Source organism: Emys orbicularis, chromosome 2, assembly GCF_028017835.1.
Source record: "Emys orbicularis isolate rEmyOrb1 chromosome 2, rEmyOrb1.hap1, whole genome shotgun sequence".
NCBI classification, from domain to species: domain Eukaryota; kingdom Metazoa; phylum Chordata; order Testudines; family Emydidae; genus Emys; species Emys orbicularis.
The window spans coordinates 224100717-224244895 of NC_088684.1; positions in this window are offsets into that span (position 1 = coordinate 224100717).

The following is a 144179-nucleotide window of genomic DNA, read 5'->3' on the forward strand; positions in this document are numbered from 1 at the left end:
ACAGTTGTTTGTTGAATTCATTTCATGTATGGTCTGCTCTGCAACATATGCTCCAATTGCTATTCTGTTGGGCTTTGTTTTATTACATCTGAAAAGAATTAAACAAGCTTTTCCTTTTAAAAAAGGGGTGGAGAAGAAGAGAATATTAATAATGCTTTAATATATGTATAAGTGATACAGTATTTGATTTTTCAGAATCAGTTATTTATAACTTATGTCATTCTTCATATATATATGAATTGATATTGTAGCTATTTCCTCTGTCCAGATAACTTGACCGGACAAAGATACAGAAATTATGGGCACATTTCCCTCACTAACTCCATGGGTAGGGGGAGGAGAACTGAGGGAAAGGTAAGGAAGACAGGAATGACACCTCCACATTATCAAACAAGGCCCTCGTTCCCCAATCCTGAAGACACTCCTCCATGGCAACTGGACTCTGCAAAATTTGGGGCCATTGTTCAGCATCAACAGTCATTCCTGGCAGATCCCATAGGTGCCTATCAGAACTGAATGCTTCTCCAAACAGCCACATGAACTCCTGCAAAGTCCCCTCCATGGCTACTATAGCACAATGCCATCATGATTCCAAATTTAGAAAATGGATTAAAAACAAGTATTTCTTTATGAAATGCAGAGTTAACAAGTGAAATCGTTGCTGCAGGATATCCTGTAGGTAAATAGTTACAAAAATAGCCTTTATAAAAAAGAGCAGTGGTCAATGGATATGGTTCAGGTTTATGAGCCAGGAACAACAGAGTGCTGTGCTGACCCCAAATGGCCCAGAAATCAGGTATAACAAGATCCAGAGGGTTTAAGTTGAAGTTAGGCGAATTCAGACTAGAAACAGGCCATACATTTTGAACAGTGAGATTATTTAACCATTGGAACAATTTGCCCACGTTTGTGGTGGATTCTCCATCACTGGACATTTTAAAATCAAGACTGGATGTTTTTATAAAAGACATGCTTTAGCTGAAACAGGAATTAATTCAGGGAAGTCCTATAGATGGCCTACTTTATACAGGAGGTCAGTCTAGATAATCACAATGGTCCATTCTGGCCATATAATCTATGAACAATCTAAGGCCTCATGTTCACTATAAAATTTAGCAGACAGTGCTTAATACAACTTTCCCTTGTGCTACACTAACTACATTGTATCAGCTAACTTGAATCTTCACAGTTGTGTTCTAACATGACAAAACTATATAATGAAGACAAAGCCTCTCTTAGCTGGTCTTTAGACTCTGGTTCCTATAGATTTGGATAGATTTTATTTTAAAGGCAGCCTGCCTTTCTTTTGATCTGCTACAGATAGATTTATTTAGGGAGCACATATAGCTGCCATTGCAGCCTGAAACAGGAAGTTTTGGTCTGGATCCAAGCCTCCCCCAGAGTCTTGCAGAGAATAGATCTATTGTCCAGATCCAGCCACAATAGAGATGGGCTCAAACCAAGAAGTTTGTATCTGGATGCAGAAATGAGTGCACTTTTTCCCAAAATGTGTCCCCATGGGGTAGAATACCAATCAGAAGGGGACTGGTAGGCAGCACTAAAATGTGGCCTTGCTTTGGGACGTGTATTTCACCTCTTTGACCTCTCTGTATTATAGCTACATGAAGCTTGAATACTCATGATTTAGGTTGGTATGGTAGAGTTTACTCTGGGCAAATATCACCTATAAGTGGAGAGTTACTATAAATGAAATTGCAGTTTGCATACTGCAGAGTATTGAAACCATTCAGGACATTTACTGTTTCTGCATGCACTGTAACTGGGCTCCACTGTACTATAAAATAGCTATATTCACTGTAAACATGTAATCATTGTCCTTAATATTAGTACTCTGGGACAAACACTATATAAGGATGCATAGAATCCTCATAATAATAAAGGGCATTACTGTAAAATGAGACAGCTGCGCTCTGTTAAACCATTAGTTAGTGTACCATCAACATTTTTTACTTGCTTTGAATTGGTTTGCGGAGAGCAATTGTAATACACTCCTAAATTACAAGGCACCATAAAACCATTTACATATAGTCAACCTGTACTGTACTATCCTATTCCTGGCTCCAATAAATCAGAAAGCACATATTTCCTGAACCCTTTAAAATGGTTGTGAGTACTCAAATATACATATTATTTTAGCTTTTGGAAATTTTGAATCCATTACTGGGTAACATTTTTTGATTTCTAAGGTATTCTACAAAGGAATCTTAAGAAGATTTAGTGCACCAGAGGCATCCAAATGAAAAGATCAAATGTTTAATAAAAGACTAAAAGTCACCTCGGTTTACATAAATCCTAGATAACAATATGGCAAAACTCCTTTATTTGAGGCATGAATAGGTAATGAGAACACTATGAAAGGTTCCCTTGTATATTTTCAATCTATCTCTGAAAAAGCTTCCCAATTGTGCCAAATAGCCAAAAACATCAATTAATAAAACTGAAACCCGCTCTAAATTTACTCTTCATTTTTAGTTACAACAGGTTTTGCATTATAACAAACATGCAAGTGAATAAATATGCAGATATGAAAACATCTTCTTTAAACATTAGAAGGAAAGTTATAACTATGTGGATGCATACATGATATAATGCTGAGGATTCATTTGTATATTTCTGATGTAATAAAAGAATAAACTGAGCTTCTAGCCATCAAGGGGATAATTTACTATTAAAAATGTTATAATTTATTAATAAATAATCGTGAACATGGAAAAGCATACTAGTTGTCATGCAGTCAATCAGTGCTGGTTTCTAGAGGGCTACTTCCATTCATTGACCCAGTAGGTTTTATAAGAAAGAAAACATTCGAGAAGTTGACAACTACAATGTACTATGCTATAGATTATCATAGCACCCACTGGCCTCACCGGTTGGCATTTTTGAGATTGAGAGAACAGTTTTCGCAGTATATCAAGAATCCCTCGAATATTCATTGATCACTTAAAAGGTCCTTTAAGACAATCGACGGTCCTTGAAGGATCCGTCATTGTCTGGATGATAACTGACAGGACTATGGAATGAAAATATGCTGGTCTAAATAAAGACATTCTGTGCACGGTTACATTAATTGGGGATGGTGCTTTGACCCTTGTTTTGGAGATATTTCCCAGGTTTAGTAATGATATACATTACAGAACTTATCCTGAAGTTCCTAGTCAGGACTCAAATCATGCCTCTCAGGCATCCCTTTATGGGGTACACTTTAGTTTTACATACACTCAGTTAGCTCTGCTGGCCAGTGCATGGGAAGATGCACCCATGGCTTTGCCCCCAGAGGGAAGCAGGAAGTGGCCAGTCCCTGCACTCCCTGAATGACTCAATCAGGTGACAAATGACTGAGGATTTTAAAGGTTAAAACCAACATCTTAAACTCACAGGCAGCCAGTGTGGCTCAATGTAAAACTCCACTTAATAAAACAGGCAACTGTTCAGTTTCAGAATGGTCTCAGGATTTAATTGAATATAATACTCAATTAGAATGGTCTACTCTTGAGTGTCAAAGGCATAATTGTAGCAAGGTGTAATGAGGCAATGACAACACAACACAATATTAATTTTAGTTATAATAAAAGCAGTGGGCTTGAATGCTGATACAGCAATCAGGATAGTATAGTATTAGTATTAAGTTTGCCACATCTGAGATGCACCAATTTGTATTATTTCTTGTTAACTTGTAACATCCTGTGTTAAATTAATTCATTGAAACTGTAAAAATGATATAACCATTTTCATTTTACCTTCTGCAATTTCTTATTTATCTCTAAGTTCTGTTTTCATAGAATCATAGAATATCAGGGTTGGAAGGGACTTCAGGAGGTCATCTAGTCCAACCCCCTGCTCAAAGCAGGACCAATTCCCAATTAAATTATCCCAGCCAGGGCTTTGTCAAGCCTGACCTTAAAAACCTCTAAGGAAGGAGATTCCACCACCTCCCTAGGTAACCCATTCCAGTGTTTCACCACCCTCCTAGTGAAAACGTTTTTCCTAATATCCAACCTAAATCTCCCGCACTGCAACTTGAGACCATTATTCCTTGTTCTGTCATCTGGTATCACTGAGAACAGTCTAGATCCATCCTCTTTGGAACCCCCTTTCAGGTAGTTGAAAGCAGCTATCAAATCCCCCCTCATTCTTCTCTTCTGCAGACTAAACAATCCCAGTTCCCACAGCCTCTCCTCATAAGTCATGTGCTCCAGCCCCCTAATCATTTTTGTTGCCCTCCGCTGGACTCTTTCCAATTTTTCCACATCCTTCTTGTAGTGTGGGGCCCGAAACTGGACACAGTACTCCAGATGAGGCCTCACCAATGTCGAATAGAGGGGAATGATCATGTCCCTCGATCTGCTGGCAATGCCCCTACTTATACAGCCCAAAATGCCGTTAGCCTTCTTGCAACAAGGGCACACTGTCGACTCATATCCAGCTTCTCGTCCACTGTAACCCCTAGGTCCTTTTCTGCAGAACTGCTGCCTAGCCGTTCGGTCCCTAGTCTGTAACAGTGCATGGGATTCTTCTGTCCTAAGTGCAGGACTTAATAACACTGACACATAAGAATTCTCGAGCCTATCCTTCAGCTAAGCAACTTGGAAAATCAACAAATTCATTAGAAACATGGCATGAGTAAGCAGATAAGTAACATTACTTAATGAATGTGCATTTTATACTGTATCTACCCTCAAGTCCTCACCAACGTCCACATCTGAAAAAGCTAGTCACACTCACCTCACCAAGGTTACATGGTGAGGGCCGTTGGCCATAGCTGTTTCTCAGCATCCAGTCAGCGCCTTGGGTTCAACAATATCCATAAATTGTGAACCTGTGTCAGAGATGGAGACCGCTTCCACTTGACCTGGGATACACCAATAGAATCTTAGTCAGCTCCTCTGGTTGCCTCTCCCAGCCAACTAACATTATCTAAGTCTTAAGTTAAGCTTCATCCATGCTACAGTCTCCTGCTGATACTGGGTCATTCACTCCACTGCGCTGGCAGAGTCAGATGAAATGGAGGCATAGATGTGTATGCTATCAATGTGCTGAACAACTGCAGATCATGGGTGAAAAGCTGGCCCCACTGAAGTCAGTGGCAAAGCTCCCATTGACTTCACTGGGGCCAGGATTTCATCCCATGTTTCCTTACTAGTACAGCTGGTCAAAAATTAAAATGTCATTTTCCTCAAAATCAAAACATTTAAAAATGTGTCAATTTTGATGAAAGTTGCCATAGGGAAATTAAATTTGAAATGAAAAAAAAAAACTGTTTCAGAAAATTCTCATTTCAGAAAATTTCAAATGTTTGTTTCACATTTTGTATTTTTTTCATTTATATATTTCATGACATTTCTAGATCAAAGAGTTTCTTGTTTCTGTCAGTGTCAAACTGTTTCATTGCCACACAAACAGGAGAAACATTTATCTAGAAAAGATGCTTCAATCAGTACTAACCAGCAGCTGCCCTTAATGATTTTAAAAATCAAATCAAATCTTGGAATATTTCAACTATTATCATATTATGACACATCAGTTAGTAGTAGTGCATACTATTATGCACAGTATGCACTATTACATGTCATAAAATAATGTAAAAAAAATAAAAATATATAAAAAATCAAAATCTGAAACATTTTCTTTTGGAAAACTGACATTTTTTGGAAATTCCTTTTTGTGGGAAATTTGAAAAGCATTTGGTTTTGTACTGAACTGGAAAAAAGCAAATTTTGAAATGTCAAAATTTCCAGTGAAATGGAAAGACCAAGTTTGACCAACTCTGCTAGCAGCCTGTCATACATATTGACCTGAACAGGATGGAGAGACAGAATGGAACTCCAAGGTACCTTCAGTGCAGATGAACACTTTCCCATAATGACACTCTAGGTCAAGGATCGGCAACCTTCGGCATGCAGCCCGCCCGGGTAAGCACCCTGGTGGGCCGGGCCAGTTTGTTTCCCTGCCGCGTCCGCAGGTTTAGCCGATCGCGGCTCCCACTGGCCAATGGGGGCGGCAGGAAGCGGCGGCCAGCACATCCCTAGGCCCGCACCGCTTCCCGCAGCCAAAAGTGTCTCCATCTGCTCCTGCTAGGCAGCACATATGTATCAACAACACCTCACGGTCAATGATATCAAAGGCAGCCTTTAGAGCTAACAGAGTTGGAATATGCTGCTTACAGTATTCTGCAATCTGCACAAAATATTTAGGCAGAAGATGATCCCAAGCAGATTCTAAATTTAGTTTTTAAGAGAATGTAAACTTGAATATTTTATCTGTAAATTTTATCAGGGAAGAAGCTACCAAAAAAAACAAACCTGTTTGATTTTTCTGTTCAGGGGTGTGATGTCAGAATAGACCCCTATATCTAAAGCAAGTAGGACAGACCTAGGTAGGTAGCAGGGGACATCTTGTACACACACTTTTAGGGTCCAAACTGGTCAGCCACTAACGTGTTTGCACACTGTACTTTGAAAAGAGGAGCTGGGGAATTTAGACTGCAGATCATCACATGCATTAGAATTTAAAACCACTTTAGTTAGTGTTCCTGAACTTCAGAAACAGAATAATACAACAGCATGCAAATATGGTTTTCTTTGAACCATGTTTGCTTTGTTGCTGGCTGGCATAGATAGAAAATATTGTATCTTTTTACTGTCCCTCATTAGGTGGCACAAGCCTTGAGATGCAAATCTCCTCCTATCCCATGTGGACCATAATTGTTCCATATATTGATATTGCCAATTACTTCAAACATTTTGTATGATACAAGTAAAAAATTGGACAGCATTTTCCATCTTTAAAGGTTTCTCTCTTGCTAGTTTTTGCTGGGCCTTTCCTTTTGGTCATTTTTTCATATTCTGAAAAAAAGCAGCATTTGGTTTCCAAAAACACCTAAACTATGCAAAAGATTAAGTAAATATTGTTTCATATATTCCCATCCCAACAGGCATAAGTATGGCAACCTATATATACACAACATTAAAAGACCTCATAATGTAGGCCCTTATTCTCCACAGCATTTAAGCTTGTGTTAAATTTTAAGCATATGCTTGGTACTTTTCTGATTAGGGACAGATGTAAGCACGTTGTTGAATTGGGGCTCTAGTGCATATATTTCAGAAGCTGCTGCATGACAAAATCACTAAGTGAATTATCTTTTGCTCTCTCTTTTCCCCCCTCTATTCTCTTGGGAGTTATTACCTCAGATTAGAGTTGAGTGAGCTATTAACAATAAAACAATTTAAGAAATTTAGCACTTTTTTTTCCTATATGTGAATTATCCATGTCCAGCCTTTGGTAGTGTTCTTTTCTCACTTACACTGGTTTTCTATTGTCTTCAGAAAGCAATCAGGTCCTTTGGTTTTTATTAATCTATTCATTAACTGTAAATTCGTCATGAACACTTCATCCAAACATATTTCAATCTACTGGCTGTTCATGACCTGTTTGCTTTGACTACATCTTTGGCAGTTTGCCATTTGTGGCATGTGATTGGTCACCTAAGTCACATTATATTTTTCTGCTCCCTGACGGGACGGCTGAAACTACATGAACAAGGAGTGAGCCTCTATAGCACAAACAGTGAATTCCCTTATTCATACCCAAATACTCTTGTTCACACATGACTATTGATACTCACACAAAGAATAGGCACCTGGCTTACAGGTGCAGGCTCCTATTGTTCCTGGACTATTGGGTAGCAATGGTCAATTACAGTGATTTTAACACTGGCTGGCCAAGAAGTTATGGCATGTCTACAGTGGATCTTGCAGTGTACATCCAGAACTGCGTTACTTCCAATATGTTATGTCTGAGGAATACACAGCATCCTCAACTGATGCAGATTGTATCTGCTTACCTTCTGAGAGAGGCAGGTCACTATGATATGCTTGTGCTCAAATCTCAGCATGGTCTTCTGTTCACATCTGTGTGCAATTTGAGGTCCTGATTCAACAGATCCTAAGTTTATGTAATCTTCCATAGATTTTTAAAGCCAAAAAGGGACCTTTATGATCATCTTATCTAACTTCTTCCATAGGACTTCACCCAGTAATTTATGTATCAAGACCAGTAACTTTTGGTTACACTGGACCATATCTTTTAGAAAAAGACATCCAATCTAAAATTTAAAGACATCAACCACATCCCCTGATAAGATATTTCAGTGATTAAATTATCCTCACTATGAAAAACAGACCATATTTCTACTTTTATTTTTTGTAGCGCCTCATTCATGGACCAGGACCCCCATTGGGCTAGATGCTGTACAAACACAGAAAAAGACTGACTATAATGGAATGGTCTAGTTATTGCATAGTCCTGCCTTGAGTGCAGGAGACTGGACTAGAAGACCTCTCGAGGTCCCTTCCAGTCCTACGATTCTATGATTCTATCTCTGCCTCAAATATCTTACAATTAAGCCTCTTAATCATCTCTTTAAGAAGCTAAATAGATTGAGCCCCTTTAATAATCAAGTCATATTTTCCAGACTTTGAATAGTTCTTATAGCTCTTCTGGACCCTCTCCATTTTTCAACATCCTTTTTAAAGCATAGACAGCAAAACAAGATGCACTATTCTAGTAGTCGATTCACCTGGGAGGCACAGCACAGCACAGCGATGCCTGAAATGTATCTTTCCAAGAATGGCAGACGTACCTCTCAGGAAATGGCTAAAAACTTAGAAACTTGCTGCCCTAATAAAGTTTCCAGAATGTGATCTAGATAGGCAAAAACAAATGTACCTCACCTCATAGCCTGAAGTCTTTTTTTTTTTTTTTAATATCATTTTATCTTTTTTTCCCCTGGCAACATGACAGCTAACATTTCTGAAAGTAGCAGTCATAGTTCTTAAATACCAACCATATTGGATAACTTTAGTTAACTTGTGTTTTAATTTTGTAAATAAGTTGTTACAATGATAAACACTAGTAACTAAAAACAAAATACATAAACATTGGCTTGAGTCTGAGTCCTAAACAAGTGACTGGTGCATTAAACACTTTGAGGAGAAGATGATATGGGCATTTTGCAAGCATCCATGGATATGTTTTAGAGGTCTGGACTAGTATTTTTGCCTTGTATTTGCTGTATTTATATCTTTTCTCCTCAAATTCTCCTCCTAACACTTGATTTCCACTCTGGAGTGACTGACAAGAACAGCTCTTTTCTTTACTTCCTAGAAATTACCAAGTGAACTATATATTAATTTGCCTTGTAGGTCCCTGAAAACATTTATGTTTAGTACTGACCTCTAGGTACTGTGGACGCGGTCCGCCGAGTAGAGTACTTAGAGCATTTTATGTGGGGACACACACAATCGGCTGTATACAACCGATTTCTATAAAACCGGCTTCTATAAATTCGACCTAATTTCGTAGTGTAGACAGAGGCCTGGTCTACACTACGAGTTTAGGTCGACTTTAGCAGCGTTAAATCGAATTAAGCCTGGACACGTTCACACGACGAAGCCCTTTCTTTCGACTTAAAGGGCCCTTTAAACCGGTTTATTTACTCCACCTCCGACGAGGGGATTAGCGATAGTGTGGACGGAATTCGACGTTATTGGCCTCCGGGAGCTATCCCACAGTGCTTCATTGTGACCGCTCTGGACAGCACTCTCAACTCAGATGCACTGACCAGGTAGACAGGAAAAGCCCCGTGAACGTTTGAATTTCATTTCCTGTTTGCACAGCGTGGAGAGCACAGGTGACCACGCAGAGCTCATCAGCACAGGTAACCATGATGGAGTCCCAGGATCGCAAAAGAGCTCCAGCATGGACAGAACGGGAGGTACGGGATCTGCTCGCCATATGGGGAGATGAATCAGTGCTAGCTGAACTCCGTAGCAGTAAACGAAATGGCAAAATATTAGAAAAGGTCTCCAAGGCCATGAAGGACAGAGGCCATAATAGGGACGCACAGCAGTGCCGCGTGAAAATTAAGGAGCTACGGCAAACCTACCACAAAGCCAGAGAAGCAAACGGAAGGTCCGGGGCAGAGCCGCAAACATGCCGCTTCTACGCGGAGCTGCATGCCATTCTAGGGGGTGCAGCCACCACTACCCCAACCGTGTGCTATGACTCCCTCACTGGAGAAACACACAGGGAAGCGGGTTCGGGGTACGAGGAAGATGAGGATGGAGATAATGTAGATAGCTCACAGCAGCAAGGAAGCGGAGAAACCGGTTTCCCCAACAGCCAGGATATGTTTATCACCCTGGACCTGGAACCAGTAACCCCCGAACTCACCCAAGGCGTGCTCCCATCCCCTGAGGGCGCACAGGGGACCTCTGGTGAGTGTACCTTTGTAAATATTACACATGGTTTAAAAGCAAGCGTGTTTAATGATTAATGATTAATATGCCCTGGCAATCGCGGCCAGTACAGCTACTGGAAAAGTCTGTTAACGTGTATGGGGATGGAGCGGAAATCCTCCAGGGACATCTCCAGAAAACTCTCCTTCATGTACTCCCAAAGCCTTTGCAAAAGGTTTCTGGGGAGGGCTGCCTTATCCCGTCCGCCATGGTAGGACACTTTACCACGCCAGGCCAGTAGCACGTAGTCTGGAATCATTGCATAACAAAGCATGGCAGCGTATGGTCCCGGTGTTTGCTGGCATGCAGACAACATCCATTCCTTATCGCTCTTTGTTATCCTCAGGAGAGTGATATCATTCACGGTCACCTGGTTGAAATGGGGCGATTTTATTAAGGGGACATTCAGAGGTGCCCGTTCCTACTCTGCTGAACAGAAATATTCCCCGCTGTTAGCCACGCGGTGGGGGGGAGGGGTGAAGTGATCATCCCAGAGAATTGGGGGGGGAAGGGGAGTTAGTTGGGTATGTGCTGCATGTTAACCCGGAAACCGCAGCCCCTCCTTTTACATTGCAAACCCATTTTAAATGGCCAACCCAACGGGTGCTTGGTATGGGAAATGAGAGCGCTACTGTTTGAAACCATTCCCACATGTTAAGAAGGTTAAAAAAGCCAAAAGACTGTGTCTTACCATGGCTTCCTGCAAGCCGAAATCTGTGGCCTGGCACTGCGTGAGTGATCTCTCACACCAAACCGGCAGGCCCTCAATATAAGAGGAAAAATGCGACCTTGTAACGAAAGCACATGTGCTGTGTAATGTGAACAGCAAAATTTAACGTGAAAGAGTGTACCCATTGTTCTCTAAAATGTGTCTTTTTTAACCACCTCTCCCTTCTCCTCCACCAGCTGCAAATGTTTCTCCTTCACAGAGGCTAGTGAAGATTAGAAAGAGAAAACGGAGGACGCGGGATGATATGTTCACGGAACTCCAGATGTCCTCCCACGCTGACAGAGCACAGCAGAATGCGTGGAGGCAGTCAATGTCAGACTACAGAAAAGCACAATATGAACGAGAGGAGAGGTGGCGGGCTGAATCGCGGGATGAACAGAGCAAGTTGCGGGCTGAAGATGATAGGTGGCGTCAGCTTGCAGACAGAAGGTAAGAGTCGATGCTCCGGCTGCTGGAGCATCAAACTGATATGCTCCAGCGTATGGCTGAGGTGCAGGAAAGGCAGCAGGAGCAGAGACCGCCGCTACAGCCCCTGTGTAACCAACAGCCCTCCTCCCCAAGTTCCATAGCCTCCTCACCCAGACGCCCAAGAACACGGTGGGGGGGCCTCCGGCCACCCAGTCACTCCACCTCAGATGATTGCCCTAGCATCAGAAGACTGGCCTTCAATAAGAGTTAAAGTTTTAAACTGCAGTGTGTCCTTTTCCTTCCCTCCTCCCCCACCCATCCCGGGCTACCTTGGCAATTATCCCCCTAGTTGTGTGATGAATTAATAAAGAATGCATGAATGTGAAGTAACAATGACTTTATTGCCTCTGCAAGCGGTGCTCGAAGGGGGGAGGGGAGGGTGGGGTGGTTGGCTTACAGGGAAGTAGAGTGAACCGGGTGGGGGGGGGGGGCGGAGGGTTCATCAAGGAGAAACAAACAGAAGTTTCACACCGTAGCCTGGCCAGTCACAAAACTCGTTTTCAAAGCTTCTCTGATGTGCACCGCACCCTGCTGTGCTCCTCTAACCGCCCTGGTGTCTGGCTGCGCGTAATCAGCGGCCAGGCAATTTGCCTCAACCTCCCACCCCGCCATAAATGTCTCCCCCTTACTCTCACAGATATTGTGGAGCGCACAGCAAGCAGCAATAACAATGGGGATATTCTTTTCGCTGAGGTCTGAGCGAGTCAGTAAGCTGCGCCAGTGCGCTTTTAAACGTCCAAATGCACATTCCACCACCATTCTGCACTTGCTCAGCCTGTAGTTGAACAGGTCCTGACTCCTGTCCAGGCTGCCTGTGTACGGCTTCATGAGCCATGGCATTAAGGGGTAGGCTGGGTCCCCAAGGATCACAATAGGCATTTCAACATCCCCAACGGTTACTTTCTGGTCCGGGAAGAAAGTCCCTTCCTCCAGCTTTCGAAACAGAGCAGAGTGCCTGAAGACGCGAGGATCATGTACCTTTCCCGGCCATCCCACATTGATGTTGGTGAAACGTCCCTTGTGATCCACCAGGGCTTGCAGCAGCACTGAAAAGTACCCCTTGCGGTTTATGTACTCGGTGGCTTGGTGCTCCGGTGCCAAGATAGGGATATGGGTTCCGTCTATGGCCCCACCACAGTTTGGGAATCCCATTGCAGCAAAGCCATCCACTATGGCCTGCACGTTTCCCAGAGTCACTACCCTTGATATCACCAGGTCTTTCATTGCCCTGGCAACTTGGATCACAGCAGCCCCCACAGTAGATTTGCCCACTCCTAATTGATTCTTGACTGACCGGTAGCTGTCTGGCGTTGCAAGCTTCCACAGGGCTATCGCCACTCACTTCTCAACTGTGGGGGCTGCTCTCATCCTGGTATTCTGGCGCTTCAGGGCAGGGGAAAGCAAGTCACAAAGTTCCATGAAGGTGTCCTTACGCATGCGAAAGTTTCGCAGCCACTGGGAATCGTCCCACACCTGCAGCACGATACGGTCCCACCAGTCTGTGCTTGTTTCCCGGGCCCAGAATCGGCGTTCCACGGCATGAACCTGCCCCAGTAACACCATGATTTCCACATTTCTGGGGCCTGTGCCTTGTGAGAGGTCTATGTCCATGTCAATTTCCTCATCACTCTCGTTGCCGCGCTGCAATCGCCTCCTCGGCTGGTCCTGGTTTTGCTTTGGCAAGTCCTGGCTCTGCATATACTCCAGGACAATGCGCGTGGTGTTCATAGTGCTCATAATTGCCGCGGTGATCTGAGCGGGCTCCATGATCCCAGTGCTAGCTATGGCGCCTGGTCTGAAAAAAGGCGCGAAACTAGTATCTGACGGACCAGGGGAAGGAGGGAGGGAGGGAGGGAGGGAGGGGCGAGTGACGACATGGCGTACAGGTACAGGGAATTAAAATCAACAAAGGTGGCTGTGCATCAGGGAGAAACACAAACAACTGTCACACAGAATGCCCCCCCCCCAAAGATTGAACTCAAAACCCTGGGTTTAGCAGGCCATTGATTTCACGGAGGGAGGGGGAAGCTAATGAATACAGAACAAATCTATTTTTTACATCTTAAGCTGGCAGCCAACGGTGCAGCATGACTGATAGCCACTGCAGTACGATGACGATGGATACCAGTCGTAATATACCATCTACTGCCAAAAGGCAAGGGGCTGCTGCTGTGTAGCAATGCAGCCCCACGTCTGCCAGCCCCACGTCTGCCAGCACCCAGATCGCCCTCGGCCTCTTCTGGGTGCTTAGCAGAAAATACTGGGCGCTTGGCAGAAAATAGCATACTATGCCTGATAGCCATCATCGTCAAGACAGTTCAATAGGACTGAGCATATCTGCCCAGGTGCCCATGATCGACAGCCACTGCAGTACGATGACGACGGATACCAGTCATAATATACCATCTTCTACCAAAAGGCAAGGGGCTGGTGCAATGCAGCCCTACGGCTGCCAGCCCCACGGCTACCAGTCATGCTGCACCGTCTACCGCCAAAAGGCAGTTAGCTGCTGCTGCTGTGTAGCAATGCAGTCCCACGTCTGCCGGCACCCAGAGGACATATGGTGACGGTGACCTGAGCTGAGCGGGCTCCATGCTTGCCGTGGTATGTTGTCTGCACAGGTAACCCAGGTAAAAAGGCGCGAATCTATTGTCTGCCGTTGCTCTGACGGAGGGGGAGGGGCCTGACGACATGTACCCAGAACCCCCCGCGACACTGTTTTGCATCATTCGGGCATTGGGATCTCAACCCAGAATTCCAATGGGCGGCGGAGACTGCGGGAACTGTGGGACAGCTACCCATAGTGCAATGCTCCGGAAGTCGACACTAGCCTCGGTACTGTGTGTAATCATCAGACACAACAACAAAGAGAAGGAAGGGGACAGGATACCAAAATCCTGTAAGAAAGAATCTGTAAGGTGGGGGACCAGGAGGTGCACTACGAATAATTCAAGTCTTGAGGCAACTCACTAAAAAAACAGTCCGTTAAAGGCAAGGACCAAATCTGGAGTAAGTAGTCACAAGGGAGTTGCTCCAAACAGAGTTTATTGGGTATTTCATCCTCTGCTTCACAATGGCATCAAACCACTGTGCTGTCTGACATTCACAATACAATCTCCATATGATCACTAGGATTATACTCAGGCAGCATTAATGGATGCTCCAGTAACTCAACGAAAGGGCCCTGTAGTAAAGTGCTAAGGAAACCCCTGTAAGCGCAGGATTTGAGTCTAAACACATACATCATAAAACCAAAGGAAAGAGGCTCCAGTTGAAAGGAAACCTAAAATCCTCAGATGACTCAAATAATTACTCATGTTTCTCTAACTCAGAGAAAGCCTCTGAATGAAACCTTAAGCCAGAAGAATCAAAGGAGCTTGTACAAGAGTCGGTTATGCTACCATTGGGACCGAGCTCCAAGTTGCCAATGCTAAAGCAATTCACTAAACTCTGCTAGTCAATCAAACTCCTGCTAGAACTAAAGTCCTCCAAAACAAATTGAAATCTTGAACCCAGAAGCAGGGTTGTGAGCAATGGAAAATCCATTGCTGAAGCACCACGCAAATCTTTCTTTAACTGACGCAGAGCTACAAATTGATGCAGCTAGAGGAATCCCACAGTTCCTGAAAGCCTTGCTCATTACTCACTGCCAAACTGTTTGTGCAGTTACCATGCACAGGGACTTAGTGAAGTACTTATATCCACTTGAATATCTTCATAAGTTAATTAATCAGATCTCATCAGAATGCAAATGAAGAAAGTGATGGAAGCTCTCCCTGGGAAATATGTTACCTCCCCCCCCCCCCCCCCCAAGATGCACTAAGTATCTTGAAAAACACTTGAAAATCTGATCTGATACAAAGCTACTTCCTCCTGGTGAAAAAGATTAACAATGACAAGTAACTGTCCAATTTTATCTCTTTTTGCTTATTAAAGCTGGGATCTATTTTTGGCCTTCACTGATTATGTGAAAAGATACTCTCAGGAAGCTTTCAGTGGGAGCTACTGTATTTGAAATATTCAATAAAAAGTTGCTTTTTTTATCTCTCTCAGTTGCTTTCTTCAAAGAGAACAATCGTTTGAAAGGTTTTCCTCAATAATCATTTCACATGGCGCTTACATTCTGCAAATGGTCTTTTCCTTAGGAAGCAGATTGTCCAGTTGCTTTGTATGTTACACTGCAAAAACAGCTTTGTTGTTCCTCAATTAAATATAGGTCATGTAAATTTCTCTAACATACTCACAGGGCTGTTTCCCATTTCTAAACTAGAGCTTCACAGCAGATTAAAAAGCCAAGAACAATAATCAATCATTAGTTGGCCTTCTGAACTACATGGTAACCTCAAATAAGGTAAGCAAATGCTCAAATGCTTCCATGCTTGCCCAAAGTTTAACTGAAACTTTTGGGTCTAAAAAGCCCATGAAGCCTCATGAAAACAAGCACTCTTGTAAGTGTCTTTCAGTAGAGCGGATTTTTAAAAAAAATTCCACCCCAAAAGTCCAATAATTTGGCATTTGTTTTAATCCCAACTTGGAACAAAACAATCCAAATATTGAAATTTGACGAAAAATTGCAAAAATATTTAGCTTTGGAAAGTCAAAGTGTTTTATTGAGGTTTGCCAAACTGAATCAAAACATCATTGATCTGTGTCCACCTAAGCTGCCATGGTGACCGATGGGCATTGTAGTTCAGGTATCTCATGCCCCCATTTTGCCCTATGCATTACAGTCATGGGATTCCTTTGATGCACTGCAGCAGTTCCGCCAGAGGCAAGATCTAATGCATTATGGGAGATGTAGGGAGCAGACTCAGAGAAGAAGGGGAGCATGAGACTTCACAGCAGCTCAGGCAGAGACAGAATAATGTTGAATTGTCTCAAAACATAATTTTCAATTCAGTTCAACAAACTGAAATGTTTTGATGTGAGGGTTATCCCACCTAAGACAATATTTCATTTCAGTTTTCTGATGAAAATTTGAAAAAATTTCAGCAAAATTTAATGTGGAAACCAAATTTTCCATTAAAAAAACCAAAACAACATTTTGATGGAAAATTCCAAACCAACTCTAATTTCCAGAACTTTCTTTTTGCTTCCTGCAGAAAACAGGCCCTCCCACATCATTTCAGCACTTCTGCTTTTACTGTCAGCCAGCACACAGAAGTGCAGAGGAGCACAAAATGAAATATACTAAAAAGAAAGTTAATCAAGCATTATCTAACTTCACCAAGAGTTCAAAGTGTGCATTTGGGGTTAGGGAGGATTTCTTATTCTGACTACCTTCCTTCATCCATCACTAATAGTAACTTCAAGGACAATTACTTAGTAATCTCCATGAGCATATAACGATTCTGTTCTATGTTGGCAGAATATTACAATTGGAACATTATTTCAAATCAAGCTTTTTTGTATTTAAAAGCTAGGCATTCCTGCCCTGCCCATACAGTGATTTTCTCCATCTCTCTATTGTTGCAGCAGAACTTATCAGGAGGAGAAACCATGAAAACTTGTTAAATGATTCAGCCTGTAAAACAGATTAAATCAGATTCTGTTACTTATGGCCAAATCCTGCTCCCAGTGAAGTCCATTAACTCTGTGACTCCCAATTGTTCATGACTTTCATTGATTCAGTAGGCCCATGATTTGGCCCTTGATACATAACATTGCATAGAGGAGAATGACAAGTATAATTTTTTTAGTAGCAGATCATGTCATCAGGAGTCATGATTCTGAAGCTTTATGACAGAGAACAGAAGCAAGTTTACCCAGAGCGGATTTCTTAAGTCACTATTAGGGTCACTGTTTAATGTGAAGCATGAAATAGAGAGAGACAGAGGAAGAAATACTCCCTCATCCTTCCTCCATCCTGACAAAAAGGAAACAAAATGCCAACTTTTTATCTTTTGAAGTACAGTACTGTTACAGAAGGAACTCAGACAGCAGCATTTACACAATTTGGTATTTTCAAACAATACAGTAGCTTAATGCACTGTATAGCTTTTATTATCAATGGAGAAAGGAAAATGAACAAGCTCTTATCCAAGGCGCACACATTTCTTTTCTATGGCACCTGTACTCTATTGCATATGGAACCTTACGTTAGACAGACCGTCTGGTGGTACAATGTAATTATTAACCACTCATTCATGTGTAAGTGATGAATCCCAGCTCCCAAAGCCTCTGTAGGGATATTCAAATAAGGAGAAACAGGCTTTTCTTTATTCCTTTCCTGAGAGGTACATAACCTAAATAGTAAGTAGGGCATGTCCAAAGAGGTTGTCCCCAATTCTTTACTCATACCAACAAATTAACTCTTAGAAAAAGTTCCAAATCTACAAATGCACAAATTCTGCCTAATGTGACCCACACCAGCACTTTCTCTGACACATTTACATTAAGGCAGAAGAAGGCATAGTTCTTCCAGCTATAGCCATCATGCAGTTAATCCCTCTTTCAGTGGATCTTGAACATACTAGTCCATTGAAGAATAGGTTTTGCTTTACTCTTAACCAGGCGATCGGTGCAGAAGCAGACACTTTTATTTGCTTACTGATATGTGAGTATAAAAATTCCAACCCATGTTTCTTAATATACACTTCTTTAGTGATAGTCACAATTTGTTTAAACAATAGACTACTGGAGGATATTTCTCTGGATTAGTTCATGCCTACTCTAGACTTAAATTTGATTACTTAAATGGTTAGGCTTTGGCACAAATTTGGTTTCCAAGATAAATCTGCTTAGTACTGCAGTGGAATTATGTAACGAGGAGCTGCTGGATATTTTGCTATTATTCAATTGTGGATGCAAAGAAAGACGATTCAAAACCAAGAGAGTTTTAAAGTGATTGAGTGTCTGGCTGATTAAAACAGACTTTTTCATTGTTCCGCAAGTGTCTCCTGTATTTATAATCTACTTGGAATTTCAAGTTGGGAAAATACTATCAAACAACACTGTAGCACTGTCACACCTTACCCCTCATAATCATCATGAAGCCTGAGCAGGAACAGTTTATGATACCAGAGGAGTATGTATTAAATCTCAGTGTGGCACTACAAATTTATGAACTAATTAATGTGTAATAGTAATGGGCTTTGTCTGTGTATACTGTGCTGCTCTAGAGCCGAAAAATAAATCTTTTCATTAACACTGTCTCAGCCATGGATCTGAGGAAGCTTCAAGTGCGGATTTAAACAACCAACCAATCACTGGAGCGTGGTGTTTCCTCTCCCAGCAACAGCGTTCACTGGACTCAAACCCACTTCATTTGACATTCAGACCTAAAATTTGCTTCACCTCATCAGCAACAGGATGTGATCTTTCCCTCAACCTTCACATTCTCAAAAAAAGTGTCATTTTTGTATGTGCTTTCAGGAGGAATTAAAAAACCACCGGTCAGGCTAGGTTACGTTAATGCTGAAGAAAGGCAGAGGCAAACCGGGGGGCGGAAGGGATCATTTTAAATATTTAGGACTTTATAAGGGAAAAACCCCAAATTGTACCCGGAGCATAAATAATATAGAACATTGCCAAAGATTCACCACTTACAATAATAAACTAGAGCTTTCCACCTCATTAACCTTTGCGAGCCTGTACATGCTACTCTTCCTGATCTGAGGCAGTTAGTACCAAATGCATGCAAGAACAAAAGAGATTACTCAACAATATACTGTGTCACTTCAGAAAAGAATAATCTTTTCCTCTCCTTGGCTGTAAGTCCAGGTCCACTTGTGCTGTCCTGTTCTCAGCTTGAAGTGCTCCTTAGATTTGATGTTCCTGCGGCTGTACCTCTTTTCACCAAGTTTACCCACAAACAGGGTTTCTTCACCTGGTGGGCCCTCACTTGTCCATTAGGCACCTTTGAACTGATCCTTTTGGGGTGGGCTTCTCATTTACTATTTTCAGGATCTGTTTTCATTTAACACAGCTTTTTGATCAATTCTCTTTTCCACCAGTTATATTTCCTTTCCGTTTTTTTCCTGGATACTCCCTCTCTGGTACATCTGTAGATTTTATTTCCTGCTACTTCTCTTCTCTAATAGTATCTGTTCACATACCCAGGTCTATTTTTTTTCCTGTTTCTCCTGACCTGGAACCTTTCCTATTTTTCTTCTTTCCGCCTCCTCACTTCCCAGTCCCCTACTTTTATTCTCCTGTTCTTTTATTTTATCCCCTGACCTCCTATGACAACTCCTGTTCATCTGCTAGCTCAGCATCTAGATCCCACTCCTTCCCTGATAGCTTTTTCCAGCTTCCCCCTTTAAGTGGATTCTGAGCACCCTCCCATTGGCTCTCTCCCCCCAGGACAGCATTCTACACTGCTGCATCACATCTGCAGCAGACGTTAGTGCCTGGGGGAGGGTTACTACACCCACCGCCCTGCTAACATTCACGTCCCTATACACTCCCAGGTGGGGTTTAATGACAACTAACTTATGCTCCTATCATAATTTATGTTAGCTCTCGATTAGAACCATTCTATTCAGTATATATATATATATATGTTTACATGGTTCACTTTTCCCATAGAAACCAAACACGCATAGGGTTAGTGGGGTTTCACCACTCACATTCTTTTGGTAACTGCATTTGTTGCCTCCTGTGGCAGCCTTTTTTGAGGTACCCCTTTTGTATTGTGTTCAGAGCAACTGGGCACTGGTTCAAATACCACATCTGTGTCAGTTTCTCCTTGGATTACACAGGCTTAGGTATGGGGAAAAGGAATATATTATACCAATGTACGGCATGGGGCCCTCAAAGCAATATTGGAATTTGCCCAGGGTCCTTGAAGCAAAAGACCTAAAAAAGCACTTTAAATTCCAGTCATCATATTCTAAAATTTGAAAACAGTAGAACATCCATTTGCTTTTGAGGGATCTGGGGAAACCAATCTGAATATCAGGTCCCATAAGTTCTTTCAAGCAATCAAAGATGAAAATCATGCATTCCCTTTACCGCACTGTGATGTGTATTTTGATGTAGAGCAAGTTAATTGTTTCTGCTCATTTATTCCAATTACTTCATGGTCTTGTTAATCAGGCAGTTCTATTCAGTATTATTGTACCGACTCCTTCATAACAACTGCTTCCTGGGTTTTGTTTTTTAACTCATTAAGGGTATGGACATGTAAGCCCTGGTGAGAAGTAAATCTAGGCACACACACGGGAACAAGTCCACCAATGTGGACAGGCTTCAGCAGCAGTTTGTTCATGCCCCTGACTGATTCTTCCACTAGCCTCTAATTTTGTGTGCACCATTATATAGGCACAACCTACTGAGCAGGCAAATGAAAGAATTAAGGCAACTAAGTCCCATATTTCTTCTCGGCATAGCTTTCCTTTTATTTTCAAAATGTGATGGGAGCAGAGAGGTTATATATAATTCTTAGCCACACAGACCCTCTCCTGAACAATGACATGTAACAAATAGAGTCTTTTAGCTCAGCCCTGGATAGACGGTGGCACACACAGTTTGTCCTGGGGTGGAGCAACTAGGAAGGAATTTTGACTCCACTGCTCCCCTCTGCCTCTGGGGGAAACTGGGGAGGAAATAAATTACTACAGCCCTTGATAGGGTGTAATTTACTTCCCCCCCCCCACCCCCCCAATACTCTGGCCTGCAAGTGGATGATAGGGGAGCACAGCCAGGGCTCTGCTCCTTCCACACCTTTCTCCACCCTGTCCCAGAGGTAGATGGTACCCAGAGAGCAGAGGCTGCACCTTGTTGCATCAAACCAGGACCTGAGTAAGCTAAGCAAGGGAAACTTGTTTACTCTAGCTCTCCTGATGAGCTGAGTAATATGAAGGCACACTGAAGCCCATAAATTGATTAAGCAGACTCCTGAAATAATGGATGAGTGTATTAGCAGATAAACCTATATATAAAGAAAAGCTAACCTGACACAAAATGTATAATATCTAAGAGGGTAGACAACTGTCAGCAAGGATCAAATACTAGGGTAATGAATGCAAAGGGCAGGCCTGTAGCAACCAAAGCTTATTTAGTTACATGGATTTGTTCTGTGGGGTCCCAATACGGGGAGGATAAAGCACACGACCAATGTGGTTGCAAGCTGACTCCAACTCTGTTTATTACAAGCTTTCTTTTATAGTCTTTCTTAACATTACATAACACAATTAGGCTATAATTACACATCTACCGATTGGACAAGAAGGAAAATCATGTGTTTATCACATGTATAGCCCCGCACCGATTGGTTCAATTGTTCCTTACATAAGGCCTCATCTTATATAACCACCAGGGGGCCTTACATAAGGCCTTATCTTATATAACCACCAGGGGGCCTTACATAAGGCCTCATCTTATATAACCACCAGGGGGCCTTACATAAGGCCATGATTTATTGCCAGGCAAGTGTCCCATCGTGATCCTTACCCTCTCATGGAACTTTACATCCCCACATTGTTCCTCACTAAAGGGGTGTAATTCACGCTCATCCAGACAAATCTACTTAGACCATATTAAGTCCAGATCCATTTGGACCCCAGAACTGAAATAACACAAATTTGAGTACAAAAATACTTACTGTGCAAAACCATAACTTTCAGGAGGGTTTGCATACTATCTGCTGCTTTGCACACACTGGGCCAGGTTCAGTGTTGCTGCCAACATAAAGAGCCTGCAAAGCAACCCTAAACACAAGGGCGCCTCTCCTACAGGTGCAAAGCCAGTTCTGTCACCTCTAACCCCTCTCCCCACCCCACACACAGGTGCCCCAACACAGGCGGTATATTGACTTTGAGGTAGCTGGAAGGGGGTATACAGGGGTGGGAGGAGGTATGGGCAGGGCATCCTATCCTATACAATGAATGCTTCAAGGCCTATAGAGACTGTGCCAGCCTGGCTGCAAGTTAGGGCAGCCTACAGGGCTCTCTTCACTTGCACCAGGGGCAAAATCAGCCTGTAGCAGCCCTCAGCACTGGGCGGGAAGAGGGCAAGCTACCTCCTTTCCCGGCCATCCTTGAGCTGGACTCTGAACTTGCATAAGGAGACATTCCTCCCATGATCTTATAAGCCGGAAGCACCAGCCCAGGATGTGTTTTATGTGAAAGTCCCAGTCTAGAATTATATTAAGACAACTCATGCCTCAACTGGTTGTGCTGGTCACTTGTCACAAAAGGGTGGCACAGAGAACTATTAACGTGTATGGTAAGTGAAAAGTGCTGTAGCAGTTCCATACCATCAGATATGTGGATAACAGCTGAACATGGAGCATTCAGTGAGAGTAGATAAAAAGCTCAGACATCTTCCCTACAACGAGGCCAGAGCTTCATCACACAGAGCTGACGGAGGTACAGGGAGTGTCATGTAATTTTGTGGAGATGTTCCCCAAGTCGTTTGTTACAATCTCCCATGCTTTATCGCCGCAACATGGGTTCCTTTTTGAATCACTGTTTCCAGTGCTGTCACTACCAGCATTAGTTGCAACTCTGACAATCGCACCATCGTGGTGCTGCCTGCAATATTTTGTTTTGGCATTTGTGTGTACAGAATTATAGATTAATCATTAATCAGCATGGGACATGGGGACATGAGTGGTGCATAGGTTTTGAAACTCAACATATCTGGAGACCACACCAGCCTTGACTGCAGCTGAGGTTGTTGCAGGAAAGTTCTTAAGTGACTGGCTGCCTGGCAGACATTTTACTTAGGGTACCCTAAGGAAAATTATTCAGGTTGGTTGATATATATAAATTGACCATTGTAAACCAGCCGAAAACACTTCCCACAAACCTCAAAGCACCATCCCCTCATGGAAAACTGCCACACAATACTGGCTCAAAAAAAGGGCAGCAAGGACAATGGGCTGTCTCCCCATGTCCCCAAACATCACTGGAGCAATTGTATCTAGAAGCCAGAGGCTAGTCTGTGCTAGGCTGGCGAGTCTCTTGACAGATAGTCAATGATCTTCTGCGATCCTGATGCTGCTATCAGCTCAGCCTTTAGGGGAGATGGGCTAGACATAAAAAAAGTAAGACCCTTTGGAAGAGGCACCTTTGGACCTTTTTACCCTTCCTCTAGCTAGAAACACACATAGAGAGCAAATAAAACCAAAGGGCAGAATTTGGTCTAAAATCTGGAGGAATTTTTACAACAAAAAGCCCTGGAGCCTTTTTTCTTCCAAAAACAGACACCTTTTGGTCCCAAATTTGCTGCATAATTTATTGGCATATTTTATACAATAATGGATTAAAAAGAAAAGTTGTGAATGAAGTGTCTCTTTGAGGAGAACTATTTAAGCAGCCTATCAATTGCATTACAGCCTAAGCTTCAGTGCCACTAGTCCATGAGTTACTCAGTAATGATGTTGTGAATAGATCTAAGGATATTATCAGGGAAAACTCTTTCACACTACACAGAAGCATAAACTGAGCTAGGTCTGAAAATTCTGAGATTGTCAATAAATGAAAATAATCTTCACAATTTTCCCCATTTGGGGGATCATGAGACAGGATTAGTCAATACTATCAGCACTGGGAAACCAGCTCCTGTGACCAAGATTTAGGACTGGATTATGAATTCCTTACTTACAAAGCTGAGCCGTTACTCACAGATGTAGTTTCACTTCATAGAATCATTGAATATCAGGGTTGGAAGGGACCTCAGGAGGTCATCTAGTCCAACCCCCTGCTCAAAGCAGGACAATTCCCAACTAAATCATCCCAGCCAGGGCTTTGTCAAGCCAGGCCTTAAAAACCTCCAAGGAAGGAGATTCCACCACCTCCCTAGATAACGCATTCCAGTGCTTCACCACCCTCCTAGTGAAATAGTGTTTCCTAATATCCAACCTAGACCTCCCCCACTGCAACTTGAGACCATTGCTCCTTGTTCTGTCATCTGCCACCACTGAGAACAGCCGAGCTCCATCCTCTTTGGAACCCCCCTTCAGGTAGTTGAAAGCAGCTATCAAATCCCCCCTCATTCTTCTCTTCTGGAGACTAAACAATCCCAGTTCCCTCAGCCTCTCCTCATAAGTCATGTGCTCCAGCCCCCTAATCATTTTTGTTGCCCTCCGCTGGACTCTTTCCAATTTTTCCACATCCTTCTTGTAGTGTGGGGCCCAAAACTGGACACAGTACTCCAGATGAGGCCTCACCAATGTCGAATAAAGGGGAACGATGATGTTCCTCGATCTGCTGGCAATGCCCCTACTTATACAGCCCAAAATGCCGTTAGCCTTCTTGGCAACAAGAGCACACTGTTGACTCATATCCAGCTTCTCGTCCACTGTGACCCCTAGGTCCTTTTCTGCAGAACTGCTACCTAGCCATTCGGTCCCTAGTCTGTAGCAGTGCATAGGATTCTTCCGTCCTAAGTGCAGGACTCTGCACTTGTCCTTGTTGAACCTCATCAGGTTTTTTTTGGCCCAATCCTCTAATTTGTCTAGGTCCCTCTATATCCGATCCCTACCCTCCAGTGTATCTACCACGCCTCCCAGTTTAGTGTCATCTGCAAACTTGCTGAGAGTGCAGTCCACACCATCCTCCAGATCATTAATAAAGATATTAAACAAAACCGGCCCCAGGACCGACCCTTGGGGCACTCCGCTTGAAACCGGCTGCCAACTAGACATGGAGCCATTGATCACTACCCGTTGAGCCTGACGATCTAGCCAGCTTTCCATCCACCTTACAGTCCATTCATCCAGCCCATACTTCTTTAACTTGGCAGCAAGAATACTGTGAGAGACCGTATCAAAAGCTTTGCTAAAGTCAAGGAATAACACATCCACTGCTTTCCCCTCATCCACAGAGCCAGTTATCTCATCATAGAAGGCAATTAGGTTAGTCAGGCACGACTTCCCCTTGGTGAATCCATGCTGACTGTTCCTGATCACTTTCCTCGCCTCTAAGTGTTTCATAATTGATTCCTTGAGGACCTGCTCCATGATTTTTCCAGGGACTGGAGGTGAGGCTGACTGGCCTGTAGTTCCCCGGATCCTCCTTCTTCCCTTTTTTAAAGATGGGCACTACATTAGCCTTTTTCCAGTCATCCGGGACCTCCCCCGATCGCCATGAGTTTTCAAAGATGATGGCCAATGGCTCCGCAATCACACTGGCTCCACTGAGACTAGTCATGTGAAGAACCGTTTACCAATGTGAGTAAGGGATTTACAATCCGGGCCTTAATTTGCAAACTAGAAGACACAACATGGATTCACGTTGCCTGTCTCTATTCATCCTCTCTTAAAGGTCAGAGAGTAACAGCTTTACTCACACTGAATGGCACCTTACTATGGGCTAAGGCTAAGCTGTGGCTTTGCCACCAAACCCATATAATGGAGCAGCGCACAGTTAAGCTGTCCTGGAGCAGCCCAGGAAATCGATTCTGATGTCTGGGTCACAAGCTATGTACTGGTGTCCTAAACCATCCCTAGCCTAACACTCTGTCTGTCCCCTGGCACAGCCAGAGCAGCACTGGCGCCACTCCCAGGCCAGCTGTATGGGAAAACGAGTAGCAATTCTAAGGAGGCTGCTTTCCAACCCTGTCCAGATACCTGAGTCAGTGCAGTGAGGGGCTATAATTGGGTGGATTGCACAGGATGGGGCACAATCTGGCTCATGTTACCAAGTATTCATTGTACTGCTAACCGCACAACAGTGACCAATAAGGAGAAGCAGCTGTGCTTGGAACATGTAAAGAACTGATCATCCCTTTTGCCTTAAAAATGTTTTTTGGACAATTCACCACCTCCTGTCTCAATCTTCTGTTTGGGAAGATGAGCTGGAGGCAGAAGCTAATAGACATGAAGATTGAAATGATGTGAGGATTTAAGATTTAGTGTCGGAAGGATAGTGGGGAATCATACTCTCTTACTTGCTTAATGTTTCCCACCAGAGTGCCTGAGGATCAGCTGTGTGGTGGTCGTCTGCAGCCCGCTTTGCATAGATATTATTAAAAATCAGTTGGGGGTCCAATACGTTCAAAGACAATTTTACCAACAAAATCTTGGCCTCTTGTTACTGTTCTGCCTTCGTATGTGCACATGATGCATCATTATAATGATTCCCTTCCTTCCACAAGTTCTTTTATGTTCCTGCAATAATGGTGTATACAGCACTTGAAGAATGAGCAAAAATTTCATTATAAACAATCTTTATACTTTTCTTATTTGTCTGGTGAAAACCCTGCTAAATCCCAGCACTGTTCTTTTTGGGTGATAAAGATGTTTTGAATAAGATACAATGGATTTGAAAATGTTTTGGGTGTCAAACAAAGGAGTAGCTTAGCAATAGCGACGAAATACCCTGTAAAAAGTTTGGACTAAAGGCCCACAGAACAGAATAGCATTGGACTTAGTCTTTTTTTATATTCAAAGTGTTTTAAAATAATCAGTTAAATATTGGTGTAAGCAAATGCAGTAGTTACAATACACTCAGCAAAAGGTTACACACAGCCCTGACCATTTAAACTTGTTTTTATTGAGAGAAAAAGACTGTTTATCTAGACAGCAGGGTTAATAATCAATCATTTCCCTTTTACTCCCTCATGTCTAGAGATTTTTACAGAGCATATTTCTGACATTTCATATTTTGCATGTCTATCCGAGCTCTGATCCAGCTCCCACTGAAGTCAATGACAGGTTTGGGAATCTATTTACTTCAGCGATTGTTGGATCAGGCCCTAAGAGAGCACACTGGAGACAGATATGATGCAAATCACTGTGTGTGGGTAGTCAAGTAAAGATTACAACAAAATGAATTGTTTGTTGAAGAAGCTTATTGCCCCTCCATTTGCAGTACAGTACAGTAGAGGACGGTTCATCACACACGGCTTTTCAGAATGCAGTCTCTAAGCAAGGTGCCTACCTGTACCATGGGTGGGCATTATTATTATTGGTTTCAGAGTAGCAGCCGTGTTAGTCTGTATCCGCAAAAAGAACAGGAGTACTTGTGGCACCTTAGGGCTGATCCACACTAACCCCCCAGTTCGAACTAAGATACGCAACTTCAGCTACGTGAATAACGTAGCTGAAGTCGAAGTACTTTAGTTCGAACTACAAGGTACTTACTGCGGGTCCACACGCGGCAGGCAGGCTCCCCCATCGACTCCGCGTACTCCTCTCGCAGAGCAGGAGTACCGGCGTTGACGGCGAGCACTTCCGGGATCGATTTATCGCGTCTAGACAAGACGCGATAAATCGATCCCAGAAGATCGATTGCTTACCGCCGAACCCGGAGGTAAGTATAGACGTACCCTTAGAGACTAACACATTTATTTGAGCATAAGCTTTCGTGGGCTAAAACCCACTTCATCGGATTATTGTCGTTCTTTACTTTTATTATTGTAACTTCTAGGATCGCCAGTCATGGACCAGAACCCCATTGTGCTAGGCGGTGTACCAACATAAAATAAATTTGGTATTTGTGGTCCAATCGTACACAGTGGTCAGTCTGTACATCCTCAGAAAAAGTAACAGAATTTAGGGAACAGACACAGAGACTGGTGGGCAGTGGGGGCTGAGAAAGAAGAGAAAGCTTATTGGACATTCATCAAGCTGTGCCTGTAGTCAAATTAATAGCAAGGAAACAGTCCTTTTACAAACATCTTTGGCTAAACACTTCACTGGGGTAAGTGGGCACAACTCCATTCAAGACAATGAAGTTGAGCTTGCTTATGTCAGAGGTGAATGTATCCCTTTGTACTCAATGAAATGTGTCAGGAAGAGAGTTCGCTTACTACTTCAGAGCACTAGATGCAGATACTCTACAACATGAATATTTCAGCCCATTAAACTCATTATAATGTCACAATTTATGGTAATTCCACATATTTATGAACTCTGGCACTATGACAACCTTGGTGAAGTCATTGCACTGATATGTGAATATGTCACTTTATAATTACCCTGATTTGATTTTAGAAAGAAAAGTTCCTCATTATGCACTAATCAGACTTCTAATCCCTCACCCTTCCTTGCCTTTCCTCCTTTGGGAAACCAAACAGACTTATTCAAATCTAACACCTTCATTTTTTAATGTGCTCATAAAAAATCATCAGATAAGAGACACTCTGGCATTAGAAAGGTGATTAGGCTGAACACGTGGTCATATTATTAATTCAACAAAGTCTTCATTTAAAAAAATCAAATAAAAATTCAATCCATTTTAAAATAAAGCCTTCTTTTTGTCTATTTTACAAACTAGCAATTAGGCATCATATCACTGAGGATGGACCCACATTATTCCACTGACGTATAAGAAACAGAAATCAAAATTCTTGTTTACTCAAGAAAGAACACCAGTATTCTTCCAGTGGATTTACCAAACAAACATAGAATTGCCATACCACATTAGACCAGTCGTCCATTTTAGATCTAGTCCGGGATCCTATCTGTGCCTATGACCAGCAACAGCTGATCCAGATAAAGGTGCAAGAAACCCCAAAGTGGGCAACTAGGAGATAGTCTGCTCATGGGGGGAAGTTTATTCCCAAGCCCCTATCACTTATAGTCTGGTTTATGTTTGAAACATACAGGAAAACATTTAAGCATGCACTTAAGTCTATCCCTGTTCAAAGCAGCACTTAAGCACATACTTAACTCTTGTCCTGAATAGGGGATACTTTCTTGAATGGGACCTGAAGCATGAGAGGTTATTTTTCTCCTAATCTTTGGAGGTTTTTTAGTCCTATCTAATTAAAATGTGGATGTTCTCATCATCCATACAAATATCCAATCAGTTTTTGAATACAGACAGCTCGTGCCCTCTAATATCTTATGGCAGTGAGTCCCTGCATAGTTTAACAAAAAAAAATTCCTTTGATCATTTTAAAGTTTTCAGCCTTTCAGTTTCTTTGGATAATGCCCTTCATTATGTATCAGAAAGGTAAAAGAAAACTCCTAATCTACCTTTTTCTACTGTTCAGTATTTGTATCCCACTAACATTGTTTCCTCTTTTTCATCTCTTCTGAACAGTTCCAATCTTTTCAAGCTCTCTCTTCCGATGGAAGTTTTCCATGCCTCTAATCATGATTGTTGCCCTTCTCTGTATGACCTCTATTTCTGCTAAAGCCTTTCCACAGCCAGGCCCAGAACTGCACACAGTATTCCGTTGATTTAGATAACGGCATTCTAATAGTTTCAGTATTTGCCATCCTATTCTTTATGCATCAGAACATTTTGCAACCGCTGAAACACATTAAGCAGAGAGGTTTTCATGAGGTCTTTGGCTTGAGCTGTTACAGTTAATTTCTAACCCATCTAAGGACCTTCTGGAGTTTCATGATTGCCTCTCTATTACTTGGATTATTATTATCCTGCCTTAAACTTCTACTGCCTTAAACTCAAACAGATGAAGATTTTTCCAGTGGTACAAAGGTCATATTTCTAGTTCTCATAAGATATCAGACCTTAAGCCTGCCCCGGATCCAAGAGTGAATACTGCTTATCCTGTACTTCACAACAGTGTAATTTCAGAGAAGGAGAAGAGGCGGAGGGAAGGAAGGGAAGAAGAAATATTTCTTTGTTCTATTTTTTTTCAGTTGTGAGCTTTTGAATCAGGGTGGTGGAATGTTAGCAGTGGTCCTGAGAGAGATGGATTAATGGACAGAGTGGAGGTCAAAGGTGAATCATAAATGCTATTAATCATATACATCTGCAATTAATCACGTGGAAATGTGATTTGGAATGTGGTATGTTACAGAGTCATTATGCACTTTGCCTCTATGCTGTTTTTAACCATTTCACTTCTTAACCATGCACACTAATATAGATCCACGCACGCGTCTGTACATGTGTATGTTAATGGAGATACTGTAATTAAGATGACAAGTGGATAAAACAGTATAAATCAGTTAAATCTAAAAAAGGTACAATCTACTATTATTACAAGTAAAATATGTAAAGGGACAAAAATTTCATGACTTTAACAGGACTACTCACATAAATGCTATGGTTTCTATTATAGAGACATTAGTCTTTTGCAGTGTTGTTGTAGCTGTGTTGGTCCAGGGATATTAGAAGGAACAGGTGGGTGAGGTAATATATTTTATTGGACCAAATTCTGCTGGAGAAAGAGACAAGCTTTTGAGTTATGTCCTACATCTTCAGAGATGCTAAGTCCCCATTTCACCTTAAATGGTTTCTTGCAATGTAAGTTAACGCCTTATGCCTAACAATCTGTTCTACCTTGTATTTAGCTGTGACACGCTGAGGGTATGACTACAGTTAAACTGCTACAGTGGCACAGCTTCAGCACTGCAGCTACACAGCTGTAGCACTTCAGCATAAACACTATCTATACTGGCGGGAGAGGTTCTCCTGTTGGCATAGATAATCCATCTCCCCAAGAGGCAGTAGCCAGGTCAGCAGAAGAATTCTTCTGTCGACCTAGCACTGTGTACACCAGGGATTAGGTCAGCCTAGCTACATCTCTCAGGGGTGTGGACTTTTCACACCCCTGAGAGACGTAGGACGTGTCTACACTACAAAATTAAGTCAACCAAACTTATGTCAGTATATAGCTGCCGCAGTAATTACATCGCTTGTGCGTGTCAACACTTTGCTCCTTGTGTCAGTGGTGCACGTCCTCACCAGGAGCACTTGCACCCAGTGGTGAGCTGGAGCCGGTTCCCACCGGTTGGCGGGAACCGGTTGTTAAATTTAGAAGCCCTTTTAGAACTGGTTGTCCCACGGTTCAGAGTAGCAGCCGTGTTAGTCTGTATCCGCAAAAAGAACAGGAGTACTTGTGGCACCTAAGAGACTAACAAATTTATTTGAACATAAGCTTTCATGGGCTAAAACCCACTTCATCGGATTATTGTCGTTCTTTACTTGTATTATTGTAACTCCTAGGATCGCCAGTCATGGACCAGAACCCCATTGTGCTAGGCGGTGTACCAACATAAAATAAATTTGGTATTTGGGTATTTGTGGTCCAATCGTATACAGTGGTCGGTCTGTACATCCTCAGAAAAAGTAACAGAATTTAGGGACAACCAGTTCTAAAAGGGCTTTTAAATTTAACAACCGGTAAAGCTCCAGCAGCTCCCCGCCCCGCCCCCGGCCCCAGCTCACCTCTGCTCCGCCTCCGCCTCCTCCCCTGAACGCTCTGCCCTGCTTCTCCTCCCCCATCTGCTTCCTGCGAATCAGCTGTTCGCGCAGGAAGCCTGGGAGGGCTGAGAAGCAAGCACAGCTGGGCTCCAGGCGCACCCCGGCCCGGCTCCAGCCGCGCAGCCCGGCCCGGCCCCAGCCGCACGGCCCGGCGTGGCTGTAGCGCCGCCAACCACCTCCAGGCAGCACGGTAAGGGGGCAGGGAGCAGGGAGGGGATGTTGGATAGAGAGCAGGGGAGTTCGGGGGGGGGTGGATAGGGGTCAGGGTGGTCAGAGGGCAGGGAACAGGGGGATTGAATAGGGGCAAGGGTCCCGGGGGGGGCAGTCAGGAAGGAGCAGGGTTGGATGGGGCAGTGGGAGGCAGTCAGGGGCAGGGGTTCCAGGGGCAGTCAGGGGACAGAGAGAAGGGGTGGTTGGATGGGGCAGGGGTCCCGGGGGGCCATCAGGAATGAGAGGAGGGGTTGGATGGGGTGGCGGGGGGCAGTCAGGGGACAGGGAAGGGGGGTGGATGGGGCAGGGGTCCCGGGGGGGGCATCAAGGAACATGGGGGGGTGGATGGGGCAGGAGTCCCGGGGGGCGGGCCATGACCCCTTCGTGGGGTGAAGAGGGAACCGGTTGTTAAGTTTTTGGCAGCTCATCACTGCTTGCACCGATTGAACCGTTAATGTGAGCCATTGTGGGATGACTTCTGAAAGCCAGCAACAGTCGAGGTTAGCAATACCACATCTACACTGATACTGTGTCAACCTAACTACATCAACATTGAGTCTATGCCTCTCACGGAGGTGGAGTTATTAAGTCAGCGTAGTGGGTGAATTACGTCGGCAAGAGCAAAAGTTTCGTCTAGACACTTACAGTTAACTCAATGTAAACTGCTTTGCATTGACCTAACTCTGTAGGATAGACCAGGGCGTAGAGACTCCAATGTACGTTCCCAGTGTTGACCAGCAGTTAGTGCCTTTCCCAGAGCTAAGTGTAAGCTCAAAAGTTTGCCTGTTTCACCAACAGAAGTTAGTCTAATAAAAGATATTACCTCAGCTACTTTGTCTCGCATTAGTCTTTGGCATTTATGTAAATAGTCTGTTTGGGACAGAGATCTATAGTTTAGTCTTATTTATCTGTTATTTAATTTACTTTTTTTAAACATACATACTAGGAATGCTCATCCCATATTCCAAGTGCCTCTTCCAATATTTAATGCACAATAATCAATAATTACCTCTAAAATCTACCAGTGACCCATGCATATAATCATTATTAATTCCCAGCTCAGAACTTCATGACACCACAATTAATAACTCCTCCTACCATTTATTCTGTTCCTACCCCCACAAACATCTGCAAAACAGAGCTTTGCAGCATGTCCAAAGTCAATAATAGGAGCTTTTTCAGTCCCAGGTGGAAAGTATATTCCTGATATAACTGCAATCAAAGTAATACATAGGTATCAATAAGTACTACAGACGTTCCCAGACTTATGCAAGCATTCCGTTCCAGAACACCTTGCATAAGTCAAATTTTGCTTAAGTCGGGAACATATACCCGACAATTACGCAAAATAAAAAAAAATTAAAAAAAGCTTACGGAACTTAGGGAACTTTTTCCGTACGTGTGGATTTGTGTAAGTTTGCGTAACCCAGGGAGCGTCTGTATATAGAATTGAGCTATATTCTGGAGAATGCCTCTCTGGCAGCTCCCTTTCTTCTTCCAGGGAGCTCCAAGTGGATCCCAACTCCAGTAGTATGAAATGAGATGAAAAGTAGTGTCTCTGGACTCAAACTATTTAAGGCTTTATCAGTCAAAACAGTCATCTTCAACTCCACCTGGAAACTCCCAGGCAGTCAGTTCAACTAGCACAGCTCCAATATTATTTGCTCCCCATGAAAAGGGCTATTTATCAGATGGGCTGCTACATTCTGGACTGGCTTTAAGTCCTAAATGGTCCTAAAGTTTAACCCTAATTAGAGTACATTATAGTAATCTAATCTTGAGGTGACAACCGCTCTCATCTTCTCTTATCTTCTACTAAAAATACATCTACCTATTCAGTTAACTTGAAAAATGTCAATGTAATTCGCAAAATTCCTGTAAGTACAATTCAATTAAATATTTCTTAAGTATCTAGCTGACAACTGACCCATTTCTTTGAGATGCTGACCCCCCTTGACTCCCATTTACCAGAATGGGAATACAGGTGTTCAGCATCTTGCATGATCAGACATTAAGGGTATGTCTACACTTCAGCTGAGAGCAAGCTTCCCAAAGTGTGTAGACATGTGCATGAGGCTTGCTTGAGCTAGCATACTAAATATAGCAGTATGGCCATGACGACATGGATGACAGCTTGGGCTAGCCCCCCAAGTACCAACTCTCCGGACCCCCAAGTAATACTCAGGTGGCTACCACACTCCTATTTTTAGCACACTAACTCGAGCTGCGCAAGCACCCATTTGTCTACCTGTTCTGGGAAGCATGTCCCCAGCTGCAGTGTAGACATATCCTGAGAGAGAGAGAGAGGAATAAAGTTTAACTCTGGCACAAGTCAGTGAATCAGGGATAATATTTAAACATTTCTGGTCAATTATAGCAAGTCTCAGGCAGTGTTATACAAGGGAAGAAAGCAAAAGGTAAAAGCAATTATTGTCATGAAATTCACTGCCTGGAGAGTCCAAAGAAATAACAGTCAGGATCCTTTGTACTAGATTACAGGTAAAATTGACAAAATGTGCTAAATGTTATAGTGCTTCATAAGAGTTAGGAAGTTCAAGTAAAAATAGAATAGACAAACTTAAGCAGTTTGAAATAGAAAGGTTTATATGAACTCTGGATCTGGCTGCATCCATTCCTGAACAGGGGCACCCTATGTTTTGAGCAGGGCACTTTAAAAGCTAAAGATCATCCTTCTTAGAAATACCTGGACATGTGGGGACATGAAATAAAACATAAAACTCGACCAGGGTCTCAAGGCAGAAGTAATAAACAAAATACACACAGTGTTCTGGCTCTATAAAAGCTAAGTCAGGCAAACTAACCAAGCCCTGCCCAGTGGGGGTACATACAAGAAGGAAAATTAGCTAGGCTCACCTCAGCCTGCCCAGCAGCATTAGACCTTGCTCCATTTTAGGGATTATAGAATCAAACATTGGGCTGGAAGGGACCCTGAGAGGTCATCTAGACCAGTCCCCTGCACTGAGGCAGGACCAAGTTAACCTAGATCATCCCTGACAGGTGTTTGTCTAACCTGTTCTTAAAAAAACCCTCCAATGTTGGGGATTCCACAGCCTCCTTTGGTAACCTATTCCAGAGTTTAACTATCATCAAAAAGTTTTTCCTAAAATCTAATCTATATCTCCCTTGACACAGATTAAGCCCATTACTTCTTGTCCTACCTTCAGTGGACACGGAGAACAATTGATCACCATCCTCTTTATAACTCCCCTTAGCATATTTGAAGACTTGTCAGTTTCCCCATCAGTCTTCTTTTCTCAAGACTAAACATACCCAGGTTTTTTATCCTTTCCTCATAGGTCAGGTTTTTAAAATCTTTTATCACTTTTGTTGCTGTCCTCTGGACTCTCTTCAATTTGTCCACATCTTTGTTAAAATGTGGCACCAAAAACTGGCCCAGTTCTCCAGCTGAGGCCACACCAATGCCAAGCAGAGCGGGACAAGTACCTCCCGTGTCTTACATGTGACATGTCTGTTAATACACCCCAGAATGATAGCCTTTTTTGCAATTGCATGACATTGACAATTCATGTTCAATTTGTGATCTACTGCAATCCCCAGATCCTCTTCTACAGCACTACTGCCCAGCCAGTTGTTCCCTATTTTATATTTGTGCATTTGATTTTTCCTTCCTAAGTTTAGTACTTTGCACTTGTCTTTATTGACTTTCATCTTGGAGAAATGGTCTGAAATCAACAATTTATAAAAGTCCTTTTGAATAATCCTGTCCTCCCAAGTACTTTCAACCTCTCCCAGCTTGGTCATATTCAAATTTAATAAGCATACTCTTCACTCCATTAAACCAGGGCCGCCCAGAGGATTCAGGGGGCCTGGGGCAAAGCGGGGGAGCTGCGGCGCTTGTACTCACCTGGCGGCGGTCCAGGTCTTTGGCGGCGGGGGGCCCTTCAGTCGCTCCGCATCTCCGGCAGCACTGAAGGGCCCCCCGCCACCAAAAACCTGGACTGCCACCGGGCCAGGGCTCGCAGGGCCCCTGCAGGGCCAAGGGCAAATTGCCCCACTTGCCCCCCCTCTCGCCCCCCCCCCCCCCCCGGGCGGCCCTGCATTAAACAAGTCATTAATGACAATATTGACTAGTACCAGACCCAGGACAAACTCCACTAAATACATCCCCCAACTTTGACAACAAACCATTGATAGCTACTCTGAGTACGGTTTTTCAACCAGTTGTGCACCCACCTTTTAGTAATTTCATCTAGACAACATTGCCCTAGTTTGCTTATGAAAATGTCCCATGGAATCGTGTAACAAATGTTACTAATATCAAGATAAATCAGGTCTACTGCTTCCCACTATCCATTAATCCAGGAACCCTGTCAAAGAAGGAAATTAAGTTGGGTTGGCATGATTTATCCTTGACAAATCCATGTTAGCTATTACTTCTTACCCTAATATCTTGTAGGTGCTCACAAATAGATTGTTCACTAATTTGTTCCATTATCTTTCCAGGTATCAAAGTTAGGCTGACTGGTCTATAATTCCCTGGGTCCTTTTTGTTTCCATTTTTAAAGGTAGATACTATGCTTGCTCTTTTCCAGTCCTCAGGGAATCTCACTGTCCTGCATGAGTTCTCGAAGATAATTGCTTACAGTTCCAAGATTGCTTCAGGGTGCATTTGATTAGGTCTTGTCAACTTGAATACATCTGATTTATCTAAATATTCTTTAACCTGTTCTTCCCCTATTCTGACTTGTATTCCTTCCCCTAGTTTATAATATTAAGTGTGTTAAATATCTTGATAACAATTTACCTTTTTAGTGAAGGCTGAAGCAAAACAGGCATTAGGCACCTCAGCCTTCTTGATGTCATCTGTTATTAGTTCTCCTTCCTACTAATTTGTGGACCTATACCTTCCTTCATATTTCTCTTGCTCCTAATGTCATTATGGAACCTCTTCTTATTGCCTTTTATGTCTCTTGCTATGTGTAACTCATTTTGTTAGCCTTAGCCTTTCTGATTTTATCTCTACATGCTTGTGCTATTCTTTGTACTCATCCGTAGTAGTTTATCCATATTTCCACTTTTAGTAGGATATCTGTTTGATTTTCAGGTCATTAAAGAGCTCCTGATGGAGCCATATTGACATCTTACTATTCTTCCCATCTTTACTTCAGTTTGCTGTTGCACCTTTAATATGGTCTCTGAGAAACTGCCAGATGTCCTGAAGACCTTTTTTCCTTAGATTTACTTCCCCTGGTAACTTACCTATCAATTCTCTGAATTTGTTAAAGTCTTCTTTTTTGAAGTCCATTGTCCTTATTCTGTTGCTCTCACTCCTTCCTTTCTCCCGAATTGCCTTCAACCTTCAGATTTGCAACCAGTTCTCCCCTGTTAGTCAGAATTAAATCTAAAATGGCTTTCCCCTTGGTTACTTCCTTGACCTTCTGAAACAAGAAGTTGTCCCCAACACATTCCAAGAACTTATTGGACATTTTGTGTTTTGTCATATTACTTTTGCAACAGCTATCAGGGAAAAGTCCCCCATTACCACCAGGTCTTCTGTTTTTGATATTTGTTTTAGAAATGGCTTATCCACCGCCTCATTTGGTGGTCTATAGTAGAGTCTACCGTAACATTGGACCTGTTTTCCCCAGGGACTTTCATTTGGTCTGCCTCTCAACTTCTTCTGGGCCTCAAAACAAATATATGTATTCTCAATGTATAATTCAACACCTTCTCCCTTTTTTCCCCGTCTTCTCTCCTGTCTTTCCTGCACAAGCTATACCCTTCTATACCAGTATTCCAGTCATGAGATTTATCCCACCAAGCCTCAGGGATGCCAGTTAAAAAGAACTGGAAGTACTAGTATAAGTCATAAATTAGTTTATGTATTACCCATACATCTTTAAATGCATGTCTATACTGGGATTGCAGCCCAGTAACCTCCTTCACTTCCATTTTGTCCACTCTTTCTGGAGAGAGCCACTGATTCCTTTCATAGCTGAGATAGCCCACCCTCTAAACCAGGGGTCAGCAACCTTTCAGAAGTGGTGTGCCGAGTCTTCATTTATTCACTCTAATTTAAGGTTTCGCGTGCCAGTAATACATTTTAACATTTTTAGAAGGTCTCTTTCTATAAGTCTATAATATATAACTAAACTATTGTGGTATGTAAAGTAAATAAGGTTTTTAAAATGTTTAAGAAGCTTCATTTAAAATTAAATTAAAATGCAGAGCCCCCCATACCAGTGGCTAGGGCCCGGGCAGTGTGAGTGCCACTGAAAATCAGCTCGCATGCCGCCTTCGGCACATGTGCAATAGGTTGCCTACCCCTGCTCTAAACATTCCTTTGCAGTTCCCTGCAATAAGTGCAGGTAAGTGATGGTCTTTTGGTAAAGAAGCTGATGTTTTCCTCATTTCTCCACGGATGGGATATATAGACACCCATAATACTACTACTTTTGTTAGGTGGCTCTTTGAAGAATGGCACAATAAACACGGCGGCATTCCTCTTCTGCTAATAGTGGTCAGGGTAACAAGAAAAATGCCTTTCTTCTGGGGGTGCAAACACTGTCCTCAGTTTAAACACACACACAGACAACACACACACACACACACTTTCAAATCCCATTTCTCTAACTGTTGCAGTTTTTCCCCAGAAAGCTAATAATAGTTACAGATCAGGAACATTACGACCATTATGTTTCAGGAAGCATCTACAAATTTCATTTTATCATGACAAAGTTGTTTTCACTTCAGAAAGCATTTTTGACAAAGATCCACATCCCAGGTTAATGACAAAGTCTGAGGGGTGGGAATCGTGCAATGAGTGGAAAGCTGACCTAGAAAATGTAAAGCAGAGTTGCAGGAAGCACCAGGCATGGAGTGGGGTGGAAAACAGCCACATAACGTATGAATGATAAAAAGTTGGAAGAATGGGTAACTAAGGAAAAATAAAGCAGACACAGAAAGGCTTTGATCATTTAAGGGCTCATAAATGATAGGGAGTTTATAGTAGATGGACAGATGTAAAACGAAGACGATTAAAAAAAAAAGAGTATGTCTGGCAAGTACATGCAGCTTCATTAGGGATGAGAAGGGAAAAGAGACAAGAAACAAAATAGTAATAAACCCCTCCAAAAAACACCCTGTTCCATTCTGGATTTACACACTAAATACAAATGGGCACTGTTAAGGAAAAGACAGCATGAAAGACAAGCATATGGGTGATCGCAATCAAAAGAGCAATGTTTATTCTTATAATGTCAGGAAATAGTGGCTGGTTTTGCCCAAATGGAAACAAAACATGTGATTAACATGAGATCAGTGGAATTACTCTTGTTTAAAATAAAACATGTACATAAGTCTTTATAGAATCAGGCTCTAAGCACAGATCTGCTTATGCCACAAAACACAACTGTGAAGCAGCATTCCCTGGAGGCATGTTCTCGGTAGACGTGACTCAGTAAAGTTTAGGATAGCCTGCCAGTGCAAAAGCTTGCACTTTGAAGAGGAGTAATTCTGGCACCTATATTTAGGTTTTGAACTCCATTCATCAAGTTTGGGATGAGGTCAGCTGCACCCAAAAGCCTACCTCAGTGACTTTATTTAAATTATATTGCTTAAATAGAAAGTTTTTAGTTAACTTTTTTAATATAAGCTGTGCCTTTCACTAGAACTATTTGATGAGCATTTAAAGGTCATTTGCTGTACGCAACCCAGTAATTTTCTTTTAGAGTTCAAACTATAAAGGCATTTCTGCTCTGTGCAACATTCACCTGAACCAGTATTGATGGAGGTGCTTTAATAACCCCTTTCCTTGTTGGTTTTATGTTTAGAATTGTTTGTTAAACCTTTAAAAGCAAACATTGTAAATTTTCAGAACAAGAATGGTGAAACATACTGCATGCTGGCAAGCTGTAATGCTATTAGATTTTCCAACTATGACAAAGTATGTAGAATACCATAAGTAATCCAAAGAATACGTAGTCTTCTAGTTATGTGAGCAAAGACTATTCCCATGAGCCAAACTGAGTCTAATTTGTTTGTGAGGTGGTGGTTGTTATTATTTTTTGTTGGTTGGTTATTTATATACTAAATGACTTTCAGAGATCGTCCCTAAATGAAAACTCTACATTTATTGCACTTCAGAGGTGAAATGCTAGTGTCACTAAACAAGCTATCCTACACAGATATTTTATAAGAAACACTTCCCCCCACGCACACAATCTAACCATTTGATTGACACATTCCTGCAAAAAAAAATTAGCATTTATCTACAGAAGTTCAGAGAGAACAGTCTGAACTTTCCTTATTTGCAAATTGTTTTCAGACTCCTAATGCTAGATCTCACGGTGACTCTACAGTAGATGTCACAGGTTTGAGCAGTATAAAGGATCTGCAGAAAAGTATACTGGTACCAGGGTCCACAGTGCTAGATACCAACTGCTCTGGACTTCACTTTCTTCCTGCTAGAAGAGAGCAAGTTATTTTTGCACCTGGACATTTTCCTGAGGGCTCAAATCCCTTTCTCTGTGTACATCCCTAGCATCCACACTGTGAATGGAACAATACCATGAGGGCTGAAGGCAAAGGAATCCCTGTGGACCCCCATGCTACACAGAGCAACAGCAAAGTTGTTTCTAGGCAAATTAAATGAGGCTGACAGTCTTGCTTTAAAGATGGAAGGAACCTGAGTGCAGAACCTCGACTAGGGTAAATTGTCATTGTTCCGTGGAAGTCAATGGAGCTATGACAATTTACACCAGCTGAGGATCAGCCCCTTGGATTACCAGCTGTTCCTGACAACACGTTTTGTGTTGTAATGACACGTTTTGTAAGGCAAGTAGGGAATGTTCCTTTTGCATTTCCACCAAGACTCTTTTTCTACCAGACAACAGCCTCTCCCCTTCTGTCTATGACTTGCTCTTTCCATGGCCACTTTTTTCTGCTCTCACTTTTGCCATACGTGTTTATTATTTTGCCACTGCCAAAGAGCTTTACTTAAAAGAATCAGAGCTGAATCATATCATGAGGGGCATTCTCATCTGAACCCTCTATTTCTATAGTGTAGGTAAAAGAGCATGTATGGTAACATATTAACCTTTCCAGTGTCCATTATTCTACTTTTATTTTTCAGAAACCCCAAACTATTCATTTTATTCAAAAAAGATCATTCTTGTCAGAACAGATTTAATTGCCAAAATATCATTATGGAAGATTAATGTTAATTATGATTAATGGCTTGGAACTGACATTCCTGTTCCTTTCCAAGCAAAAGTCGGCATTCTGGCTGGCCATGGCTCCAGAATGCAAAGTGGTAAGGAAGGCTTCATGCACCAATTTCAGAATCAAGCTCCTAGTCATGATTAAAGGTTGTTATCCTATAAGTCTAGCACCAGCACTGGTACTAGATCTCCCAAATCTAGCAGGCAGAGTTATAACTAGATCCAATGGCTGGAAGTTGAAGTGGAAGCTGACAAATTCAGGCTAGAAATTAGGTGCAAATTTTTAACAGTGATGGTAATTAATCATTGGAATGGTTTACTACGGGTTGTGGTGGATTCTCCATCACTGGCAAGTTTTAAATCAGGATTGGATGTCATCCTAAAAAAATCCTCTAGTTCAACCACAGCTGTTGGCCCTAAAGCAGGAATTAATTTAGGGAAGTCCTGTGGCCTGTGTTATGCAGGAGTTCGGCCTATATGTTCAGAATAGTCCCTTCTGCCTTTCAATCTATGGGCTTGTCTACATTACCGCTTATGTTGATGTAACTTATGTTGCTCAGGGGTGTGAAAAAGCCACCCCCTACTGACATAAATTACATCAATGTAAAGCGGTGTTTACACCACCCTATGTTGGCGTGAGATGCTCTGCCGCCAACATGGCTTCCACCTCTCTTTGAGGTGTTGTAATTATGTCAACCTAGCACAGTAGTGAAGACAAGCCCTATGAAGAGGGACATGGGCTTCTACTACTTATATACAGGCCAGCAAAGGGTGGAATGAAGAACACACAAAACAGCCTTCAAAAAATCAGTGGAACTCCCTAGAAGCCCCCAAGAAATTCTGACTGAGTCAGCTGGAATACCTCTGGGAACTCCTGCTAGCCTATCCATATTTTTAATGCAGGGCAAAGTTTAAAAGGCAAAATATAGACTATTTTTTTTCATATTATATATTAAGTTATTCATACAATATACCAGGAAGTGTGGTTGCTAACTAATAGGTTCTGAATTCCAAGCTTATGAGGTTGGCTAACTAGTGGTGTTGGATTGCTTATTATTACGCTGCAGAAATAAACTAGCCAATCAAACATGTGACTCATTTATTTCTCTACACAGTACTTGGCTTCTAGTTTGATTTAAACCATGTACAATTTCCAGTTAGTCACAATTCAGCTGAATATTGCCAATGCATTCCTAGGGCGAAATCCTGACCCAGTGAAGTCAATGGCAAAACTCCCATGACTTCAGTGAGGCCAGGGATTCAACCCTAATCTCTTTTCCTGTTTAAAGGATGCCTGTTGCAAAGCACAGGGCTCTTCATTAAAGTCTGCAACAAGGCTCCTTCAATTCCAATAGTAAATGTCTTCATCAATATCAAAGGCCACACAGGTTGATCTGTTGTATTTTTACTTTGGCTGTAATCTGCACATTTGTAAATGAATAAACATGAAAGCATTTCCAATCTGGAACTGGAAGAGTGGCTCTGTTTGTGAAGTTATTTCAAAGCCTACCATGTGTGATAGATTAGAGTTTTCTATATAAGGTGTCTGCCCATTTTTACTATGCTGTCATGGGATAAAGATCCATAAAAATGAAAACTATTTACTGATGAAAAATGTATTAGTGGAATTTTTTTAAAGGATATTTCCAAATTTCTATCCTAGGAAATGATTGCACCCACGGCTGCCTATATCCTTGGGTTAAGGCAACATGAGCATAAAAGGAAATTGGCAAGCTAGTAAGCGTATCATCCTCGTCTGCCCTTGTTGGAAGTATCAGGCTAAGATATTCTGATACATAGAGGAGGTTGAGATCATTTAAAGGCCCAGATAGAACCCTCTGGCTTACCGTCATCCATTGGCAGCCTACATCAAGTCCCTGGCACAATGCAAATACTCCTGTTGAGGATCCCTTTGAAATAAGCCATGCATTTCAGTACTGAAGTACAAGCCAAGACACAGCAGCTTTGACCAACGAGTTGCTGCAAAATACCAGTTTATGACATTGCTAAATAATGAGGGTGTCTGATTTTAGGTTTTAGCCAATAAACACCAATAAAACACCCTTCATATAAAAAAAAAGGAAATCTGTGTTTATCCAATAAACACTGGAAAAACACCAGAAATGGTTGCTTGTCTACACCGATAAGTAATGCAGATTTTGAAAGTGCATAAATGTGTTTCACATTAATTGGTCCACATAGATCCTGCTGGTGAGCATTTCAGACTCCCTAACATAGTGCTTTTTGAAACAGTACTATGTGAAAACGCACTAGGGAACATTACAAGAGGTAACTCACCACAGTATATACGACTGTGATGAGTAATGTATAATATATGTATATAATAATGTATAATATATACATTATTCATTACAGCAGTGTAAGAAGTTCGAGCCGGGGCTCGACCCTTCAGGACAGGAGGGGAGCCACACCGACCCCCTTCTCACGGAATAAACAGTCAGTTAGCTCAAGACTCAGGCCCTCTGGTACAGGGGCTGAGTAAACCACAGTTAAAGAGCCCAGGCCTTCCGGTGCAGGGCTGGGCGAGTATGCAGTTCAGGAGCCCAGGCCCTCTGGAGCAGGGGCTGGGCAGGCAAATAGGTAAGTAGCTCCGGCCCTGGTTCGGGGCGGAGCCCAACAGTCAATTAGCTCCAGCCCTCTGGTACAGGGCAGAGCACAAACAGTCAATTAGCTCAGGCCTTCTGGAGCAGGGGCTGAGCAGGTAAGCAGTTTAGTAGCTCCGGCCCTGGTACAGGGCAGAGCACAAGCAGTCAATTAAGTAGCTCAGGCCCTCTGGAGCAGGGGCTGAGCAGGTAAGCAGTTTAGTGGCTCCGGCCCTGGTTCAGGGCAGAGCACAAGCAGTCAATTAAGTAGCTCAGGCCCTCTGGAGCAGGGGCTGAGCAGGTAAGCAGTTTAGTAGCTCCGGCCCTGGTTCAGGGCAGAGCACAAGCAGTCAATTAGCTCAGGCCCTCGGGTGCAAGGACTGAGCAACCAGGCAGGTAATGGGGGCTCAGGTTCCTACCTGAGTGTTGGGTGAGGGGGAAGCCTGCCACCCGTGAATGCGGGTGGCAGGGGGGGACACAGGCCCACCCAGTCCACTGTGTCCCAGCCCGGGGCCCTAGCAGCGGTTACTGCCGCTGCCGGTCAGTGGGGTATCCTGACCGAAACACACTGACATGGGTTCACATGCGTCTACAGCCTGACCAGGGTCGGCTGCCCCCGGGCTACTTCCAGTATCCCCCTCAGGGCCTACCTCGTCCGTGGCACCGGGCTCGGTCCAGTCCATCAGCGTGGGCTCCTCTCGGCCGGGGCTTGGTGGCAGGTCCGGCAGCTCCGTAGGGAAATCCGGCCAATGGCACTCGGGCGGCTCCTCTGGATAACAGCAGGGCCGCAGGGGTTCTGGGGGGGCCTCCCCTTCGGGGTTGCTGTGGGGGAGTTCCAAGGGCCCCTCCCAACGACGGGAGCGGACGGGCTCCGGCGGCTCCTCCTCGTAGTGAGCTCGGGGCAGCTCCGGCCAGCTAGGGCGACCGCCTCGGGCCTCGGAGGTATCCTGGCGGGGAGCTCCCGGCCGCACGTCTGCTCCCTGTGGTGGCCGGGTCCTGACTGAGCTCTGGCGGCCGGCCTTTATACTTCCTGTCCCGCCCTGTGACTTCCGGGGGGCGGGGACAGGCGGCGATGGCTCCGCCCACTCGGGTGTCTGCAGTGGTGCTCCCTCTTCAGGACAGGAGGGGAGCCACACCGACTCACTACAAGCATATAAAAAGAGAAAGCCCCAACACCCCCTGATTTTTGGACATTCACATAAAAACTCAAAAATTGCTTTAAAACCCCCCAAAAATGAAATGAGTAAATCCTGAAAAAGTAGAAAGCCGATAAATAATGCACCAAGGGAACTTTGAAGACCAGTTGTTTTGGTTTTTAAATCAGTGCTTTGAAAGTTACAAAATTTAAAACAAATCAAGTACAAAATTACTTAACACCCAATCATGCTAAAAACAAACAACCCTAATGCTTATTATCTTTTAAAAGAAGACGGTATCAAGTGTGTTAATCCTTTGGCAGCTGCTGTAAAAGTTGGTAGAAGCCTAGAGACAGAAGTTGCGTGATGTATATGGTAGTGGTAATATTTCTGACCCTCCACAGGTAAATCCTTTCTCCATTGTTATTCAGTCAGGTGGCTGGATGATTCCTTGACAAAAGAGTGCTAGTTTTATAGGATTATCAAAAGGCAGAAGCTAAGTGTTAAAAACATATAATAGCAACAGACTTATTTGTGGAACTGGACTGCTCAAAGTTCTAGCCATTGCTGTACCTGAACAGATGTGCAGCCTAAAGCTGTTCCTGTATGCAAACTTTCAAGATGAAAAGACATTCTTATTTACAGAACTATAAAAGTACTACTATATAACCCCCCTTTTAACCTATGCTTTTTGGGTGGGAAAACTGCAGGTCATGTCACATTGGAGTGGAAACTGGCATTTTTGGTTTCTATTACTCTTCACATAATCCCTTTTTATAGATATAGATCTGACACCCATAAAAAGAACGAAGACCTACATTTTTCAGTAATTTGCAGTGACTCAATTTTTTGTGCTTTTGGCTACATCCACACTTACAGCAGTGTATAGAGTACAGACACTGTACACCCATCTTGCATGCGTATAAATAGCAGTGTAGACAGTGAAACATAGCTTAGGAAAGTAGAGTAGATAGAGTGCCCTACACACCTGAACCCCCATGGTATATATCCTACACAGCTCTCTGTATGTCCAAGCAGTGACTCCCACATCTACACGGCTATTTTTAACAGTGTAGTGTCCCGCTGATGAAATCTTTCCCAGTTGCAGGGAAAGGTTTTGGCAGCAGTGAAAGGCTCTGGCAGGGAGGAGGCAGCAGGGAAAGACTCCAGCAGGGGGAATTGCCAGAGCTTTTCCCTGCAGCCTCTCCCTACTGCCTCCCCACTACGTGTGCCTTTCCCTGCCGTATGTAACTACACACCACGGTGACAAGTGTGGATGCAGCCTGTCTTTCACTGTGGTGTGTAGCTGTACATGTAGTGCCTAAACGTCGCCATTAGTGTAGATATGGTGTTTCTTAAGACACCTTGGAGGGTCTGATTTTCAGAGTGTGGATGCTTAAAACTTTCTGGGATGAAAAAAAAAAAAAAACCAAAAAACCACACGTCATTCTGAGTATCTCGAAGTGGAGCCCAAAACTTGAGGCATCCAAAAATCATTAGTTGCTTTTGAAAATTTAGGCCTTAGTGTTTGGGAAAGATGCCAGATTAACAGCCATGGAGACTGAAATCTTCTCTTTATCAACAGAACAGTTACAACATCAGAGCAGCAATACAAGTTTCACTACAGTGCATTGCTCACGTGCCTGAGGCTTCACCTAGAAGGGCCATCTCAAGGGGGTAATTCAGTCTCCACACTCACTCAATTCCTGGTACCTCTACATGGCAACAAGGGTGCAAATTAAGTCAGGTTTTGTTACGTGACAGGAATTAGCTACCAATAGGAACTGAAATGAAACCACCTATGCATTTCACTTAGACCACAGAACAGCCATAATGTGGAGACAATTTCAATGTATAAATAAGCATTTGTAACTACTGATTTGTAATTGACAATCACGCCCATACGTGATAGCCCTCCCGGCCTTTTTGCATTCAGACGCTGACCTAGAGTTCCCCAAATACAAAAAGTGACTCACTTATATTTTCAACAAGGAAAGAGACAATTTCAGTTCACTTTAATTTGTGCTAACATAGTATTCATTGTTCCTGAGTATTCTGATACTGTCCACCTGATTGTAGAATTTTCATGTCAAGTTTTTAGTTTTTTTCCTGTTTAAAAAAGTTCCCCACCAGGAGACAGAAAACATTACTTTGCAACTTAGACGGCCACTTGTACATCAACAGCAAATGCTCAGAAAGAACAGCTCTCAAGCAGCCCAGGGGTTGACTTCTTTCTCCTTATAAGCCCTTTGGCAAAGACTAATGAATAATAAAATACACTTGTAAAACTCAGGACTGATTCATGAATAGAACAAAGGGCTAAATTCACAACAAATATTGTTCACAGTGAATAATTAAACCAGCTCTTCTTTTAACCAATTTGCATTGTGATTGTATTGAGGTAAATCTTCCCCTTCAGGAGCACTTCTCCTTTTCTTTTTGTGAGCTTTTCACCCCGTTTATTAGACCTCCCCATCATGACCCTCTCTGTATCCTGCCCTAATGGATTTGGCTCTTCTATGTTGTAGAAGACATCCTGTCCCTTTCCTGTCTCAATTATCCCACTAAAATGCTATCCCTCTACTGAATTTTTGACCAATTACTACTTCTCATCTTTGGCTCTTCTACCTTCTTTGTTTTTTCCTTGAACACTTACTCTTCAAAAATTAATTAAAACCTTTTTCTCTCTACAACAATTCCTTTTCGTCTTTTCAGATATGCTCATTTATGTAATTTCCTTTGTTCCATTTGCCAACATGGCCTTACACAGATCATTAGACATTTTAGGCCAGATTCTGATACTCCTACTCTTGCTGAGTAGCAACTTACTATCTCTATAGTCCTATTGATTTCAATGGAGTTACTTACAGAGTAAGGTACTACTTGGTGTAAAACTATTGACTTGACATGGCTGATTTTAATCAGAAACCAGGGTTTGTTTGTTTTTCAACCTTATCCTTTAAAATTAGTAACCCAGTTAGGTATTTTTTGGATTCACCTAAGGCTTGATATAACATACTGTATCTTGCACACCTGTTGTGACAATTGATCCATAACTTTTGCCTGCTTTGGAATTTACCATGGAAAGTAGGTCAAGTTATTTTCAATAAAGCATGTTATAAACAGGCTCAAGAGAACCGACAGAGAAACTAAATTAGTCTAAACCAAAAAGAACATGTTCATGTAACCCAAGGACCGCTGAAACTATGCTTATTAAGAGCAGATGTGGAGCCAGAAATCAATGAACCAAAATTGGTGTGTTGGATATTAGGCCTAATTGGTGGACGAAATAATGAGATGGGCTATTTTATTCACCATTCCCTTTATCGGTCCTTAAAGAAAGACTTGGGGGCGGGAGACAGAAAGAATAGGAAGAGAAAGAACAGACTGAAGCTACTGAAGCAAGCTTCACCATAATGGCTGCCAGCCCCACCATCTCCGGGGACCTCAGGCCTTCGTCATCCTGATTCTGAGAGATGTCCTGACCAGATTGGGCCAGAGAGAGGGATCCAGAAGATACCACCACCCCTATTAGCTCCAGCAGCAGCTCCAACTCATCTCAACTGACTTCTTCTCTTTTACCCAAAAGGACAGTTATTACATCTAAAAGACTGTCAAACAAGAGGGGTTTTCTTTCTAAAACTCTCTAGATGGAGGGAAAGGGAACAAGAAATGTTGTTACAATGAAGGCCTGACTTAATACTTTATATTTCAACTGCTTTAACTGTTTTTTTCCTTTTATTCTGTAATTTTAATAAAAGGATTTGTAATGATGTGTTTACCATGGTACAAAGAAGGCTGAGATCTCTATATACCAAACCCAAGATCTTATTTAATACTGTTTAATGCTGGACAGTGACTGGATTATGTTAAAATATTTGGCCCATTTGTTCCATCTAAATAAATACAACTCACTTCATTACTTTAATTACATAGCCACCACTATGTCCCCCCATGGGCAGATTCCTGGTCAGGTCATGGAAGTATGCGAATGAGTATTGGCAGGAGGCAGTTGCCTCTGTCTCCCCAACTTCAAATCACAGGATTCTTGGCATGGATGTGGATCTGTGCATAAAGAGACAGTGAGCCACAATGGGGGGGCTTGGTTAGAGGGCCACCAGAGACATTGACAGGCCTGAGGATTGCTACAGGGGACTGGGAGAAAGCACTGAGGCACAGGGACTCCATTTGGATACGGCAAACCTCATTTCTGACTTTCCCCTTCCCACATAAGTCACTGGTGGAAATTCTGACAGGGGGACATCCTAGAGTTTCCTGTCCTCTACATGGGTTTTACCACACAGGGGAACAATCTAGGCCTCTAATATTTAGAGGTAATAGGTTTGCCTAGAGAACCAGATCCCTTTTTGGGTTTTCACAGGCAGAACAATAGCAAAATACATTCAGACTCCTAATGATGTCATTGCTAGTCAAATGCTAGCATCATTTCCTCTTTTTCTTGTCTTTTCGGGGACTTGGTGTCATGGACGAACAGGGTGTTCAGCCTGTAACCAGTCTCTTGGGAATGACCCCTTTAATGTGTCAAACCCAAAGGTCAACACAGTTCCACAGGGGCAGTCTCCATGGCTCTGAAACTGGGCCTTCAGGCACCAGTGATCCCTGTGTCCTTCCATGCTGCAGCAAATCCTGACTTCTGTGGGAGGCTTGTATTGTATCCCTTCAGAGCACAATGCTCTCAGTAAGTATGTGCAGTGATACCAGGCAGCCTTTTCAATAACAAGGTCACAATTTATTAGTCACCTGGCACCTGAAAGTCCTTAACCTTTGCTTCTCTATGCTAACCAAGACAGTTCAGACTGGCCAGCATCAGAGGTCCAACCAGCCAAGCTGCTGTGGAATCCATTTTGGCTTCTCTCTCTCTCTCTCTCTGTCAGAGTGCTGGTCCAAATTGAGCACTTTTATCTCTCTAAAGTCTAGCTCTTAACACAGCCATCTGACACCTTTCCCCTTTCTTCTCCTGCTCAAGGCCTTTGCTCTGCTCCCCTGCAGGGAGGCAAGGGGAAGCCTCCTTCCTCTCAACTGTTGGTTGCTAGTACAAATGTCCTGGCCATTGGGGTTGCCACCATCTTTCTGGATCCTCCACTGACATGGGTTGGTTTCCACAGTCCCTAACAATCCATTCATACCACCCCAGTTACATGGCCCAAAACACCTCATGTCTCTTGCTTTGTCCCAGGAGCATTTTAACCTTTTAACCATTTTGACCAGCAAATCCTAATCAAGTAAGTCACTGCCACACATCTCATTCATAAAAATAGTATAGAAAGTTCCCACTTTGTCACACTTGGTTCCAGGATGATTTAGTCATCAGATCACACCAAGGAGCTTCTCCCACAGGTGGTTATTAATAGCTTTTGTTAGAGCAATGAAATTATTCTGGTTGTGCTTTATTTAACTAAATCATACTGTATTTAAATTAAATGCACTGCCAAAGGGATATAAATTACTTTCCTCTGCATCACACTGAAAGAGACTAATTAATTCTTGGCCTGTTGGACTGTATGTTTCAGAGTTTTCTTCTTTATAGCCTTGGGGCCTGAACTAGCTCACACTGAAGCCAATGGAAGCCTTTCATTGTAAGTTGGATTGAGAGCCCTTGATACTTTACAGTGCAGGATGAAAAAAATACAGCTTAAACACTTTTTTAACCTCTATATATTTTAAATAGTAGTTTTGTGCCTTTTGGATACTCGCTTAAAATACCAATTTCATAATAAAAGACAAGACCTTTCCACAGAAATAATCTACATTTTACTCCAATATATTTTACTCCCATCCTTTGAATACTTTTAATTAATTGCAATAATTTTTTATCTGAGCAGAGCTTATAGTACATAGGTGTTCACCCCCTCAATAGTAATATTTTACTTTGAAGAGGTCTGCATCGTCAAAGGGCAAATCACTTTGAAACCAAATGGAAAGCATCTCTTCACTCCTGAGATAATGAGCTCATCTCACTGAAAAATGTCTGCTTGAGTATTACAAAACTGGGAAGACTTTAAAATCAAAATGTTGTTCAGCACTTATCTCATCTTAGATGTCCTACTGTTTGTCTCTTCTTTAATCTCTACTTAAGATTTATTTAGGGGACATTTTCAAAGGCATAAATGGAGTTCAACTCCTAGTTCCCATTGCCTTTAACGTTTAAAGGGCAAAGAATTCATTAACTATTACACTTACAATAATTATCTTTCTTTTAAGGGAGGGGGGAAACTCCAAGAAAAATAATTGTGACATTATCTCTTCCAAATGTTTTATTCCCTTTCATTTCAAGTATTTCCTTATAGTCTGCAGAATAACTATCTTTTTTCCTATGAAATGGATGGATATATTTCATCTGCTAATTGTTTTTAATTAGTACTGTATTTTTATCCACCATAAAAAGTGAGTCCTCTTAGAGAAAAGACATGTGACGCATGCTTCCAATGAACTCCTCAAATAGTAAGAGGGACAAAGTCTTATCTCTACCTTGTGGTTATCTTGCTTACAATTTATTATGCTGCACGTGGTGCCACCAAGCATTCATGTGGTCACAGACACAATGAATAGAATTCAGCATGGGGCCGTGATGGTTAAGACTCATTCACGTAAAACACTCTGAAACAGTGGAAGGGGCACATTATACTAACAGAATATTTTAGAAGTTAAAAAGGGATGTTATCAAGATTGGCAGACCTGTGACCTACATTCACAGGTTTATCAAAAGTTTTACATTCCACATTGCATGTACCAGACTATTGTTTCCACTACAAGAATTTTTTTTAAGTCACAGCAATACACACTTAGGTTGACAACAAACAAGTCAATCTATGTCACATGTCTGGGGAAGGCAGGAAGTTTCCATTCTAAATGTCTATGGATCCTTCCTCAGCTATTTTACTTCTTTCAGTATGCAGAAAGATTTCTGGATAGCTTTCAGAATTGCAAGATTTCTGCCAGAAAAGCCAGATCCATGACCTGCTTGTGCTTGAACGTACATTATCCTTGTAGAAAACGCATCTGCATAATAACATTCCGGTGGTGAATATATCTTGGGATGCTTTTGTTTCACTGAAAATCATCATCATTAAGTTAAAAGGCTAAGACAAAGATACTTCAAATAACCTCCAGCTTCCACAAACCTCAAACCCACAAGTTTTTTGTTGATAAGCAGCAATGCAGTTTCCATACAGCAGTGCTAGGAAACTCTACATGACTAGAAAAGGTTAAGTACAAATGTTTAACTCCACACATAAGCCAAGGGTATCTACTCAGAGCCATAATCATATGTTCACTGTTGTCCTGAATTGGTCATAGTTACAGAGGGTAAATTAGGGTTACTTTACTGTATTGAAGAGATTGCTGGAGACCCAAGGATTGATTAATGAATTGGGAAAACAATTGCAAGTGGTTTAGTTTCTGTTCTTTGCTTCATACTTTGTATATCTATAACCGATCCTCCCTGCTGGAGTTTTCTCCCTCTGCCTCACCCTTGGCCATCCTCCTGTTTTCTTTTCTCTTCTCCTTCTCCCCCACTGTTGAGAAGACACTGTCCAATCTCTCTCAGAAGTCTTCTCCACTCTACTCCAGGCTCCTACCCTCAGAAGAGGTTCAAGCAGAGCATACTGCACGCTTAACAGCTGGATGATCTATACATTCAACCAGGATGTCTAATGCTATTCCCCTTCAGCAAGGCAGTTGACTCACGTCATGTGAGTTCATTTGAGGCAGCATCACACCATCATTAACACAATCAATCAATAAAAGGTCACCATTAAAAAATAAATAATATTTATTAATGTTTACAGTTTGATACGTCTTACATACCACAGAATATCCCTCTACTTAGGATAAGTAATAGCTGCCATGACTCTGACCATGTGATCTTGAAACTGTTGGTAAATATTGACTTTTTCCTGGTAACCATTGTTCTGTGTCTATTTATAAATACTTTCAACTTGGCTTAATGAGATCTTGATCTTGGGAGACAGCACTTTATAGTAAAATGGGTAGGCTATTGCTTATTAAGACTAACTATTTTGTTCCTTTTTAAATGTCTCCTGGTATCCTATTTCCTTCTGCCACATACCAGAAGACTTCTTATTGAAAAATCCTTTTTCCTTAGATAACCAACAAGTTATAACACACAAGTATATATAGACAGTTTTTGTCAATATGCAATAACAGTATTTTATATTTAATAGACACTAAACCTCATCTGCCATTATACTGCCCAATGTGCTTAAATCTGCTTAGAAATGTTCACAACCCAGACCTTTTAGTGCCTGAAATAACTTTGTCATCAAACTTCACCAATAGGTTATTTTTCTAAGGTTATGAGTTTGGCTGTCTACTGGAATTGGACTGGTTATTGACACATTCACTTTCTGCAAATCATTAATATATAAAATATCACTGGTGCTTATGCCAGTCCTTGGCTTATTAACCTCTTTCCACTCTGAAGAACAACTATTCATTAAAAAAAATCCCCTATCATTTAACCAGTTTTTAATCTCACATACAGTGTGAATAGAACTTGACCTTCTGTTCCAAAAATTCAGACCATTACTACTGGCACTAAAAAGGAATGTTTATTAGCCTCAATTAAGATTAGGATTTGTTTGCCTCGCTGTATGCCATCCACTTAAGGATGAGAGAGTCACCAACAGATCTGATTTCACCCTGGAGGGCAGTGGTACAGATACACAAAAGTCTAAACATCAGGATGGGATACTGATAAAAACAAAATCAGCATCAAACAAACCACTCATCCACATTTTTAAAAGCTTATTCTTACATCATGTGAAATCATGTGTGAGTTCATTTATTTTGTGTATGTAACCCTTTGGCTAAGTGATGTCAGCAGCAACAAGGGCTGGGTTCAAATAGAGGTCCATCTTAAAGCTAAGAAACACCACCAGCTCAAGCCTACACCCAGAATTTCTGGGATCACTAAATATCAACCCTGAGTGCCCTTAATAAATACTATATCCCCTCTGGCAAGCACTGAGTATGCGAATGAAACAAGGAAAACATTATTAGTGGAAAAGAACAGTATGAAAAACCACAGGAACAATGTAGCTATATGAATGTTAAGTAAAATACTTCCCCATGGTAACTTTGACAGTAGTCCATTAACTCGGCTCCTTACCATCATTGTGAATGTCCAACAGGCAAATGTCCTCTGCCATGTCCCTTCCCCCTCCACTAAGCCCCACTCACGGTTTGGTGTCACAGGTATCAGTTTCAGAGCTCCTGAGTTGAGCACATTTGGCAAGTGCTGCCTGTTCCCATCCTGAGGCTCCATCGCTTAAGCCAACTACAGTGGACTCAGCTCCACTGCTGTGATCTGTGGCTTTAGCAAAGGGCTACCCTTTCTACAGTCTCTCCTATTAAAGAGGCCTCCCATTGGAGACTTGAGCAGAGTCTCTCTAATAAAATAGGAGCTCTTATCCTCTTCTCTCTCATTTCACTTCCACTGCCCAGCCAATTCTGAGAGTTTGTGTACAGTTATGGTGATGCCCAAAGTGTCACTAGAGCAATTCTGGGGAGAAAAATTATGCAAATGAAGCTCTCTGAAGCCATACTGATCCTGATCACCAAGAGATAGAGTGCCTTCACTTCTGTAGTATCTGTTCATCTGGAGTTCTTGGTAAATAGTTTATGCAGACGTAGAAGCTCTGTGACTGTTCACCAACAGATGGGAGCAGAGAGCTCCTTACCCTTTGGAACTTCAGGCCACAGGGTTACATGTACATAATACAAATAGAATTATATTTCCTCCAAAACAATGGGACAAATTCAGACCTGAATTTTAAATTCCATTGAAACAGAGAAGCATGTGCTTACTCCAAGTCCAATTTTGACCTTATAGATATAATTTAGTAACAAATACTAAGTTGAAAAGAAAATTCATCATAAAGGAAAGTCAGGCCATCTCACTGGAAAGTAATAAAGTTCAAGATATTTATATTCTTTGCCTTTTTTGTGTCTCGAATGACAGAATATCCAGTACTGACATCTTACATCCCAACATGTGCTTGAAGGTGGCAATGCATAAGGCCAATCGCTTTGAAATCAATGGAACTACTCAGTTGAGCATAGCAGGATTCAGTCCATCTTAAGGGATCCAGGGTGAGAGTGTTCACTGCAGTTTCTATTTAGTCCTGAAATTACACCTGTTAAAACAAAATGACCAAATGCCTCAGTATTTGGTTTAATTTGGAGGATTATTACAAAAATGTCAACAGGAAAAATCAAAAGTCACTTCACAGAAAAATGAACTTTGCCATGGTCAAGGCGCCACGTTCTCAGTTGCAAGATTGATCTAAATCCTCTGTGTACAGAACTCCAGGTTAGCAGACTAGAGATTCCAAGGCAGCATCAGATACATTTTAAAAAGGAGGGTTTTACTGAATTAAATATGAAAATGAATACTACGATCAGTACAGTATCCCTTGTGTTATTTAATTTGATATTATTTTCCATTTATTTTACACTGCTCCTAAATTTTTAATGTTCACAGTTTGCTGCAGAATTTTATACTATATTATGGAATTTGACAAGGGGAAAACTGGCTGTTTTGAAAACCGAGTAGGAGAGAGCTGGACCTTTTCACACCTACTGGTGTGGGAGGCAGTTTGGATGTGTAGAATTAAGTATATTACATGGTTTTTAAATAATCAGTAGTGAAATAAGACAGTATTGGCATTTAATTACATTTTAAAGCTAACACCCCATTCTGCTGACTGGGGCAAGTCACTCTGTGATGGGGTCCACTCATCTCTCACGAGCACCCTCCATCGGGTATGTGTGCCTGCGCTCTTTCCGCTTTGTGCTGCTTCCCACCAGGTACTGCCCTCGTCAGGTGGATCTTTGGTCACTCAGCCCTCCAGCCAAGTCACACACAGTCCATATGTAAACAAAACAACCCCCTTTCAGGGCACAATTTCAACAGGGCTTATCACAGTACCCTCAGTTGGTCTCTTACTGCAGTTTCTCTCAGCCCCTGCTTTGGTATGGAGCAGTACCCCCAGAGCGTCATCCCTGGTGACTCTTTGCCAGTTGCCCCAGCTCTCCAGCTGAGTCACTCTTTAAAGTTCAGTTCACCCCCTTCCAGGGTTAACACAGTTCCACAAACACTGACCCTCTTCTGGGCTTTCTACCCTTTTCCTGAGTCTGTGTAAACCCTCTTTCTCATGGCTTCGTTAAACTCCCTTCTCTGGGCTTAAGCCACTTCCCTAGTGGCTGGGTGGGGGGAACAACTCAGCCCCACTCACTACTCCAGGTCCCAAACCAGGGACCCTAAAAATAGCAGCCACCTGCTGCATCCCTTTTTACTCTGTTGCTACCACTACTGTCCCCTAGGCCACTTCCCCACAGCCCCAGCACCTTCACCCTTACCCTTACCCCAGGACTGAAGTCCTGCTTGTGTCCCTGCAGCCACCCAGGAGCAGCTCGCTTGCTCCCCTGACTCCAGCCAGCAACTGAACATACTCTGTCCAGCAGCTCCATTTATATGAACCTGCTGGACTCTGATTGGCTGCTTCCCCGCAATGTCTCTAGGCAGCCTAGAGGACTCACCTCTACTGCTCTTTCCTGGGGTGGGGCATGGTAGGGCCGTGAGGCCTCCAGCAAGGGGCCTCAGGGCTCGGTACACCCCATCACTCACTCCTTTTTCAGAGTTATTGTTTTAGTCTGTATCCTTGAAACACTTAAACACGTTTAACTTTGACACTGACTTCAGTTGGAATACTCACCTGCTTAAAATTAAGCACTGTATAAGTGTTGGCAGGATTGGGACCATAGTCTATGTGTAAACTCAAACAGATGGCACAGCACTGGTTTACACTCAGTTCACTTTTATAAGGTATTATTTGCAACCATTAGGCAAGAAACTTTTTCTGAAGCACAGTTCTGCAGCAAAAGGTGGATTCTGTGGCAAATGGGGCCCTGGTCATGGTGATGTTTGAACAGTTCCGTTTGTGTATTGTGTGTATTTAGCACATTTGCATTTAAAAGTAACATTCAAAACATCTAAACATCACTTCTTCAAAAAGGTGATAATATCCCACTTCTCTGGGCTTTTTAGACAAAAATAGTGTTGTGTTATGAGAGCAGTAATTTCTACCAAGAATGATCCCAGTAGTCTCTAAATGGGTTTGATTCCATTGACTCTACTAATATTTACTTTAATTTCCAAGTCAAAGCAAATGATAATAGAAGGCTCAGCACATGAAGGACTTTTCTATTGGACTTTTTCTATTGGACATCTTCAGTCCAATCAATGCTTATTCAGCCACAGAAGACAGCAATAAGAATTTAGTGAAGTAAAAAGGAATTTGCCATGTGAAATCATTTTAGCTTTTGTCTTTGGCAATAGATACTCTGTCATCCACAGTGACACTGAGTAGGAATTATTTTCCTGTCTGCTCAAAGGTCTGGAAGCTGAACATAGCTATTTTGCTGTCTGGCATGTCAAGACTCTAGGCTATTAAGCAGTATTTATAAATACAGTGCTTGGGAAATGTCTGGAGCTTATATTGCGTATCTGTCTGTCTGTCTTGTGTTCGCACTGCCTGACAGAGGCTGGGATCACTATGGAAACAGAACACTCAGGTCCCCCTTGGGGACAAAGAATAATCCCTTAGGCCTCTTCAGGAGCAGTACTGAATGGGCTCCAATGAAGCAGCCTATCTTGGCTGGAAGGGCAACCACCATTATATGGGGTCTTGGGGTGAAGCAAACAAAGAGGGTCAAAACTGGGATGTCCTCAGGATTCTAAAGAATTTAGAAAACACCTTTCTCTTCCACGTAAAAAATGAGTTTGTTCCTCTCAAACATTAACATTAGAGAGTTCCAATGGATCGGAAGGGGAAAACAATAGCTAATGCCTGGGAGGTTATTTGAGAAGTCATGTTCTTTCTGCAGCTGGCTTAAAATTCTCTTTATTTTTCTACTGACCATAGAGTTCACGGATTTTATATGTTATAGGAAATGTATTTGCAATGTTCCAAACCAGAGGTGGCTGCCACAAACACAACAGTAAGGTCAAAATGGCAAACATTTCCTGAGCTTATTCTCTGGTGCACACCTGTTGTTACCCCCTTACCTGTATTCATAAAATGGTATGTTTAAACATTCTCTGCTACAAAACGTACTGTTACTGCCCTGTGGAATTCAGTCTTTATAAACCACAGTAAGAAACTATTCACAGTTGATGAGGAAAACCCACAAAACAAGTAGTTAAGGAGATTTCCATTTCCAGTCCTCTCCTAGCTGACAGGAAAGGAAGAAACAAAACTATGGAGAGGCTACAGAGTGAGGCAGTGAGAGAGACCATCCACTCATTCTTCAGCACACGGAACCTAAATTCTGTAGCAAAGCTCACTGATTCCTGTGAGACACTGGAAATGGCTGCTTGAAACAGGAATTGCCACACGAGAGTACAGAACAATCCATCTAGTCGAATATCCTACCTCTGTCAGTAGACAGGACCTACTGCTTCAGAAGGAGGAACAAGAAATCCTTCAGAAGGTAGTTACAGAATAATCTACCCACAGGGAATATTTCCTCCCAGAGCCCATGAGTCAGAGGTTGGCTTATGCCATGAAGCATGAGGGTTTATAGAAACTCCAAAAGTCTTAGCTATAATTTTAATCTATGAAAATTACTTTCAAATATTGAAAAACTGGGCTTAAATTTCTTCTCTGTCTTTATCAATTATCAACATACTCTAATTACATTAATGCAAATATGAGGTTGCTCTTGTTAAGAGAAAAAGGCTGCAAATGCAAAAGATAATGATCCGAGCAACACCGTTACACTGCCCACCTTGCATAGCTGGTATATTTTATGGTATACAACATATCATACTAGAATACATTAAATAAAACTTAGCAGTAAGGAAATAACACTCAGTTAAGAAGAACAGGAAACTGTAAAACAATCTATACCTGCAACGTGGCTGGATTAGTGCTGCTGTGGGAACTTTCCTTTTTGCATTTCCCAGCTTTCTCTTCTGTCTATGAAGTCTTAGTGATGCATTACTGTAGATTTGCATATATAACAGATGTATTGACTCTTTCGCTGCAGTGATGTGTTTATGATGTTAGAGATTTCAATTCTCTTTATAAATTTAAAGCTCAATGGAGGCTAGGAAGGTTAATTTATGGTACTGGCCTAGGAGATTGCTCATTTTCTCAGTGACATTAATGGTTTAATTATTCCTATTATTCCCATAGCTCTTATTTCTTTTAAACTTTCTTTGAAGACCGGATTTAGGGCTGTTGTCTAATCTGATTTATTTATATCCCCCACATACTCCCCTTCTAAGCAAATCTTCTACTGTACTTGGATTTCAGAGTGCACATAGTGTATAGTATTATGTTCTGAATATTGGAAATACATAGGCCTGAACAATATGAGGTGAGATTAAAAAAAAGGACATATCAAATGGGAATTTTAATTATGATCATGAGAATTCCTGTTTCAAAGACTTATTAAAGTAGATATGTACAATCTTATGAAAGAAATTTGAAAGATACAGGCTATGTCTACACTGTAGAGCCTTTGCCAGCACAGTCCCCTAGAGTAGACACAGCATATCCAACAGAGGAGTTTTTCGGCCGGTGTAGGAACACCCTCTGGGAATGACATTAGCTATGCCAACAGAAGCACTCTTCAATCAGCTTAGTTACATCTGCACTGGAAGTTTTGTTGACACAACTGTGTTGATCGGGGTGTGGTTTTTTCACACTAGGACCAATCTAATTATACTAGTATAAGTTTTAAGTGTCACCCAATCTTCAAACAACCTCAGGAACAGGGATTTGTCCCTAATGTATCATCTTAATCACCCAGCTACTAAGAATCTTATTCCTGTGGGACAGCAGATAGGAGTTAAAACACCATGAGTCTGATTCTCTGCAGTCCTGCACTTTGTAGTCATTTAAATAAGTGTTAGGTGGGTATTAAATGCTACTAAATCCGAGACAGCATTTTCCCTACTTCACACTTAAGCAAGGCCTTGTCTTCACCAAGAAAAAAAAAAGGTGTATTACGGAAGGTAAAATTCTAGTGAAGACAAGAGAGTGAGTTGGTTTTCATAGGAGTTGGCAAGTGGAGTTAATGTATGTGAAAACTACCAACTGCTGTATCTTCACTAGGATTTTACCTTGAGTTAAGAACTCATCTTTTTTTCCCTAGTAAAGACACAGCCTAAATGTCTCCACACGGTGCCAGGCAATGGGGAATTAGGTCTAATTTCATGTTTATTTAAGGTACATGTCTTCACTGCAGAGTTAACTCTAGTTAGCTACCCTCAGGTTACTTCTCTCGAGTTAGCCTAGCTCAAATGAGACCGGCCAAACAGCAAAATAACATTCAAGTTGCAGAGTCCAACCTGGTACTTCACTCACTTGTGGGTGGCGCTAAGACTTGTGGGGGCACATCCCACCATCCTTAATGTGCCAGTAAGCTGAGTCACTCTGTAGATTTTTTTTCCCCCAGTGAATTGTGGGAGAACTTGTTCGCCCTTTCTGGACCCACAGGGGAAATTGTGGGAAAGTATTGGAAGCTTGATGGTATTCAAGTGGCAGTAGCCAATGTCCATACTACACAACAGTCGTGTTAGCAGCTGATGAGTCGTGGTAACTCAAACTTTAGCTTATAGCCCCTAACACACAAATCAACTCAAGCACTACTTGAGTTAAGATGTGTCACAGTTCCCAAGGTAACTGCACCTCTGATCCCTTTGTGGCCTCCTTTAAAGTACCCCACTTGAGTGTCAGGCCTTTTGTTCTCACCCTTCTCAGGGTGGAATCCTGTGACTTTCTCCCTCTGCACTGAGGATTTAGGCTGCAATTCCTCCTACAATTCACTGTGATCACCTCAGCAAGTCTGACATCAGTTCAGCACCTGCAGTCCTGTTTTCTCAGGGGCAATGACAGTGTTAACTAGTGACCAACAAACCTTCAAAAGTAAAGTATTATTTATTCAGAACAAAAGCATTGCACGGAAAACATATCTTGAAATCAATGAAGAGCTTATATGCATGTCTAGCTTACCAGGCATCACCCATCTTCCACATGGAAGCCTTGGGAGGTTTCAAAGTACTTCTTCAGAGCCTCTCTCAGGGCCTATCCCTCTGGATCACAATCTCATGTCAGTAAATTCTTCCTCCCTATATCAGGCTGGTCAGTTTATATGCTTTTCAGTTCATTTGTTCAGTAGCATTAACAAGGTCAACCAGTCTATGCAGTTTCACCCAGGGTGTGAGGAGTCTCCAGACTTGTCACCAGCCTTTGCATTATTTACACCCCCAGTAGTTTTAGTTCCTGCAAGAAACTCTATAATCCCCCCATCGAGTCAAAACACGATCTCTAACCCATACAATATGTGCAACATTCATAAAGTTGACACAATAGTCTTTGAATATTCCATGTGTCCCTAGTATCTGTCGGACATGAGGCTCAAGTTAGGAGCAACTTTGCAGTGAAGACAACTCATACAACATTGGGGTTGATCCTTTGCTGGTGTAAGTCAGCATAGTTCAGTTTACTTCAACAAAGCTATGCTGATTTAGATGAGCTCAAGATTCCAATGTTTTTGCAAAAATTTTCACAACATATTTGTTTTAACAATATTTTGAAAATTTCCACCCAGGTCTGTAGTAAATTACTCTCTTTACTTGTCTGATTCCACCATATATCAGCAATCCAAAGAAAAGAACATGAAAACTGATGGGAAACTTTAATTTTCCTAGATGCCAATATTTCCTATCAAAACACTCCCAATGCAATTGTAGTTTGCCCAAAACATCTGAACAAGGACTACATAGCATCCTGGGGAAGCTATTTATAATAATGACATTAAAATATTATTAACTATTACAGATTAGGAGTTTCTGACCTTGTAGCAACAGTAGCATATTCTCCCCGCTCCGCTTTCCCACCAATCAATAGTGTTTTCAAGTCTTTCTGATTTATGGCATGGTTGAGTTTACCCAACTGAATTATGATTCAGAATCTGTTGTTCCAAGATGATGACCTGGCCAGATTCCTCTTTTGTCTATTAGTGAGGGCACATCTGGTATTTATAAAAGGCCCGTTAGGTAATCATAGATTATGTGAAAATGAAGGACCCAATCCTCCAAAGCCTTAATCAAGTAATTCTTACTCACACAAGTAGTCCCCATTGTCTTGACTATTTATTGTCATGGGAGGTAGCTGCAGGACTAAGCCCTAAATATTTATATTACTTTACAAAATTGCCAGGCTTTATTTAGTTTTGTGTGTATGACATAACCATTCTATTCCCTTACAGGCTCAAAAAAACTCAAGTAAAAAGCAAAATCCTTTGAGTGTATCAATTTAATCTGAGTCCAGAGACAAACATGACCTGAGCATCCTTCTAATCTATAAACCCCCACACATCAAAGACTTCTTGGAGGAAGTAATACAGATGTTATCTGACAGGGTAATGGAGTTCATAAGACTCAGGTTGGCTGTGGACACAAATGCAGCAACAACATACTTCTATCCTGGTCAGACCAGTTTGTGCTCCACCATCCAAAATCCCCCACACTGCAAGACACAAGGAAGCCATCACCATGGTCTGCCTCCAAAAAAACAAACAAACAAACACCTCTTTGACCTGGCCAAATTCTAAAAATTACTTCTAGCAAACTCTACTGTACCAAGAAGTGAAAGAGTAGAATCATTAGTGAATCACTCTAACCAGCCTTTGATGGAGTGCCTTGTCCCACCTCACTATCCATACAGATTGCTTGGCTCTCAGATGAACTGCAACAGGAGGTTATGATGAGAAACTATTCCTCTACCTACACCTCACACCTGAGTTCTGCAAGGCTCAGCTACCTCTCCATACTACTCAATGTCTATATGATATTATTGGGAGAGCTGGTGAGTCAACACAGACTAGAACATAAGGTATTTGTAGCTACAAAGATATGGTTTTTAAATATTATAATATATACACTATATTTTAAAGACAGTATCCTTTCATCAAATATAAATTATGAGATCAGCACAGCTCTCTTCACTGTCTTCTAATGTTGGCTTTGTTTATTTCAAGTTACTATGAGAATATCTAGGTCAGGACAAGCCCCCTGCTTCAAATATATATTTGGTATTTGCAAAATGCAGAAGTGCTATCACTATCAGCCCAATCATCATGAGAAACTGAACCCATAACAATCTAATCAAACATAAACAAGCAGGAAAAACCTATACATTTCTCTCAGATTAACAGTCAACTAACCAACAAAAAATGTAAACCATCTCACTATTAACAGCAATAAATTGAGAATGTGCAGATGAAGAACATTGCATCACTGATGTCTGCTCTCCTGACCTTTTTGAAAGCATCTTGTTCTGTATGTTGCACTGAATTGTAGAGAGCTCCCCTTAATCTTCTGCACATTGATGAAGTAGACTTCAGTTACTAAATAAGGGCAGATTCTGACTACTTTATTCATGTTCAACAGTACTTTATTCCACAAATAGTCCCAATGAAGTCAGAGACTATTTTGTTAATAAGGTGCTCTTTCTCCCTCTCCCCTCCCCCATTAATATGTTTAGCAAACTTTGGCCCTAAATAAGTTTTAAACATAAAAATGGCCAAATTCTGTTTTATTGGTTACCATCTAAGCATCCAGCCAGATCCCAGCAGGCTCAGATAAAAGCAGCAGCAGGGCCTGAGAAGGTCAGTTCCTGGCTGGGACTGGAGGAGCAGGGAAGGGTGCTCCTTGCCTGTCACAGGAGCTCGAGGGAGAACCAGAAGATGGGTTCTAGTGATATTTTGCATTCAGCAAGGAGGAAGAGGATCTGGGAACTTCAGTCCTGAGATAAGGGTGGAGAGAAAGGGGCTATGTGGGAAAAGGCCTGGGGAACAGCAGCAGTGAACTGGAGGGAGCAGTATGTGGCTGCTGTGTATAGGGTTTCCCCCACCAACCAGTGCTGGAGTAGTCTAAGCTCTGGAAAGGGGACATGGCTAGTTTAAAAAGCCCAAGAAAAGATGCTAGACTGAAAGGGCCCAGACAGGGCTGAAGACCCTAGTGAGGGCAGACAGTTTTGTTGAACTCTTTGCTACCCCTTGTAGGGGTTCATTCAATTTTGATTGTAAGATTTAGCTTGAGGACTGAGCCACTGAAGACCTGCCTAACAAGGTCGACAACCTATAGGCGGTTTGAGGAGAAAAAAAGATTGCAGCACCACACCCAGCCAATAGGAGGCATTCATGAGAGGTGAGTGTCCCCAATCACAATATCTCATTAGGAGCACGATCCCACAAGGCGCACAGCCAGCACATCAATTCCCATTGACTCTGAGCCCGTTCCTTTTCCCATTCAAATCAGTTGGGGTAAATGGCACCAAGCACCTAGCAGGATCAAGCCTTAACTGCCTGTTTGTGGGCTAATACTGGCAAAACCACAGGCCACCTACATGTGTAAGTATCAGAACCCCAACATCTAATTCAATATCATCCCATAGTGAAATATTTTTGTTTCTGTTGACCTGCTGTTTCCACCTCAAGATGTATAGCCATTTCCAAGTGGAATGTAGGAAGTAATGGCGGCAGCTCCACTGGATAGCAAAACTTCCATAGTGGCAGGTTCGGACCCTGGGCAAGTACAGGCAGAGCATTTTTAAATGTCTGATTAGTTCTCTTGGTGGTTCTAGGGATAGGCACATTCTGATATCATGCAGCCAGTAAGGACAGGTGCTTCTTAAATTTACTGCAGTGAGGTGCTGGGATGCACAAGATGCTCTAAGAAAGATCAGGGCACTGAAATGTCAGCAGTGTCCTGCCCTTTCTTCTGTGCATTAAAGAATTACTGCTGTTCCTATGGGGAAGGCTGTTTTGTTGGGAAATGAATTGTTGTTTATGTTAGAGGTACTTCAGTGTGCTCAGCCTCTTAGAAGAGTATGGGGGGGGGGGGAAATCTCTAACTTGCTGTCAACAATTACCCTATCAGGGCCTTAAAAATGAAAGCAAAGTAACTCTTACTGCTAATTACAGTGAGTTAAAGAATTCTACAAATTCTAATAGCTAACATGTCTTTGGCCACTTGCATTGTATTACCATCAAGGAGTGTGCTACGAGTGCTCTGTTCCATCATGTATGATATGACTACTGTCCTTTATTGCCCTGAACGAACTAAATATAATCGGAAGTTAATTTACCGTGAAAATCTGAATGATATTTGAAATCACAGATGAACGCACTGGAAAGATAACAATGAAAACTGTCATGGTAGGAAAATATGCATAATAATAGCAGTAATAAAGTCAGAATGTTTTTAAACACTGCCTATTAACATCTGCAATCTTTTGCTACCTACTTTGCAAGCAAATGTGTTACTTCTCATTTTTAATCTTTGCTTTGCTCATTCAGAGCTTCTCAAAAGACTCGATATCTCATCTTTCAGGGAAATGCTAACAAAAAAAAAACAACCTATGTCCTTTGATGCCCTCTAGCTAAATACCATTCTATGTGTCTATATCCTCTGCTGCAGCAAGTCCCAATAAAGTAGCTATTTCAGGCAACATTCTTTTTGCCAAGATTGGCCTAAAATTTATGGTGCTTGAATTTAAGTGGGACAATTTAAATTGTGCATGAGGGAGGGGTGTTGAGAGGTTATGAAGGGCAGTAGAGGCAATTGAGTATCGTTCTATTCATTACAGCCTGTCTCTCAGCAAAAATATCACTCTTGTCATAGTCCCTAAATGGTCACAGTCAGTATCTCTCTGAAATTTGTGATCCTCTTTTCATTCTAATTATTTTTGTTAAAATTAATTCACTGATTTCCATTAAGTGATTGGCCATCATCTCTAATTTGTTCATTCCTTACCTTTTTTTTTTTTCTTTTAAAGCAGGCTGTTTCCAGCTGTCCATGATATCTGTGTTACATCTAAAGCCATTTTAAAGAGCCTTTACTAAGTAAGAAACATTGGCCGTGTGTTGTGTTAGATTAAATGGTTTTCCCTTTTCACAGCAGGGACCTAGCTAGGAATGCAGAAACGAAGAACTGAAAAACATTCCATTTTGAAAACTGTAAATAGTTTTAGGAGAGAAGATTCAAACCGACTGGCTTAACATCAACATGTCGTGAAATTGTCACATGCTGCCTTGTCAGATGAGTACATTCCATCTGACGTGCTGAAGGGAGGAGAGACGCTGCAGGATTGTATAGATGAGAGATGCATTAACACATGCGAGTCTATTTCTTGCTAGCCCCAGCTAATATATGCCAATAGGGAGTTAAAAGGGATTATAGCAGCAGTCCACTATATATTGTGGGGGGGGGGAGAGCCGGGAAATCAGCTCGAGAGACAGTTTTCATCGTAATCAGTGTGACTTGCTAGTGAAGTGAGGTAATGAGATGAGAATACTGTGCAAATTGGGGAGCGAAGAGGGTCACTATTTGTTAGCACTGCAGTACAATGGAACAAGAGCCCTAAATGGTCCCCACTAGAAAGTTTTGCAGGCGCAGCATAATGAGTTAAGAAGGTGAGCCACAGGAATTCAACTGATGTCATCTGCACTGGTGGGACCTAAGACTGTGAAATGTGATGAAATATAAAGCAGATGTTTGCAATGGAATTCTCTCTGCCTCAGGGTGAAGGGACTTATGGACATAAGAAATACAGTGATGGTCTGATCTTGATTTTTCTAAAGAAAGTCAAATGAAAGAAAGAGACTAGAAAATTCACAACTCTACCAACAAAATCTGAAGATAATTCCTAGGAGAGGCACTCCGAAGGTATATGGGACTCTATTTGCAAATCTGTCCAGAAGTAGAGATGTACTGAAGGCTACTTGTTTGTGTTTATTCCGGAACATGTTTTGGAAAAAAATTCATATTTCTCCAAGACAAATCACCACCTTCTAGTTGCCCTCAAAATATATCTTTTTAAAACAAACTTGCGGGGATGAAGATTCTGACTTCTCCTGCTGCCCCGACCCAGATCCATCGTTGCCCAAGGGAGCTCAGGAAAAGTCTGACTTTTTGACACAAGGACTGTATAAAGTAATGGAAACTGCTTATAATAACTAAATCATCCTGGTACACACAAACCCTCAAAGCTAGTCAAATACAGCATGTCTCAAACATCAACAACTTAAATCAAACGTAGAGTTTCTAGCTGAAGCAGTTTGGAAATATAATGAACCAAAAGTATGTTAGAAAAATGACCTGGAAATTAAATTCAGCTTAGTTGCTCACTACTCATATGCTTTGACTCCTGCTGATTTTGATTTCAAACCCATGATCCCAATTGCCTCAAAGGTACAGAAACAGTCTAAACTGAGGTAAGATTGCACCTGTGAAATGTCAGGCAGAGCACTTCAAAACCTGATGCTTAGGAAATAAGCGTGCTCCCAGCTGTCATCCATGTGACAATTAGTGAGTTTCCTATGGTTAGAGCAATGTTTCGTTTTTATGATTTTTAAGTTTACTAAGATGCAGTTTTAAAATATGTTTAAAATTTTACTTGGATTTTTTTTTAATAATGGGCCTAACCCTTCAAGGTGCTGAGTACCTCCGGTGAAGTATGAAGCATCCTCAGCTTTCATTGCTGAAATTAATGGGAGGTGAGGATCCTTGACAAGCTGCTGGATTTAGCCCTAAAATAGACTTTACTCCAGTGTTTGCAACCTGAAGTTTGCAACATCATGCAAGGGTATTAGAATAAGTGAAACTGATTCAAGGGTCAGTTAAGAAAACCACTTAAGTACTGACTTCACTGAATTCCACTGACTTCACTGTGACTTAAGCATATGCATTTTTGATTATTTGTATTGTGATAGAAAATAAACAACCAGCGAAGAATACTTAAACATGTGCTTTAGTGTTTTGCCAACTAGGACAGACTTAAGCAAGTGCTTAAGTCAAGTGCTTTGCTTTGCTGAATCAGTGCCTAACCACGTACTAACTTGGTTTCACAATCCACAATGAGAGAAATGTAAGAAAGCAAACAATATGCCTGGTACAAAATTAATTAGATTTCAGAAAATCTTTCTGTTTCAAGAAATCCTTGACGGTGTTAGAAACAAAACTAAGTCAAAAATATTTTTTAAAATGTAGTTTTTAAACTTTCAATAAAAAGAATGAAACAAGCAGACCTTGCTCATATTCCTGGCAAAAGATGGGCATTTCGCTTGCTTTAAACAAACTATGTGGTGCTGTTTTATGCCCAGATACTGTCACATAGAGTCACTGAATTTTTATATAATGAATAAATAATAAATAATAGAAAGTAAATTACCAGCTATTTATTGGGGAGATCCAAAGGGGCAAATCTTTCAGCCATATTTAATTATAAATAAATTACTCAGAACCAGTGAGACTATGATTTCTAGGTTTGTTTTGATTTTACTTGTTCTTCCTTGTTCTTCTTTACATTGACTTCTCTCTGCCTCTCACAAAATCCCGCTGGCCTCAGCACTCTCCTTCTCACCACACGATGCTTTCATCCATGGTAATGGGTTCTCTTGGGAATGCAATGGGTAGAATTCCAATAGTTTTGTCTGTGTTTCTGCTCAGGCAGCAGGCACAGGATAACAAAGACAAAAGTGATGCTGGATTTAAACATCTATCAAGAACTTTAGTGTAGCATTGTTAACCCATCTGTCAATTTTAAAGATTTATGGGTAAAAATTGCATTTCAGAGCACTGGGAAAGGAGTGGGCAAAGTGACAAAGAAGCAGTGATTTGACATTTTATCTGCCAGTAGTTATTTTTACAAGAAGTCTCCTGAAGGCCAAATTTTCAAAATGCCTCTTTAAATCCAGCCACAATAATCACAGCTACATCTGACTGCATGTGTAAAATCCAGCATTTGGAAGCAAATACAGTTATGTGGTAAAAGAGCTAACTAAACAATTTATATATGCAAAATTGTTGCATGCAAGTATAGATTTTGCACGTTTACATGAATGTGTTTGCACATGTGGGCACAGTCAGGGAGAATCATATAATTGGATCTCAGTTCCCCAGTGTGTGATGAGGCCATCAGGGAGCTAACTACAGCTCTCTGATTCTTCACTGGTCCAGCCGCAGCATCAATTAGAGCAGTCTAGGTGCTGCTCTAACTCACACCAGTGAAGATCTGGCATCCTCGAGTTCCACGATTCCCTGACACATCCTCTCCTGGGATGCCCTCTGTATTGAAGCCACTTCCAGGGGATCTGGGGGAGTAGATAGCTTTCCTCCTCAAGAGAAGTCATTTATAACCACAATCCGGCCCCTTTGTGCCACCTTTTGCCACCTGAGTGATGCAATGGGGCCATATTGTACTTGAGGATGTGGCCCTTAGTCTTTAGTGTCCAAGTATGTGAGATGAGCGAGAAGTGTTTTCCTTTGGACTAAGTGTCTTCTTTAAAGTTCCCATAATTGTACTATCACCAGTGCAACCACTAGTAGCAGCAATGGTTGGAGTTCTACTATAGACAAGTTGCTCGTGGTTGGCAGTGTGTTTGCCATCATATTACCTAGATTTGCACTGAGCACAGTTAGGTGACATACTGATAAGTAATGGGTACTTTGTTTATCCTAGATCTCCCAGCGGTGCTACTAATATTATAGATACAGCCAGTGTTACTTAAGTTTGAGGATATGGAGTAGTAACTAAAGAAAATGGTTTCCTAAAGCAGGGCTGTAACATGAAACGACTCACTGCTGAATGTTCACCGGATGCCCTGCATTCCTATGAATGCACAGCAAAGCTTGCCAAAACCACTTTGAGTGCTCAGCATAGAACCAACAGAGCTATTTAATCATAAATGCCCCTCAGGGCAAGACATTTTAGGTAGCCAACAAGAAACTTCCTGATTTCCTCTGTTGGACAGCTTTGTATAAATCTGAGTCTGCCATAAAAACATAAAATTAGAGATCTCGGTAACACCCTATGGTATGCAACATTCCAAACATTACCTTACAGTCAACACCATTCACAGACAGCAACAGCTATCTGTAAAGTGCAAGGACAGGATCCCGCCATCATGATTCATGCTGATTATAGAGTCAGAGTGTAAGGCGAGGAAGGACCACTAGATTGTCTAGCGTGACTTCCTGTATAACCCAGGCAACCAACACCACCCAGCATCCGCACACTAAACCTAACAACTGAAATGAGACCAAAGTATTACAGTCCGCAGAAGACTAAACTATTTTGTGCTACAGGCAGAGAATAGACAAGACCAAGGTGCACCAGTGTTCAAGGACCCTGCAATGGCAGGGAAATGCTTAAGTGAGAGATACACCGTTAATCCTGGCAACTGACCTGCACCCACATACTGCAAATGAAGGCAAAAATAAACCCAAGGTCACCACCAATCTGACCTGGGGGGAAATTTCTTCCCAGCCCCACATAAGGCAATTGGTTAGACCCTGAGCCTGTGAGCAAGAGCCAGTCAGCCATGCACCTGAGAGAGAGAGAGAATGCTCAGTGCCACTTCAAAGCCCTGGCCAAACCCATCCAGTGTCCCAACACCAGCCGTAGCCATCTGGGAGGTGGGGGAGGAATGCCTTCCTGACTCCTGCTGTTGGCCAGTTGAAATCCAGCGTTAACAACATAAGATATAAAGTGGAAGTGAGCCCTGCCCCGTACCATCACAAGCAACCCTGTCGTTTCTTCCTCGATGAGAAATCCCACTGATTTCAGTGGGACCATTCTAGGAGCAAGGTGCTGCTCAGTGTGCTAAGGGTGGCAAAATCTCCAAGATACAGTGCCTCCCAGGGCCCTTTGATTGCGATGAAGCAGGGTGGGTGGTGATTTACTTTAACCCTTTAACGAGTGCAGCATACTCCCCCTCATTGTGGCAAGCCAACATTGCTGGCTGCTGTAGGCAGAAGGGAGGAACAGAGCCATGGCTTTGCCAGCACCTAACCCCTCCCTGTCCCTTCTTTTCCTACATGCCTCCTAGGAAGGAGCAACTTGGTAGCAGGACCTGCGCTCCATCCAATCAGATATCTTGCCTCCAGCAGTGAACAATAACATCTAGCCACATATTACTATACAAAAGGAGGATTTCTCTGCTGTCAGCTGAACTTACACACTGAAGCACGAGGATGTTCTCTAGATATTGTACTTTAACAGTATACATATAATAGACTAGCATATTAATAAAGTCTAAGGTCATCCACATTTGTTCTCAGTTCTAATACTTGCCCTGGCTATCTCCAGTCTCCCCATCTCTGACTTTACTAATACCCACATTGCTCCCACCAGACCCGTCAAAACATGGCTGCTAAAATTATTTCTCTCACCTGTTGATCAGAGCTTGTCAGTCTCCATTTTGAATCTCTACGCTGGCTTCCCATTGGCCTCCACATCAACTTTAAACTTCCTTTAATCTTCAAGCCCACGCAGCTCTATCGTGACCTACATTTCAGATCAGATTATCTATGTTCCTCTCCAGGAATGATGCTAGCCTCGCCATTAGAGCTGGCCAGAAAATGGGGGGGAAGGGGTGTCTTGCAGAAACTTTCGACTTTTCGTTGGAAAAACTGGAAACCTGAAAACTAAAATTTTTACACCAAAAAAAACAAAACAAATTCAAAACATTTCAAACCTAACACTGCCAAAAAAAAAAAAAACCCACCCCAAAATATTTTCAGCCAAAACCAGAAGAAGATTCAGTTTTCAGCCAAAAACATTCAGTTGAGGGGAGGAGAGTTGAACCAAACAAAATGAAATATTTTCTGGAAGTAGATGCTTTCTATGAAATTTCTCATTTCACCAAAAACCCCAATTTTTCATTACAAAAAGTGTTGGTGGAAATTTTCCAACCAGCATTTATTCACCATCAGAGGTGAAAGTAAGCTGGTACGCCCCGGTACAGCGTACTGGCAAGAGCCGGTGCGCCGTACTGAGGTGGCCCGGCTTCCCCAGGCGGCAATTTAAAGGGCCTGGGACTCCCAGCAGTGGCAGTGGCAGCAGCGGGTCTCCGGGGGTTATGTAAAGGGCCGGGGCTCCTGCTGCCTTTACTGCCCTGGGCCCTTTAAATAGCTGCCGGAGCCCTGCCGCTGCTACCCCAGGGTTCCAGGGGCTATTTAAAGGGCCAGGGCGGTAGAAGCAGGGGAGTCCTGGGCCCTTTAAATAGCCCCCAGAACCCTGGAGTAGCGGCAGGGCTCCGGGGGTTATTTAAAGGGCCTGGGGCTCCTGCTGCCTCTACGGCCCTGGCCCTTTAAATAGCCCCCAGAGCCCTGCTGCCGGAGCCCTGGGGTAGCAGCGGCAGCCAGGGGCTCCGGCAGCAGTTTAAAGGGCCCGGGGAGGTAGCGGCAGCCAAGCCCTGGGCCCTTTAAACTGCTGCCAGAGCCCCTGGCTGCTGCTGCTACCCCGGCGGGGGAGGGGGAGGGCACTTACCGGTACAGGGCGGGCTGAGGCTGGCTCTGCCCCCCCACCTCCGCCCCTTCTGCCCGAGGCCCCGCCCCTTCCGGGGGCCAGAGCCAGCCCCAACCCAGCCCCGTACCGGTAAGTCCCTATTCCTACTTTCACCCCTGTTCACCATGGAAAAATGAGTGAAGCCAGATGCAAATTTTCTCCATGGTTAATCCTCACATGTTTGTTTCTTTGTGACCCACAGGGCCACAGTGGTGTTAGCATCTCTTGGTGAAGAAAATACAGTACTCATGGAGGCTGCACTCCATCAAGGACATCTCTTGACTGTGATAGAAAAGGCCTAAAGATCTGATGGAAAAGGCCTAAAGACCTAAATAGAACTAAGGATGTGCATTTAACCATGCATTTAATCATGTTAGCTATTTGTTAACCAATTTAATTGGCTCACTTGGCTCACAAGTATATGCAGCTGTTTCCCCATATCTCCCCAAGGTTTTTAGTGTAAAGGGTCAACAAATGTACCTTGTTTTCCCTTCAAAATGACAAATGTATCTGCAACAGATGTCTCTTGTATCTTCTTCCCCAAAATAATATATGAATCCTGTATAACCTATTATCTATAGGTCAGCATAATGACGCAAAAGGATGAAGGCTAAGTTGTTTGTTACTGGTTATAAAAAGGGCCTGTTCGGCCATGTAAGGTGTGTCTCTCTTCTGGCATTAGCCGATCAGAGCACCCGCTCAGCTGATCGATCAATAAAGAACTTGGTACCTGTCTTCTTGTCTCTCCATGCCTCCTTGGTGTAATTGGGTAAGCTCCGGGGAGAACGGGCCCTATTTGGCTAACAACTGTGCTTGATTTCCCAATATTAGTAGCACTGCTACCGAAGCAAGCTACATCTCTGCTGATGAGATGGTACTTTTAAGAGGATTAATGAAAGCAAAATGAGACTGAGAAGGATTTTCTATATTATTAGATTTCTTGGGAATCTTTGGGCACTCTAAGCTGCTACTCAGTCAATGAAAAGTTGTGATTCCTAAATCAACATTAGAAGACCTGTACCATCACTGTGCTGATAAATGCCACTAGACCTACGTAATGCAGTTAGGGCCCTTTCTATTGATTGGTTTGACATTTGTACTTGATTTCAACAGGAGCTGCAGGTGCGCTGTATCCTTCAGAATTGGTCTCTTTAATTTGTATTTTTAAGCATCCCTGAGACACGGTTATTAAGGAGATTCATTAACCCTCTGCCCTCTCATTTCTTCTGTACACAAATGTGCTGCCTAAACAACATCTTGCTTTGACTCAGCTAGTGTAGGGATTTTCTTGCTGGCAGACTTAGTGTGTATAATGTTATTGGTAGGTACTGACTAAGCCTTCAGTGCAGAGACAAGCATGCAAGAAGCCTCTCAGAAACAGATACCCCTTCATTAAACAGGATTGTGCCAACGGTGTGCCATATGGTCAGACAACACCAGCTGTACCATTACAGTGAGCTAGTAATATTCATCTGAGAGTTAAATATAGTGAAATCATTTCCAAAAGGGAAGTGATCATTTGCTTAAAGTCTCTGAGCACGATCACGGTAGGAATTGCCTTGCCAGAACACAGTCACAATCCAGCTAATCTAACATCCTGCCTCCGTCAACGGCCAATGCTCGAGTCTCCTGAGGAAGGCATTACACTGCGTTCAACTGTCCACACCACTGTTAGAGCTGGTTGAAATTTTTTCTTTGACATGTTTTTAATGAAAAATAGCTTTTTTTCATCAAAATGGAAATTTCCACCAAAAGTGTCCCGTTTTGAGGAAATTTTTCAAAAATCCAGAAACTGAACATTTTTTGGTTTATCAGTGAAAATATTTGACCAAAGCCAGAAACATTTTTGGTTTTTAGCAAAAGTGTTTTGGTTTGCAATTCTTGGATGAAAACCTGGAAACTTTTGAAGAAAAGAATTTTTCAACAACAGTTAAAACTTTGTCATTGATTGAGTTTTTTCGTAGGAACAAAAACATTTCGGGATCAGCTGTACTAGTTATGTGTTACTATACAAGGGGGGCACGTTCCTGGTGATCAGCTGATTTTACACTCTGAAGCATGAAGACTGCCACATATGCTAGCTAATTTTCCATTGTAATAACACCAACCTGTTGATTTTTCTGAATTTGATTTTTACAAAAGGAGACACACTATATATTGTTCTTAATCCTTGAAGGATATTTCCCCCCTCACATATATAATATTCCACTTTTAGCTAGTTATAATATGGGGGTAATTTATCCATTCTCTGATTTATCAACTATTGGCCACTGCCATACATAGCTGACCAGGAGCGTGATCTGGTAATAAACCCTGTGCCACACCCTCCCAGAGCCCAAGGGACAACTGTGGCCCGGGAAAAGCCATTGGGGCCATGTTGCTAAGGAGCTTAGGAGTCTTTCCAAGTGTCAGAGCCAGTGTGGCGACATGAGGACTCTGGATAAATGGCCATGAAAAACACCAGGTTTGAGGCAGGCCACATTGCCTTTTCTGCAGGAGGGAAAACCTTCCCTGGTGGGATGATGTGGGGAATCTCTGGGATGGGGCCTCACCAAGCTTAAGTTCCCTGAACTCTCTCACAAATTTTATTGTGATATGGGTTAATCTGGGCCTGTGTATGGATTTTATTTGGTAGGCTAATGTTTAAAACAATCCAGCCTGAATTAATGACTATACTATGAGTGATGGCTATTTAAAAATTGCCTTTATGAATATTACATAAATACATCTCTGGTTCTTGGTGGTGTTCCAAGATGAGGGAATGAACAGCACCCTGGTTAATACTTGCTATCTAATATTGTTTGTTTGCTTGTTTTTAAATCCCCAGACCATGTGATCTTCACATTGCTTTACTTTTACTTTAACAAGGATATGACATTTGACTTCTATTGGCTGTGAAACTGAACCTAGGAGGTGCTGGGAACCTAGGAGGTGCAGCTCTCTATTTCCAATTCCTGAGAACTGCAGGAGCTCAGGCCCAGTCATGATCAAGCCCTGGGAACAGATGGCTCACTGGTCTGAATCTGGCACTAGTAAGCCCCCTCACTAGCACTTCTGGACATGGGCATAATAATATTCTATACTTACTGTATAATGATATAGAACTTGTTATCATCAAAATGTCTTCTAAACATTGATTAGTCAGTCAAGGAGATTGACCTACCCTGTTGCCCCTGGAGGTGATCCATGAAGGTCAGGACTGAGGAACGCTTATGAAACAATGGGAGGAATCTGTTTCTGCTACTGGAATTGTTCTGTGGGGAAAGAGAAGAGCTCAGTCTGCAAAACTCCTACTCTGGGAGCTTTCCCAAGCACTACATTCACTTTAAAATTGTTTATAAAATAGAATAAAGGTCTGATGTTAATAGCTATTAATCTTGAAAACGAGTTTATGAATTCCATATTCCCATGCAAAAAAACCCTATTAAACGATCATTAATGCAAGATTAAGGGTGAGAAATCAAACACTTAAGTCAAGAAATATGGCAATAGGGTTAAAAGTTCAACTTTAGTTATGCTTCCTTGTACTTATGGCTTAAAATATGGTCCATCACTACAAATTATTTGCTGTGTTGTGTTATGTAAAATGCCAGGTACATTTGCAGAACTATATGTATATTTAGTTATAATACACCTCTACCCCAATATAACGTGACCCGATATAACATGATTTCAGATATAACGCGGTAAAGCAGTGCTCCTGGGGGGGCGGGGCTGCGCACTCCGGTGGATCAAAACAAGTTCGATAAAACGCGGTTTCACCTATAACGCAGTAAGATTTTTTGGCTCCCGAGGACAGAGTTATATCGGGGTAGAGGTGTATCTAGCTAGGGCCTGCAGTGCATAGTGAATGAATAGATATTTGGTTCTTCATTGACCATTTAACCACTGGATACTAGCAGAAGAGAGTGAACTCTGTCATATTTTTATATAATTCCCTTAAAAAGCCAGCCCTACCATCACTGCTTATAAATCAGTGACCTCCTCCCAGGCACCCCCTCATGGCCTCGGAGCAGCCCTGCAAGTGGCCCCTCAACTCAGTTTCCCTCTGGGGTAACCTAAAGGACTCCACTTCTGGCTCTTATTTAAACAGCCCCTCCCAATCCTGGGAAACAGTTTATTACCCAAACCTTGTGCAAATAGTCTATAACAAAAGTCCCCAAACATGCTCCATATCATCCCAGTGTATATAGTTCTTGTTCTCACTGAAGCCTAGTGTCCTCTGCCATAACTAGGCTCCTTAACAGTCCTCTTCTCTCTTTCTGCCAGGATAGTCCTTCCTTCTGGGTTGCAACACCGCTCTTCCCAGCGGGAATTCCCACAGCCTTTCTCCTGGCAGCATCTTTGCCAGGGGAGCATCCCTTATTCCCCCTCGCCTTCTCACTGTTCTTTGGGCTCCAGCTCTTCCACTCCTCTTCTCCCCCTTCCTTCAGCCCTCTTTGGTCTCTTGGCTTAAAGCAAGCAGATAATTCCCTCTGCTGCTGCTCCTTCTCCTCCTGCCTTTAGCCCTCTCCAGCCCTGGCTCAGAGACATCAGCCAGCAAATCCCTCTTATTGCTCCCCTACTTTAACCTTCTCCTAGGAACCACCTTCTGTCTCTGGCAGCTCCCAGCTCCTGACTAACTTAGTCTGCTCTTTGTCTTCTTCTTGTGTTTTATGGTGAAGTAGACTCACTTGCTGAGTCTCTGACAATCAAGCACTGGACACCATATATAATTCAAGCATTAAAGTCTTTCACCTTTCCCAATATTCTTACAGAATTTCAATATTGATTCATTTTTGTAGGCACCCATTTTCCGCACACTTTTACTAGGTGTTGCAGCAACAGTTTTGATACTTTAAGGCCCCTACATTTGTCATATAAATAATCTCTTTCAATGGTACACTCTTTGCACTCCCACAGAAGCTGATCAATGGTTTTCTGGACCTTGCACATCCCACATAATCCATCTATATGTTTGTTTATTAGAAACAAATTACTCTTTAAGCCATAATGGCCAGTTAAATGCTAAAGCCACATCATTCTTTCTCTCAGGGCTTTGGATTATATCAGCATTTTTGCCTCTTGGACATATATCATAAAATCTTTTCCCTTTTATTTCTTTTGCCCATATTTCCTGCCATTCTTCTCTTAACTCATTTTTAATTGGATTTTTAAACTTCACTTTACTTAATGGGATCTCTAAATCAAGTTGCATATTTTGCCACTTTGTCTGCCAGCTCATTGCCCACTACCACTACGTGCCCTGGCATCCATGCTATTACTATGATTACACTCAACTGCATCGGTTCTGTTGTTAACAGTAATATTTCACTAAATACTAGGGCTGTCAAGCGATTAAAAAATTAATAATGATTAATCGCATTGTTAAACAATAATAGAATACCAATTATTTAAATATTTTGGATGTTTTCTACATTTTCAAATATATTGATTTCAATTATAACACAGAAGACAAAGTGTAAAGTGCTCACTTTATATTTATTTTTGATTACAAATATTTGCACTGTAAAAACAAAAGAAATAGTATTCTTCAATTCACCTAATACAAGTACTTAGTGCAATCTCTTTATCATGAAAGCTGAACTTACAAATGTAGAATTATGTACAAAAAATAATTGCATTCAAAAATGTAAAACGTTAGAGCCTACAAGTCCACTCAGTCCTACTTCTTGTTCAGCCAATCGCTAAGACAAACAAGTTTGCTTACATTTGCAGGAGATAATGCTGCCCGCTTCTTGTTCCCAATGTCACCAGAAAGTGAGAACAGGTGTTCTCATGGCACTATTGTAGCCGGCATCGCAAGATATTTACATGCCAGATGTGCTAAAGATTCATATGTCCCTTCATGCTTCAACCACCATTCCAGAGGACATGAATCCATGCTGATGATGGGTTCTGCTCAATAACAATCCAAGGCAGTGCGGACCAATGCATGTTCATTTTCATCATCCGAGTCAGATGCCACCAGCAGAAACTTAATTTTCTTTTTTGGTGGTTCGGATTCTGTAGTTTCCTCATTGGAGTGTTGCTCTTTTAAGACTTCTGAAAGTATGCTCCACACCTCATCCCTCTCAGATTTTGGGAGGCACTTCAGATTCTTCAACCTTGGGTTGAGTGCTGTAGCTATTTCACATTGGTACCTTCTTTGCATTTTGTGAAATTTGCAGCAAAAGTGTTCTTAAAATGAACAACATGTGCTGAGTCATCATCTGAGACTCCTATAACATGAAATACATGGCAGAATGTGGCTAAAATAGAGCTGGAGACATACAATTCTCCCCCAAGGAGTTAAGTCACAAATTTAATTAACATCAACAGCATGGAAGCAATACCTCTGGAATGGTGGCCGAAGCATGAAGGGGCATACGAATGTTTAGCATATCTGGCACGTAAATATCTTGCAATGCTGGCTACAAAAGTCCCATGAGAACTCTTGTTCTCACTTTCTGGTGACATCATAAATAAAAAGTGGGCAGCATTATCTCCTATAAATGTAAAAAAACTTGTTTGTCTTAGCGATTGGCTGTATGACAAGTAGGACTGAGTGGACTTGCAGGCTCTAAAGTTTTGCATTGTTTTGTTTTTGTGTGCAGTTATGCAACAAAAAAAATCTACATTTGTAAGTTGCACTTTCATGATAAAGAGATTGCACTACAGTACTTGTATGAGGTGAATTGAAAAATAGTGTTTCTTTTATCATTTTTACAGTGCAAATATTTATAATAAAAATAATAATATAAAGTGAGCAGTGTACACTTGGTATTCTGTGTTGTAATTGAATATATTCAACATATTTGAAAATGTAGAAAAACATCCAAAAATATTTAATAAATTTAAATTGGTATTATATTGTTTAACAATGCAATTAAAACTGCGATTAATCGTGATTAATTTTTTTGAGTTAATCGTGTGAATTAACTGCAATTAATTGACAGCCCTACTAAATATATCATTTCTGCTATGTGACGTGCCATTTCTGATCGCTAGTAATCCTGATAAGGAATCAGACACAATGACCATAACAGCGGGGCATACATCTGTGTCCCAATTTAATGCCAGCATTAGCCCTGCCAGTTCAGCTGCCAAAAGGTGACAAAATTTGATAGCCTTACAGCATCCTTGATTCCAAGCAAAGGAACACAAAATGCTCTTCCCACTCTTCCTGTTCTTACGTTTTTGGAGCTGTCAGTATACTTTGGGCAGTAGCACCTCACTAATCACAAATATATGGATTTGCTACATCTTGCACATTTAACGCTCCTCTTCATCTTTTAATTTTATTGTACATTTCCATATCTATCTCAGGAGGTGTATATATATATATTCCAATTATAATGCATTTTCCCAAAGCTACTGATTTTAAGCTCTTTTAGGTCCTTCTTTTCAGTAAGATCTTTTGTCCATGCTTTAAGCCTACTTACAGGAGGCACTTGGATTCCTGGCATTCATCATATATTAGCTTAGTGTTTCCATCTTCACTGTTTCCAGTGACTTTAGCCCCAAAAGTTAAGTCTAAAAGCTTCATTCTTAAAATAACAAGCATTTCATCCTCAGCTATCTGCAGTTCACTCAACAGCATTGTGATGAAGGCACCACATGCAATTCGCAACACCTGAGCTTGGACTGAGTCAAGCTTTCTCAACATTTGTTTCTGATGCCGAACTGAAAGCCTGGCACCCATATTCAATAATTGGTCTTTTTAGCGTTTTGTCTGGCATTACCACTGCTTTCTTATTCACACCCAGGCAGTTCCAGAAATACTTTTAAGTCTGTTGGTTCTGCCTTTACGCTCATCTCTAATATTTTCAATATGATCCTTCCAAGTGAGCTTGCTATCAAATATCATACCTGAAATGTTTAACTATACATATTTGCGATCCATAGAGATACAATTTATAACTTAAAAATTTTTCCTTTTGTGAATATCATTCCCTTAGTATTGTCAATTGAGAATTTAAAGCCCCAGATGTTTCCCTATTCTGCATCCTTCGTTAGGGCTTCAATTACTCTTTTAGCAGCTATTTCAGGGTTTCTGTTTTTGCCCCATGTGGTACAGTCATCAGCAAATAAAGTGATGCCTAGTCCTGCACTCATCTCTTTTGGAAGATCATTTATCATGAGGTTGAATAAGGTAGGACTGATGACACTCTCCTGTGGCGTGCCATTTGTAAGTGAAAATATACCGGAGTAGGCTTTCCCTACTCTGACCTGCATAGTTCTTTTACTTAAGAAATCCCTTATCCAACTATACATTTTTCCTTTTATACCCATGGTAGCCACTTTATAAAGTCAATCCTATCTCTCCATGTCACATCACAAGCTTTGTTAATATCCAGAAAAGTTACTATCATAAGTTCTTTAGTTCTCATACTTTTTCATGCTTTCTTTTCTATCTTTACAATATGGTTGATCGCACTCCTCCTCAGCTGTCTGCTCTCACTCCTGACTGACCTTTTATAGCCCCCAGGTGCTGCCCCACCCTCTTAATTGGCTCAGCTGGGTAACTCTGGACTAGAACAGGAGAGCTGAGCCCAGTTTCATTGAATGGGCCAGCTACCCTGTTATGCCCTATAAGAGTGGCACTTCTATGAATGTTAAAATATCTCACAACCTGTTGAACATAATACTGTCATTATTGGTACCTACATCATTCATTTCTTCCTCAGTTCATGTTAAAAATATTAATTAATTAACACTCACACCTGTGAGGTAAGTAAGCCTTGTTATCCACATTTTAAATATGGGAAAAATCGAGGCACAGATATTAAGGCTCAAATTTTAGTTTTGGGTGCCCACATTATTTATTATTCATTCTTACTATAGACATCTAGAGTGTAATTGTCAGACATGTTGCATACCCACAGCTCCCAGCATTGATTGAGGGCTGCAGGTGCTCAGCACCTCGGACATTTAGGCCCCACACATCTAAAGTTGGGCAACCAAAAGCTGAGGTGCACAAAATGAGAGAGACAATTTGAAATATAGTCTTAAATGGCCTGTCCAAGATCACAAAGGGTCATGGTCAGAAACAAGATTAGAATACAGGTGGTCTTGCCTTACTAAAATCTAATGATGCTAAAGTTGGCAATGAGGACAGGAATTTAGCCTCTGTATACACTTCCCTAACCAATTAGTGAAGAAAACAATGGTAACCAGTAATTTTTTGAAGCTGTGTTTTATTTTATTCAGGACTAAAGATCATTCCAGGCCTAGACAGAATGGCAAAGTGTATTGGACACAGGATGAAGCCTGTGAATCATATACTGAAAGACTGAAGCATTTTTTGTGCTAATAGTGTAACAGACACTCTTGAGTCTATTGGAAGAAAAACCTATCAACTGCTACACTCACTCCACAGCACCAATGAAGAAAAAAAAAAGATTAGAGCTATTTATAAAGGTATTTGCCTCCTGGTACTATAAATGGATTCAGCAGCCTGCAAAGCCATAAATATGACAGACCTGATGACATTAAACCATAGTGTGAATCTGGAGCAAATCTGGAAGATGCCTTGAGAGTTCCATTAGTGAAGGTTCTGAGACATTAAGCCACAGAGAATTGTATGCTAACATCTTACTTATTCCTAACTTCTGGATGTTACTCTGTCAGTGAAGACTGCATGGATAAAACAAACCAAAGTCAGGGTGACAGTGACCAAATTAATGCCAGTTTAGCCCAGTATTTGACTGAGCAACTTAATTTTAAAATCTTTGGTCAAACAGATCATAAGTCGGAACACGGTCATTTCCAGAAGGAGTTGTGTTGGAATTACCATAAAGAAGGACATATACTACATACATGTAATAATAAATGCCATTGTGTTTAATTCAGCCAACAGAATAAAGCAGATCTACCTGGGATAATCAGGATCGTAAGGATTTGTTGTCATTTCAAATGAAAGATTAATCCTATTTTTACCACAGAGAATGCCCCTTTACCATGCATAAAAGTTATTTTGCTAAATAGCAGGTGGGCAGACGCTCACAAAACTGGATTGAGCTTATGTTCATTCACAGATGGAGATGAGATCCGAATCGTGTGCACTGCCCATACTGAATACTCATAAGGGACTCTTTCAGTTTATAAACTGCCTTTTGGGATAGCATCAGCTCCTGCGATATGGCAAAGAGCCACAGAACAAGTATTGCTAGGAATCCCTGGAAATCTGTGCTATTTAGATATTCATGACACACAGAAAACTGATGCTTTGATGGGAGCTGCCGGGTGCTTACTTTTGAAAGTCAGGACACTTATTTAGGTACCTAAATATGGATGTAGAGGCCTAATATTAAAAACTCGTTTTTGAAACTCTTGTCCTTTTTTGAAAGAATACAGAGCAGATTGACAGTAATAATGTGGGCCACACTGTACTTCATCAAAATTCCAGGAATTCATGAAGTTACGTGGAATCGTACATTTAAGTACAACCCTATATCAACCCATCGCAAGTTTATAGCATCTATAGGTTTTCTTAGGAAGAAGCTGCAACGTAAGGCCGGCACACAAAGAGTCAGCCTTGAGCTAATTTATTAACAAAAAGCTGGAAGAACAGAACACAAGAACAGCCTGTAACTTGTTATATACAGAAACATTATTAGGGGCAAGCTATTACTCATTCCAATTCCACGCAACTGATTTTAAAAGTAAAAATCGTTGTATCTAAGCATATTGTACAGTATTCAGATACTGTAGTTATGCTAGGCTTCCACTTCTCCACTGCCAGAGATCCTAAATAATACATATAAAGGAAAAGACGACTCATTTTTTCCTAGCCCAGATATAGACTAGAATTGAAATAAGGACTTTAATTACAGCCCACCTCCCCGTTTTTCTGCTTGCTTTCTCAAACTGTTTACAAATTTATCTTCCACTGCTCCCTTTCCAGATGGGTACTCTTTCTTAGCACAAGCACACAGAGGGTCATTATCATCTCTACAGACATGCCAACTCACACATTTATTGCGAGACACGTGACTTCTAAGTAAAATTAAGCCTCACTCATGATCTTGCGATAGAACTCTCAAAGCTCAGGAATTTTTTTTCAGCCCTGCGTGGCTGCTCCCCTGCCAGCCTGGGAAGTGGGAGGGGGACCCATCTGCAGGGCCCTCCCCCTAGGCCTGGGGAGGGTGAAGAACCCTATGAGGAGCAGAAGTGAGGCTGAGAGGGGTGAACTATGGCCTGGGGGCTGCAGGGGAGCTGAAGTGATGAAGGTGAGGGCTGATGGGGTGGAGGGGCTGTATTGACGGTGGGTTCTGAGCAGATGGGGTGAGTGCTGGGAGGATGAACTAAGGGCAGTGGTGGTTGATGGGATGGGGGGCTGACTTGATGGGGTTGTGATTATGGGGGCTGAGGGACTGAACTGAGGGGGACTGAACTAAGGGGGTTGGGTGGGGACAGAATTGATGGGGGACTGGCGGACAGGATTAATTGCTAGGCAGGAGACAGCAGATACGGGGATGAGAGCTCCTGCAGCAGGGGCCAAATCCCCTTATCCAGTACATGTGGGAGAGTGGGCAACACTAATTGTCACATGTACACACCCTGGGGATGGGCTTGAGGAGTTCAAAAAAATCAAGAGACTGACATAAAAAAATATAATTTTTTTTAATCTTATGATTTTTTTGGGACAATGATGATTTTGGGGGATCTGACTCAAGATTTTTATCTCTTGGAGTTGGCAGTACTGTCTCTGACATAGGAAGGGGAGGGAGCACAGTGATGGCTGTCTATTGAAAGAGTTGAATCCAGAAGTAAGCTGGATGAGATCAAAGATGAAAGCAAACAGAACATCAAAGTGATGCAAGGGAAATCTAGGGAGGGTGTCTTACTTTTTCAAGGAGAGAAAAAAAGAACTTGTTACCATGCTGACAGCATGTGTCTATTTCATATTCTGCTTAGTAAAATTGAAAACCTGAACTACCCTTATACATTTGTGTGTGTGTTTTCATTCTATATATATACAGATATTAAATTACATACCAAAAATTACTTTAAAAGAACGCTAGGGTTGCAAAATCAAACGCTGAAAAGTTAGGAATTGCCAGAATTAAGGTTGCCTGTGCAACATTAATTTGGCCTCTTGTGCGTCTGCATTATGATACAGTCTTAATAATTATGGCAATAATATGCAGCACTATAATATTCACCCTCCCCCAATACTGTGGTGGTGAACTAGCAAGTTATTTTTGTCTATTATGATTCAATTGAATGCATAAAGATTTTCTCTTTAAAACAATACATGTTTTATTATTGTTTTCCACCTGCTTTTAATTTAGCTTCCTCCGTTTTTTACCTTGTTCTTAATGTGAGCTTCACTTGCATAAGGCCCTGCTGCCTTTCGTGGTCCTCTTTGTGGAATGGTGGGGGACTAGGCAGTCCTGAGGTGAAAATGAAATCTGAAAGATTTTGAACATTTCACAAGCCATCCCAGTGCTTCCGTGCGCTTTTCCAGTTCTACAACCACAGAAATGAAAGTTTCATTTTTCAAGCATGATAAGTTTTAACTTTAAAATAAACACTGAAGGAACCCGTACTAGTTTACCTGACCCTATAGATGCTGTGACTTTTGCCATCTCAAGTGTAATACACCATCACAGCAATAACAATTTGATGTTCATTTATGTTCAGAATAGTTTCTCTGCTAGAAGATTAAGAGGTCAAGAAATCCACTCAATGTATTTTCTTTGTTTGTAGCTTTAGACTAGCGTTTTAAGTTGGAAGCTCTTTATTGTTCAGAGTGTTAGGAGCTTTCCTGAGATGGGAGAGAAAGATGCCCCTTAAGGACTTACAAATTCTTTTTAAAGGTGATTTTTTTAAAATAGACTGGGGGTAGGGGTTGAGCCTTGTTAATGCTACTTTATAATAGCTGGTGAAGGTAACAAAAGGCATGGCTGAATGCTGCTGCAGTTCAGAAATTCCTTTATTATCTGACTCACACTGGTAGCAGCTTTCAGTTTGGGCACCTATCACAAAGCACCACAAGAACAACACTAGAATACAATTTTAAAATTCCAAGGGAAAGGTGCTATTATTCTACTTTGTAGGAGTCTGATGGGAGCCAGATACCTGAAATCTCGAATCGCTATTTTCCCCTCAGCTTCACAGTCTGCTTCTGATTGGGGATACTTGGAAGTTATTTTTTTTTGTCTAAATATTGTTGTTTCCTAGAGTTACAGAGCATAAGTCTGGAAGCAATTCAGTAACGTTTTCTGTTAGGTTCCCGGTTAACAATATAATGATTTGGTATATTAATTAACTGTAAATTGCATTTATGCATATTTATAGCAGTAATTATGAATTATATATAATAAAGATTACAAAAACAATTAATGAGTCTCTTACTGCAGAGTGTCTGCTCCCTTGTGGGTCTCTCACATACACAGCAGCTGCTTTCCTTTCCCAATCATATATCCATCCTTCAAGTGACTAAACACATTTCCAAAAAAATACAATAGCTGGCTGTTGTCTGAGGCTTCCTTGTCCTAAGCAGCCCTGCCTCACTCCTATTCTAGGGAGTTAAACCCGCTGCTATGGGTCAAGTCCGGGCTGCTAGTAGGACCTGAGGAGGCACAGAAAAGAGCTCTCTCTCGTGCCAGCAGGGCAGACCAACCAGCACAAACATCAGTCCCTCAAACCCATCCATAAACAGGGCCGGTTCTAGGGGTGAGCAAGCAGAGTGGTTGCCCTTGTTGCCAACTTCCAGGGGGTGCTGGATTGCTGTGCCACTCGGCTTTTTCTCCACCCACCCTAACCCCCAAACCCCTGTTCTGATTGGCCAGCTTTTCTGGGTTTTTTTGTTTTGTTCTTTCTCCACTGCCTGATTTTTTGCTCAGCTACTCAGGTAGTTTTCCACCCTGGCTGGCAAAATGGCTCCTATCCATAAATCACCTTCTCACCTCACCCACACAACCCGCGATTTTACTTTCTATGACATGTTCCTTAGTCATTTTGAGTACTATTAGCTCTTTAATATATTCATCTCTTCATACTCCTGTCGTGGAAAAATTGACCACACCGTTGATTTTGGGTCAGACACACTAATGCACCTTTATTAGGTAACACAAATACAATTATGCATAAAGGGAAGGTCGGCGTATCCCCATGCAAGGGGGTTAGCCGCCTTGCATAAACCACACAGCTTTAAGCTTATAAAGGTAAAAACCGCAACGCGTAATGAAGCATTACAAATTTTATTAGCCTTATTTGGTATATTTATTAGCAAACCAATCAGAGCCCTCCTGGGGCCGCGACTTGGACCCAATTCCATTTAGGGTCTTTCCTGTTATTGCTAGAGGCCCTGGCACGGCCCCCCTCTTGCGGTTTTACTGTACAAGACTCTTTTGCCTTATTAATTTTCCATAGCTAAACTACTGCTATCTTAGGTTAGGTTACCCAACTACCAGTAGGCGTTGGTTCCCCTTTTTCTCCTGTTGGCCTTTTGATTGAGCCATACAGGTTTTGCATTGTGCCACACAAGCGTATTACAAATCTTGCTTATACCTTTAATATTAAGCAGGCCTGCCACGGCCTACTGTTGCTAGCTTTAGCAATAGGTTATAATTCAGAGTAAGGCATATGGGGGTCCCCGAAAATCCTCAACACTCCCAAACTGCCCCTTCCCTACCTACCTTCTCCACATCATCCAAGCCAGTCCCTACAATACACAAAACTCCACTCTTTAAGATTACAATTCTCTCACCTAAAAAGGTTCAGTGAGAGGTACCAGCCAAGGCTCTAGGTGGCTCTGACCTATGACTCCCTCACAGTGCTGCTTTTCTGTGCTGGAGATATGCGGGCTCTTTCAATGCTCATTCTCAGCCTCTTTTCCCAGGAGGGGTAGGGTCTGGGGCAGGTTAAACCAGCAATGAAGGCCCTTCGTTCACTCACAGTGTTGTTGTTACTACACTGAGGCTGTGGTAAGATGGGAAAGCCACCCAAAATTCCCCATTTTGGTTTATATCAGAACACCTCCGTTGAATTAAAGCCTTATTATGGACCATATTTCCCTTGCCACTTCCATGGGCAAAAGGATGCCAGACCTATCAAAACCACAGGCATTGGAAGACATGGTATGCAGGGTCTGTGACACACTACCATCCTCCACCTCCCCTGATCCTGTGGTAACCCCTCTATGGGCACTCCACAGGGGCCAGCTGACAATTGTATTTAGCATGGATTTCACATAGAAATTGTGATTGGGAGTGAATCCTCCTGCAAGCAGTAATAACTCCTGCTGGGTCCCTTCCAGGTTTCTACTTCCATGGCATAGCTAATGGGGGCAAGCAGCTAATGGTGGGGGGAATCAGCAGGGCAGCTATACAGAAGCATTGGGTCTTTGTGATTGTTCCAAGATACACACACATCTCAGCACATCCACTTGTTTACAGGGCTGGACCCCTTTCTTCTTCTACAAACATCATCTCACAAACCACACACAGAACCTTGAGCTTGAAATTCCAAATAATAGACAATATGGCCCTATGTCTAGTTGGTGATAGGTACAGTACGTTACCCCTTACATGAAATCAGCATGCATCAGTTAATTAAACCAAAGGCAAAGAGAAGTTGGAAGCTACTTATGGTCTCCATACACATGCATTAATGCACAGTTGGTGAGATGGAAAAGAAGAATAAAAGGACAATTATAGTTTCACATCACTGGGCTTATCTTAATTAGATAAAATATTAAGCTTTAGTATCCAAGCAACATTTTGAGAGAAGAACAAGGTTTCATTGAAGTTGGATCATGATCTGCTTTAATTGTTAGCTTGCATCTTTCTTCCAACTCATGTCATATTAACCCCTTACTCTGTATTCAAATGGGATTATTTTTTATATCACATTTAATGCTGGGGAAGGTGCCAGACTCACAGCCCTGGAAAAGATATTCTCTCTTTATATACAGAACAGGTACAGCATAGACTAAGGCAGTACAAGGCTCCCCGCATTTTACCTGCTAAGCAGCCTCATCTCAGTTCTGGACAAGTCACTTCTAGGGATGAGAGGGTAGTTTGCTCTCTTGACCCATTCAGTTCTTGACTGCTTTGCTCAGACTGCCAACAAAGATCCTAATTTTGATGGTGGTGGTTGTGAGGGAGGACGTTTTGTACAATAGTGGTTAGTATGAAGGACTGAAGTCAAGATACCAAATTTCGGTTCCAGCTGTCTGCCTCATAGAGATGTTGTGGGACTTAAGTATTTTTCAGTCCTCAGCTCAGAATATTATTTCCTGTGATGCAAATATCTATTCATTAGCAACTGGGCTGAGGATTACAAGAATAATGGCTGAAAGAGATATATAACTTTTTTAAAAGACACACTAAAGCTAATTGTCAATTATTTTAAGGGGAAAATACACTGTAGAATTATCTACCTGGCTTGGTTGTTTTTTCTTCCCCTATAACTACTGAACTGTGTAAATAAATTCTGGGTCATCTGCACCACTGTATTGCTTCAGTTTTACAGTGGTGAAACTGCACTGATTTCATTGGAGTTCCACTACCATAAAATAGGAGTAACACAGGGGGGAATCAAGCCCTCTATTTGTATTTTTGTCTTCCAATCACTTCTTTGTTCTATAGATTAGCTATCATGGTATCTCTACTATTTGTTACTTACCAAGGTTTGGGCCAAATCCTGGTCTCCTTGAAGTCCATGGATATTTTGCCATTGACTTCCATGGAAATAGGAGCTGGTCTCTTGCCTTTTTCATCCTTTTGGTTTAGGTTGGCTAAATAAATGTCAATACCACTCTTTAAGTGATTGCATTTTTTAGTCATGTAGCATTTGGTAGCTATGGTAATGCCAGCACTTTTGTGCCCTTCCGTTCATTATTTATATTGGAATAAGACCCAGTAAGACTGCAGTATCAGCACTGCTGTAGTGTTTGAGTTTAGATTGCTAATGCTATATGGAAGAGAAGAGTTGACAGAGCTTCTGCCATCCCACTCCCATGGCATTTGGAGTAACATATACCTGCTCCATTCTGTATAGTGCCTTGGTGTATGTATCGCAAGGCACTGTACAATATTTAAAAAAAAATACAAATAGGGTGCAAAGAAAGGATTAACTGACTTGAGACACTAACTAAATAGGGATTACAAATAACTTTGTTTTTGAAAGTGGCCTAGTAGCCATTCCAAATATTAGAAAAGGACACCCTAACTCTTTCATGTTACACCGCCAGTCCCTTCATTCCCATCCTCCCCCATCTTGCCCCAGACAGCTACAGTATGAGGAGACACCTGGAAGCCAGAAATTGCACCGGTAGCAGTTAGAGCTGTTGCACCAGGAGGGCTGGTTGCAACAGGAGCCCCGATAAGGCTTTTGGAGTCTCTACATCCCTCTGACATGGTTGGAATCTTTTGGACATTTTTGCTGATTGATCCTGGTATCTGTGACAGCCTCCAAAAGAAGCCCCATCCCCTCCCAGCTGGGAGACCAGAAGGACCTTCCAGTATGCCCTTTCCCCCACCTGCCGCTCCAAAACACCCAGAAACCACAGAGGGCTAAAAAGCCATTTCTCGTATGCTGACTCACCAGAAAGACATTGCCAGGCTGCCTGCTCAGTGAGAGTTTTGTTTGAGTAAAAAGTGAGAAAGGATTTTAAGATCTGACCCACAGATTCAATTCATCTGGCGGGGGGGAAAGCTGACTTGTACCTTCATCAAATATTTTTGCACGACATGACCCCATTTCTGCTGGGTTATGTTTTCTACCATTTTCAGCAACTCCGAATTGGCAGCATTTCCAAAGTGTAGTCAGTCATGTTGTATTATTTTTAGACTTTTCTTCCAGCCACTGGTTCTGGAACTGAGCTAATAACGTGCAGTTTTACCTTATGCCATTTTTGTTTCTCAGTTCTCAGTCACTGAGAGAAGGTGAGGATGATAGTTCTCATGCCAGGTGACCATTCTTCCAATGAACAGTGTCATATTTTGTGACACTGCCCACTGATATATTCTACACCTGGTCTAGTATAAGACTGAGTTGTTACAGAATTCTCATTCATCTTTAATAAACCCAATTCTGTTTTTTTTTACTCTCCTCTTTTATTCTGTGACAAAAATTGTAGTCAGGGCAGAAGGTAAGTTTAAACTCCTATACCCCATAACAATAAAAAAATAAATAGAATAGGGAAAACGATTAAGCCCACAACAGAGAAAAATACTGGCAACCTCCTTATATGCTACATTTGTGTCTAGCTTATCCAAGCTAAATATACATTTCCTTTTAAAAAATGCTGAATCTCAAACAGCAATATACAAAAAGAACAGTAAGAAACATGCTATATCCCACTAACTCCAAACCAATGAAAGGATTGGGCAAATCATTCAAACCTCTGGCTAAGAGGGACCCATGCTGCAGAGTTTGCATCCAGCTCTGAGCTCTCCTGTAGTATGGGATTGGTTAAGATTTGTGCCCATCTCTATTGATGAGATACTACCAGTGGCTACCATCCATCTGCTCTATAAGACATTCCCATTTCGCTTTAGATAACTTTGTCTCACTCTTTGCAGTATAGTATCAAGTAGAAAGAATGTCTCAGGAGTAAAGCACACCACTGAGATAACCTTGTTTAGTCATCTAAAACAAGTGGCCACTTTGTATCTACAAACACAAATATTTATTTGTTGGCGTACACTTCAGTAGGTACACTAAGCTTAAAGCCCATTTTCCAGCAAGATCTGAGCTAAAGAAACTGTCTAGTTAAACTAAAAGTTTTCTGCTACCATCCATAAGCTCTACCAATATGGCATCAGCATCATGCCATGGATTGGACTCAATACTTCAACGATTTCAACGACAGAAGGGACCATTCTGATCATCTAGTCTGACCCTCTGCATAACACAGGCCATACAACCTTACCTAGGAAGGGCTCACCAAAAACAAAACCACAGAGAAACAGATTGCTATAGAAGGAAATTGAAACAAAAAGACAAATGTGAATTTACTCTATTCAGGTTCTTGTGCCATGCCCTTTGTTGTGGTATTGAGCACCCGTTTAATTGAAAACCCATGAAAATGAAGAATTAACAACATTAGCTAGATCCAGGCATAGCGTAGGTTTGTTCTGTGCAAACCTCCACACATAGTACCATCAACATACAATAGGTGAAATCCACCCCTATGCAGAGGGCCAGCACAAGACCCTCAGAATGGTGTAGAACTTAAATGGTGCCGATGCCTTGTGCTAGCCCTCTGTTTACCCAAACACAACCCCCCGGGAGAACTGGCTTTGATTCTTGGAACTGATCTGGTACCATTCAAGCAACGGTACATTCAGACACTTGGAAGAATACCTTGTGTTGCTCAGCACTGTGGCCCATAGTGCAAATAGTTATGTATGTGAGTAACTTTACATACGAGTAGTCCCCATTGATTTCAGTGAGCATAACTATTTGCAGGATCAGGGCCTATGGTAAAAAGGGGTCCAAAGTAAATTGCATCTGGTCATATGAAGTATGGTAACCAGATATGGCACATGAAAGTTCGTGGTAGATAGAGACAGAGTAGGAACCTCTAGGATTTAGAGCATCAGGCAGTCAAGGTGACACCCAAACTAAGGTCTGGCAAAAAAAAAAAAAAAATCAACTGTAACTAGATTCAATTTATAGTCAAAATAGCATTCAGGCTGACAATTTGTATGCCAGCTAAGTGATTTTCCTTTAAAATATAATTACTTTCCCTGCACTGTTGAGGAAATAAAACAAGAAATAAATTCAATGTACTATTTTATTAAAAGAGCATCTGTCACAGAGCATTGTTACTGATGTTGGACTAAATTCAGTCCTGGCACAAGCAGGGTAAATGGGAGTTCCCCCATTTAAGCCAGGGTTGAATTTGGCTCATTGTACTGATAATTTAGATGCAATTGCTTTAACTTGCAGGTCTGAATATGGCAACAGCAACACAACTGAAGAATTCTTACCCTCTCTCTACTACCCTACTCCTGGGAAAGGAAGAGGACTTGTGACCACTCCGGTACATGACTGGGTTTAACAACACTTACCGCTAAGAGTTATATGGATTAAGGGTTTCCGTGGGTGATAGAGAGTAGTTTGGGCCAATCATTATCATGAATCATCTGCATCATTGGAGATTTTTAAGAGCAGGTTAGACAAATACCTGTCAGGAATGGTCTAGATAATACTTAGTAGTCCTGCCATTAGTGCAGGGGACTGGACTAGATGATCTCTAGAGGTCCCTTCCAGTCCTATGATTCTATGAAGGGCACCTTCTGAGGCACAGGCAATGGGCTCAGAGTGCTTTAGTATACACCATGGGTAAACAAGGCATTACTGAATACTAAATTCTATTCGATACATGTCTCAACAGGCCAGTCATCAAACTCAGACATGTAATGCTGAAAGCAGACAGGCAGCAGTCATGTCATTTTGGCATCTGTGGAACAGTGGTTTATGTCTCTTGAACTGGACTATAGACCCACATTGAAACAACACCAGAACTTCACGCAGTGCTCTCCTGTCAAGTCCTCATTGCCTGTGGGGGTGGAGATGAGTCATGGTCATTCCCTGTCAGAAGGAGGGGCCATTCCAGATGGGTTTAGTGACATAATGAGGTTATCTTCTTGATTTGTGTGACAGCCCATAACTCACAAAATCTCATGGAAAGAGAGGTATACAAGTCAAATAGGAAATTAGGCAGTACAACCTGTTCCTTTGTGATTTATAGGTGAAAAGCTCTGCATTAGTACATTTGATGAGGGAGCGACATCTTGCATTCTGATCCACAAGCAGGAGACAAAGTGAAGACTGGCAAGGGTAAAGCAGAAGGCTATTACTTTTTAGGCTGCAGTGCGCTGTGATTATAACTACTCTGCAAATTTAATTCATATCGATAACATCTCATGTGGCGAGCAAACTATTTTGAAGAATTAAACCTTCCAGCTTGTTCCCAGCCATACACAGAGCAGTAGAACATTTCAGAATAAATGCCGCTGTCTTTTTCTCCTCCACCCTGTAGATTAAAATGGGATTTAATTCCTTAGCCAAAACAAATACCATTACTAACTGTGATTTATTTCTTAGCACTCTGTGTAAGAAAAGTAGTCTAAGTTGTTTGACATTTTCTCTTATGAGCAGGAGTCAAAATATCTGCTGTTGCTGATAGCTCCCAGATAAAAGTATGCCTTAGAGACAGAGCCTACCAGGAAGAGAAAGGAAGGCACCCCTTAATTTCTACCGTCGTAGTCACAAGAGTTCCATCTCTAAAGGTATGGCTACACAGGAACTAGACACCACAGCTGTCCTTTGCTAGCCAACTCAGGGTCACAGAGCTTGGGCTGTGGGGCTGTTTTATTGCTGTATAGACTTCTGGGCTTAGGCTGGTGGCTGGGCTTTAGGACCCTGCAAGATGGAAGGGTCCCAGAGCTTGGCTGCAGCCCGAACCTGGAAGTCTACACAGCAATGAAACAGCCCTGAAGCCCGAGCACAAGTCAGTTGGCAGAGGCCAGCTGTGGGTGCCTGGTTGCTGTGTAGACATATCCTAATAGCTGAATTGGAGCACTGCCAGTATGTGTCCCATGGTGTTGCTATGTAAAGAGCTTCTGCAGCCAAGAGCAGAGATGCCAAGGGAATGTATAAGGGAAAGAGATGAAGAATTCACCATTGCCTATCTCCTCCATAATGGCGTGGGGTACGTGTGTAAAGATACCATGAGCATAGTTTGAGAGTGGAGTTCTGGGCATAGGTGCTGGATTTAGGGGTGCTGGGGGTACAGCACCACCCCCTGGCTTGAAGTGGTTTCCATCATATACAGGGTTTACAGTTTGGTTCAGTGGCTCTCAGCACCCCCCTATACATATTGTTCCAGCACCCCTGGTTCTGGAACCGATGGAGGGACGGGGAGAGAAAGGGTTAGGCAGAAGCACAGCTGAGAATACCAGTGATTCTTCCTAAACATCTCTGGGGCAAACAATTGTGATTTCTGTATTATTTATTGGAGGAAAAATTCACTGTGACAAATATATTGCCCTCATTGAAATCAATTGCAAAATCCCATTAATTTCAGTAAAAGCAGGATTGAGATTGCAATCCAGCAAAGCATGTGCCTAAACACTTGCTTAAGTGCTTTTCTGGATCAGGCCTGAGTCACTGAGGCCTAATCCTACCCCAAGTGAAGTGAATGGAAATAATTCAATTGACTTCAGTGGGAATTGGATCAGTGAGTGAGTATACATTTTAATGGCTATCTTTGAATCACAAAGTGCTCAAAATATCTACTTTAAAAAAATGAATGAACGCTGAATTTAGGAGGAGTGAAGCTTGTAATATTTGCCAGGCCTTAAACTGAAGTTATAACACGAAGGTAACCTCTAATAGCTAACAGCATGCAAGGCCCTGATCCTCCAGTTCAATCCACATTGAAGTAGCCCTGCACTGATATGTAGCCCCATTGAAGTCTATGAGGTTCTTCAGAGACACAGGACTCTGCCCACATGGATCCAGTGTGGAGATTGGGGCCCAACTTGGTAAAAGAACTCCTCTGTGCTAGTTCTCAGTGGGAATTCATGTAGATGGCTGGAAGTTTTTATATCAAGCCACTTTTAAATTCTGTGTTGACTTTTAAGAAGTTGAACAAATTTCAAGTTGTGAAAAGCCAAGATTCTTAAAAATCTTATACATAAAACCCAACTGATCTGATTCAACTCAAATGTTCAAGAACATTTATGCTCTGAACAGGGATTACACATGAGAAATTTTCTGCAGAAAGAAGCTTTTTCCAGGAAGTCTAAGTCTTTTCAATTTTAGGCTTATAATGATTGATGACTTATAATTAGAGCCCAGATACTATAGTGATGAGCACAATATAGGAATTTAGAATAGAACAGGCACTACAAGATTTTTTAGTATTTAAAAAATGTCCTAATTCAAGATGGGAAACGAAGTCAAAAATCTCAAAAAAAATTGTGAACCAAAAATTGTAAAAAATTGGATTGGATAAAAATCAAGATACTTTGTTTTTATTTCAACCTTTAAACATCACTTTTTTTTTACTTTTTAATATAAAATTAATTTAAATTTCACACTATGACATCATCTTATAGTGGTCAATTTACCATTTACCAAATTACCAGATTTGTCCTCTAAACTTAGAATACAACATGTCTGAAGTAACTGTGTAGTAACAGTTGGTAAATGTTAGTGTTTTAATGGTTTCTATTGACCATATAGCCCTCAATTTGTGATGATCATTAATATCATAAAATATAAAATGATTCATAATATCTGTAATAAACTCCATTGTTCCATTCAGATTTATCTTCACCAGTTACATGAAATTGTTTTTTTTAATTTCATTCTTAAATCTAATAAGAAATTTGTGATTTCTTGTACAGTGGGTGCCATTAAAATAAAAATCAGCCTGTAACAGCAATTACTACATCCCAATAAAAGAGATACAGCACTATTTCCCTATACTTAGAATATGAAATAAAAATGTGGTAACTGTTGGTCAATGCTGACCTTTCAATGACAACTATTCTAATTAGGCATGTTTTAAAAGAATTCTAACTATATGAAAAACATGAATAATACTCAAACTGGTTTAATGACCATTTATTGTCATGAAACTGGTTACAAAATTTTCAGTGTCATGAAACCTGTGAAGTACTAAACATGTTTTTCATACAGTTAAAGTTCTTCTCAAACTTGTATGTTTAGAGTTTCCATTAGTCATTCCATTACCAGTTACATTTGTTTAATATTCCAAGTATAAGAAAATACTGCTGAATCTCAGATATACAATGCACCAGATTAGACTGATTTTACTAGATTTATTAAATTAATGCAGACATTTTACATACACATGCCCTCACTTTCAAGTTCTATGCTAAGTAAATATTTTACCAGCACAAGAGTAATTACTTTTTCTTCTTTACTCAATCAATGAAAAATAGAAATTGATTTAATGTACCATTATAATTAAAATCTTCATTCTCATGGTCCTACTTGGAGAAAGGTTTCGTTAGTTCTATTCTTGTAATTTAGCTGACTTTCATTAAGATATTTAGCCTATAATAGTGGAAGTGACACATTGTGGCAATGCTGTGAAATTTCTTGCATAACTGTGGTGTTTGGGTGCCTGGATTTTCACACCACAAAACTAACATGAAAGGCATGACTGAGTTGTGAAATCAAATTATAGATGCAATGGAAATTCACAGCTGGAGCTGAAACATGCCAGGTAGGGTGGAACACATTCACAGATTTTATATTATATCCTTGTTGTTCTTTTTTTTCAAAAAATAAATGCAGTAATGAGCCCTAATCCCTGGTGTTTTCTAATGATTTTTATCCTTTAAATAGCCTCTTGGTTTTAAACTTTAAAAAAACAACTACAAACATTACACAGTAGCTTTTTTTAAAAACACACACACACACACACACACATACAGCCAATGACAGTGGGCCAAATTCATCCCGGGTATAAGTCCACTGCCCATTATTATTTTGCCATTTATTTTAACACAACTTGGCAATATCACCAAGTGTTCATGATGCCAGTGCAAGTCCATGTGGAGAGCATGAGCTGATGAGATGAAGAGTAAAAAAAAAGTCAATAAATATATACACCATTGAGACAATGATGTCAAAATAAAACCATATGAGTGAAATAGAAGGGTGAGGCCAGGACAAGGACAATACAATGTCAAAACAAATCGAAGGCTTAAACGAGGGGCAACCAGATGGAATTCTGCTCTCCTGGCAATAATGACCGTTATTTAGGGTGAGGATCCTAACTCATATTAGACAGGGAAAGGAGTAAATGGGAGAGAGACCCCCACTTAGATCCCTGTGAGGACTACCAGATCCTTGAGTCCAGGCACATACAAGTGATTCAGTCTAATCATCCACATGCCCCCCTCCAAAAGCTGGTCAGCAGGGAGGGGCAAGGAATGGAAAGAGCCATAACTCCACCCCTTCCATTCATTGGCCAGAATAATTGAGCCCGTGTGGAAGGAGGCAGCAATTTACCACTGGCCTATGCTTATATTGCTGTAGGCCAATGGTGAATTACTACTACCAGGAAGCAAGGACGAAGGAAGAGAGGGACAGTTACTTATTGCTGTGTCTGAACCATAATGTTTTGCTAGGCTACTTCTGGGGTGGCGGAATTGACACACAACCCCTTGGGCTGTGCCTAAAGTCACACTCTAGCCCTTAATAAATATGGTGAAAGAAGATGGAAATGATCTATTAAGTCATGTAGTCCATGTCCCTGGTGAGCAGGGTTGCACCCTATTGCATAGTTAAGAGTGTTTGTCCATTTTTGTTTTAAATGTGACAAGTGATAGAGCTCCCAAAATTGTCCTTAGGACTTTATGGATAAGGCAAATACAACTCATTGTCAGAACGCTTTTTCTGATATTCAGCTTAAAATGTCTATTATATAACTTGAACCCATTATTCCTGCTTATATCCCTCTATTTTACCATGCTGAATAACTTCTTTACCTCCCTGTTTTCACCCACTAAAGATCTGTAGGCTGAATGCATGTTCCCCCCTTAGTCGTCAGTTAGCCAAATACATTTTTAATCTTTCCTTAAAAAGGAAAAATCACTCTCTCCAGCCCCCACTCCTAGTTTTGTTGCTTTTCTCTGAATTCTCATCTTTCTGGTAATGAGGTGCCCAGAAATTAACATAATATTTGATCTATAGACTGTTACTTCCCTGCTTCATGATGTGATGTCTCTGTAGACCAAAACTGTATTGGCCTTTTTTGGGTGCCATCTAAAAGGTGCCACATATATGATGAACATGGTGATGGGCATGCACTTCCAAAAATCCTATTTCAAGGGGTTATAGAATTGGTACTTCTTAACTGAGATGCCCACTCACCAGGAGAGCCAGTCCTTTCAGATATCATGGTTAGTGCCACAACGTGCATAATCCCAAATAAAAATTGTTGGGTTGGTGCAAAATACATAGCCTACCTTCTGATCAGTGAGCCCCTCTAGGATCAGTGTCTGAATTCCTGTGACTTCTCAGATCTCTACCTTACAATTATTTTAAAATCACATTTTCTTTCTGTTTAATCAGATATGGTTTCTTCTGGTGTTAGTGACAGCGAGTATTTATACACCTCATGTAAACGCAAAACTTTGTCCCCTTTTTGTCCATTATCTTTTCTATCAGACAATTAGCTATGATATAATGACACAAGTAAATAATGACTTACAGAAAGCCAAGAGTTTACCATGCAGCTGAATATCTCCAGGAACCTTACATTAATCAAATGTGTATGGCAGTGGTTGAATGTCTTGTGCAGCACTACCTGAATAAACTGGCAGACCTGGAACACACATCTGCAAATAACACAGCATAACACAACACAATATAGCTCAGCGTGATGTGACACACCAATGCCATCTGTAAATTAAAGATAACTTGTAGACCTGTTGCATGGAGAGGGATAAAGTGAATCCAGGTGGTCTGCAATTATTCCAGGAAGGGCATCTGCCACTAGATGAAATGGGACAATGGCTTCAAAAAACAACAAAACATCATGAAATTTACTTTTTGGATCTCAGTGGTAGTTTCCAAATCCCAGGTCTAATTAGTTGTAATTGGACCGCCCAATTCCAAAGCCAATAACAGAGGCAGAGTATACAGAATTAATCTCTACCTAAGAAAGAAAAAGAAATTAAAGCATGAGATAAATCCCAGCATTTTGCAAAGAAATAGGATAAGCAGCCAAGATTTTCAAAAGTGATTAATGATTTTTGGTGCCTCTATTTTGGGTGCCTACTTGAGACAAACCAGAGGGATCAGATTGTCAGAAAGTGCTGAGGACACACCCACAGAAAGTCAAGACTCTTTAAGGGGTATGAAATTGAGCACCCAGAAAATGAGATACCCAAAATCATTAGTCTCTTTTGAAAATCTGGGCCTCTAAGACTCTTACCTCTTTTCCTCTCCCTCCTGTATAAATGGAAGATCTTCCCAAATGCCCCACAAATGAGAAGGACCTGTTAAAGAAACTTTCGGACACTGAAATCACGCAGGAATTGCATGCATGGTAAATCACCTAACATATGAGCTGATATATGCGGCAGAGCACTGAATGCTTCTTTAAAAAAGAAAAATCAAACTAGATATCCTGCTGTATTCACTGTTCTCTGCTGTACAATTAAGAGAAGAGCCATGACCTAATTAATCAGATCACTGAGGCAAAGCAAGGTGTGGTCACTCTTAAGGGAAATCCTATTAGGCCTTCTACTTCCCTAAGAAGAATGGGACTTGGGAGTAATTATCCACAGTAAAATGAATGAAAGGTCACAGGGCACTAACTTTAAAAAAAGCCCAACCAACTCTACTCTGGTATGCATTTGTACAGGGGAGTTATAGCCACTTCACACTGAAGTCTTGATCTTACAAGTCCTTGTGCTCTGCACAGCAGTAAGTCTCACTCCCTTACAGTGCACAGGGTAAAAGGGAAAAATGGGCAGCGAATGGTCATATCTGAGGAGACAAGTGTTTGCTTGGTTTTATCCCACTTAGACTGCAAGTTCTTCAGGGCAGGGATAGTGTTTTTATTATATGTTTGGACAGTCTCTCGCCTGTTCTCTAGCCACCACTGTAATGCAAATATTAAATAATCATTAACATCCTAATAAGGCAATCTACTGTGTAGTCTTCTTGAGTCCAACTCACACGGTACACAGGCCTTGCACTCGCCCTTTGCACAGGGGTGAATTTCAAGTAGCAGGAGTCACATGGCCAGCATTCAGCAGCACTCATTAATTCAAGAGCGGTTCCACTACATTTTCTGTTCTGCTCCTCACTTTCTTCTTATCTGTGTAACACTCCACAAGTGGGCTGTGTGGGATAGGGCACTGTACGAACACTACCACAGTTGGGCTATGATACATATTTAAAATGTCTTTTCACTGTAACAAGGAGAAAGGTCTGCCAATCTGAACACAGCACTGGGAGCCAGTAACCAGTGGGTTCTAATTCAACTTCTGCCTCCCTTTGTGTTGAAGGTTAAATAATTTAACCTCTGGGCCTCAGTATCCAAGTTTGCAGAACAGTGATAATAATAACTGCCCGATTTATATGGGTTTTGGGGAGGGTTAAGTAATTGTTTCTAAAATCCAATGAAAATGAGAAGCACCATAGAAGGGATAAAGTATTATTAGTAATAAAGAAGACCAACCAAGGCAATACATGATTTCTTGTTTATCATACATGTGAAAAGAATGAAGGAACACAATCTAAAACAAAAAACAAAAAAAACCAGACACGTGGGGACATAAGTCTAAAACATTTGATGGCCCGCAATACATGATAAGAGAATAGGAGTATCACACTAAACATGAGCTGGAAAATAAGCTAAGGTTCAAAAAGAATAAATTTAGATTGGATAAAGACATAAGAAAAAATATTTTGAAGAGTAAGATCAGACAATGAAACGGTTTGCCTACTGCTATAGATATAAACACACATGCTCGTAGTTTTCAAGGACAGATTAAATCAGTGTGTGTGTGTGAATAATATTACAGTGGGAACGACTCAAAAGTGAAGTTTACTAGCAGGAATTACATAATGGTAACAACTATAGAAAGGGACCTTCTTTCTTGACCCTGGATGTCAGACTAGAGGAATAAAGATGTTCCATCCAATTCTATTCCCTATGAAGTTATATAATGCACCTGATTCTGTTTTCAAGTTCTGACCAAAGGGGACTGAGAAATAATGGAACTGAGACGTCTCATCTCAGCCATTAGTGGCCCGATTTTTTCCAAATACTGCCTGTGAAAACGGGTATGCAAGTGTCTATGCAAATTGCAGCAGTGGAACTTCAGAAGCCAATAAGAACATTTGGCATAGCTATAAGGCTGCGTTAGATTACTGTGGATGAAGTAAAGAAAGACTAAAAGGCCTGATTTTCAAAGTGATCGAATACACCCATATCAGTGAAGGCTAGACATTGAGGAAGAGGGAATAAGATGGAGGAACTCTTTGAGCACTAATTAATACATACCGTATGTATTTCTCCATGATTATGATTATAGTCACTCCACGACTAAGGGCTTGTCTCCACTTACCGGGGGATTGACGCACAGCGATCGAGCCACGGGGGGTCAATTTAGTGGGTCTAGTGAAGACCCGCTAAATCGACTGCCAATCACTCTCCAGTCAACTCCGGTACTCCACTGGAACGAGAAGCATAAGGTAAGTCGACAAGAGAGTTTCTCCCATTGACCCAGCGCAGCGTAGACACTGCAAAAAGTCGACCTAAGGTACGTCGACTCCAGCTACGTTATTCATGTAGCTGGAGTTGTGTAACTTAGGTCGACTGAGCCCCGTAGTGTAGACCTGCCCTAAACGTGTAATTTAGGATTTTTCTGTGACCCCATGTTCAGTTCCCTGATCCACCACAAACTTTCTGTGTGACCTTGAATAAATCCCTTAGTCTCTCTGTGCCTCAGATCCCCATCTGTAAAGTGTAGATAATTTGAATAGTACTTCCTGACCTCAGAGAAATATGTTAATGATTGTGAGGTGTTCAGATAATGGGTGCCATACATTATATTATATCCATTCATATGTGTTAGTAAATGGATTTTTAAGACAATGTTAATAAATAATACATCTCCCTTCCCCTTCAAACAGCCAGAGCATGACTTTTAGTATAATTTCCCATGCAGAAACAATTTATAATTAAAATTTCACGTACTGGAACGTTTCTTATGTTTTCATTGGGGGGGGGTGTAATCAAAAGTTTGGCAGAAGCATTTTTAGCTGTGACAAACCTATGACTTTCCCCATGACAAACAACCAGCCTTATCCAAGATCCAAGATGAATAGATGCCAGTGGTTGGTTTATTGGCTCAGAATGCTCACCGCCTTTTCTTTCCTGAAGACCATTTCACTTCATGAGTTAGCGTGGGAGGAAGGAGAGAACATGAGGCTCAAGATCACTTGCCAAAATAGAATTGGCACCTGGCAAATAGCACAAAAGACAACCTCTCACTAATATCAGTCACCATGTTGGAACTGCTTCTCGCCCTCTACTTTCATTCAAATACTTATATTCATCTGTGCCCTTTTGCGTAAATCAGAACTGAAAATGGGTGAGTTGGTGACCCCATTCTCCAATGTGTTTATTCATCACCCATAATTATAGGCAGCAAGGGTGGTAACTCCTATTGACAAAGTTGCCCAAACACCTTTTAGAGTGTGGTCCAGAGCCATTTCAGTGTCTCAGGCAATGGGACTCTCCCCACTTCCTTTGGGACACAATTCTGCAATCTAATAAATCTCACATAGGACAAAGTATCAGGAAAAACTTCCCTAATTTACCTTTTCTAATTTCATCACATTACCTCTCACTACTAAACTCCCCTTTTGCCATTTTAAATGCATCCTTTACCTCCTTCCCCACCAAATCTTAGTCAATCTGTAAACATTAAAAGTCATGTTTTTTAAAATTAGTTGTATGCAATCTCAGATGTGCATTTGTATAAGTGATTACTGAGATTTTGGAACCGTGTTAGGTGACTGCATGTGCAAATGACTAGTAAGGCACCAAAAATAGCAATTCAACTGCTTGGGCACCCAAATTTTCATGCGCAGTCACTGTAAACCGATTGCACAAATGTAGACCTGTAATTTCATGTGGATCTCAAACTTACCATTTTTGAGACTGATTGTTGATAGTTTATACAGTTGGCGCAGTGTTTGTTACAGGTCCTGCAGCTTGTGCCTTCTTGGAATTAGTATCAAGCTTTGGTATCAGTGTATTGTTTACAATTATGATAATGATTGAGTGGAAATAATGGGCTTGTGAGTCACATTATCCATGCAGCTGCAAGGTAAAGTAATATTTTGCCACATACTATACTGTGACACATAAATTAGCACATGCAAAAAGCTTTGATAACCAAGAGATCAGAGTGTTTGTTTGCAATCTCAAGAGCAAAGACAGACAATTGCTATGCAGTAATATTAATGCATCGGGGAGGTTAAAAAGGATTTTGTATTCCTACTGGAAATTATCCTTTTTTCCCCCAATTAAAGTTGGAATGACTGGACAACTGCTCTGTTCTTACAGACTATCCTAAAATGTGGCAAGTAATTCATCCTTTAGATAACTCAAGTGAAGCTAGTAGAGTCGCACCAGGGATTAATTTATCCCTGCTGTCTGAAAAAGGATCAGGCAAAACCATGAATTTCAAAGGGAATTGAGAGTGACTTAAATAATATTTATTTTCTTTTTATATGACTAAGTTTATGGAATGGTATGCCAGGCCTTTCCAAACCTCCCACTATGGCTGAGCAAATAATTTGCAACAAATACCTTATCCAATGGATTTAGATTTTTTTTCCCTTCCTTCAACTGAAATATCTGGACTAGGAATGTTATAAAACTCTGGGTTTGCTTTTGATCTCGCATCAATTTTATATTGGAGCTACTCCATAGGCTTCAGACAGACTTATACCTGAATAGAGCTAGGTAAAAAAAATTTGGATGAAACTTTTTTTTCCACTGAAAAATGCAGATTCAGGCTGACTGAAACAATTTCAATTTTCAGAATTTTGTACAAATCCATAAACTTTTTTGTCTGGACAATTTTTGAAACATTTCAACTTTTCAATTCAAAATGACTTTTCATTTTGACTTATATTTCAGTTTAAAGGTACAAATCTCAAAAATGTTTAATTTTGGGTTAGACTAATCATTTTGTTTGCACACTTTTTTTTGATTCACCCCAAAAAATTTGAATTTTTTTTTTATTTTGAGTCAACCTGAAATAATTTTTTTAAATTCAGCTGCTGAACCAATATATATATATATATATTAATTATTTGCACAGTTCTACTCCTGTGTTATGCTGGTGAAACTGTGAGCAAAGGCCCTTTGTCTTTATACGCATCCACCCACATTTCACTCAGGAAGAACTTGTTTGTTCTCTCTTCAGAATGTGATTTTTAAGAAGGAAATTGTGGGTTTTTCCTACTTTTCTACCACTTAAAAGTTTTCCTTTAATTTCCCAATCTACCTCTCTTTGGTAGAAATTTGCAATGTAGGACAGTCACATGACGTTTTTGTTGATTGCTTCTTCAAGCAGTTGTACAAATCACGTGGCAATCACAAGACCTGAATCTTACTTCTGGAGACTCCATAGATAGGCTTGCAATGCCTCAGTCAATCGCAGACCTGGAGCATAGAAGACAGAGTCCAGATTTAAGATTGTGCCCTACTATTTCTGCATTATGTTGCCTCACTGCATTTTTGCAAAAATATTTAGGTATACAATGTATGTTGAGGAAGCTATTTCCACATCAGCAAAAAGGCCCTCACAATTGGCTTGAGTTATCTACACTCAAGTTAATTCCTCTCCACTTAGCCTAGCTGAGTGAGAGCGGGGACACTGCAAAACACTCGAACTGTGTGTTTGAATTAGCAGCATAGAGTAGCTGGGTCTCTGCTGTATTACTAGCTCTAGCATCAGCTGCACTCGAGCTTCAATCCATCCCAGATAGCTTGAGATTAAAGTACCGCTTAGCTAGAGATTTTTGTGTGGGAACAGGAGTTGCGTTAGGGGCAACATATAAATTAACACCTTGAGCTAACAGCGCAAGGAAGACAAGTCTTAAATCAATAACGAGATGCGGCACTTTGGCTTATGTGTGAAGGTATGCATCGAATGTAGCAGTGCTCTGCCCTCAGCAAGATTAACACAATAACTGTATTGATGATTCAACTGAATAAAACACAAGAGATACATATAAACAATAAAGAGGACAATGCAATGCCTATGAGAACCAATTGTCTTTGAGACATCGATGGCAATTGCAGCTGGAAAAGTAAAATGTTCCAAGAACAATGGTCAGCACTATCCAAACCTCTCCCCCAGCCCCTCCAAAAACAGAACAAACCACAAAAGGGCCATTAATGACTAAGGAGCTATGGCAGCCAGGAAAAGACCTCAATAGAGAGAGCCAGAGAACATATCAGCTTAACTTGCAGAAAACCTTTCAGAGAAGTTGCACTTAACCTAGAGCTCCAGAGCAGAGAGGTTTGCAGGGAACAGGAGCTCTCTGGCTCCCCCTATGAAAAAAGGGGAAAGTGGAATGGGCACCTAGCTGCTGGCAGGTTTAATTTGCATAATAGTGTGGGATCCCTTCACCTTCTGCTGCTGATCCCGCTGCCACCTGGCTGCCCGCTATGCAGGTGCGAAGTGCCACTAGTGGCTAAAATGCCTGCTGCCTTCCTTCAGCTGAGCTGGATGCATGACATCCCAGCTCACTTGGCAGCCCTGAGATGTAACAGCAGTGGACTGGCTGCTGATGGCAGACCTATCAAAATTATTACTGCGGGATGATTGGTGGACACAGTAGATGATGCCAGGCCTTTCAGAACGAGGCAAGAGGACCCCTGGTGCCAATCTGGCAGCTGAAGGATCAAACTGGGGTTCATGATTTAGGTTTAGGTGGAGATTTTGCTTTGATCAAAAGTTGGGGGGCGCTAACAGGCCAGGCAACAAATATTAAGACTTTGCAGTCTGCCATATTTCATGTACTCTTCAGTGTTTGTGCCTAATTGAATTAATTAGTACATTTCCCTTTTCCAAAATAGAGAAATAGTTGTGTGACCAGATTCCAGGAGGCTCCAGTGTGCTTACAGCGTAGAGAAGGAACACTGCTAAAAGTTGCTGGGGTCTTAGTTTTAAGTTGCTCATACCCTTAAGTATGAATAAGGTTCATTCCTTTGTTATGAAAAGGGCTCCTGGCTATAAACCTAGACATCATATCAAATCTAGTGCTTTTTACTGTGCTTAACATATGGCACAGGAGTCCCACAGCAGTCAGAATTAACTGAATTTTCTTACTAATTTAGCGTTCTCATAAAAGACAAAAATCACATATTGTCTTCAGGCCTTTCCAATAGCTCACTGCTTGGTCAATGAAACCATCTTTCTTTCTCAAGTGTGGCTGCTAATAACACTAACTATTGCTCTTTCAAGATCAGTTCAGATGATTGCCGATATCTTACGTCATAACACCCAGTTAACAATTCAGGAATAAGCTCTAATAACTTTTCATTTGAATTAGTCAGGTCCTTATTTAACTATTCAGCGAATAATATTAATACAACATTAGAGATACAAAACTAAAAGCTATGGCCAGGATTCTCAAATGGGACTAGTGAAATGTGGGTGCCTGAGGTTTTTTTTGTGTGCCCACTGTGAGATGCCTCAAAGGGCCCTGGTTTTCAGAAAGTGCTGAGAAATCATCCCCTGGAAAATCAGCCCCTTTTAAAAATTATCTGAAGTTGGGCATAAAAAATTAAAGGACCCAAATTCCATCCATTTTGAAAATCTTACCCAAAATCTTACCACTAAATCAATCATGCCTTTGTTTGTAACATCCTTAAAACCATCAGCACCACATTTCGCTCTAGTGCTGCCAATCTTGGCCAAAAGGCCAAAGATTTAATGGGCTTGGAAATCAAACTATTTCTGTCACTGCTACAATAGATGGGAGTAGGTCAGAGCTGAGGCCCAGTGAGGAACCTTTCACCACACTGCCCATGCTGTAGATCTGCTCCGTGGATGAACATAGGACTTCGCTCTGAGTAGTGTCATGCCAGGTTTTTCATAAGCCCTAAATTCATATCTACATTTTCTTTTTACTTTTCTATTGAAGGAAGACGGCGGGGGGGGAGGTAAAAGAAACCTTTGTATCCCTGGAAACGTCCAATTTCATCCTTCATGGGGTAACTGTGCATACGTTTGTGGATGAAGACGATTGAGAGTAGTTGTACCACAGTGACCGTCAGATCCTATCTTCCGAAGTTAATGTAAAATCCTCTCTTCAGAAATAGTATCTCCAGTATGACACATGTCCAGCTATTCCAATCCATTTTCCAAGAGTTTCTCCATAATGAAACCATGAGACAATACATTCTTTTTCAAACCTGCATTTTGGCCACATTAGAATAGACTCCTTTGTTTCTTCATTCTCTGTCTTTTGGAGGCTGGTCAATCAAATGACCAAGAATAATCAGCCTCTCTGCCAATGCCCACAGGGAAGGAGTTAGACAAGCCAACACTGTTTGGCTGTTCAATGAACCCTTATTTCATAATAGTGAATTTAGAAATGTTACCTATTCCTAAACTATATTCTGTATGGAGATGAGCCGAATAATTTACACAGGGACAGATACCAGAAAGAAAGCACAACAGATGAAGTAACAGTGTGATCTCAGAGCCAGAATGAAAAGAACAGGTTGCTGTTGCTGCTGCTATTTCTTCCATGTCAGAGGAGCTGATTCTACAAAAGCTGCTCTCACTTCTCTGATTGTTTAAGGAGGAGAGGCAAGAAGATCTGTAAAACTTTGATAGAGTGCAAGCGTGGAGAGAGAGAGAGAGATTTGGTATGGTAGGGGGAGAATCTGAAGGAAAATTACTAGTAAAAAGGCAACAAAACTGGTGGGCTCCAGGCCAGGTTCCATAAGGCAGATGGTACTGTCAGTTACAACTGCAACTGAAAATCTAGCAGACAACAGGGGTAAGTGACAAAATATTTGGAGATTGCTACCAGCTGTTACACCAAAATCATATACCCGCCTCTTCTGAGGAGGAAAAAGCTTTGCATTTAGAATCTCAGTTTATTTGATGGCAAAAATTAAGACTCCATTAGAGCTATCAAGATTGCAAATGCCAACAATGCTGTATCCTGTAGTAAGCTCCTTAAGCCTAAGAGATTTTTTTTTAAAGTAGGTAGCATGTTCTCCATGATCCCTTTATTTAGCCTATACCATCCTGGTGTCCTAGCCTTAGAGAGGAGACCTGGTTGCAGCTCCCTCTGGAGGAGCTCTGGAGCTCCCCGTCAGAGAAACTCTGTGTTACATAGAAAGCTAGGGAAGATAGCCTTGAATGATGCAAGACACTTTCTTCTTGCCACAGTGAATTACTGCCTCTCTGGCAGGGCCGGCTCCAGGTTTTTTGCCGCCCCAAGCAAAAAAAAAGGGGGGCCGCCCCAAGCACATCTTGGAACGCTGGTGCCTAGAGCTGGCCCTGCTCTCTGGTATGCAACATACATGCCTCCTCAGCAGCAGGAGCTGCCCAGTAATGGACCATTACCATCACTTGTACCACTTACCAGTCAAAAGCAGCAAAACCAGCAGTTTCCTCTACCTACTTCCTCTACCTGTAGCCTTCCCTTCCTTCCTGATTGGTGCTGCTTGCTAGCTCCTCCTTTCTCACTGATGCAGCTGGAGGTGGAGCAGAAGGGTCTGGTTTTTTCCCCGTCCCTTCCAGTGGTTCTGCATGCTCAGTGAAGATGGAATGTTCAGAAAATTTAGAAGTATGCCTCTAGCAGGTTCTACAGAGCATGTACGAACGGCAATATAGTGGCCTATAATTTAGCCAAATCTGGGTAGACTTTCACAGGGACCACAAAAAGCACCAAGGAATATTTATTTATATTTATTCAAATTTCTAAAAGTACCACTGGAGGGCCCCCATCCAATGCTCCGAGTGCCTCTTCAAAGAATTAAAAATCACAGCCTAAACAAAGAACTGCTCATAAATATGTCCACCTCAGCCGACCCTTTCCCCAAACAGTTGTAGGCAAGAAAGAAAGATTCCTGTGAAATTTCTGCTACAGCCCCACAAAGTGCTAGAGTGCTTAAAAAAAACACCTTTAAAAAAATAGGCAATTGGCAAAACTACCTCTTTCCAGTCCTAATCTTTCTGTTTTGAAACAGCTTTATTGATTTTTACGGTAACTTAAAAAACAAAACAAAAAACCCAACAATCTGAGCCAAAGAGCAAGGACGGAAAATGTGAGCCCAAACCATTAAAATTTGGCAAACTGATAAGCAGTTGGAAGCAAGATGTTCATGCATGCTGTAGGGAAATTCTGCAATGCCATAGTGATAGACTGGGGGACTAAAAGAGGCCTTTACTATTTTTGTCTTCCACAGTTCTGCTAAACCAAGATATTTGCCTCCTGAACTTTACCCAGTTAGGTCCAAATCCAGCAAAGCACTTAGCCTTAATGTTAAGCAAGTGAGCTGCTGCACGGAGTTAAAAAAAATTCTCATGCATCACATAGGAGAGAGGGGAAATTCTGAACTGGTTGTACTTTATAAATGCCAGCTCTTGATCAAATGTGGACACAGGAATCAATAGGTCCTCAGCTAAAGTCCCAAGGAAAGGAAAACCAAAAAAGGATCATAGACAAAGTGTTTCTGTGGGTGTCTATGCTGCAATGATGGGTTTTGATTGCAACTCTTGAAGACATACCCAACCTAGCTTGGGTACCAGAGCAGTGACCCCACAACAGCACAGGCTTCAGCATGGATTCGCCTCCTGAGAAAGTACCCAGGGTTTTGGATGGGCTTGTACAGCCTGCACTGATGTTCATGCTGCTGTGGCTCCACTGATCCAGTACTTGAAAAAGCTAGATTAAAGCTAGTTCAGGCATGCCCACACGAGCTGCAGTCACACCCCATGATTGCAGCGTAGATATACCTTGTGTGGCAGACTCCGTGCAACCTCCAAGACCTAGGATCAAATCTTAGTCCCACAACATGAATCGTAAAATGCCTATTAACTTCAATGCACCCATGATTTGTCCTGAGCCTTTGTTGTGCAGTTATAGTATGTGTGCTGTATAATCAAAGTGAAATTATTTATTGCTCTGGTAGCATTAGTGACAACTCTGATCTCTGCAGACTTGTGCAATCATCTCAGGCCTTTAGCATTATTTCTGACAGGGCTGTTCCCCATTAGCTGTCTGTGGCATGTTTCCATTTAACTAATGGATTATCAAGATAACCCTGAAGACTAAACACCCCAAGATGCATTAGACATGAAATACCGTATATGATACAGAGGCCCATTGGTGCCAACTGGCAAAGGATTCACCGTTCTTTACTAGCAACTTATATCTCAGACCTGACAAATTCACGACACCTAGCACACTGCTTTCAGGGTGTTCATCTAGGAAGGGTAGTAGGTGAGGTCTCTACTGAAATGGACTATACTCAATCATTGTGAGATGTGTGTACAGGTAATATTTAAGGAATAATGTAACTATATTGAAAGTTATACCCTTAGGGTTTTGGAGTGAAAGTGAGTCATCAGGGAATCATGTGTCTCAGTGATAGTCCATTCAAAAGGGAGGGAACTGTCACCCCGGTTAGCCGATTACATAACATATTGCACAATCATCCACCATTGCCGCAACCCAGAAAAGTCAATGGAAAACCATCAAAGACAAACTACACATCAAAACTATTTGGAAGTGAAAAGGAATGACATGACAGCAAGGGGAGCAACCTGGCTGGGAATAAGGACAAAAGCCTGATTCAATGTAGCACGGGGTGGAGAAAGATGGATCCATTCACTGAGGAGGTACTTTGATGTGTGGGGGTATTTCATGAAAAAGTGCTAGCAAGTGCTGCAAAAACCTGAACTTTGGGGGTGAGAACCTACTCTTTTAGGAAAGGTAACTATTCATAAGAGTAGGCCCTAGCTCATGTTTTATATGTAACCGTTTCCATCACTCACTCTTGTTTCTATTTAAATCTCTCTTAAATAAAACTTTTTGTCTTATAATTGAACCCAAGTGCTGTGTGCGATACAGGAGCAGTAGTCCAAGGTAAAACTTGGACAACTGTTTCTGGATTTTCTGTGGGTGTCTCTATTGTCAACCTGCACGGAAAAGGCAGGGCTGATATAGCCCAGAGAAGAGGGGTTGTATGAGTGACAGGCTGGCACAGCCAAAGCTCCCTGACTGGAGGTAGGTGGCAATGAGGTGGCTCACAGCACTGGGTGCTCTGAGAAGCGTCACAACATATTTCTTAATTTGAATCCATCTCATTTAGGAGCAGCATCTTTACCAAGCAAGCTGCAAAAGAAAATAATTAACTTTAATAAAAGCCAGCCTTGACTGAAAACTGCAGGGAGAAATAATTAAGTTTAACAAAAGCCACAGCTTCTGAATGAGGATTTACTGTAACAGAAGATTATTAATGTCTTGATCCAAATGATAAGTCATTCACTTTTTGTGGAATAGAGGTTTGGAGCTTGAAAATCATTGTAATGTCTTCCTTGTTTGGTCTAGTACTTACTTGATCAAAAAAATGCACCATTCAGCTTTCTTGCTGATGTGTAAATATAACTGCAACTGAATCAAGAGGGGGAAATAGCATGCCATAAATTCACAGTGCTAGACTCTAAAAATAAATAGATTTTGAAGACTGTTTTCCCCTCATCTGTTTATTATGTCTCAATGTCCACACAGCTCATTTCAGTTTTGTTCTCTGCAATCCCACAGGGCAATGTTTAGCTTTTTATTTCCCTTTCATAAATTTTCATCGTAGGAGCCTTTTAGGTACAGCAATTTAAAACCTACATACACCACTTTAGGGATGCCAGTGCCTCACCACTGACAGAGCTGCTTCGGTGAAGCTCCATAACTAACTTCTGCAGATGAAGAAGAGCAAGCTAGTATTTTTCTAGCCCATTCGCATAGCATCCCACATATTTTTAATGCTAATCCAGTGTATGTTTTAAATCAATCCACTTTTTCCCCAAAACATCTTTCATCACATAAAAGCTTTACATACATATTCATCTACCTACTACTGTTTAGCCACATATTTATCCACAGGGCAAGCTGCCAATGCAGTTCAATAGATGAAACAGATTCAAAAGAGTGATTAAAGCTTGAAAGTATTTATTGCAAAATGTCCACCATGCTTTGGGATAGTTCAAAAATCTATTTGTCCTTAAGATGTCCTGTTATCAGACAATAACATCTCCATAATTTTACGCTCCAAAAACTTTTGGCAGCAGTAAAGAACAAAGGACCTTGTAATTGGCTTTTAAGAATGATATGAAAAACAATGCTGTAATTCTAAGAAAAAATGAAGGTTATTGTTCAAGGCCACGTATTTCATCCCATACTGTATTAATTGACTGTAATCAACATTGGCACCACAAATATAGTGGATCAAAAGTGTTATTTTGTCATATAAAGCAGCTCTCTGGAATTGATTACACATGGCAAGCCACACACGATGGTTACGTTACTCACAAAGATCAATTATTTAAACACGTGGTCTTGAGAATCCTCTTTGGTTGGCAGTTCCATGCACCATTCACATCTATGTGTTTATGGGGTGCATATTGAATTAAGAACAAGTATACCCCAGAATAATCATCTTGTTGTCATATTACGTGTTAGAGAAAAGTTCTGCATTATTATTCCGTCTGACCACTTGTCCATTAGGTTTTTGTGTTTGTATATTTGTTAGCATTTTTACTTGTGGCTTGAATGTCCTAAGAGTTTAATTCAAGGCTGATAATGCTTAATATCATTGTAGTCAGGGGGTGAACGGATTAGTACAGTAGTTCTGTAGCTGGGAGATACATAGATCAAGCCATGTATCACAAGGTTCTAGAGTTCAGAAAGATAATCTACAATTTGAATCAAGTAGTATGGAAAGAAACTTGGTGAATTATCTGGTAAATCTACTTATCTAATAAATAGGTATTTTATGAGAACTACCAAAGGCTGCTGTTTGATAGTGTACTGGGCCAGTGCACAAAACTTTAAAAAAAAAACACACAACTTTTGGGCATTGATGTAAATATTATACAATGTTACCAGTCAGAGCTACAAAGCAGGAGGCAAGTGCCACAACTTTTCAGTTACAGAACTGTATTTTCTCAGTGAGATGGGTTTTTATTTAATTTATTTAGAGCAACGACCTCAGTAATCCCCTTGCATACCACTTTAGACGATCTACCTGTGAAATGAGTTTGTAGCAATAATATTCAAGCGCTGTGCTGAGCCAGTGTAGTCTGGTGGAAAGTGCACTGCACAGGGATTCATTAGACTATGGTTCTTATCCAAGCTTTGCCACTGACCTGCTGTGTTACCTCGAGAAAGTCACCTGACCTCTTTGTGCTTCTGTTTCCCCTCCCACCCTTTGTGTAACTTCACTATTTAGACTGAAAGCTCTTTGGAGCAGGAGCTGTCTCTTACTAACAGTTTGTACAGCATCTAAACACAACAGGCCCTAATCTCACTCGAGGTCTCCAGGCACTACTCTAATACAAATTTTAAAAAAACATAAGTCTTCCTTTTCTTTGAATTTTGCCTGAATTAAAGTTTGTTTCCTGATAGCAGCCGGATCAGGACTAGCCTTGTCTGAATAAAAATGTTTTCTTATATCAAAAACATGTCAAATATGAATTATTAGAATGTACCAAGAGTATAAGTGTAACATTTGGTTTCCTGGTCCCACTGCCATGCCTCCTGTCAACCAGCTTTCCCCAGGTCCCTATCAACTGCAACCAGTTTTTGGTCTGTGTTGCCTTAGCAGTTGCTACCACGAAGAGCTTCAAATTAGGGAACTTTGGCTCCACATCTGCCTCTCAGAAGTGGTTAACAGGTTGTTTCCATTTCAAGGCTGGATCATGGCAAACTTACTTCAAAATCTAAGATCCAGGCTGGTTCTTATTAAAACCAAGGCTTACTCGGAGTAGACAGAGAAAATTAGAACAGAACGGTGTGCAAACATACTAGCCTTAAACTTATTAAATGCTAACCAAGGTAAGTAGAGCTGTGTATTTACACTGGAAACAAAGTTACCTCTAGAGACTTCTTCTCTCTCCCACCTTCGTCTGCCTTCCTGTGAACCTTGGCAGGGCAGCGCATAGAGGTTCTTCCTTGGCATAAAATATTTGCTGTCATCTCTTCCCCTTGTATCCCTGGAGACCACTGAGTTATACTTTCTAGGTTACCCTGATGCTGCCACCTTTGATCTTTTTCCATCATCCTAGCAGGAATTTTCACATTTGCTTACACAGGGCTCCCCTCCAAGGGGGATATGGCAGTCTGTCTCTCATGCAATAACTAGCCTGTTTTCCAAAGTCATTCCACATTGTAATCTCTAAGAAAATACATAACTTTTAAATATATTTTAAATCATTTCTGGCTGAGAAGTGCCTCAGACTAGTCTGTTAGAAATAGGTTGGAGGAGGGGTTGCAAGCCCCTTTTGGGCAAGAAGTGTTTCCCCATTCACCTTTCCAAGACTGCATTCAAAGAGCAGATTTGTGTATGGCACTTGCCAAGACCTAGGGAGAAAACAGTCCAGCATCCACTCAGACTGCTGCCAATATCTCCCTGGGGGTCCATCAGTCACTACAGAATTCATAAAGGCAAATGGCCTGAAGGCCTTATTCTTGTCATTCTTCCAGCTTTCACTGGCCTGGGGAGAGTGTGTGAAAGTCTCAAAGCAAATCCAGAATGGAGGTCCCATATGAGAGTAATAGACACGGTCACTAAAAGCAGATTCTACAAGTCAGTGCCTTTGTGTCTAATCATTCGGTGTTGCAACACACATGTTTTACCAGTTTTACTTTAATAATTTTCAAATAATTATGAAATGAAGAGGCTAAAACCAGATTGCATTAGGGAAAGATGGCAAGCAATAGATGTAAGGATCAGCCTCTGGAAGAATACCCACCACAGCAGACCCCAGAGCCATAATATTAGATGTAGCATCCAGTTTTGTTTGGCTGTCCAAGTAGGGCTTGATTTTCACAGACACTGATCACCTGCAGCTCCCATTGATTTTAATTGGAGTGTGGGTGCTCAGCACATCTGTTAATCGGGCTTGGGGAAAAAACAGATTTACATTTTAGGTATTCCAAAAATGGGGCACTCAAATTTAGGGGATACTTTTAAAAGTTCAGGCTGTAGCATCTTTCTAAAAACAACCCATGCAAATGCTACCTGTGATCATGAGCTATGAACAAAAGGATCACCTCTCTCCAAAAAAAAAAAAAAAAAAAGGAAAAAAAATCCCATTCTAGGATTTACTAAATAGTATTCCGCTGTAAATTATTCTCTCACCCACCCATCCAGTCTTCTGTATAACATGCCGTGTCCCAAATCTCTTAAGATTTACAGCAAAAGTCACGGAGATGTTTTGTGTAAGACAATTATAATAGTAATATCTTACGAATAAGATACTTTCAATTTATGAATTGGACAAAAGTTAATTTCTAGTTTCATTTCCCTCAGTGGTGCATACTAAGGTGTTATTTTTGTTCATAGTGTTCCTTTGAAAGGCACATAGCGTTCTTCTCTTCTTTCTGCCTCTGTGTTTTATATAAACCAGGGATATATTTTTCTGCTGTAAAATATATTTTATTCCATTTATTACATTTCAAAACAGATTGCAGTTGTATTTAGATACCAGACCCACCAAATCACCCTCTCATCACTATTACCTTAGACCATAACTGTAGACTTTAGGGACAGCTGGAGGCTATCTTTACTGTATGTGCAGATTAGATAAGACACTAAAGTTGGATCCAAACCAAAACATCAGCTTCAGGTAAGCCTGAACTTGAGGAAATTTTGGATCTGGATTTGAACTCTGCAACTCCGGGCCAAGTATGCTATTGATGATTTAAAGCTCTATTCATGCTCCTGCCATCTTTTTGGTTTTAAACCTTATCTAAAGCAGTATATAATTTACTTCATTCTAACATTGCCACCAGATTGTGCTGACAGACAAAAAGGCAATGAAAACAAAGGGCTGGTTTTTGTTTTTAAACACAAAACACCCCAGGGTTTGGTCTTTATCTAGCAGAGTCGCTTACCTCCTCTATGTGGAATCACATCCCTTCTTTCTAGCACACTGGTCTTCTGTTAGTTCCTCCTGTGCAACTGAATTTAGCAGGTGCAAGAGCATTTGCTTCCATTGTGCTCAAGCTGTGGAATGCTCTTCCAACAGTTATAGGACTGCAGCATCCTTTGACATTTTTAAAGCACATTGAAAACTTGATTATTTACAAAGGTTCACATGTGGGCCTCACAAATCACCCTTTGCTGATCTGTTACGGGAACATTTTACTGTACTTCTATACAGGTCTTGCATAAATCTTGAGGTTGTGTGTCCGCCGCCATTTAAAAAGTGCCATTTGGGAACTTGAAAATTCATATTCTCTCATTCCTTCTCTGCCATTGATGCTTTTTTTTTTTTTGGAGAAGCCAAGCATGAAAGTGCTATTTGGACTTTCCCTCCCTTTTTCAGTTCTTCCCTGCAGCTCTTCATTACCAAAGGAGCTCTGGACTCTCCTTAGCTCCACACAGAATCAAAGACCATCCACAATGCAACAGTGATCCAGTGAACAGAATCAGGATGTCGTCCCACATTTTAGCAATTCTGTTGGCCCGTGCTTGCAAAGATTGGAATTTCCCACTGGTTTCGTGGCATGATCATTCATATTTTGAAAATCTATGTGCATTTGACCACTAGCATCTCAGACATTGCTCTGAAGATGAGGGGAAATTAACTTTTTTGGCAAAATCAATTGACATTAATGTGTTTTCAAATTTGTGAAAAATGCCAATCTTTTTACCCTCCCTCTGGTTTTGTTTGCTTGTTTAAAGCTCAGGAGAAAAACTAAGGTCCTAAGAAGCGCTCAGAACATCCACAACTGCAACTGAAATCAGTAGGAGCTGCAAGCGTTCAGCACATGTGAAAATCAAGCCCTGTCTGTATATTTACGCCATGCTCAATACTGTGGTAGCTGAGCACCAGCACAAAATCAATGTGATAAAGTCACAGGAGCTGGCACCAAGTCACATGATATTCGGGGGTTTTATTGAAGCCCAACTTCTGGACTCACATCATTACATGAGAATCTCAACTTTCATTAACACAGTAAATTTCTAGCCCTCCTGCTTCCAGAGAAAAAGCATGAAAACATGACCCAGGTGCACCCTAAACGTTCAAAAATGAGAAGGCAAATAAAACCTAGGGCATATCTCACCTACCCAGTTCTCTTCCATTGCAGGGGCCTCAGCCATTAGTGGCACCTTGGTCTCTCCTGCTCTCTGCTTGTGGCACACAATAGTTTAGTCTCCTGAGGATTGAAATGCTCTTGTCTAATGAAAGTCACTGGGCTTAATATATGGGTATCTAGGTGAAATGTAATAGCCTGTGATAGACAGTTGCGCAGACTAGTTGATTTAATGGTCCCTTTTGGTGTTAACGCTATGAAATTATGCAAATGAACCCCACATTTATTATTTATTAAAAATCTCATCATTTTAGGCACCCCACTCATGATGTTTGAATAATTGGGGTTGGAAATATTGATCAGATGTGACTCATAGAAGCCGAATAAACTGAAAATCTCCATGGGAATATGAAGAATTTAGTAGGTTCCCCCATGTGAGGGAGCAATGGAACTCAGTCCACATGAGAAGCCCAAACTAGTACAACTGTAGCCCAACTAAGCCAATATTTTCCTTCACATGCAGAATTTTTTTTCTGTGCAATCCTGCATGATACGGGGGGGGGGGGGGGGGGGGAAAGCCCATCTGACACATCTCTATCTCCAAGTAGCTAAGACTGGAAAGGTTGTGGTTTTCTTCAGGTACAGATAGAAAGTATAGGAGTTCCATGCTAGAGGAACTGGGCAAATGCTGCCACACATTTTCTCTAAATTCACATCTTTTTAATTATTTGCTTAGACTGATTGTGATCCTTTTGTGTTAACTTCCCACAAACATTCTAGCCAGCAAGGTCATTGGCAGCAATGTTCACTGGAATTGTGAATATTACAAAATCTCCATGGAAAGCAAAATTTCCCAAAGCCTGATTCTAAGAACTATACTTGTCCAATCAGTAATTATATATATATATATATATATATATATATATATATATATATATATATAATCAATCCAACTAGAACAGCTCAGATTTTTAATTTTAAATGCTCACAAACCAACCACATATATATGCACTATATTCCTGGAATTAGTCACTGAAGTTACTTGACAATTAATTTCAAGCCAACAAAGGTGTGAATCATAATCCCTTTGCAGACAAACAGAAAGAGGTGAAGTTCAACAGTTAAATATGATTTATTCATTCAACTCAAGTCCGTGCCTAATAAGTCGTCTTCTTTTTCTGCAGGGTTCTTATTGCATATAAACAGTCTTCACTTAAGGGCTGATCCAGCTCCCATGGAATCGCCAAACAAACATCAGAGGTTTCCCGGATGAGCTGATAGGAATGGAGTGTGACATGATGAAGTTCGCAACATGTGTCATCTTGGGAAACTTCCATATCCACTCAGATGACACCTCTGATAAGATAACCTAAACCCTCCTAGCCAAACTGGAGCATTGAGCTTTTCTGATAGGCAATTCCTGGGAAAGAAAATTGGTGGTAGAGATTTGACATTTACTTAGTTTAAACTTGCAGTGACATCCAACTTTGTGTGTTTTTCAGTTGACATCACTGATCTTTTCATTAACACTCACACTGTGCCATCCCCTATTATGGGGGGTATTGGGACTTAGAGGATCCTGGAAGGCTATGCTGGCCTTAGCTGTTATTCTTCATTGTGAATATAATAGTATGGGGGATGTGACTGGCATGGTGGTTATATCTATTACCTGTATTGTTTGCAGTTAAGGAAAGACAGGAACATTATTCTGTACTGCTATGCTATTTCTGTGTTATTGGCAATAATATGACAATTGCTATTGTGCACCTACTCTACAATGCTATCTCCAGAAGTGACCTATGAAAGATACTTCAGAAGACTGTGACCCCTGTCAAACATACACACTTGTACCTTAATAATGCAACTGATAAGTTGGGCCACAATATAGGGTGTAAAGAGAAATTTCTTCCTAAACCTACCTGTTAAGTGGCTTATGCCCTGAAACATAAAGATCGATGGTTTTTATCATTTCTTATCCTATCGAGCACGTTCGTTCTATTTGCCTTAACGTCTCATCACAGTGAGAGCACTGGTTAATTATCTGTTGTGTACATGGCCTAGCAAATTCTCTTTTCAGTACGTTGACTTCATCAGCTAGATTGACCCCTTGGTTTCTTGAATTCTGGGACAGAGTGAAGAGCAGCACTTGTCTGGACTAAAATAAATATTTTAGCTTGCTGTCTAAAATGGATCTTCTCTAAGGGTCTGGTTTGATAATCCTTTGGATAATTACTGCTGAGCTCAAGAGGCTGCTTTGTAAACTGAGAAATCTGTAGCCTTTTAAAAGCTACTGAATGTTGTAGAGAATATTTGAGGGTATCTTGGGGCAAGTAGCCTAATTCCAGGCCTTTCAAAAATCTACTTGTTCTGTTTCATGTAGGACCGTGAGCCTACAAAAAGCAATTTAGAATGTGTGGGGAGTTGAATCAAATCTTTTCATTAACTGGTTCAACCATGGGGGGGAAGTGATTATTGGAAATAAATAACATCCGAGCTTTTATTCTCTTACACTTTACCTAATGAAGTCAAATAAGTGCAATTCCCAGCCCATAAATATTGATTAATTTTTTTCACCTTTTTTTACTTCAGTACTATTTAGGGCTATTTATAAACTGGACTTCACACACTCTCATAGGGCATCTACATACTTTTAATCAACACCAACTAAACAAACACTTTGATTGAATGGACTTACTCAAGAAATTGAAACCCTTTGAACAACTGTAAATAAAAAGTAATGAAGTGCTAGCAAAAATCCTATTGTACAAGAAGAAATTAATAATTTTTCATGTTTGCCCTAAGAAGAAAATTTGCCATAAAGGTTCTTCCTCTTTGATTTCAATTGCAATTTGTTTTTATATTCATTTCTTATTAACATTGTAATTAGTGACTGTCATGGGGCAAGTTTGACCCGTCCCCTCTTGGGGCAGGGCAATTACTTCCCTGCGGTCACATCCTTATGACCATCCTTGTCTTGGGGTAGTGTGGACTAGTGGTAAAATTCAATATGGCCACTCTCTCAAGGTTGTGTGACCCAATGGCCAGAGTCAGGGTGACGGCCTCTTCTCACAGGACTGTGGGACCCAATGGCCCGAGTAAATATGGCTTCCCGGTTCAGCCAGGGTGTATCACCTAGTGGCAAGAGTCAGTAGCGCCACCCTCCCTCAGGGCTGCTCTCAGGGCTGCGTGGCCTACTGGCCAGAGTCAGTATCACTGCCCCTTCTGTGGGGCTGTGTGACCTCCTGGCCTGTCAGGGGAGTCGGCCGCCACCCTGGGGTGGATAGCAGCCGAGTAGGGGGACCGGGCCCTCCCTGCTCCACCAGGTCCCAGCTCAGGGCCCTGTCAGTGACAAGTATGCCCATCACTGGGTCAGCGGGGAGTCCGCCCAAAATATGCTGACCCCACTCAGGTACCACAACTAGTCTCCCTGTGCTACTTTTTACCCGGTTCCTGATGCTGTGGTCCCAGCCTCTCCGGGGTCTTTGGGCTCCTCGGTTAGTGCAGCTCCCAACAGCTCCGCCTCTCCTCAGGTGTCCTCCGGAGTCTCAGTGTCTCTGTCTTCCACTGTCTGGGGCTTCTGCGGTTCCTGGGCTGGAGCTCGCAGCGTGCGTCCTCTCTCTTCGGCGGTCAGCCCTGAATGAGCTGAGTTGCTCCCTTTTATACCTAGTCTCCAGCCAGAGCATGCCCAGCAGGACCACGGGGGCATGGCTTCCTTGGCCCAGAGAGTGGCGTTAACCCTTGCAGTACCAGTGTGGGGCAAATGCATCCCGTCACAGTGGCACTTACCTGTCAGAAATATACCGTAAAAACAGGCATTTTCTGAAATAGAGTGGGCAGGGAGGAATGGTAAATGTTATCAAAGAACAACATTGAACTGGCCTTAAGTAGATTATATGAACCATGAATTTACTTTGGAAGGTTGCATTAATCCAGAAAGTCAGAGGTTAAACTTCAAGGGATCTCCACATTGCTTGGCGTGTGTCAAGAAGCTAGTTCAAAAGGGGGGCCTATAAATCAAAATTTACTTTCTGTCCAGATTATGTACTTTGTGTGGCATTAGGAGGCCGCATTCATGTTTCCTGCAAGTAATTATCCAGGCTAATACTTAAACCATAATTCAGGCAAATGTAAAAGGACAATGGCACATGTCAGCAGAGGCCCATTTAGGACATGAACCCACAAAGTGAAAACAGACAAAGGGAGAATACCAATTACTGACAATGAAAGCAGCAACCATAAGACAGGACCCACAGTGACATGTATAACTCTGACCAATACCAGATGAGGTGCTCCACGCGGAAGAGTTTTTTTCAGTTACCCAGGCCTAAGATTCACAACACAGCAGTGGTGCATACACTGTACTGGCACAGCCTCACTAGCGGTTGCTGCAGAGATACACAGTAGGAAGTGGGGGGAGGCCACAGAGGCTCCAGGGTGTATAAAGTGAGCCCTTGGCCCTTACCACAGCATGTAATGTTCCCGAGATCCCCCAGAGACTGAGCAATATAGAAACTGGGAGGGGTAGACTGTCCCACGGTAGCCACATGCAGTGGAATCACAAAGTACTGTGCATGAGCTCTGGAGGGCACAGGGCATCACTGATGCCACATACCTATGGCAAATGAGTGGGCATAACACAAGGACCAAACACTAATCAGAACCCACAAGCACTGTCTGGTGCACAGGGAAGGAATCAAGTTATAGTGCACCTGCATGCACTGCCTTGTCAGTCCTCCCTCCCCAGCACACCCCTGCGCACAAAAAGGGGCAGTACGCATGGTAGGAGTAAAGAGCTGATCTCCACACACCAGAATAATTAAGCAACATCACATTTTGAGTCTCAGCGACACACCAGTGAATTCAGTCCCCAGCAGTTGCAATACTCCTTCAGTTGATGCCTTTAGCCAAGGGGTGAAAGCAGTTGGAGAATGCAGGCTCCCAATAGGGGTGAAGCTAGAGCAGTACACAGAGAAAAAGGCCACACCTGGTATTTTCCTAACCCCCTTGGATTTCCCCAATATGCCTCCAGTGGTCAACTAGTTACATGCAGTGTTTAGTTGGAATTTTTGTCATTTAGTCATTGGTTGAAAATTTGAATTGAAATCAAAACATTAATGCACAGTTTAAAAGCATATACAGTATATGATATAATACTCGTACCTGAGAAAGCATAATGGGTTTGAAAAGCATGAACAAGGACTAGCTTCCTCACACAGCTGTTGTTTTTTATGACAAAGTCAGCGCATTCGTTTTGGCGATGCTGGCCAATCTTATAATTTTGAATTATGATATGTAAGCAAGGTCTGAATGAGCTCTCCCCTGACAACTAGTGATGAGCCAAGGGGTGGTGGAAAGGCTTCAGGATCAGACTATAGTTACATGAACACACCTACTCTGCCTAGGTATCCAGCAGACAGAGCTGTGTTGCCCAAGTGATCCATTTTGGCTGATGCTGGATTACAAATCACTTCAGTATTGAATGAGGGGGTAATTAAATGTTGTTATTGTATGAGTAAAGGGCAGCAGAACTGTGATTAGCCTGTCCTGATTGAGGGGGTTCACCCTCGGTGCTTAATTTGTGCCAGGGCTTTCCAGGACTGAGCCCTGGCACCTCTAGGCTTGGTAGTTCATTGCCCCGGCACCACTGGGCTTGCCGCATCAGTGATGCATATAAAAAAAACTTGCTTGAGCCCCAGCACCTTTTTCATTTCAAATTACGCACTGGTCACTCTCAGCTGAACTGACCTTGCTAAGCAAGGGCTTTGGATACCAGATCTCAGTGGGGGGAGAGGGGAGAAGAAAGAGACGGTGAGGATAGGTGTTTTGCTTGGTGGTGTGGGCTCTGCCTAAGAGTCACAGGCACTATTTGACCTGCCCCTCTGATGGGTTCCCCCCGGGTGCCACTTGGAACTGGGGTACCACTGAGCTCACCTGACCCACCAGCCTGGGTTCCCTTTACACTGTGCTGCTGTGACAGGCTCTCAAGCTCCCTTCCAGCACACACACAGGTAGGGCCACACCCAGCTACAGTTTCACACAGATCCTGAGATCAGCTCTGCATGGGAAAGCTCAGCTAAGGAAATTGCCCAGCACTCAAGTGCACACGCCCTCTGGAGTGTAAACCCAGAATTGTATCGTCTTGCGCTGCACAGAGAACTGTACAGTGTTAAGCTCATGAAATTCACTCCCTCTCTCAGTGTGGAGGAAGATTTGCACAGCTTTTTGTCCCCCAGTTATAAATTCCACAAACTGGTTTTAGAGAAAATGAAAACAAGTTTATTAACTACAAAGATAGATTTTAAGTGATTATAAGGGACAGCAAACAGATCAAAGTAGATTACTGAGCAAATAAAACAAACATGCAAACTAAACTTAAGGTACTAAAGAAACAGATACAAGTAGCAATTCTCACCCTAAATGTTGTTTTAGGCAGATTGCAGAGATTCTTGGAATCAAGTTGCTCTTGCTTGCATCTTAAAACTCCAGGTATTTCTTTCTTCTCTCCCCCTCCCCCCCATCTTTGTTTCTTACATGTTTCCAGCAGTCATCCTGGGCTGGGATTCAGTGAAGAACAAACAACGATTATGTCACTCCCCAGCCTTAAATAGGTTTTACATATGGCGGAAACCCTTTGTCTTCCAGTGTGATTCCCACCCTATCAGTGGAAAAACACTAGTATTCCAAGATGGATTCCAGTACCAGGTGACTTGATCACATGACCCTGCAGCCATAAATCAAAGTTTATTTGCAGTGTCCACAGGAAGGCTTTCCAGGAAGGTGGGAGATTAGCATCTTCAAAGACCTATCGTTCTCCTTAATGGTCCATTGACTTGTTCCCAGCAAGCCAGCCAGACTGATTGATTGATTGCATTCTGTCTGGTGGGTGCTTCCCATGTGCAAACACTTTTGTAGTACAGATGGTAGGCAATATTCCTAACTTTACATAAAAAATGATACATGCATACAAATAGGATAATCATAACCTTTCCAAGGATACTTCACATGACCTATCTTGCATAAAATACATTATGATTATGACACAATCATAATATTGCTATGAAAAATATGGTAAGCAGTGTCACACCCTCTCCCCTGTTTAAAGATAGAGGTGAGTAGGCTCTATATAGAGTCTTTTGTGGGTTTTTAAGTGACCAGGAGAGCTGAAATCACTGATAATCAGGTCTAAGTGCTGAGACCTGCTGCGGGACAGTGTTCCTGTGAAAGACTGCCCAACTTGGACTAGCAGTTAGATTCCCCCACTGAGAGCTGAAATCAAAGAGCTGGGTGGAATCTCAAGAAACCGACTCGCAGAGGTCACAGTGGCAGGTGGTAGCAGCAGGTGACAGCACAGGCCATCGGCAATGGACCAGTGGAGTGAACAGTGGCCAGAGTGGGCAGCTCAAAGAATGAGCAAGGTGCTTCTCCCCTCCCTCCCCCCAGGGTGGGAGGTGAACTCACAGGAAAGCACCTCTGAACTCTGGGTCTTCGCTGACCAAGGACAACAACTATGAGTGGGGTATGGTGGAGGGAGAAGAGAGGAGCACATTAAAGGAACATTTGTTTGTTGGACTAGGTTTTAGTGACTTTGCTCCAGAATGCTAGATTTGTGTCTGGGAAACATATATAAATATACATTTCCTAGTACACCAAGATTTTTAAAATGAATTGTTGACATCCCGGGTAGATGCTGAACTCAACACTTTTATTATTATATTAGAATTATTTTTTAATATAAGAACGGCCATATTAGGTCAGACCAATGGTCCATTGAGCACAGTATTCTGTCTTCCAACAGTAGCCAATGCCAGATGCTTCAAAAGGAATGAACAGAACAGACAATCGAGTGATCCATTTCCTGTCATCTACTCCCAGCTTCTGGCGAACAGAGGCTAGGGACACTCAGAACATGGGGTTACATCCCTGCCCATCCTGGCTAATAGCCATTGATGGACCTATCCTCCATTATCTTATATAGTACTGTTTAGAACCCTGTTATAGTTTTGGCCTTCACAACATCCCCTGGCAAAGCGTTCCAAAGGTTGACTGTGCTTTATGTGAAGTAGTACATCCTTGTTTGTTTTAAACCTACTGCCTTTTAATTTCCTTGGGTGACCCCTAGTTCTTGTGTTATGAGAAGGAGTAAACAACACTTCCTTATTCACTTTCTGCACACCAGTCGAGATTTTATAGACCTCTATCATATCTCGCATTAGTGGTCTCTTTTCCAAGCAGAAAGTCTCAGTCTTTTTAAATCTCTCCTCATACGGACTCTGTTCCATACCACTAATCATTTCAGTTGCTCTTCTCTGTACCTTTTCCAATTCCAATATATCTTTTTTGAGATGGGCTGACCAGAACTGAATGCAGTATTCAAGATATGGGCGTACCATTGATTTATATAGTAAAAGTGGAGGAGCTTGGTTTGCCAGACCTATCAGCAAAGCCAATGCTGACAACCTACGTGAAAAGGCTGCAAAACACCAAGCCTCTGAACTGCATCAACATGCAGAAAGCCTTATAAGCCAGTCACTGTAAAAGCAATTTAGAAGTACTTAATGAAGCTGTTAAGAATGCTGGAGACACAAACACTGTTTATGCGAACAAACATGGCTGTCGTATCATACTTTCTATTTAAGCAAGAGATACCACACAGTACAAACTGGAGGCCAATGTTAAGTCCATTGTCATTTGTTAATCCTGAAGTAAGACACTGGTTCTGAAAAAGACCAGCAAATGCTCACTATCAAGAAACTCAACTGACTGGTTAGAAGCATGCAATGCAACAGTGAAAGACTCAGCCATTGAAAAAGTGAAGAACTCTCTCACCATATTAAAAAAAAATGTGCGTACATGACTGATGAATGCACTAATGCAATAAAGTATTAGGTCATTGTGGTTATCTTCATGCCCGTGTAGGCCAATAGATGCATGTCTAGATGTTCAGGTTATAGAAGACACATGGGCTGCATTTGTTACAGCCCACATCTTAGAAGAGTTAAATGCTTGTAAATTGAACCCCAAACAGATGGGTTCTTGTGCATTTGATGGAGCTGCAAACTTCTCTGGAAGACAGTGGAGTACAAGATTTGCTCAGAGAAAAGTGTAACCCTAATCTCTCCTATACACACTGCAGAGGCCATCTATTCCAACTAGCACTAGTACAAGCTGCAGAATCTTCAAAAGACATTTAGAAAGCTATCACTTTAATGTCTTGCTGGAAAAAAAGAATATAATGAAGAGTCCAAAAGGACTGAAGGTCTTGGGAAAAACAGAAGCTACACTGGGATTGAAGTTCAAATTAGTCCAACCTGGGAAAACCCGCTTGCTTTCTGATGAGCTATCCTTGGCTGTTGCCTTAAAATTACTGCAAATGTTATTACTGGCTTTGGAAAGTATCTACTGAGATGGGATGGATTTAAGTAGTGAGGCTGGTGAACTACTTTTGCTAGTAAGTTAAGAGAAGACTATTGCCATTCTGTCTCTTGTAAGTCTACTGTTGAAACTACCTGGGTCATTAAATAATGCCATCCAGGATCTGTTACAACATTAGTAGATCTTTGTCCAGCAATTGAAGCTACATTTGGATTAATTAGAGAGATATCCATTGAAAACGTACTGGAAGAAGCACAGACTTCAGTCCAGAAGTTGACTAATGAAGGCACTTATATTGAATCCTTAAATGAAGAGGGCAAGAAGTGTTTGTTAAGCCAGATGAAAGAGTACACAGACTTGATTCTTACAAATCTACAACAGCAACTTCTGGATCCTACTCAACCTCTGCGTAGCTTTTACAGATGCTTGTCTTATAAAACACCAACCATTGAGTGGAGTGAGGCACTACCAGCAATGGGGCTGCCATGTGATCAGGACAGACTAGAGAATTTCAACACAGAGTGAAATGTCATACAGTGAATGAATGAAGATTTGACTTCAACTTCATCATCATCACTAGTGATTTGACCCAAACTTTGTGCTATGTTTCCTAGGATGAAAGAAGTAGGAATTCATCTCTTGCTACTCCCAATCACAACAGCTACAGTTGAGCGTTCTTTTTCCCCATTGAATAGAATTTTGTGTTCTGAAGAAGTCGCCTTCTGCCTGATCATGAGCATATCATGAAGGACTGGACACATGAGAAGGCTCCAAAGATGACTGCACAGCATTCAATAAGTTCATTAACAGAGTTGTGCAAAATCACAACAAGAAACCATGGATGTAGATGTAGTGCTTCATAGTAGGCTTGAGCAGCCAACTTTAATTTGTGGGATGATTTTAAAACAGGAGTTAAATCTAATAAAATGGTCATGAAACATTTTTTCAGGCTTTACTGTGGTGCCATACAGCTCACCTTCACCTGCATGGTCTCACCCCTTGGCCCTCACATCCCCTGTAAATTCGAACATCCTCCCAGACCCCCCAAATATAATTCCTGGGGAAAACACTGGGCCACACACACTTGTAAGAGCCAGCTTCCATTAACAGAAATCATTAGGCAAGAGATGCTACAGGAGGCTAGCTCCAGCAAGATGTGAACTGTGGGGCACATTCAACCACAAGGCATTTTTAGCGGGGAGGGAGGAAAGCTGGTACTGTGGCTAAATCACTAACTGGGACTCAGGAGACCTCAGTTCAAGTCTGTTATGCCACCGACTTCATGTGTGACCTTGGGCAAGTCACACAGTCTCTCTGTTCCACATCCATTAAATAGGGCTAATAATACTTGCCCACCTTGCAGGGGTGTTGTGCACATATGAAGTGCTTGCAGACTACAGTGAGGGCAACCATATCTGAATCTAGCTGACTGAATGAGTATCTAGCCAGGATATTTTTGAGCGCACCCACACTGTAATAATTAAGCACATTTTATAATGCAATCACTTGTAAGCTACATACAAAAGTTATTTTATACAAGAGATAGGCTCATGTGGAGAATGGAAATATAACTGCGGAAGCAGCCAGAGAATGCAATTTATGGGGCATCTGGTTACCACCCTGTGATACAGTAATCTGTTATACAATTAGAAGTGAGAGACAGGCTGCCAGGCGTATTTAGTTAAAATGTGCGAACACTCACAAAGGTAGAGTTCACAAACAAATTGTAACATGCTGCAACTGATTGTCCGTTATCTGTAATTAACATCAGTAGGTGTATTACTGTGTTTGCTGAATAATCAATAAAAGCATTAGGTTCAACTGCCTGCCATACCTTTTGGGGGCAGGAAGTGCTACCCGTGAGCTGAGAGCAGATAATGTACAATGTCTTGAGATGGCATGCGAAAACAAAAGCTGAGGGAAGATAGTACAGGGCCATATTAACCACACTTACAGGAGAGATTACAATTCTGTGCCTATTGCATACACACAGATAATTTAGGACTACTTTGTCAAAACAGCATTGGTTGGGGAAAGAGGACATCTGCAGATAAACTGAGAGGTTAACATCTCTCTGCTGCAACTAATTCAACCTAGAAACATTATCCACTCAGGCTGAATATTAATTTGTGTGTGTCTGTGTGTGCGCGCACATACACACGTTTATATAAAGTACCATAAGAATCTTCATCACAGTAAATTGTGCGTGAATAGATTTTATGCCTGGGCTGGTCATGACAATTGTGCATTGCTGAAATAATTCCACTAGTTACACTCATGTCACCAGTACTATACATAGCAAGGGTTGTTTTGCCTTCCTCCAGCAGAGGAGACTATCTAAGCCTGTCATTTGGTGACACATGTACAGTAGCAAACATACAGACAATATCCAAGAAAAAGCACAGTAGGGACAACCACAAAACAGATCATCACAGTTGGGATGAGCAACCCTTATACTGACACTAACCTAGTCAGGAAGCAGAGGTAGAACATGTACCTGATCTCAAATTCCAAAGAAATTCGAGCTCCCCTATACATGAGCAGATCAAGTTCTCCATTGACCAAAGAGAGTCACATGTGGAAAGTCTGGTTGAGGGTATTCATTAGAAGAGAGATCCCTTTCCCAGCCATCACATGCAGTGTAGTTGTTTCATCCTTCCTAAAAACAAATGTCAAAGCCCAACACTCTCACAGTCGGAGAGTGTAGTCACTATTGCCAAATATATGGGAGCAGCAAATTGGAATCAGCACGCATTCCAAGCCTGAAGGAGAGGGCGCACACATGCACAGATTGACTTACTCCTACTTGCGATTCCCCATTCATACATCCAGGGCAGCACTGCAGGTAATAAGTAAGCTCACCCTGGAACTCCAGCCCCCAAATCTGAGCACAATTATGCTGGTGTGGTTTTATTCTAGAAGACCAGTGCAGTGTCCATTCTAAAGCTACAAACAGGCCAATGAGCAAATGGGTAAATCACAGCAATAACAAACAACCCCAAGGTCTGTATCAATAGATCGTTCTGAGGGACTGGGTACTTCTGCTGTCCCTTGCAGTAATTTGTCCTTTCATTTCTCTTCCTTCCTCTACACATCCCCTCTCCCCACATCTGAGGCTACTGAAAATGCAGTTAAATGATAAAAGAAAGATGAAATGTAATAAATATTCAGCATTTTGAAAATGCTGACTCAGTACAGCCTCATCTGAAAATGGGTCAAATTCATCTCTGGTGTAATGCCATTGATTTCAATGAAGTTACTTCAATGATGTATAGATTAATAAGGCCAGAAGGGACTATTTTGATTACCTAGTCTGACTTCCTGCATAACACTGGCCACAGAACTTCCCAAAAATAATTCCTTTTGAACTAGAAAATCTCTTTTAGAAAATCATTCAATCTTGATTTGAAAATAGCCAGTGATGGAGAATCCACCACAGCCCGTGTTGAGTTTTTCCAATAGTTAATAACCCTCACTGTTAAAAATTTGCGCCTTATTTCTAGTCTGAATTTATCTAGCTTTAATTTCCAGTCATTGGATCTTGTTATACCTTTGTCTGCTAGATTGAAGAGCCCATTATCAAAGTTTTTCTCCCCATGTAGGTACTTATAGACTTATCAAGTCACCCCTATACCTTCTCTTGGTTAAACTAAACTGATGGAGCTCCTTGAATCTGTTACTATACACTTTTCCCCCCCCTCAATCCTTTAATCATTCTTCTGGCTCTTCTCTGAACCCTCTCCAATTTATCAACATCCTTCCTGAATTGTGGACACTTGAAATTCCAGTGGCTGTCACACCAGTGCCAAATACAGAGGTAATATAATTGCCTTGCACCTACTTGAGAATTCCTCTATTTATATATCCAGGGGCATTAGCCCTTTTGATCACACTGGGAGCTCATGTTCAGCTAATTATTCACCATGACCATCAAGTCTTTTTCAGAGAGTTACTGCTTCTCCCGCCCTCCCCTCCCCTCCCCCCCCCCCTGCTCCTGCAAGTATGGCCTACATTCTTTGTTCCTAGATGAATATATATCTGACCATATTAAAATGCATATTCCTTGCTTGTGTCGATCAATACCGTGACCAGTCCTCTTCATTGTTTACCGATAAAGTTTGCAGATGACACAAAGATTGTGGGAGTGGTAATGATTGTGTGTGTTTATCCAGGTCATTGATAAAAAACACTGAATAGCACAGGCAGGATTCCACGAGAAATACATCCGCTCATTTATTATTCCCTATTTACCATTACATTGTGAAACCTGTCAGCTATCCGGTTTTTAATCCAGTTAATGAGTGCCACGTTGATTTTGTATCTTTCTAGTTTCTTAATCAAAATGTCATGCGGTACCAAGTCAAACGACTTATAGAAGTCTATTACATCAACACTAACAACAAGGAGGCCGGTGGCACCTTAAAGACTAACAGATTTATTTGGGCATAAGCTTTCGTGGGTAAAAAACCTCACTTCTTCAGATGCACGGAGTGAAAATTTCATAAGCTTTCGTGGGTAAAAAACCTCACTTCTTCAGATGCATGGAGTGAAAAATTTCACTGTAATTTTCACTCCATGCATCTGAAGAAGTGAGGTTTTTTTACCCACGAAAGCTTATGCCCAAATAAATCTGTTAGTCTTTAAGGTGCCACCGGACTCCTTGTTGTTTTTGTGGATACAGCCTAACACAGCTACCCCCTGATACTTTACATCAACACTATTACCTTTATCAACAAAATTTCTCAGAAAAAAAATCAAGTTAATTTGTCAGATCTATTTTCCATAAACTCATGTTGATTGGCATTGATTATATTATGATGAATTTGGCCTATTCGTTTCTTAAACTCAGAAAATTAAAGTGGATGTTCATATTCATATCTAAATGAGTAAGAAATGAATGACGTGTATCCCTGAATACTAAAGTGATTATGCTTCTGCTGCAATTACCATGGCTTCTTGCACTGAGAGTTATTGTGAACCAGCTGTAAAATATTCTTGACTTGTGTTATGCATCTAATCTTTGTGCATGTAAAAACATTGGCTCAGACCAGCACATGTTTTTCATTGTTAGCCAGAAGAGGGAGTTCAGATGAAGAAATAAACATCATTTACAATTCTCTCTACACTGGGTAATAAAAAGCAGCTTTGTAAAACATGATTCCCCACTCATGAATGTAGCCCAGCAAACAATAACTGGTGCATCCAAAAAGCAAATCTGGCACCTGTCAAGCAGCTGATTTGGCTGCCTGAGTGCCCATGGTTACATAGCATCTATCCAGTAAGGCATATTTCATATTGCCTTAGGATGACTGCTGTATGCTCAGATGTTGCTTGTCAACTCTCCACCAAAAAAAAAGAAAAGAAGTCCCTACTTAGAAAGATAGCCTGGAGTGAACTATAATAATGGCCCTTGAGGATGAGAGAAAGGAGAACACCACACCAAGACTGGTGCTCATCATGATCAATTATTAGTAGCGATAGTTATTTGTATTACACTAGCATCTAGAAGCCCCAACTGCAATCAGAGCCTCCAGGTCCAAATAGAGTTTACAATAAAAATAGACAAGATGGACAGAGGGTGGAGGGGAAATAGAGACCCAGAAAAGTAAAATGTCTTGTCCAAGGTCACAGAGGTCAGTGGCAGGAGCAGACTCTCAGACTTGTCAGCTGGACTACTCTGCCACTCGGTAGATTGATTTGAGAAGTGCCTTGCATATGCACTAGTGAGTAAGAAGGAGTGAGTGTGTTCTGCCAATATCCAATTATAAAAAGAGGCTATAAATGTTTCATTGTGTTTCTGCCATACCACCTGACACAAAGGTGCCCCCTCATTCAGGCTGAGCTCCGTTGAAACACACTTTCAAACATGTCCAATGGTTTTTATTTAACAAATTCTCTTTTTTTTTAATGCCAGTTTAAACTTGGAGGGCCAGATATTAAATCAAGTAAAGTTTTACTCTTGCAGTGTGCATTTACTTTTTACTGGACACAGATGAGGTCAGGGCAAGCAATGTCATTCCATCCTGACAGTAAGTTAGATGGAATGGCAGTGAATGAATTAACACATGAGTGAAATTCAGCTCAGGGAGGCAACACTGGTGGCTTTGATGGAGTGTCATCCGCTTGCACCAGGGTTCAGTTTGGCCTCAGATGCCCGCCCCAGATAACAAACCTGGAACAGGTAATTATAGCACCTCTATGTCTTCGGAGTAAACTGGAAATCCTTGTGGCTCCAACCAGTCTGTTAGTCATAGGCAGGGACAAAAGCGGGGAAAAAACAGCTTCCAAACTGTATTATCAGAATTGTACACCATTGTTGCATATATCTGTGCTATTCCAATGCTTGGCATTAAAAAAAAATTGAATATTTTCACCCTCTGATAAGAGATATTGATAACACAGAAAGCCACCACAAATACTTGCAGATAATAGATGGATGGATGATAGGAGAGGTCCCAAAAGATTGGAGAAGGGCTAATCTAGTGCCTACCTTAAAAGGGGGAGAAGGAGGAGCTGGAGAACTATAGATCAGTCAGCCTGACCTCGATACCTGGGAAGCTACTAGAGCAATGTATAAAACAGTCAATTTACAAATAACTGTAGGATAAAGGGGTGGTCGCTAGCAGCTGGCATGGATTTACTAAGCACAAATCATGCCAAACTAGCTTATCCTTCTTTGACAAGGTAACTGGTTTGGTGGATACGGGGAATGTGGTGGACATAATACACCTGGACTTTTCCAAGGCTTTTGACATCGTCCCACATGACAATCTGATAAGTAAGCTGGAGAAATGCAAGCTCAGTAGAGCTAGCATTAAGTGGATATATAATTGGGTAAACAACAGCAAACAAAGAGTAACTATTAATGGAATGATGTCAGATTGGAAGGAGGTCTATACATTGGGGTTCCACAGGGATCTGTTCTGGATCCAGTGTTATTTAAGAGCTTTATTAATTACCTAGATGAAGGAATAGCAAGCATACTGTTCAAATTTGCAGATGACATAAAGCTTGGGGCGGGGGGTTGCAAATACTTTGGAGGATAGAGCTAAAATTCAAAGCAATCTTGATAAATTGGAGAACTGGGCAATACACAACAAAATGAAATTCAACAAAGACAAATGTAAGGTGCTACACGTGGGGAAGAAAAACCAAATGCACAAATACAAAACGGGAGATAACTGGGTTGGCAGCAGCACTGCTGAGAAAGATCTGGGAGTTGTGGTGGATCACCACCTCAACATGAGTCAGCAATGTGATGCAGTTGCCAAAAAAAAAAAAATGCAAATGCAGTTTTGGGTTGCATTAACAGAGGCATAACATGCAAGTCATGGGAGGTGATAGTACCGCTCTACTTGGTACTGGTTAGGCCTCAGCTGGAGTACTGTGTCCAATTTTGGTCACCAATGTATAGAAAGGATATAGAGAAACTGGAAAGAATCCAGATGTAAGCAACAAAGCTGATTAAAGGGATGGAACTCAAGCCATATGAGCAAAGGCTGAAGGAACTGGGTATGTTTAGTTTGGAAAAGAGATTGGAAAAGAGATTAAGCAGAGACATGATAGTGGTCTTCAGATACTTGAAAGGCTGCCATAAAGATGAAGAAAAATTGTTCTCTCTTGCCACAGAGGGCAGGAAAAGAGGCAATGGGTTCAAACTGCTAAAACTTCTATGCTGATTAGATCTCAGGAAAAACTTTTTAACTGTAAGAACAGTAGGACAATGGAGCAGACTGCCTAGGGAAGTCATGGAAATGCCTTCACTGGAGGTTTTCAAAAGGAGGTTGGACAGCCATCTGTCTTGGATGCTTTAAACATAACAAATCCTGCATCCTGGCAGGGAGTTAGACTAGATGACCCTTGCATTCCTTTCTAACCCTCTGGCTCTATGAGTCTACGAATGGAAAACCCTTTCTTTCTGCCAGAACAACATTAACTGATGCAACAGGACTACAGTTTGGTAATATGTATAAATGTACCTACTGCAAGAGATGCTTGCGTATTTATCACTGTATTACTTTCGAAATCATGCATTGTATTGTCACAGTTTTGGTTTTAAAGTCTGTTTTTTAGCCACTTTCTAAATCCATCCAGTCATATGTACAAATATAAAGGCAATTTGTAAATTAATCTTAGGTCAATCAGCTGTAGAAAATTTCTATGGCAACATCTGCTGTGGACCAGGAAGAATTCTTCAGATAAGACGTGTGTGCTATAGGTCTGAAGCAGGTCAGTGATCCAAGAAACTAAAGGAAAATTTAGGCTGAAGATCAGAAGCAGCTTTCTGGGACTCAGATGTATTCAACAGCAGAATACTCTTCCCAAGGGAAGTGATGAATGTCCCATCACATGGGACTTTAAAGTAGCAGAACACTAGAAACGTACTGTACGGAAGAATCTTGCACTGACAGGGAGGTGGAGTGGATGAACAAATAGGTTTTTCTCACCTAACATCTATGTTGCAGTGAAGGAACATCTATGTTCCAGCCATCAAGAGATCATGTGAAATGCCAAAGAAAATATAGAAGGATGCCAACTGCACAAGAGTGATACACACAGAAAGAGGGCAAAAGATTGTACTAATTACTCTGGACCCACGTTTATGGCCACCGTTTGGCTCATACAACTTACTTCCTATGGGAATTTAAGGCAGCTTACATGTGTTTTATGCACTATATTCATCTTGGTGGTGCAGGCTGGTATTAAGGGTGATTATTTTGCTTAATTTTGGTGTATTTATGTAGGGGTTGTTTGTTTATTGATAGATTAAATTATATTTAACCCAGGTGATGTAAATTATTAAGTATGCACAGAGTATATAAAGGAGATTTGCTTGATGATGTCACAAACCATATGGTAACTTTCATGATTCAGACCACCATATACATCTAATTACAGAGTAACTTCAATAAAACCAGTGTGTGCCCCAGAGTATACACACTAGAATTCCCCAGCCCACTTTTTCATAATGAAATACAGGCTGCTTTTGAAACGTACAAATTTTACTCTTACTTGGGTTTCCAAAGATACAGCTTTGCATTTTTGTCTGAATAAATGTTTGAGTTTATGCATTAAAAGGCTAAGTGCATCATAAAGGATGCAATATTTGAAAGACCCCTCTGTATGCACATACAGCAAAAGAAGTGAATGCTAAAACGTTTTCTTCCAACTGGAAGACAGTTACTGGATGTTGTACACTGCATGCTTTGAAACTCTAGCTGAATGTATGTCCGTAGAAGAAGTAATTTGCCACAAACCTCCTAGGCAGAAATAATTTTTAGTATAGGTAGCGAATCAGTGAATTCATGAGTTAGTGGGGAAAAAATAAAAGCTTTTCAGGGAGTAATATCCTCATTATGTATTGTGTTTAGAGATTTTTATGTCCTAACAATAACTAAAATACAGTACAAATAGGTGTAGGATTTAAATGCAACAGTGGAAGATAAAAAATGGTGAAGCATACGGATGGATCTATTGAAAGTTTCACAATAAATGTAACAGTAAATTACAGCATAGCTCATAGTTTGTGTGACTCCCAAGATGTTAATAAGCTGTGCACATGCTGGCATTGTAATGCAGTACAAGGGCACTCTGCCAATATATTTCTACTGTCAACCTGTTGTGCTATTCAGGACGTTCTATGGAAAACTTGCTTTGCTATGTCAGCATTTAATACTGCATGCGCTCAAGCTTTGTATTTACTAGATTTCAAAAGAGAAATAACTGGGCAAAAAGGCCATACATAGTAAACCTAGCAACTGCTTTGGCCAAGCAGCAAATCATGGGTAGCTGGAAAGCAGCATGGAAGCACTTCATGAATGGATGGCTTGCAGAGCTTTTTCAAGCCACAGATACAAAGCACGATCTATAAGCCATAAGGAATAGCAGCATTGACAGATAACTATTGGCCAAATCTAAAAATAATTCTCAAGATTTAAAATGTCCTGAATTAGTTATGGGACTCATTTGTACATACACGGTATTAAGAAAAAAATCATTTATTCTTAAATAACTCTTTACTGGAAGCCAGTAATTAAGCAGCATATATTAAAAGCAACTGCTGACATGACCATATCAGTGTATTGAATTTTTTGTCCTGCTATTCATTACATTCACAAGACATGCTAGATATTCTAAATCAGGGTGGCCAACCTGTGGCTCCAGAGCCACATGCAGCTCTTCAGAAGTTAATATGTGGCTCCTTGTACAGGCACCGACTCCGGGGTTGGACTTACAGGCGCCAACTTTCCAATGTGCCGGGGGATGCTCACTGCTCAACCCCTGGCTCTGCCACAGGTCCTGCCCCCATTCCACCCCTTCCTGCCCCCTCCCCTGAGCCTGCCGTGCCCTTGCTTCCCCCTCCCCCCCCCCCGCCCAGAGCCTCCTGCACGCCACAAAACAGCTGATCGGGAGGGAGGGGAAGATGCTAATCGGTGGGGCTCCCAGTGGGTGGGAGGCTCTGGGAGCGGGGGGGAGGGGTGCTGATGGGGCGTGCTGACGTATTACTGTGGCTCTTTGGAAATGTGCATTGGTAAATTCTGGCTCCTTCTCAGGCTCAGGTTGGCCACCCCTGTACTAAATTATCAGTAAAAACTAAAGAGTTCTGTAAAGAAAAACACCAGTAGATATCACTTGAGCAGATCCAGTATTGACCAATTTAAAACAAAGGGCCCCACTGAAGCCAGTGGAGCTCCACACAGGTGGGAGGTCAACCCATGTAGATCCATTTGCAGGATCCAGGTCTATATCTTCATATCTTAATCCAAATGATTTTATTATTTATTTCCATTAGAACCAATAACATGATAAGCACTGTAACAAACACAAAAGGCAGCACAGCTTTGCCTAGAGGACTTTTTCTCTTAAATAAAAAAAAAAGTTACTCTCATCCAATCATGGGACAACATTACTTATATGACCATCCCGGAACAGAAACAACATGTTAATTGTGTGGCCAATCCCAAGTAGCCAACATAGCTTTGATTTCAAATATTGAGTCCTGAATACCCATAGTGAATGGTTATTAGTGGCTGATTAAATATTTGAATACTTAAAACTGGAACTCAATAATATATTTGCTAAAACTGCAATAAAAGGAAGATTAGTATGTGGAGCAAAATTCTACTCACTTACATCCATACAACCTTGTTAAATCTGATCCTATTGTCTGTGCTTATAATGCATGACCACTGATGACTGTGACCATAGCTATCATGCTGACCAATATGCAGGGCCGGCTCTAGGCACCAGCAAAACAAGCTGGTGCTTGGGGCGGCACATTTTTGGGGGCGGCATGGCCGGCGCCAGAATGCCGCCCCTAAAAATGTGCCGCGGCCGCCCTAGCTCACCTCCGCTGCTGCTGCTGCTGCTCCTCGCGCGCCGCTACTTGCCCTCCCTCCCAGGCTCTCAAGCCTGGGAGGGAGGGGGAGCAGTGGCGCGCGAATCAGCTGTTTCGCGCCCCGCGGCCGCTCCGGGTCTCCCCCTCCCTCCCAGGTTTGAGAGCCTGGGTGGGAGGGGGAGAAGCGGCGCCCGTGCCGCAGCCACTCGGAGTCTCCCCCTCCCTCCCAGGCTCTCAAACCTGGGAGGGAGGGGGAGATCCCGAGCAGCCGCGGCGCGCGAAACAGCTGTTTCACACACCGCTGCTCCCCCTCCCTCCCTCCCTCCCAGGCTTGATAGCCTGGGAGGGAGGGGGAGACTCCGAGTGGCCGCGGCGCGGGCGCCACTTCTCCCCCTCCCTCCCGGGCTCTGAGGGAGGGGGAGCAGCGGCGCGCGCCGCGGCCGCTCGGGATCTCCCCCTCCCTCCCAGGTTTGAGAGCCTGGGAGGGATGGGGAGACTCCAAGTGGCCACGGCGCGGGCGCCACTTCTCCCCCTCCCTCCTACCCTCCTAGGCTTGAGAGCCTGGGGGGGGGGAGGAGGCAGGGAAGGGGCGGAGTTGAGGCGGGGTCGGGGGTGGGGTAATTAAACAATGCGGGGGGCGGCCAAAATTGGTTTTGCTTTGGGGGCCAAAAATCCTAGAGCCGGCCCTGCCAATATGGTCTCATTGTATTCCCCCAACTGTTGTCTCTTATCTTATACTTAGATTGTAAGTTCTTTGGGTCAGGACTCGTCTTTGTGTTCTGTGTTTGTACAGCACCCAGCACAATGGATCCTGGCTTGTGACTAGAGCTCCTAGGTACTACATTTATACAAATAAAATAAAGAAATAAAGACATAAAATAAAGAGCAAAAGCGTCAGGCAGAAAATGGGGAGTATTACTTTTATATATTCACAAGTAAACTACAGAACCTTGCACAAAGGGTCCTGGCTTGTGATTAGTGTTTATATGCACAATATTTTAATAGTCATAAACATACAAAATTTTTGCTCTATAAATGTAAAATGTAGTGTAACAGTACTTTCAGCAATTTTTAAATTTTCACGCCTGCTTGTGCAAAGCGTATTAAGCTGGTTTTAAAGCATGCCACTAAAATCACACACAAGTTTGAGATCTTTTAATCTAGAAAATATTCACTCTCTTTACTGTGCATTGTAATATAATATAGACAATACAGTTGTCTTGGCCTATCAAAAATTATTTATTAAGTGGGCAGCAGCTGGATGTCTGAGAACAGCCAGTGGAATAAGTTACCTCTCTCCTCTAGATCATTGCTATCCAGCCCACATCAATAATAACACAAATCTCTACCATCTGATGGCTGTTTGATGATGGTAGTCTGTTTCATAGAGTAGACAAGTGTCCACATCAGGCAGTCTCATAGAGAAGCCAACGGCTGAATAGGAATGGAGATCATACAAACCACTGCCTCTGAAGCTGGTGCTGACATCTCAGCAGGATGGTAATTTGGCAGGCACAATCTGAAGTTTGCACTGCGGTTGCCTGTGTTTGTATCGCTTCTGTGATAAAGTGACAGCTTTGGAAGCTGTAGTTCTTTGGCACCTTTCACTGAGTTTTTCCACATTTTATTTTAAAGAAACGAATTTAGCAAGTGGCTGATGGTAGCAGCTGGTCTACCAGGTACTGCTACCATGAATTCATTCATATTTTAACGGAGTTAAGAAAAACCTGTATAAGTTGTTAGAAATATTCACCAAAGACCCTAAACCACATCATGGTTATATAACTGCTGTTTTGTAGCACAGCGCTGGCTGTTGGCATCAGTATTACATTGAAATGAAGACTAAGAACTGCTGTCTGTGTTGTCTATTAGAAGCAACCATAATTTTTGTTCCTTAATGCATACAGACACTTCTGTCTTGCTAATACTTATGTGCCTTATTTCAGCCTGTGCTGTTTCAACAAACAGGTAAAGCTGCTGAAGTATAACCCAATGATATTATAACAGTTGACTTCGTTATTTTTTGTTTTTTCAGCAGAAAATTGCCCCCTGATAATTCATAGGGCAGAAAAACATATAGGTCACCTTTTCCTCTAAGCTGTAATGAAGTTACGGGTTATAAGAGCAATATTTATACTGAATTCAACTGACATGGAAAACAGATTATATCTGTGAACATGGGTGCTACAATACACATATACAGTACTAAGAGGACTTGTGAATGAGCCTTGTTTGCTTTATGCTATTCATTTCAGGAGACGAGAATACCATTAATATGTTTATGTGAGCTTGTGACTTTTAGTATGTCTCCAGTCTGCAGCAAATAGCATAATGCATCTCATTTCAAGAAATGCTTCAGAGACTCACAGACTTTAAGACCAGAAGGGACCAGCATGATAATTTAGTCTGACCTCCTGCACATTGCCGGCTACAGAACCTCATGCATCCCTCCTAAAATAGACCCATAACCTTAGTTTATGGGAAGCCAAACTAACAAAACAAAACAACCCACTGTGGGATAAAAGTTGCTTCTCTTCTTTCTCACCTGGAAAGAAAGGTAGTTTGTCAACTTTACCTATCTTTCAGTATAGCTGCTGGAAAGCCAGTTCACTTTCAGTAAACTCACTTTCTTCCCTAGGAACTGCATAAAAGATTTGATTTCTTTGAAGCCCCTGACAGATGTGAGTCCTGCTGCTTCAGAACTGTAAAGACTCAGTGTTTGATATGCTAAATTAGACTAGCTCATTCTTCGGAAAGTGTATTTTAAAATTACCTTGAAATGGGTGTTTGTGGAAGAATCCCACTACAGGGTTCCTGTGCAAAGGGCAAGAAAACTATCTGTAATAGGCATCACCCCTCAGAATCAAACACGTTTCACTGTGTATTTGCACAGTTTACTGCAAATATTACAGTTTGTATGCTAAATATATATTTCACTGAAACTGATTGTGATGGGTTTGGACCCTTTGGGGTGTCACCTGATGTGCGGGGATGACACTGAGTCAGTCTGGTCTGCCAGCCTGGGTCCCCTTTACCTGGCCTTGCTGGGCTAGGCTCACAAGCCTCTTCCAGTCAAGCACACAGGCAGGGCCACACCGAGCTGCACAGAGAGGCAGAGATCCGCTCTGGAAAGATTCAGCCTTAGGGGCTTGCCCCAACACTTTGGTGCCCACTCCCTTTAAGGGGTACAAACCCAAAGGTTTTATGAAATTCGCCCCCTCCCTCAATATGGAGGGAGATATGTACAATTTCTTTCCCCCCCCCATTAGAAATTACATAAACTGGGTTATATTATAAACAAGAAATAAGTTTAACTAGAAAAGGTGAATTTTAGGTGAATATAAGAGATAACAGTCAGAATAAAGCAGATTACTGAGCAAATAAACCAAGTACGCAAGCTAAGCTCAATATACTTAAGAAACAGGTTACACAATGTAATTTCTTACCCTAAATGTTATTTTAGGCAGGTTGCAAAGTTTCTGTGGTTCAGAGTTCCAGTTATATTTCTTTTCAGACTGGACCCCGTCTTCATCTGGACTCTCCCCACCCCACCACACCTTCCCTTCAGGTGGCTTTAGCAGACTTTCTTCTTGGGTAGACAGGCCATGGAAGAGGAGGAGTCCCGTTTGCCTTCCTCCCCACCCTTAAATAGGATTTACATAAGGCAGGAATCCTTTGTTTCCCAAACTTGACCCCCCTTCCCTTCCCATGGAAAGTTACAAGAAGTCCCAGGTAATGTTAGTATCAGGTGACAAGACCACCTGACTCTATAGGATTACAGCATCCATGAGTCAGTGGCAGTATGGAGCATCCGCAGGAAGGCCAAGCCTTTCCACAGTCCATTGTCCTCGCTGATCGGCCATCAGCCCCGTCTGGCTTTTCCATTGTTGTACCTGAAGTGTTAGCAGTGGGTGTCACCCAAAGTAGCATAGTTGAAATACAGATACGTAGTCAATATTCCTAACTTCAGATACAGAAATGATACAGGCATATAAATTGGATAATCACATTCAGTAAATTATAACCTTTCCAATGATATCTTACAAGACCCATCTTGCATAAAGTACATCTCCGTTATGTCATATTCATATTATAAGCATATTTTCATAAAGAATATGGAATGAAACATCACACTGATATTGCAATTCTTTCCAAGTCCTCAGGTCTAAGATTCTGCAGTAATCTCTCTTGCTTTCACAGTAAATATGTTTAGCTTTTTACTGCATGTTATCAGTTCTAAGGCAAAATCTTTAGTGATCCTAGCAAGGAGTAGGGTCAGACCTTTTGCTGACATCCCTTTTCCTCCACTCAGGAAAGTTACAAAAAGAGACAACTGAATAGGACCAGCACTAGTGCCTTGAACTAGGATCAGAGAGGCAGTATCTGGCCTTGGAGAATGATCCTTAATGAATGTTGAACTACAACATTCAGCAGCTGAAAACAATCCTCCTCTCCACTTCTCGAACCATATCATTCGCATCTTCAAGTAAACTCACTAGCTCCCTTTCTCTTTGACAGCATTACTGGCCTAGTGGATGGGGGGGAAGATGCAGATGTGATATATCTTGATTTTAGTAAGGCTTTTGACAGTCACACATGATATTCTCAGAAGCAAATTAGGTAAATGTGGTCTACATCAGGGGTTCTCAAACTTCCACAACCCCCTTCTGATGACAAAAATTACTACATGACCACAGGAAGGGGGACCAAAGCCTGATCCAGCCCAAGCCCCATTGCCCCGGGCAGCAGGGCCAAAGCCAAAGCCCAAAGATTTCAGCCTTAGGCACTGGGCCTGTAATCTGACCCCTACTACCCAGGGCTGAAGCCCTCGGACTTCGGCTTTTGCCCCAGCAAGTTTAACACCAGCCCTGGTGACCCCATTAAAATGGGGTCATGACCCACTTTGGGGTCCCGACCCACAGTTTCAGAACCGCTGGTCTAGATGAAATTACTACAAGGTGGATACACAACTGGTTGAAAGCCCGTACTCAATAGTAGTGATCAATGGTTCGTTGTCAAACTGGGAGGGCATATCTAAAAGGGATCCTGCAGGGGTCTGTTCTGGGTCCAGCACTATTCAATATTTTCATTAGTGACTTCGATAATGGAGTGACTAGTATGCTTATAAAATTTGCAGATGACACCAAGCTGGGTGGGGCTGCAAGCACTTTGAAGGACGGGATTAGAATTCAAAAGGACCTTGACAAATTGGAGAATTTGTCTGAAATCAACAAAAATGAAATTAAATAAAAAGACAAGTGGAAAGTACTACACTTAGGAAGGAAAAAATCAAATGCACAAGCACCAAATGGGGAATAAATGGCTAGGCAGCAGTACTGCTGAAAGGCTCTGAGGGTTATAGTGGGTCACAAATTGAATATGACTCAACAATATGATAGAGCTGCAAAAAAGGCTAATATTCTGGGATCTACTACCAGGAGTGTTGTACATAATACATGGGAGGTAATTGTTCTGCTCGACTCAGCATTGGTAAGGTCTCAGCTAGAGTACTGTGTCCAATTCTGGGCACAACACTTTAGGAAAAATGTGGACAAACTGGAGAGAGTCCAGAAAAGATCAACAAAAATGATAAAAGGCTAGGAAAACCTGACCTATGAGGAAAGGTTTAAAAAACTGGTCTTGAGAAAAGGAGATGGGGGGAGAAGGGGGGGCCTGATAAGAGTCTTCAAATATGTTAAAGGCTGTTATAAAGAGGATGGTGATCATTGTTGTTCATGTTCACAGAACGGTGGGTGAGGTAATATGTTTTATTGGACAAACTCCTGTTGGTGAGAGAGAGAAGCTTTTGAACTGCACAGAGCTCTTCTTCAGGTCTGGTAATCAGTTATGACATAAGAAGCCCATGTTTAAAAGAGAGAAGTTTGGTGCTGCTGTTTTTAATTTGTATTGCGGTAGTGCCTAGGTGCCCCAGTCACGGATTGTGTTCAGTGCTGTACAAACACAACAAAAAGATGGTCTCAGTCTAAAGATCTTATATTCTAAAGTAGACTTTGCCACATGCTACTCGGGACTACACCTTAAATCCATTCAGAATCTGAACCTAGTGCAAAATACAGCAACCCACTCATTAAGTGAAGTATCTCTGTGGTTATGTGTACACTGCCATTAAACAGGAGCCAGCTGACTCAGGCTCCTGGGGTTCAGGCTAAGAGGCTGTTTAACTGCCGTGTGGACGTTCAGGCTCAGGCTGGAGCCCAGGCTCTAGAACCCTGTGAGGTAAGAGGTTCCCAGAGGTCAGGCTGCAGCCCAATCATCTACAATGCAATTAAGCAGCCCTTTAGCCTGAGACCCTTAGCCTGAGTCAGCTGGCACAGGCTAGACACCAGTTTTTAATTGAAGTGTAGACATACCCTATGTGCACATGACACCAGCATTCTGCGACCTGCACTGGCTGTCTACTGGCTTGTAGGTGGAGTTTAAGGTGTTGGTGTCCCCCTATAAAGCCCTATTAGGCCTGGGATCTGCTCTCCC